The sequence below is a fragment of the Crinia signifera genome, chromosome 7 (assembly GCF_055691185.1).
Source record: "Crinia signifera chromosome 7, ASM5569118v1, whole genome shotgun sequence".
NCBI classification, from domain to species: domain Eukaryota; kingdom Metazoa; phylum Chordata; class Amphibia; order Anura; family Myobatrachidae; genus Crinia; species Crinia signifera.
The window spans coordinates 10,580,890-10,725,068 of record NC_139223.1 but is presented as its reverse complement, the minus strand read 5'-3'; the positions used below and the strand labels follow the sequence as shown (position 1 = coordinate 10,725,068).

Sequence of the window (144,179 nt, the reverse complement as noted above, 5' to 3'; positions counted from 1 at the left end):
ACAGTGCAGCCTCCTATCTGCCTGCTACATGGAACAGCATGCAGTTTGCCTCCCGGACTCAGCCCCCAGGGCCTTGGCTCTGGGGACCCGCCGCAGCAGCACACAGCTCATGTTACGGGTTCACAGCAGGCGCGCGGGGGGGGGGGGGGGGGGCGCTTATACCCGGCCATCATACTTCAGAGGCATGGGAGTGGAGGGAGGCTCTTCCTGGCTGCTGGTGTCCTTCAGCCTGCAGGTGCCATATTGCCCACACTGCTGGCTCCCTACAGATGTTGGCATCTCCCAGTTCTCCAGGGTCCCTGTGCAGTCTGGTATTTTTCCCCACAAGAAGACTCAGGGGTACTTTAAGTCCTAAAAGGAAAGGTACCAACCACTCGTTAGTCTAGAGCGCCTGCCTCAAATTATTTACCCAAAGCAGCTGCTTACAGGGAGTAGTCAGCTCCCTAAGAAAAAGGGAAATAAAAAAGACAGAAAAAAGCAGCGCTGATATCTGACAATTAAATCAATGATACATTCTTTAATAAGATAAATACATAATAAAATACATATATATTAAAAACATGAAATGATTGATAATGGACCCAATTTTTATAGTCACCAGTTTTAGGAAAATTCAACCTGCACTGATCCTGGTAGATAGGTGGAATGGAGTCCTTATTAGCCACTTGATGGTATCTTGATGATGTTTAAATGGACTCAACCGATGGCACAGGATGTAATTAGCCTGCTCGGGAGTCTTTACTCCTTAAAGTGGTCAGGTGTCCATATTGAAACGGGCAACGGACTTCAAAAGATGAGTGGAATCCGATCAGATGAATTAGCAGGAAAAGTAAGTCCTTTGGTGTGGAGGAAATGGTCTTAAATCAAATTGGTTCCAGAGAGCAACAGGCACCAATGCGTGTCGCAGTACTACTGACTGCTTTACCTTGATAAAGCAGTCAGTAGTACTGCGAAACACATTGGTACCTGGTACCTGTTGCTCTCTAGGACTTATGGTATCAGAGAAGCCTTGACGAGGCCCGGAAGCTTATTATATCTTTTGCAAAATATATGTAACTAAGATCTCTGAATGACCCTCTATTATGTTGGATTTTCAAATCTTATTACTAATTCCCTTTGGTGTGCTGGGGGTTAAATCCCCCTCCCTTGCAGCACCTGGGGGAGAATTACTGATTTGATTGAGCAGCCTTCACCACTGTTTCCATTTAAACATCATCAGGATACCATCAAGTGGCTAATAAGGACTCCATTCCACCTATCTATCAGTGCAGGTTGAATTTTCCTAAAACTGGTGACTATAAAAATTGGGTCCATTATCAATCATTTCATGTTTTAAATATATATATATATATATATATATATATATATATATATATATATATATATATATATATATATATATATATATATATATATATATATATATATAGTAGAATGGCAATAAGGCGTCACTCGGAGACTGCGTGAAGGGTCAAAGCTTTATTGTGGTGACCGACACCAGTGTTTCGAGCCCTTAGCTCGTCCTCAGTTGTACCCTGAGGACGAGCTAAGGGCTCGAAACACTGGTGTCGGTCACCACAATAAAGCTTTGAACCTTCACGCAGTCTCCGAGTGACGCCTTATTGCCATTCTACTACATTGGGTCTCTGAACCTGGGAAGGCACCGGAGCAAGTACAGCTTATACTTTTGGTGGAGTGCCGGATTTCTCCTTTTGCTATATATATATATATATATATATATATATATATATATATATATATATATATGCTGGGATGGATGTAGGCGGCACTCTCGGATTTAGTGAAGCAAAGAAACATTTATTGTGGCTCCAACATGTTTCGGGCGCAGCCCGTCCTCAGGGAACAATCCACACAGTGCAAGTGAACATATAAATACACAAACCAAGCAGAGAAAACCCCGCCCCCCGCCTCATCAGCCCACAACAACTCTCACCTGCGAGCTACCCTGCTGACTGTCTCACCTGTAGCCATCACTGCGCTCTGCCGGCCCGGACACCATAGTTGAAGCTGCAGCTTCTTCTTCTGATGTCATCAGCCTTCGCCTCACGCTGTGGAGTGCACAGGGAGTCCAAGCCTCGTTCTGGGTGCCGCTTCCGGTGTACGTTGCCTAGGCAATGAGACGCTCCTGTGATACAAAAAATCAAACTATTAAAAAACTGTGATAATGTGTTTTAAGAGACCTCATTAGGTCAGTTTAAGAGACACCAATCTGGCATCATTTAATAGCTGCTGTATTGCAGCAGTGCATAAAAAATATATTAAAAACGGACAAAATACATACAAAATGGCACAGCAGCAATTTGACAGATCTAATCTATATAATTCTAAAGGTTCTTATTTCTTTAGACCTGTCAGTGACAACATCTGGGTAAATTTGTAAACAGTACAAAAATTAGATAAAATGTTGTAACCCATGTTGCTCATTTAGGCCCCTGGGGGCCAGCGTGTCAAGTAAGTGGATCCACCTGGCCTCTGCTTGTAAAAGTTGTTTTTTTCTATTACCTCCTCTGGCTGTGGTGGGAACCTGATCTATGATTTTTGATCTGATGCTTGCCAAACTGTGTTTGTGTTCTACACAGTGGCGAGCTACTGGTTGGTCACTCCGACCTGTGTTGATGGCCTGTCGGATGGCCAAGCGGTGACTGGCCATACGTTCTTTGAACTGACATTCTGTCTTGCCCACGTAGTACAGACCACATGGACAAGACAGAATATACACCACGAATTTAGATGAGCATGTGACAGAGTGTCTAATTTTAAACTTTTTTCCAGTATGCGGGTGACTGACTATGTCCCCCGTAAGCATTGAGCTGCAAGTAATGCAGCCAATGCACTTGTAACATCCTTTAGGTCTTGACAGGAAATGTGATGGTGTGCTTAATTTTACTAGTGTGGATACATCGGTTTTGACTAAAAGGTCTGCCAGATTACGCCCCCTCTTATAGGCTGGCATGATCCGGGTGTTGTGTAGACTTTTTAGATCACGATCTGTGGCAACAATAGGCCAAAGTGCTTTAACCTTTTTAGTGGTCTCTCTGCTTTCCACACTAAATTTAGTAACCCAGGGGATCCTGTTACCCAAAGTTTTATCTTTGGTTGCCCCTTTTAGTGCCTGTTCTCTGGGTGTGGCCAAAACCTTTTGTTTAATTTTAACCAGATCCCTGGTTTTATAGCCTCTCTGTTCAAACTTGGCTTGCATATTATCAAGTTCTTCCTGTACCTTATCTTCCCTGCTGGTGATTTGCCTCACCCTCAACATTTGAGAGTAAGGTAACCCCTGCTTCAGGGGGATGGGATGGCAACTTTCCTGTCTTAGAATGGTGTTGCGGTCTGTTTCTTTAACAAAAAGTGACGTTTCAAGTTTGTTATTGATCAACTGTATTTTAACATCCAGAAAGTTAACTGTATCCCTACTAAGATTGTATGTGAGTTTTACTGGGCTGTTGCTAGCATTTTGTGCTTCAAACACTTCTTTTAATTCTTCTGGGGTGCCCCGCCAAAGAACAAGTAAGTCATCAATAAAACGTAAATACAGTAACACCTTCTCTGCATGTTGCGCTGAAAAAAATTATTTATGATCAATTGCGTTCATATACGCATTGGCGTAGGATGGGGCCACATTGGACCCCATCGCCACGCCAAGTCGCTGTCGATACACAACACCATTGTACAAGAAATAATTCTTATGCAGTACCATAGAGAGCAAGTCCATAAACAAAGATATGGGGGGGCCTTGATATTGAGGGCTGTTCCTAAGTAGGTGTTCTACTGCCTGCATCCCTTCTTGATGGGGTATGCAGGTATAGAGTCCGACCACATCGGCACTACACAAGATGATGTTATCCGGTACATCTCCTAAATTCTTGAGGCACTCTATTAGCTGGTTTGTATCCTTTAAATAAGACCTAGTGGCTTGCACACAAGGGTTCAGCAAAGCATCCAGGTAAGTGGATACTGGCTGAAAGAGAGACCCCCTGGCTGAGATGATTGGTCTGCCAGGGGGCCTGTCCAAACCCTTGTGCACTTTTGGTAAAGTATAAAAAGACGGTATTACAGGATACTCTGTACATAATGCTTTACCCAGTCCTTCGGAGATGACATCATTCTGAACCGAAGTGTTTAATAATCCCTCCAATTCCTTTTTGAATATTGGCGTGGGGTCTTGTGTAAGAACTTCATAAATCTGGGCATCATCAAGTTGTCTTTCACACTCGCGCATGTAGTCTGGGAGGTCCTGTACCACGACAGAGCCCCCTTTATCCGCTTTCCTTATAATAATGTCAGTCCTTTTGCGTAAACTTGTAAGGGCCTCATTCTCCAGTCTGGTCAGGTTCTGGTGTCCATTGGGTGTAATGGTCTGATTGGTTGCCTCCATCATTCTTATTAGGGTCTTAATTGAGGGGCTTGTCACTGGGGGTCAAAAGATGATTTTTGTTGTAATTTTTTAACCTACTGCGGTATCCCCTCATCTTTTGGGTCCGCCATTGTTTTATCCTTAAAGAACTCTTTAAGTCGCAGGGATCTTCCAAATTTGTAGCAGTCAACTTTCCACTCAAAGCTGTCTCTTGTATGACATGGTACAAATGACAGCCCCTTTGATAGGACTGCCACTTCGGTCTCACTGAGTGGTGTTTTTGATAAATTGAAGACCAATTCTTTTATGGGCGGCTGCTTTTTCGGCTTGTTCTGCCTCTCGGTCTGCCGACCGCGCCTCGTCCGCCTGCTCCCCTGCCTGCGGGTGTTTTTAGACCCGCCCGGGTCCGTACCCCTAAAGGGTGGATATTTTCAGTAGGTGTCGGGGTCGGGTTATCCAGGTCACTTGCGGAGGTACTTGTCCCCTCGTAATCAATATGTGGTGGTTGTCTGTGTCGGCGCTGTTTGTGTCGACCAGGATTACTCACTTGTGGACCTGCAGTGCTCAACCACTGATACACCCGATTGGTGTCATAATCCGCCTGCACCTTCCTGCGCTTTTCACGTTTATATTTTACCAGTTCTTTCCGGTAAGTGTCAATTTGGTTCTTCAATTTAGTATTCCAGTCGACTTGCGTGTCAGCATTAAGTGTGGATAAATTAGCATTTTCAAATGCCTCCATTTTGCTGCGAGTTGCTGCCAGCTCCTTGGATGATTCATCCACAACCAATAGTAACAAGTCCATGGAGCACTTATTCAGGATACTGACCCAGCGCTTGCAAAAGGCCACGTTCTGTCGCCCAATTGTAGGGACATTGCGGACCCTAAACCCGCGGGGGATCTGTTTGTCCTTATAGTACTCGGCCAGCGTGGTGGCATGCAATATGTAATCCACTTCCCGTTTTTTAAGGAAGTACCAATCCCTATACAAGTCCTCATTTTCCACAGTCAGCACCTGTGATTGTGTAAATGCTGTCTCCAATATTGTGTCGGCATCACTTTCAGAGTAGCTAAACCGGTCACCTGTGTCGACCTGAGCAAAGCTTACTCCCGGTATACTGGGTTCCATATTTGTAATCCGATTTGTCAGCTGGTGGTTTATATGAGGATTTTTAGCCAGCGATGGTCCAACTTCTGACCTCTGCCTTACCCCTGGGGTTTGCTGCTGCTGGCAGATGGAACAAGGTTTTCCCTTATGAGGTTAATTGGATCCGACAGGTGCCTTGGCTGGTGCTGCAAACTGTGAGAGATATCACCGCTTCCAATACCCATGTATCATTCCAAGTGCCCGGCACTCCTATGGATGTCTTTTAGTATGACCCGGTGCCTTCCTTATAGCTTTAGTAAGCTCTTGTAGATGCTGGGATGGATGTAGGCGGCACTCTCGGATTTAGTGAAGCAAAGAAACATTTATTGTGGCTCCAACATGTTTCGGGCGCAGCCCGTCCTCAGGGAACAATCCACACAGTGCAAGTGAACATATAAATACACAAACCAAGCAGTGATGGCTACAGGTGAGACAGTCAGCAGGGGAGCTCGCAGGTGAGAGTTGTTGTGGGCTGATGAGGCGGGGGGCAGGGTTTTCTCTGCTTGGTTTGTGTATTTATATGTTCACTTGCACTGTGTGGATAGGAGTAGGAGTGCCGGGCACTTGGAATGATATATATATATATATATATATATATATATATATATATATATATATATATATATATATATATATATATATGGAAAAACAAGGGGGTATCAGAGTGCGCTAGAATACAACAAAAGTGGATTCAAACAATCAATATTTAACCCCTTCCTGACAGAGCCAGTTTTTGCGTTCCTGACAGAGCCCTTTTTTTCAAATCTGACATGTATCACTTAAGTGGGGATAACTTTTTTTTGCTTTTACTTATCCCAGTGATTTTGAGATTGTTTTTTCGTGACACATTGTACTTCAAGTTAGTGGTAAATTTGGGTCGATGCAGTCTGTGTTTTTTTGTGAAAAATACCAAACTGTCGTAAAAAAATGGAAAATTTAGCAATTTGCAAAATGTTAAATTTTCTGCTTGTGAGACAAATAATCATACCACTCAAAATAGTTAATAACTAACATAGACCATATGTCTACTTTATGTTGACATCATTATTTCAACTTCCTTTTAATTTTTTGGGACACTAGGAGGCTTACAATATGAATAGCAAATTCTCAAATTTTCAAGAAAATTTCAAACACTGATTTTTTTAGGGACCAGTTCAGTTCTGATGTGACTTTGAGGGACTTGTATGTGAGACACCCCCATAAATGATGCCATTTCAAAAACTGCACCCCTCACAGTATTCAAAACAGCATTTTGGAAGTTTGTTAACCCTTTAGGTGTTTCACAGGAATTAAAACAAAGTGTAGGTGAAATTTCAAAATTTTTTTTTTTTTGCAGATTTGCAATTTTAATACATTTTTCTAAGGAACACAGTACATTTTACTAGAGAAATGTGACTGAAAATTGATTCCCCCAATTCTTTTGTTTTCATAAATATCCTATATGTGGCCCTAGTGTGCACGGTGACCAAACCACAGGCTTCATAATAGAAGGAGCACCTACTTGATTTTGGAGCCTCCTTTTTATGAGATTATTTTTTAGGCACCATGTAGGTTTCTAGGCACCATAAGATGCTAAAAGTTAGGAACCCCCCCACAAGTGACCCCATTTTGCAAACTACACCCCTCAGGGAATTCATCTAGGGGTATAGTGTACATTTCAAACCCCCAGGGGTTTCACCAATTTTGATACAAGTGGGCAGTGAAAATGAAAAATTACATTTTTTTACACAAAAATGCAGTTCTGGCTCAAAATTTTTCATTTTCAGAAGGTATGAAGGAGAAAAAGCACCCCAAAATCTGTGCCCCAATTTCTCCCGAGTACGGCAATGCCTCACATGTGACCAAAAAATACCAGTTGGGTGCATGGCAGGACTCAGAAGGGAAGGAGTGATTTTTGGATTTTGCAGCACAGATTCTGGTGGAATGAATGGTGGGTGCTATGTTGCACCAATACAGTGGAACCCCCCCACAATCACCCCATTTTGCAAAGTACACCCCTCAGGGAATTCATCTAGGGGTATAGTGTACATTTCAAACCCCCAGGGGTTTCACCAATTTTGATACAAGTGGGCAGTGAAAATGAAAAATTACATTTTTTTACACAAAAATGCAGTTCTGGCTCAAAATTTTTCAATTTCAGAAGGAATGAAGGAGACAAAGCACCCCAAAATCTGTGCCCCAATTTCTCCCGAGTACGGCAATGCCTCATGTGTGACCAAAAAGTTGCAGGACTCAGAAGGGAAGGAGTGATATTTGGATTTTGCAGCACAAATTCTGGTGGAATGATGGTGGGTGCTATGTCGCATTAGCAAGACCCCCAAAGCACCAATACAGTGGAACCCCCCCACAAGTGACCCCATTTTGCAAACTACACCCCTCAGGGAATTCATCTAGGGGTATAGTGTACATTTCAAACCCCCAGGGGTTTCACCAATTTTGATACAAGTGGGCAGTGAAAATGAAAAATTACATTTTTTTACACAAAAATGCAGTTCTGGCTCAAAATTTTTCATTTTCAGAAGGTATGAAGGAGAAAAAGCACCCCAAAATCTGTGCCCCAATTTCTCCCGAGTACGGCAATGCCTCACATGTGACCAAAAAATACCAGTTGGGTGCATGGCAGGACTCAGAAGGGAAGGAGTGATTTTTGGATTTTGCGGCTCAGATTATGGTGGAATGAATGGTGGGTGGTATGTGGCATTAGCAAGACCCCCGAAGCACGGTGAAATTATGAACCTAATAATCCATAGATGTGTGGTATATTTTAAAACACTCCTTTATACATAGGCCGGGTTTGTCGGGGCAAGTGTCACACTGGAAAATAGTTTGCTTTCTTATTCCCTTTTTATAGCAAACTTTGCACCTTTTTTGTGTCCTGCCCTTTTTTCCAGTGGAGGGGATTTCATCAGGAAAATGCTGCCCTGGTACAATACGGGGGCCAGTACTAGAAGTACTGGGGCCCTCAGCCTGCTGGTTCCCAAATATTAGGCCCTTTATGACTTCCTCTTGAAAGTGCATAAATGTCCCCCTCTGGCCGGTAGAACGGAATAGCACGTAAGCGTTATACAGTGCCATCTGGATGATATACACGGCCAGCTTCTTGTACCAGATTTTTGTTTTCCGCAGGGCACTGTACGGCTTCAGTACCTGATCTGAAAGATCCACTCCGCCCATGTACCTATTGTAATCCAGGATACAATTAGGTTTGGAGGTGTGGGTACTGGTACCTCGTACAGGGACGGAGGTGGTACTGTCTCCGTGAATTGTTGTCAGTATAAGGACATTCCTCTTGTCCTTATATTTGACCAACAACATATTTTCGGTGCATATTCCCCTGCTTTCACCCCTTCTCATTACTTGGGCAATGTGCGTTTTTGGGAGGCCTCTTTGGTTCTTGCGCACAGTACCGCAAGCTGCTGTACCTCTTGAACCAAGGGCCTTAAACAGGGGGATGCTGGTGTAAAAGTTATCCACATAGAGGTGATAACCTTTATCCAGGAAGGGGTGCACTAAATCCCAGACAATTTTTCCACTAACACCTACGAGGGAGGGGGGGCATTCTGGCGGTTCAATTCTTGAATCCTTCCCTTCATATACCCTAAACCTGTGGGTGTACCCTGAGGTGCTTTCACACAACTTATACATTTTTATGCCATACCTTGCCCTCTTACTGGGAAGGTACTGGCGGAATTTAACCCTTCCTTTAAAATGTATAAGGGACTCGTCTATGCAAATGAATTTATCTGGGATGTACATGTCTTCAAATTTGGCACTGAAATGATCAATGACCGGCCTGACTTTGAATAGCCGGTCAAAGGTGGGATCATCTCTGGGTGGGCACTGTGCATTATCGTTGTAATGCAAAAATTTAAGGATCGTCTCAAATCGAGCCCGGGGCATGGCCATACGGTAAAATGGGGTGCTGTACAGAACATCTGTACTCCAATATTGCCTAATTTCTGGCTTTTTTACTATGCCCATATGAAACACCAGACCCCAAAACGTCATCATCTCTACTGCATCTACAGGGGTCCACCTAGCAAATGATGACGTGGGGTTTTGAGCAATAAACTGCTGGGCATATAAATTAGTTTGGTCCACCATTAAATTTATAAAATCATCAGAGAAAAATAATTTGAAAAAGTCAATTTCTCTGAGACCTGTGGAATCAAATTGGATTCCTGGCATGGCCAAAAACTCAGGAACCTGGGGCTCAAAATTGTCTGGTGGTGGGGTCCATACGAGATCAATTATTGGGGGGGGGGGTCTCAGCTGCTCTACGGGGGCGTCTTTGAGGGGGTCCCTCATCACCAGAGGAGGAAGAGGAGCTTAAGGCGAATCCTTCAAATTCCCCGCTTGCATCACTGGCTGTGTCAGAGTCAGAAGCAAGCAGGGCATATGCCTCCTCCGCTGAATACATTCTTCTGGATGACTGGGATGACATTTGGGATGACATTTGGGATGCCATTTTTATTTTTGTGTTACTGGTAGTGAAATGTTTCAACACGTGTATAGTGTAGGGGGGGGTACAAACTTTATTTCAACCCGGGGGGTATGTAGTGTGTATGTAGTGTGCAGAAAAAAAAAATACTTTATACAAAAAAAAAAAAAATGGAGGGGTTAAAAAAAAAAAAATTGAAGGGGTTAAAAAAAAAAATTGAAGGGGTTAACCCCTTCCCGACATTTGACGTACATTTACGTCATGGTCGGGAAGCACTTCCCGACACATGGCGTAAATGTACGTCATGGATTTAAACTGTCACCGCGTCTATAGACGCGGTGACAGTTTCAACATGTCTGCTGTCCCTGACCCAGCAGACATGTCCGTGCATGCCCAGGGGGGGCTGCGATGCCGCCCCCCCGTCGGCGATCGCTGTGATTGGCTGTTCAGTGTGAACAGCCATTCACAGCGTTTTCCTGTGTCACCGGCGAATAACGTTCGCCGGTGACACGGGATCAGAGGTGATTGGTGCTGTAAAGTACAGCACCAATCACCGCGGGGTGTAAGGGTGACACTGGTGTCACCCCACCTCACCCCGCCCGCCCCCAAAGGCCGTGATTGGTCCGTCGGACCGACGGACCAATCACAGCCAAGGAGGGGGATTTAAACTAACGGTGACTGCACTGCAGACGCCATTCCGGTCTGGAATAGCGTGCAGTGCGGTCACCGTACCCCCCTGCCGCCATACTGACCAGAACCTTGCTCCATACTTACCTGATCGCTGCTTCATCACTGCTTCCTGGATCCTGTTGCTACTTGTGCCTTCCTGTGCTGTGAAATTGTGCTGCTGCAGTGTAATAGCTAGATAGAGAGATAGATAGAGAGATAGAGAGAGATAGAGAGATAGAGAGAGATAGAGAGAGATAGAGAGAGATAGAGAGAGATAGAGAGAGATAGAGAGAGAGAGAGAGAGAGAGAGAGAGATAGTGTCAGAGAGTGCTATATTTTGTGCTGCTGCAGTGTGATATAGTTATAGATAGAGAGAGAGAGATAGAGAGAGAGAGATAGATAGAGAGGCCTAGTGACAGAGTGCTATATTTTGTGCTGCTGCAGTGTGATAGTTATAGAGAGATAGAGAGAGATAGAGAGAGAGAGATAGAGAGAGATAGTGACAGATTGTGCTATATATTTTTTATATAACTGACTGCTGCCCCCTCCTTTTGTGCTGATCAGTATAAATTAACTGATCAGCAACTTTTTGGGGGCGCAGGTTTTTTTTTATATATAGATATACCTGTCAGTGCTGCTGCTGCAGTGTCATAGAGTGATAGATAGTGAGAGATAGAGAGATAGAGAGAGATAGTGACAGAGAGTGATAGAGAGTGCTAAATTTTGTGTCTGCTGCCCCCGCCTTTTGTGCTGATCACTATATCTGAGGTGATCAGCAACTTTTTTGGGGGTACAGAGGTTTTTTTTTTTTATATATACCTGTCAGTTGCACCAAAGGTTGTGCACCTGCTGCACCTCACTGGTAATCAGTGTCGCATCACTGATCACCTTTTTTTTTGTGTGTGTGCTGTGGGGTCTTTTTTTAATTTTTTTTTTACACACACTGTGATTTTGTGGGTGTCCTGTGGCCGCTGTGCGCTGATCAGTGACGTACATCACTGATCATCTTTTTCGGCACAGGGTTGATCTATTTTTTTTTTTTTTTGATCAAATTCCTGTTGCCTTTGAGCGCTGTTCAGTGACAGACGTTACTGACCAACATCTGTGCTCAATTTTTGGCGCAGGACCTTTTTTTTTTTTTTTAACCCCTTAAATTTTTTATTTTTAACCCCTTCATTTTTTTTTTTTATTGGTATAAAGTATTTTTTTTTTTTTCTGCACTACATACACACTACACACTACATACCCCCCGGATTGAAATAAAGTTTGTACCCCCCCCTACACTATACACGTGTTGAAACATTTCACTACCAGTAACACAAAAATAAAAATGGCATCCCAAATGTCCTCCCAAATGTCCTCCCAAATGTCCTCCCAGTCATCCAGGAGAATGTATTCAGTGGAGGAGGCATATGCCATGCTTGCTTCTGACTCTGACACAGCCAGTGATGCAAGCGGGGAATTTGAAGGATTTGCCTTAAGCTCCTCTTCCTCCTCTGGTGATGAGGGACCCCCTCAAAGACGCCCCCGTAGAGCAGCTGAGACCCCCCCCCAATAATTGATCTCGTATGGACCCCACCACCAGACAATTTTGAGCCCCAGGTTCCTGAGTTTTTGGCCATGCCAGGAATCCAATTTGATTCCACAGGTCTCAGAGAAATTGACTTTTTCAAATTATTTTTCTCTGATGATTTTATAAATTTAATGGTGGACCAAACTAATTTATATGCCCAGCAGTTTATTGCTCAAAACCCCACGTCATCATTTGCTAGGTGGACCCCTGTAGATGCAGTAGAGATGATGACGTTTTGGGGTCTGGTGTTTCATATGGGCATAGTAAAAAAGCCAGAAATTAGGCAATATTGGAGTACAGATGTTCTGTACAGCACCCCATTTTACCGTATGGCCATGCCCCGGGCTCGTTTTGAGACAATTCTTAAATTTATACATTACACCGATAATGCACAGTGCCCACCCAGAGATGATCCCACCTTTGACCGGCTATTCAAAGTCAGGCCGGTCATTGATCATTTCAGTGCCAAATTTGAAGAGGTGTACATCCCTGAAAAATTTATTTGTATCGACGAGTCCCTTATACATTTTAAAGGAAGGGTTAAATTCCGCCAGTACCTTCCCAGTAAGAGGGCAAGGTATGGCATAAAAATGTATAAACTGTGTGAAAGCACCTCAGGGTACACCCACAGGTTTAGGGTTTATGAAGGGAAGGATTCAAGAATTGAACCGCCAGAATGCCCCCCCTCCCTCGTAGGTGTTAGTGGGAAAATTGTCTGGGATTTAGTGCACCCCTTCCTGGATAAAGGTTATCACCTCTATGTGGATAACTTTTACACCAGCATCCCCCTGTTTAAGGCCCTTGGTTCAAGAGGTACAGCAGCTTGCGGTACTGTGCGCAAGAACCAAAGAGGCCTCCCAAAAACGCACATTGCCCAAGTAATGAGAAGGGGTAAAAGCAGGGGAATATGCAACGAAAATATGTTGTTGGTCAAATATAAGGACAAGAGGGATGTCCTTATACTGACAACAATTCACGGAGACAGTACCACCTCCATCCCTGTACGAGGTACCAGTACCCACACCTCCAAACCTAATTGTATCCTGGATTACAATAGGTACATGGGCGGAGTGGATCTTTCAGATCAGGTACTGAAGCCGTACAGTGCCCTGCGGAAAACAAAAATCTGGTACAAGAAGGTGGCCGTGTATATCATCCAGATGGCACTGTATAACGCTTACGTGCTATTCCGTTCTACCGGCCAGAGGGGGACATTTATGCACTTTCAAGAGGAAGTCATAAAGGGCCTAATATTTGGGAACCAGCAGGCAGAGGGCCCCAGTACTTCTAGTACTGGTCCCCGTATTGTACCAGGGCAGCATTTTCCTGATGAAATCCCCTCCACTGGAAAAAAGGGCAGGACACAAAAAAGGTGCAAAGTTTGCTATAAAAAGGGAATAAGAAAGCAAACTATTTTCCAGTGTGACACTTGCCCCGACAAACCCGGCCTATGTATAAAGGAGTGTTTTAAAATATACCACACATCTATGGAATATTAGGTTCATAATTTCACCGTGCTTCGGGGGTCTTGCTAATGCCACATAGCACCCACCATTCATTCCACCAGAATCTGAGCCGCAAAATCCAAAAATCACTCCTTCCCTTCTGAGTCCTGCCATGCACCCAACTGGTATTTTTTGGTCACATGTGAGGCATTGCCGTACTTGGGAGAAATTGGGGCACAGATTTTGGGGTGCTTTTTCTCCTTCATTCTTTGTGAAAATGAAAAATTTTGAGCCAGAACTGCATTTTTGTGTAAAAAAATGTAATTTTTCATGTTCACTGCCCACTTGTATCAAAATTGGTGAAACCCCTGGGGGTTTGAAATGTACACTATACCCCTAGATGAATTCCCTGAGGGGTGTACTTTGCAAAATGGGGTGACTTGTGGGGGGGTTCCACTGTATTGGTGCAACATAGCACCCACCATTCATTCCACCAAAATCTGTGCTGCAAAATCCAAAAATCACTCCTTCCCTTCTGAGTCCTGCCATGCACCCAACTGGTACTTTTTGGTCACATGTGAGGCATTGCCGTACTTGGGAGAAATTGGGGCACATATTTTGGGGTGCTTTGTCTCCTTCATACCTTGTGAAAATTAAAAATTTTGAGCCAGAACTGCATTTTTGTGTAAAAAAATGTAATTTTTCATGTTCACTGCCCACTTGTATCAAAATTGGTGAAACCCCTGGGGGTTTGAAATGTACACTATACCCCTAGATGAATTCCCTGAGGGGTGTAGTTTGCAAAATGGGGTCACTTGTGGGGGGGTTCCACTGTATTGGTGCTTTGGGGGTCTTGCTAATGCGACATAGCACCCACCATCATTCCACCAGAATTTGTGCTGCAAAATCCAAATATCACTCCTTCCCTTCTGAGTCCTGCCACTTTTTGGTCACACATGAGGCATTGCCGTACTCGGGAGAAATTGGGGCACAGATTTTGGGGTGCTTTGTCTCCTTCATACCTTCTGAAAATGAAAAATTTTGAGCCAGAACTGCATTTTTGTGTAAAAAAATGTAATTTTTCATTTTCACTGCCCACTTGTATCAAAATTGGTGAAACCCCTGGGGGTTTGAAATGTACACTATACCCCTAGATGAATTCCATGAGGGGTGTACTTTGCAAAATGGGGTGACTTGTGGGGGGGTTCCACTGTATTGGTGCAACATAGCACCCACCATTCATTCCACCAAAATCTGTGCTGCAAAATCCAAAAATCACTCCTTCCCTTCTGAGTCCTGCCATGCACCCAACTGGTACTTTTTGGTCACATGTGAGGCATTGCCGTACTCGGGAGAAATTGGGGCACAGATTTTGGGGTGCTTTTTCTCCTTCATACCTTCTGAAAATGAAAAATTTTGAGCCAGAACTGCATTTTTGTGTAAAAAAATGTAATTTTTCATGTTCACTGCCCACTTGTATCAAAATTGGTGAAACCCCTGGGGGTTTGAAATGTACACTATACCCCTAGATGAATTCCCTGAGGGGTGTAGTTTGCAAAATGGGGTCACTTGTGGGGGGGTTCCACTGTCTTGGTGCTTGGGGGGTCTTGCTAATGCGACATAGCACCCACCAAAATTCCACCAGAATCTGAGCTGTAAAATCCAAAAATCACTCCTTCCCTTCTGAGTCCTGCCATGCACCCAACTGGTATTTTTTGGTCACATGTGAGGCATTGCCGTACTCGGGAGAAATTGGGGCACAGATTTTGGGGTGCTTTTTCTCCTTCATTCCTTGTGAAAATGAAAAATTTTGAGCCAGAACTGCATTTTTGTGTAAAAAAATGTAATTTTTCATTTTCACTGCCCACTTGTATCAAAATTGGTGAAACCCCTGGGGGTTTGAAATGTACACTATACCCCTAGATGAATTCCCTGAGGGGTGTAGTTTGCAAAATGGGGTCACTTGTGGGGGGGTTCCACTGTCTTGGTGCTTGGGGGGTCTTGCTAATGCGACATAGCACCCACCAAAATTCCACCAGAATCTGAGCTGTAAAATCCAAAAATCACTCCTTCCCTTCTGAGTCCTGCCATGCACCCAACTGGTATTTTTTGGTCACATGTGAGGCATTGCCGTACTCGGGAGAAATTGGGGCACAGATTTTGGGGTGCTTTGTCTCCTTCATACCTTCTGAAAATGAAAAATTTTGAGCCAGAACTGCATTTTTGTGTAAAAAAATGTAATTTTTCATTTTCACTGCCCACTTGTATCAAAATTGGTGAAACCCCTGGGGGTTTGAAATGTACACTATACCCCTAGATGAATTCCATGAGGGGTGTACTTTGCAAAATGGGGTGACTTGTGGGGGGGTTCCACTGTATTGGTGCAACATAGCACCCACCATTCATTCCACCAAAATCTGTGCTGCAAAATCCAAAAATCACTCCTTCCCTTCTGAGTCCTGCCATGCACCCAACTGGTACTTTTTGGTCACATGTGAGGCATTGCCGTACTCGGGAGAAATTGGGGCACAGATTTTGGGGTGCTTTTTCTCCTTCATACCTTCTGAAAATGAAAAATTTTGAGCCAGAACTGCATTTTTGTGTAAAAAAATGTAATTTTTCATGTTCACTGCCCACTTGTATCAAAATTGGTGAAACCCCTGGGGGTTTGAAATGTACACTATACCCCTAGATGAATTCCCTGAGGGGTGTAGTTTGCAAAATGGGGTCACTTGTGGGGGGGTTCCACTGTCTTGGTGCTTGGGGGGTCTTGCTAATGCGACATAGCACCCACCAAAATTCCACCAGAATCTGAGCTGTAAAATCCAAAAATCACTCCTTCCCTTCTGAGTCCTGCCATGCACCCAACTGGTATTTTTTGGTCACATGTGAGGCATTGCCGTACTCGGGAGAAATTGGGGCACAGATTTTGGGGTGCTTTTTCTCCTTCATTCCTTGTGAAAATGAAAAATTTTGAGCCAGAACTGCATTTTTGTGTAAAAAAATGTAATTTTTCATTTTCACTGCCCACTTGTATCAAAATTGGTGAAACCCCTGGGGGTTTGAAATGTACACTATACCCCTAGATGAATTCCCTGAGGGGTGTAGTTTGCAAAATGGGGTCACTTGTGGGGGGGTTCCACTGTCTTGGTGCTTGGGGGGTCTTGCTAATGCGACATAGCACCCACCAAAATTCCACCAGAATCTGAGCTGTAAAATCCAAAAATCACTCCTTCCCTTCTGAGTCCTGCCATGCACCCAACTGGTATTTTTTGGTCACATGTGAGGCATTGCCGTACTCGGGAGAAATTGGGGCACAGATTTTGGGGTGCTTTTTCTCCTTCATTCCTTGTGAAAATGAAAAATTTTGAGCCAGAACTGCATTTTTGTGTAAAAAAATGTAATTTTTCATGTTCACTGCCCACTTGTATCAAAATTGGTGAAACCCCTGGGGGTTTGAAATGTACACTATACCCCTAGATGAATTCCCTGAGGGGTGTACTTTGCAAAATGGGGTGACTTGTGGGGGGGTTCCACTGTATTGGTGCAACATAGCACCCACCATTCATTCCACCAAAATCTGTGCTGCAAAATCCAAAAATCACTCCTTCCCTTCTGAGTCCTGCCATGCACCCAACTGGTACTTTTTGGTCACATGTGAGGCATTGCCGTACTCGGGAGAAATTGGGGCACAGATTTTGGGGTGCTTTTTCTCCTTCATACCTTCTGAAAATGAAAAATTTTGAGCCAGAACTGCATTTTTGTGTAAAAAAATGTAATTTTTCATGTTCACTGCCCACTTGTATCAAAATTGGTGAAACCCCTGGGGGTTTGAAATGTACACTATACCCCTAGATGAATTCCCTGAGGGGTGTAGTTTGCAAAATGGGGTCACTTGTGGGGGGGTTCCACTGTCTTGGTGCTTGGGGGGTCTTGCTAATGCGACATAGCACCCACCAAAATTCCACCAGAATCTGAGCTGCAAAATCCAAAAATCACTCCTTCCCTTCTGAGTCCTGCCATGCACCCAACTGGTATTTTTTGGTCACATGTGAGGCATTGCCGTACTCGGGAGAAATTGGGGCACAGATTTTGGGGTGCTTTTTCTCCTTCATTCCTTGTGAAAATGAAAAATTTTGAGCCAGAACTGCATTTTTGTGTAAAAAAATTAATTTTTCATTTTCACTGCCCAGTTGGACCACAATTGGTGAAACCCCTGGGGGTTTGAAATGTACACTATACCCCTAGATGAATTCCCTGAGGGGTGTAGTTTGCAAAATGGGGTCACTTGTGGGGGGGTTCCTAAATTTTAGCATCTTATGGTGCCTAGAAACCTACATGGTGCCTAAAAAATAATCTCATAAAAAGGAGGCTCCAAAATCAAGTAGTTGCTCCTTCTATTATGAAGCCTGTGGTTTGGTCAACGTGCACACTAGGGCCACATATAGGATATTTATGAAAACAAAAGAATTGGGGGAATCAATTTTTAGTCACATTTCTCTAGTAAAATGTACTGTGTTCCTTAGAAAAATGTATTAAAATTGCAAATCTGCAAAAAAAATGAAATTTTGAAATTTCACCTACACTTTGTTTTAATTCCTGTGAAACACCTAAAGGGTTAACAAACTTCCAAAATGCTGTTTTGAATACTGTGAGGGGTGCAGTTTTTGAAATGGCATCATTTATGGGGGTGTCTCACATACAAGTCCCTCAAAGTCACATCAGAACTGAACTGGTCCCTAAAAAAATCAGTGTTTGAAATTTTCTTGAAAATTTGAGAATTTGCTATTCATATTGTAAGCCTCCTAGTGTCCAAAAAAATTAAAAGGAAGTTGAAATAATGATGGAAACATAAAGTAGACATATGGTCTATGTTAGTTATTAACTATTTTGAGTGGTAAGATTATTTGTCTCACAAGCAGAAAATTTAACATTTTGCAAATCGCTAAATTTTCCATTTTTTCACGACATTTTGGTATTTTTCACAAAAAAACACAGACTGTATCGACCCAAATTTACCACTAATTTGAAGTACAATGTGTCACGAAAAAACAATCTCAAAATCACTGGGATAAGTAAAAGCAAAAAAAAGTTATCCCCACTTAAGTGAGACATGTCAGATTTGAAAAAAATGGCTCTGTCAGGAACGCAAAAACTAGCTCTGTCAGGAAGGGGTTAAAAAAAAAAAATTGAAGGGGTTAAAAAAAAAAAAAAAAAAAAGGTCCTGCGCCAAAAATTGAGCACAGATGTTGGTCAGTAACGTCCGTCACTGAACAGCGCTGAAAGGCAACAGGAATTTGATCAAAAAAAAAAAAAAAATAGATCAACCCTGTGCCGAAAAAGATGATCAGTGATGTACGTCACTGATCCGCGCACAGCGGCCACAGGACACCCACAAAATCACAGTGTGTGTAAAAAAAAAAATTAAAAAAAGACCCCACAGCACACACAAAAAAAAAAAAAGGTGATCAGTGATGCGACACTGATTACCAGTGAGGGGCAGCAGGTGCAACTGACAGTGCAACTGGCAGGTATATATAAAAAAAAAAAAAACCTCTGCACCCCTAAAAAGTTGCTGATCACCTCAGATATAGTGATCAGCACAAAAGGCGGGGGCAGCAGACACAAAATTTAGCACTCTCTAGCACTCTCTGTCACTATCTCTCTCTATCTCTCTATCTCTCACTATCTAACACTCTATGACACTGCAGCAGCAGCAGTGACAGGTATATATATATATATATAAAAATACCCTGCGCCCCCAAAAAGTTGCTGATCAGTTAATTTATACTGATCAGCACAAAAGGGGGGGCAGCAGTCAGTTATATAAAAAATATATAGCACAATCTGTCACTATCTCTATCTCTCTCTCTCTATCTCTCTCTATCTCTCTCTCTCTATCTATAACTATAACACTGCAGCAGCACAAAATATAGCACTCTCTGTCACTAGGCCTCTCTATCTCTCTCTCTCTATCTCTCTCTATCTCTCTCTATCTCTCTCTATCTCTCTCTATCTCTCTCTCTATAACTATATCACACTGCAGCAGCACAAAATACAGCACTCTCTGACACTATCTCTCTCTATCTCTCTCTATCTAACTAACGCTATTACACTGCAGCAGCACAAGTTCACAGGAAGTCACAAGTAACAGGATCCAGGAAGCATCCAGCACACTACAAGCACAGATGAAGCAGCCAAGATATTTGCAAGGATCAGGTAAGTATTTGCCAGGTTCTGGTCAGTATATCGCGGCAGATTGGCACGGTGACCGCACTGCACGCAATTCCAGACCGGAATGGCGTCTGCAGTGCAGTCACCGTTAGTTTAAACCCCCCTCCATGGCTGTGATTGGTCCGTCGGTCCGACGGACCAATCACGGCCTTTGGGGGCGGGCGGGGTGAGGTGGGGTGACACCAGTGTCACCCTTACACCCCGCAGTGATTGGTGCTGTACTTTACAGCACCAATCACCTCCGATCGCGTGTCACCGGTGAACGTTATTCGCCGGTGACACAGAAAACGCTGTAATTGGCTGTTCACACTGAACAGCCAATCACAGCGATCGCCGACGGGGGGGCGGCATCGCAGCCCCCCCTGGGCATGCACGGACATGTCTGCTGTCAGGGACAGCAGACATGTTGAAACTGTCACCGCGTCTATAGACGCGGTGACAGTTAAATGCCATGACGTACATTTACGCCATGTGTCGGGAAGTACTTCCCGACCATGACGTAAATGTACGTCAATTGTCGGGAAGGGGTTAATATAAAAAATAAAATAAAAAAATAGTACAAGTACAAGTATAAAAAAGAGCCCTTATAGTTAAGGGTATCTTCAAAAGTACAATTGATGAACAGAGATGATTGTTGTTTAATTCAAGTGGTCTTGATCACAATTATCCCAACGCGTTTCGTCAAAACAGGCTTGCATTGGTGAATCCCTGCTGACTGGTTGTTAGATCCTGAGCTCTCTAATAATTTTTGCATATCTGGCAATTTTCTTGACATTTCTATTGGAATCATCCTGCCTTTATGACTGCTGAAATCATATTGGAATGTTTCTGAGACATCACGATAAAAATTGTTTTTTGAACTTGCATTGATTTCACCTGTTTCTTCACGATTGCTGTTGTCATATCAGAATTGACTCTGGAATACTTAGCGGCAAATTATTGTTTTTATGACATATATGGTCATTGCTGATTACTATATCCGCCCCTGATGAAGTCATGTTTTGACGAAACGCGTTGGGATAATTGTGATCAAGACCACTTGAATTAAACAACAATCATCTCTGTTCATCAATTGTACTTTTGAAGATACCCTTAACTATAAGGGCTCTTTTTTATACTTGTACTTGTACTATTTTTTTATTTTATTTTTTATATTTTATATTAAATATTGATTGTTTGAATCCACTTTTGTTGTATTCTAGCGCACTCTGATACCCCCTTGTTTTTCCATTTCTATCATCTGGGTCTTGTCTAACAGAAGATCCTTCAGAGGTGCTGTTTCCATTCCTAATAGCGCAGGAAGGGGTCCCCCCGTATCTATATCTATATATATATATATATATATATATATATGTATTTTATTATGTATTGATCTTATTAAAGAATATATCATTGATTTAATTGTCAGATATGAGCGCTGCTTTTTTCTGTCTTTTGTACTTTAAGTCCTGGCTGGGGGAAAAGTTATTTATTGTGGGTGTGACTTTGGGGTTTGTGGCTTCTCTCTCCCTCTAGTTCTAGTTCAGATAGAAAGGGGGGGGGGGGGTTGGGTACAATCGCACAATTATGTTAGGTAGATACAGAGATGGCATCCTGTCTGTAGTTATAGCAGCTTTATTGCTTGTGTAATTCAGGGGTGTGCTACCACTGACAAATAGTATAAATCACAAAAAGAAGAGAGAAAATAGACTTGTCTTGGTGTGGTGCATCAATAGAAGAAAATGAGTCCTAAAATCTAACTTTTATTATTTTAATTATAAAACAAGCAAAATATAAAAGAACATATATAAACATACAGATGGGGGAGGTACTTACAAAAATGCACGTGCGAGCGTGCCGCGTGTGCTGAAATAATTTTAATTTGTATTGGGCAAGTATAAAGCCAGCCTCATATGTACAAAAATTAACACTCAGGGTATAGCTTAATGCAGGACAGGCCAACCAATGGCTCTCCAGATGTTGTCAAACTACAAATCCCAGCATGCCATTCCACAGTTTTATAGCAAAACTGTGATGGGATTTGTAGTTTGACAACATCTGGAGAGCCACAGGTAATGCCTGCAATTTCACTGCTCAGTATTTGTGTCAATTTGTCACAGGGAAAGAATGTGTTACTATTAGTACAAGATGTTACTTTGTATCTTTCATCCAAGAGAGATGAAAGTGCACATTATTGCAAGCACCTCTGAGAGTGTTCAGTCCTTATGTGCCTCTTGGCTAAAATTGCATAAGAGGGAACTGAGACCGTATTGCGTATTCTAACTGTCACAGTGTAACTCAGTCCGCACATCGGCTCAACTTTATCTCGGTAGTATACCTCTTTTTTACAAAGGTCAAAGTTCAATACTGATTATGCTTGCTGCAAAAGCCAGTAGTATCCCACAGCAAGTAAGTGGTAAATTCATCCGGACCAGATGAAGCTCTCTAAGCGAAGCGTACGCTGACCCTGTCAGCATCTGTTATGACTCCCCTATTCCCCTCCCCATATACCAATGTGTAAATATTTGTGAAACTGTAATTCAGCCTGAGCCGCAGTACAGCGCGTGCGCCAGTCTCCACTGGGCACGCGTCAGAGGTCACGGTGTGTGGCGTCCACACCGAGATACACTGATCCTTGTGACAGATTTGAGTCTGCTGGCGCTCATCTCATGCGCCTCAGCCCAGTCTGTCATACAGCGGGCGGCAGCAGGAACCGTGTACATCTAGGAGGTAGCAGTAAGGCGAACTGACAGTGAAGTAAGCGATCATGTCAGAAGCCTGATACCGCACCCGGGCACAGGTTTGAACTGCGCATCCACCCGCTACCCGCCATTGTTATATTTGCGGATTATTAAAATATCCAATACCCTACTAATAAAGGTATAATCCCTGCATTGGATATATACGGCCAGGTTGACAGCTGAGTCCACTCCCACACCTGTTACTAACAATTATCATTACAGATACCAGTGGGTGTATGATAAAACACCACACTGACATTAGTGGGAGATCAGAAAGGGGAGAATACAGAGTTGGGGTATATTATCCCTTTTAAATTCACTTTGTGTTGTGTGATTTGTGTGTCTAATACTTCACTACATTTTTTAACAATATAACTAATAAAGGTTACATTTTAAATGAATCATTCTTCAGGTTCATCACCCAGCGACACACCTTTCTCTTTTTTGTAAATTTGTGTTTTTTGGTGTCCAGTGATAGCACACCCTCTCTCATCTAAGAAATATTTCAGGAAATAATATATGAGGGTCCACTAATAAAATATAAACTTTATATATTCCTGTGCGACCTTTTCACCCCCTTTTTCCAATAAAGTAATATCACATTACATAACAAAGCACCTTTGATAAAACCAGTTGAGCTGGCGAAATGCGTTAGCCCAAGAACTGCTGCCACTGATCAGCCTCTCTTGACCTTTAGACCTATGGTAAATTGGTTCCATTTGTGAGTGACACTGCACCCCCGGACTAGACCAACGTGTTTCCATTCCCAGGACCTCAGAGCCTCAATCCTGGGCTTCATACAATTCATTGCTGCTATACCTCCTCCACTGCAGGATACCCCTTGCGAAAAATCAGCACCAAGCGAGTGAGGATCCATCAATAGTGAGTGTTTAAAATTGGAATAAGGACATTGTTGCCAATACTGGTGGTAAATATAGGAACAGGACTGCAACCGAATAAAAGGTCACCCCTACATTTGCACCAAGAGAGACTGCTGCATTAATATATCATCCAACTGCTGCTAGCGCCAATTCATTTCTCTGTTTTATACTTTCTATTTGTATTTTTAAGTTAGAGAATTCTATCTATTATATTATATAATTAAATAAATGTGGATTAGTGAATTTTATCCCATGGTGGTTATCTACATTGATTCATCCTCCGAGTAGCGCTGTGTTTTTATCTCTGTTTGTTTCTTCTAAAAGATTAAGACTGCTGTGCCATTTTCCACAGGAATCTAGGGTTAAGTGGGAGACTCCTCCTCCAGCTGACACATCTGTGTCTAGGTTGTCTAAGCGTACCACTCTGCCCATCCTGGGGGCGGTGACATTAAAAGAGGCCACAGATCGCACACTGGATGCCACACTTAAATCAATTTAAACCACAACTGGTTTTCTGTTACGTCCAGCCTTGGCTGGGGAATGGGTTAGTAAAGCCACTGAGAAACGGGCAGGTGAGCTGGCCAATGGGTTGTCGGAGAACAGACAAAGGGCTGAGTGATTGCCTCTTGCTGAGTATATTCAGGATGCGGCAGGGTATTTGGTGGAGGCTGCCACAGATACGGCTGTTGTGGGGGCTCGGATTTTGGCTTCGGCAGTTTTAGCCAGAAGCTCTTTGTGTCTGCGTTCGTGGCAGGCGGAGGTTAAGATCAAGAAGGCTGTTGAGGCTCTCCCCTTTACAGGCGGCATATTGTACAGAACACATTTGTGGGCAAGCTGCTCAATCAGATTGTGCTGTCACTCAGGTGCCAAAAGGGAGGGGTAATCCTGGTTAGGAAAAAAAATTTTGTATCCCAATTGCACACTGAGTGTAAATATACACATAATAATCAAATAATACAGAGATCTTGTTTGCATATATCTGCAGATATAGGGCTAAGCCCCCAGGCCGTACGTCAAGGCGTCTCTGTGTCACTGGGGTTCCCTAATACTGGGCATGGATCTGGTGTCTGGGCCTCCAATATGCTGGCACAGGCTGACTACACCAAGGCAGTAGACAAATGAAAATTTGTAGGGGTTAGTAAGAAGCACATACAGATGCAGCAGCTTCATCTTTGTCCAGGGCTCGCCAACACCTCCCCTCTGGCAAGACCTGGCGGACAGGAGCTCCAATGAACTGGGAAACGCATGCGTCTCACACGCACGCGCGTCCCAGTATCTCTGCGGGGACGCTGCATGTCCCTGCCCGTCTCCACTTCAGGGAGACGGGCAGGGATAGAGGATAGCTCGGGGCGGCGAGGGGGGCGCTCGTGGAGGGCGGGCGAGGCAGCAGGGACTGGAGCCAGGCTCCGTTCCGTTGTTGCCAGGGGGCGCGCGAGCGTCACGTGCGCCCCCTGGCGGGAGCCATGGCGTTGGAGGTGGCTGGCGATGGAATCGCCAGCCACTGCAAAGATGGGCGCTGCCCCATCTGTAAGTGCTATGTAAGGGAGTGAAGGTGTGATTAAAATACAAAATATATACAATGTAATAAGGAAAACATAAGTGTTAATAAAGTGTTAGGGTGTGCCAACCTGAAGCAGCCCAGCCACACCAACACAGGGGGCACCACACCCCCAAACCCATCCCATAAGCAGTAACATATATGTCTGGGTCTAATCATCCACAGTGTTGACCTCAAAAGCAAAAGAGAGAAGAATTCATGGTGCAGCTTGCGGTACTGTGATGATAAATCAATGAGACTAGGGGGGGTTTCAGCCTCCGTACCCTTTTTTGGCCTCGCTTAGGCCAAGTTCAGTCACCTAGTATGGGGGCCACACAGCAGGCAATCGAAACCTCCTCTAATATCCCTCAGATATCTGAACATAAAGCATATATGCTCATACTGTATAATGTAACAATTTTATTCATACAATAAAATCCATATACAGTATAAAAAAGCCTGGTACCGTGTCTGGTCTCTTCAACATATAGGCTTGTCTGTTGGCGCATGGGGGTTAGATGTAAACCCGGGTGTCCCTCCTTATACACATCACAAACTGTCCCAAATGTTATGAGTCCAGATAAACAGATAGCAGGTACCTCCAAAACCACCAACGCTTTTCAACCTTCTCAGTCTTGGGGGTATAATGAAACTGATGGGATATTTATACCTAAAGTAATAGAGCCCGCCCTTCCTCTTCCTGTCAGGTGAGGTATCAGAAAACAGACTAATACCTTATATATTCATTAAAATGAGTGAAAACCGTATATATATCTCTACCTTAATCCAGAAAAAAAAACATTAAATTCATTTTTCTGCAATTATTTCATATACAGAATGAGATAAAAGAGATTAAACATTTCTTCGATGATCCGGAAGTGTATCTGATTACCGGCCTTGTGGAGCGCACAGCACTTGCGGTAAAGACAGGGCTATGGTGATACGCTTTTATAAAGAAGTACTGGCCAACTTGATGCTCACGTTCAGATCTGTACTAAAAGAGTATGACGGTGGGCAGGTACTGTGCATACACTATGAGATCAGGACAGCCTGTGTCTCCCCATCACGTGGACCGCACATTTGCGTTACACTACTACTTCTGTAATTATGGGCCTTATTCTAGTTCACTCTTAGAGGCAAATTCCTTCTTAGCTGGACAAAACCATGTGCACTGCAGGGGGGCAGATGTAACAGGTGCAGATAGAGTTAGATTTGGGTGAGTTATTTTGTTTCTGTGCAGGGTAAATACTAACTGCTTTATTTTTACACTGCAATATAGAACTCACTTTGAAGAAAAACCCCAGCCAAATCTAACTCTCTCTGCACCTGTTACATCTGCCCCCCTGCAGTGCACATGGTTTTGTCCAGCTAAGAAGGAATTTGCCTCTAAGAGTGAACTAAAATAAGGCCCTATATAACTTATGGACGGGATCATAGTACAGGGTACATATCTCTCCCTCCTTTGGAATTTATTGCAGTACGTTCCACTTATATCAATAGCGTCTCTATGCATTCCAGCAATATTTTATTCCTTTTAAACAGGGAAATAAATAGCCTTTAAAAAAAAAAAAAACTCTACTCAATCTTCATACATATATTCTATAAATATATATATATATCTCTTATATATTTGGCTACATCTGTCACTCAAAGTGTGTCTGGAGCTATAACGCTGGGTGGAGCCTCTGACTCACATGACTGACTCAGATGACAGAGAACCAGCCCAGTGAGCCCACAGACAGTGCCAGACACCCTCTGCCTCTCCATGGCCCTTATTCTGATCGGTGCGGCCCGATCAGAATATGCGGCCGCAACCGTGCAGGCGAATCCCCGCCTTCCATACGGATCGCCACCTGCCGTCCGTACGCGGATATGTGGTGATCCGCATGAAATTGGACGGGGATACGCCTCCTCCATGGTGGGAGCAGCCCCTGCATTCGATGGTCGCCGAACATCGAATGCAGGGCCGCACGCTCCACCAGGTCCCGCAACACAAGACCACACGGACACTTGTCCGTGTGAAATCATGTATGGGGGCGGGCAGCTGACATCCGGCGATGTCAGATGCCCGCCCCGTACCCACGCGTCACGGCCTCATTACCATGCATACGCCCCGCGTTTGCATGGGAACGCCCATGAAACGGGGGGCGTATGCATAGGGTAATGAGGCTAAGTAGCCCCTCACGCCCCTCTACGCCCCCTGTGCGGCGTATAAAGAATCCATGCGGCGAAATCTCCTGCACATGCGCAGAGTGACCTCTGCACATGCGCAGACGATAAACATCGGCGGGCCGTACGCAAGCGGGAATATCCGCACCGATCAGAATAAGGGCCCATGTTACACAGCAAAGACACAGCTACTCACCAGACACTCCAGGTGAGCGCCCCACACCTCCATACCTCCCAACATGACCCTCTCCAGGAGGGACAGAATGCTCTGTTTGTGGACTTCCATCTTAATTTATGATTGTCATCACCTGCTTTAAACAGGGTAATTAATAAGAAAGGTGTTTAAGCACAGGTGATGGTAATCCATAAATTAAGAAGAAAGTCCAGAAACAGAGCAATGTGTCCATCCTGGAGGGTATCCGGACTAGACAGCACTTACATAGACAGCCATTACATCGACACCATTAGTTCGACAGCTCAATAGGTCGACATGGTTTTAGGTCGACATACCATTAGGTCGACAGCTCATTAGTTCGACAGCTCATTAGGTCGACACTGCCATTAGGTCGACAGTGTCTATGTCGACAGCCAAAAGGTCGACATGTTTTTTTTCACTGTTTTTTGAGCCGACATGTGCCGACAGGCGGTATTTCATGCCCTACTATCCACTAGGGCGTGGTGGGAGAATAAAATAGTGTGCCGAGCGCAGCGAGGCACCGTGCCCGAAGCATGGCGAGCGAAGCGAGCGATGCGAGGGGCTGCGGTTCACTTCAAACTGTGTCCATGTCCACTGTGTCGACATTTCGGCCAAAAAACAGTGAAAAAACCCATGTACACCTTTTGACTGTCGACATAGACACTGTCGACCTAATGGCAGTGTCGACCTAAAAACATGTCGACCTAATGAGCTGTCGACCTAATGAGCTGTCGACCTAATGAGCTGTCGACCTAATGACATGTCGACCTAATGGTATGTCGACCTAAAACCATGTCGACCTATTGAGCTGTCGAACTAATGGTGTCGATGTAATGGCTGTCTATGTAAGTGCTGTCTAATATCCATCCCACATCCCTCCTGGAGAGGGTCATGTTGGGAGGTATGCACCTCCCCCCCCCCCCCCCCCCCCATTCACGGCATCCCCACGATTAAATGGCACATGCAAAACACTGACATGGCTATGGTCGGCAATAAAAAAGGTTGACAAGATTTATTTTTCACTTTTTCAATGTTTTCATATTCATTCTCATGTGTCGACATGGACACCGATGAAGTGCCACACTTATGTCAACATTTACATGTGTTGACCTTTCTGTGTTCATTTTTTCTTGTGGCGATTCGCGGCACCCCCCGCGACCACCCTCCCGCAATTTGCAGCACACCCCCCGCAATTCGCTGCACCCTCGGTGACTCCCACAATTCGCGGTCCCACCCCGTGACACACCCCCCCTGCGATTCGCGGCACCCCGCGACCCCCCCTCCCACGATTCGCGCCAACCCCCCGGGCCCCCCCTCCCGCGGTTCACGGTGCCCCCCACGACCCCCCCTACCGCGATTCCCCACCCCCCCTCCTGTCATTGCGGCAACCCCCCGCGACCCACCCTCCCGCGATTCACTGCAACCCCCCGCGCCCCCCCCTCCCACGATTCGCGGCACCCACACCCCCCCCCCGCGACCCCCCCTCCCGCAATTCACGGCATCCACCCACGACCTTTCCTCCCTTGATTCGCGGACACCCCTCACCTCCTCCCCCCACCCCCGCGCGCGATTCACGGCAACCCCAGGATTAAATGGCACATGCAAAACACTGGCACGGCTATGGTCGACAATGAAAAAGGTTGACATGAGTTTTTGAAGATTTATTTTTCTTTTTTTGAATGTTTTCATATTCATTCTCATGTGTCGACATGGACACTGATGAAGTGCCACACTTATGTCAACATTTACATGTGTTGAACTTTCTGTGTTGATTTTTTCTTGTAGCAATTTTTTTCCAGTCACAACTATGAACTATGTGCACGTCATCCTACACATCATCAACCAATTCAACACCTGTTCTGTTTTACTGTAGGTGTTTTAAGTCAGACCTTTTACTGCTACTATTACTGTTTATGTACATGCATTCTGAATGACAGCAACATCCTACCATCCTTCTACAAGAATATATAACCAACTAGGTGATTCATCGCGTCCCGTGCCCCCCCCCTCCCGCAATTCACGGACCCCCCCTGCGCACCCTCCCTCCCGCGATTCGCAACCCCCCCTTGCGCAATTCACGCCCCCTCCCACACTTTGCGGACCCCCGCCCTCTCCCGCGATTCGCCGACACCTGCGCCCCCCCCTCCCTTGATTCACGGCACCCCCGCGCCCCTCCCGCAATTCACGGCACCCCTAAGCCCCTCTTTAGTCCCCCGTATACTCACACACCCCTATTACTACCCAGCTTCCTGCTCTCCTGAACCGTAACTTCCACCACTGGGGAGTCGCTGACGCTGTTTTGCCCACATGCCCCTATCATGCCTCATAGCCCAGCCTCCTGCTCTCATGCACCCGAACTCCCACCCAGTAGGAGGAGACACTGACTAAGGGCCACCATCCTGTTCTCCTGTACTGCCACGCTGGACCCTCACCCACTGGCAGAAGCTGCACAGTATCTCCCACCCTCCTCTTTAGTCCCCCTTATGCCCACACACTCCTATCACTACCCAGCCTCCTGTTTTCCTGTGTCGTGACCTCTGCCAGTGGGGAGCCACTGACTCAGAAACACCCTACTATACTATTGCACACACACACCTAAACAACATGCACACACAGCCCCCCCCCCTCCCCCCCACACCCACAAATGTCACTGTACCCTCCACACTATCAATGTACATCTTACTCTGTAACCGCTTTTTAACCCCTTCCCGACATTTGACGTATATATACGTCATGGCCGGGATGTACTTCCCGACACATGACGTATATATACGTCATGACTTTAAACTGTCACCGCGTCTATAGACGCGGTGACAGTTTAAACATGTCTGCTGTCCCTGACAGCAGACATGTCCCAGCATGCCCAGGGGGGGTGGCGATTCCTCCCCCCGTCGGCGATCGCTGCGATTGGCTGTTCAATGTGAACAGCCAATCGCAGCGTTTTCCTGTGTTACCGGCGAATCAGACGCTCGGTAACACAGGGATCAATCACCGCCGGGTGTGAGGGGGCGTGAGGGGGTCACCGGTGATGACCACACCTCACCCCACCTGCCCCCAAGGCTGTGATTGGTCCGTCGGACCGACGGACCAATCACAGCCATTGCGTGTGATTTAAACTAACGGTGACTGCGCTGCAGACGCCATTCCGGTCTGGAATTGCGTGCAGAGCGGTCACCGTGCCAATCTGTCGTGATATACTGACCTGATCCTTGCCTGATACTTACCTGATCACCGCTGGTAGCGTGCTGCCAGCAGCTGGATGCTTCCTGGATCTTGTGACTTCCTGTGTGCTGCTGCTGCAGTGTCATAGAGTGACAGATAGTGAGAGATAGTGAGAGATAGTGAGAGATAGTGAGAGATAGTGACAGAGAGTGATAGAGAGTGCTATATTTTGTGTCTGCTGCCCCCCCTTTTGTGCTGATCAGTATATCTGTGCTGATCAGCAACTTTTTGGGGGTGCAGGGTTTTTTTTTTTATATATACCCTGTCAGGTTGCACCCACAGTTGTGTGCCTGCTGCCCCTCACTGCTAATCAGTGTTGCATCACTGCATCACTGATCTGCAGTTTTTTTTTTTTTGGAGAGTGCAGTGGGGTTTTGTTTTTACACCCACGTTTCTTTTGTGGGTGTTCTGTGGCCGCTGAGCGCTGATCAGTGACGTACATCACTGAACAGCATTTTTGGCACAGGGTTGATATAATTTTTTTTCTGCAGTTTTTTTAAATTGTTTTTTTTTTGGAGAGTGCTGTGGTTTATTTTTTTTAAATTGTTTTTACACCCACGTTGCTTTTGTGGGTGTCCTGTGGCCGCTGAGCGCTGATCAGTGACGTACATCACTGAACAGCATTTTTGGCACAGGGTTGATATAATTTTTTTTCTGCAGTTTTTTTAAATTGTTTTTTTTTTTGGAGAGTGCTGTGGTTTATTTTTTTTAAATTGTTTTTACACCCACGTTGCTTTTGTGGGTGACCTGTGGCCGCTGAGCGCTGATCAGTGACGTACATCACTGATCAGCATTTTCGGCACAGGGTTGATCTATTTTTTTTTTTTTTTGGGATCAAATTCCTGTTGCCTTTGAGCGCTGTTCAGTGACGGACGTTACTGACCAACATCTGTGCTCAATTTTTGGCGCAGGACCTTTTTTTTTTTTTTTTAACCCCTTCAAGGTTGTACCAAAAGCTGCCTTGAAGTTGCTGAGTGACGTACATCACAGATCAGCATTTTTGCCACAGGGTTGATCTAATATTTTTTTTTTATTGGGATCAAATTCCTGTATAAAGTATTTTTTTTTTCTGCACTACATACACACTACACACTACATACCCCCCGTGTTGAAATAAAGTTTGTACCCCCCCTACACTATACACGTGTTGAAACATTACACTCACAGAAACACAAAAATAAAAATGGCATCCCAAATGTCATCCCAAATGTCATCCCAGTCATCCAGAAGAATGTATTCAGCGGAGGAGGCATATGCCATGCTTGCCTCTGACTCTGACACAGCCAGTGATGCAAGCGGGGAATTTGAAGGATTCGTCTTAACCTCATCTTCCTCATCTAGTGATGAGGGACCCCCTCAAAGACGCCCCCGTAGAGCAGCTGAGACCCCCCCCCCAAATGATTGATCCCGTATGGACCCCACCACCAGACAATTTTGAGCCCCAGGTTCCTGAGTTTTTGGCATTCCCAGGAATCCAATTTGATTCAACAGGTCTCAGAGAAATTGACTTTTTCAAATTATTTTTCTCTGATGATTTTATAAATTTAATGGTGGACCAAAGTAATTTATATGCCCAGCAGTTTATTGCTCAAAACCCCACGTCATCATTTGCTAGGTGGACCCCTGTAGATGCAGTAGAGATGATGACGTTTTGGGGTCTGGTGTTACATATGGGCATAGTAAAAAAGCCAGAAATTAGGCAATATTGGAGTACAGATGTTCTGTACAGCACCCCACTTTACCGTATGGCCATGACTCTGACTCGTTTTGAGACAATCCTTAAATTTTTACATTACACCGATAATGCACAGTGCCCACCCAGAGATGATCCCACCTTTGACCGGCTATTCAAAGTCAGGCCGGTCATTGATCATTTCAGTGCCAAATTTGCAGAGATGTACACCCCTGAAAAATTTATTTGTATCGACGAGTCCCTTATACATTTTAAAGGAAGGGTTAAATTCCGCCAGTACCTTCCCAGTAAGAGGGCAAGGTATGGCATAAAAATGTATAAACTGTGTGAAAGCACCTCAGGGTACACCCACAGGTTTAGGGTATATGAAGGGAAGGATTCAAGAATTGAACCGCCAGAATGCCCCCCCTCCCTTGTAGGTGTTAGTGGAAAAATTGTCTGGGATTTAGTGCACCCCTTCCTGGATAAAGGTTATCACCTCTATGTGGATAACTTTTACACTAGCATCCCCCTGTTTAAGGCCCTTGGTTCAGAGGTACAGCAGCTTGCGGTACTGTGCGCAAGAAACAAAGAGGCCTCCCAAAAACGCACATTGCCCAAGTACTGAGAAGGGGTGAAAGCAGGGCACAATCCACCGAAAATATGTTGTTGGTCAAATATAAGGACAAGAGGGATGTCCTTATACTGACAACAATTCATGGAGACAGTACCACCTCCGTCCCTGTACGAGGTACCAGTACCCACACCTCAAAACCTAATTGTATCCTAGATTACAATAAGTACATGGGCGGAGTGGATCTTTCAGATCAGGTACTGAAGCCGTACAGTGCCCTGCGGAAAACAAAAATCTGGTACAAGAAGCTGGCCGTGTATATCATCCAGATGGCACTGTATAACGCTTACGTGCTATTCCGTTCTACCAGCCAGAGGGGGACATTTATGCACTTTCAAGAGGAAGTCATAAAGGGCCTAATATTTGGGAACCAGCAGGCAGAGGGCCCCAGTACTTCTAGTACTGGCCCCCGTATTGTACCAGGGCAGCATTTTCCTAACGAAATCCCCTCCACTGCAAAAAAGGGCAGGACAAAAAAAGGTGCAAAGTTTGCTATAAAAAGGGAATAAGAAAGGATACTATTTTCCACTGTGAAACTTGCCCCGACAAACCAGGCCTATGTATAAAGGAGTGTTTTAAAATATACCACACATCTATGGATTATTAGGTTCATCATTTCACCGTGCTTCGGGGGTCTTGCTAATGCCACATAGCACCCACCATTCATTCCACCAGAATCTGAGCTGCAAAATCCAAAAATCACTCCTTCCCTTCTGAGTCCTGCCATGCACCCAACTGGTATTTTTTGGTCACATATGAGGCATTGCCATACTCGGGAGAAATTGGGGCACAGATTTTGGGGTGCTTTTTCTCCTTCATACCTTATGAAAATGAAAAATTTTGAGCCAGAACTGCATTTTTGTGTAAAAAAATTTAATTTTTCATTTGCAAAGCCCAGTTGTATAAAAATTGGTGAAACCCCTGGGGGTTTGAAATGTACACTATACCCCTAGATGAATTCCCTGAGGGGTGTAGTTTGCAAAATGGGGTCACTTGTGGGGGGGTTCCACTGTATTGGTGCTTTGGGGGTCTTGCTAATGCGACATAGCACCCACCAACATTCCACCAGAATCTGTGCTGCAAAATCCAAATATCACTCCTTCCCTTCTGAGTCCTGCCATTTTTTGGTCACACATGAGGCATTGCCGTACTCGGGAGAAATTGGGGCACAGATTTTGGGGTGCTTTGTCTCCTTCATTCCTTGTGAAAATAAAAAATGTTGAGCCAAAACTGCATTTTTGTGTAAAAAAATTTAATTTTTCATTTTCACTGCCCAGTTGTACCACAATTGGTGAAACCCCTGGGGGTTTGAAATGTACACTATACCACTAGTTGAATTCCCTGAGGGGTGTAGTTTGCAAAATGGGGTCACTTGTGGGGGGGTTCCACTGTATTGGTGCAACATAGCACCCACCATTCATTCCACCAAAATCTGTGCTGCAAAATCCAAATATCACTCCTTCCCTTCTGAGTCCTGCCATTTTTGGTCACACATGAGGCATTGCCGTACTCGGGAGAAATTGGGGCACAGATTTTGGGGTGCTTTGTCTCTTTCATTCCTTTGTGAAAATGAAAAATTTTGAGCCAGAACTGCATTTTTGTATAAAAAATTTAATTTTTCATTTTCACTGCCCAGTTGTACCACAATTGGTGAAACCCCTGGAGGTTTGAAATGTACAGTATACCCCTAGTTGAATTCCCTGAGGGGTGTAGTTTGCAAAATGGGGTCACTTGTGGGGGGGTTCCACTGTATTGGTGCTTCGGGGGTCTTGCTAATGCGACATAGCACCCACCAACATTCCACCAGAATCTGTGCTGCAAAATCCAAATATCACTCCTTCCCTTCTGAGTCCTGCCATTTTTTGGTCACACATGAGGCATTGCCGTACTCGGGAGAAATTGGGGCACAGATTTTGGGGTGCTTTGTCTCCTTCATTCCTTGTGAAAATGAAAAATTTTGAGCCAGAACTGCATTTTTGTGTAAAAAAATTTAATTTTTCATTTTCACTGCCCAGTTGTACCACAATTGGTGAAACCCCTGGGGGTTTGAAATGTACACTATACCCCTAGTTGAATTCCCTGAGGGGTATAGTTTGCAAAATGGGGTCACTTGTGGGGGGGTTCCACTGTATTGGTGCTTTGGGGGTCTTGCTAATGCGACATAGCACCCACCAACATTCCACCAGAATCTGTGCTGCAAAATCCAAATATCACTCCTTCCCTTCTGAGTCATGCCATTTTTTGGTCACACATGAGGCATTGCCGTACTCGGGAGAAAATGGGGCACAGATTTTGGGGTGCTTTGTCTCCTTCATTCCTTGTGAAAATGAAAAATTTTGAGCCAGAACTGCATTTTTGTATAAAAAATTTAATTTTTCATTTTCACTGCCCAGTTGTACCACAATTGGTGAAACCCCTGGGGGTTTGAAATGTACACTATACCCCTAGTTGAATTCCCTGAGGGGTGTAGTTTGCAAAATGGGGTCACTTGTGGGGGGGTTCCACTGTATTGGTGCTTCGGGGGTCTTGCTAATGCGACATAGCACCCACCAACATTCCACCAGAATCTGTGCTGCAAAATCCAAATATCACTCCTTCCCTTCTGAGTCCTGCCATGCACCCAAATGGTATTTTTTGGTCACATGTGAGGCATTGCCGTACTCGGGAGAAATTGGGGCACAGGGTACTTGTGAGTTATCCGGGCTCCCGATTTCTAAATCGGGTCGGATCGGGCACATCGCATCGCATCGCATGCGACCATCGGATGCGATGCGATGCGATGCGATGACCCGATTTTTCCATAGGAATCAATGTTAAAATGGACTGAGTCCATTTTAACATGGAATTCAATGGGAAAAAGGGGTCCTTTTCATACCCCTACTATCCAAGTGGGCATGGAGTTGGATATAAACCTGTGGCGAGCGTAGCGAGCCACCGAGCCCGAAGCGTGGCGAGCGTAGCGAGCCCCGCGAGGGGACACAGAATACCGTCCCCTCGCGGGGCTCGCTTCGCTCGCCACGCTTCGGGCTCGGTGGCTCGCTACGCTCGCCACAGGTTTATATCCAACTCCATGCCCACTTGGATAGTAGGGGTATGAAAAGGACCCCTTTTTCCCATTGAATTCCATGTTAAAATGGACTCAGTCAATTTTAACATTGATTCCTATGGAAAAATCGGGTCATCGCATCCGATGGTCGCATGCGATGCGATGCGATATCGCATCGCATCTGATTGTATGCCTTAACTTAAGGCATACAATCAAAAAATCGGGAGCCCGGATAACTCACAAGTACCGGGCACAGATTTTGGGGTGCTTTGTCTCCTTCATTCCTTATGAAAATGAAAAATTTTGAGCCAGAACTGCATTTTTGTATAAAAAATTTAATTTTTCATTTTCACTGCCCAGTTGTACCACAATTGGTGAAACCCCTGGGGGTTTGAAATGTACACTATACCCCTAGTTGAATTCCCTGAGGGGTGTAGTTTGCAAAATGGGGTCACTTGTGGGGGGGTTCCACTGTATTGGTGCTTCGGGGGTCTTGCTAATGCGACATAGCACCCACCAACATTCCACCAGAATCTGTGCTGCAAAATCCAAATATCACTCCTTCCCTTCTGAGTCCTGCCATGCACCCAAATGGTATTTTTTGGTCACATGTGAGGCATTGCCGTACTCGGGAGAAATTGGGGCACAGATTTTGGGGTGCTTTGTCTCCTTCATTCCTTGTGAAAATGAAAAATTTTGAGCCAGAACTGCATTTTTGTGTAAAAAATTTAATTTTTCATTTTCACTGCCCAGTTGTACCACAATTGGTGAAACCCCTGGGGGTTTGAAATGTACACTATACCCCTAGTTGAATTCCCTGAGGGGTGTAGTTTGCAAAATGGGGTCACTTGTGGGGGGGTTCCACTGTATTGGTGCTTCGGGGGTCTTGCTAATGCGACATAGCACCCACCAACATTCCACCAGAATCTGTGCTGCAAAATCCAAATATCACTCCTTCCCTTCTGAGTCCTGCCATGCACCCAAATGGTATTTTTTGGTCACATGTGAGGCATTGCCGTACTCGGGAGAAATTGGGGCACAGATTTTGGGGTGCTTTGTCTCCTTCATTCCTTGTGAAAATAAAAAATATTGAGCCAGAACTGCATTTTTGTGTAAAAAATTTAATTTTTCATTTTCACTGCCCAGTTGTACCACAATTGGTGAAACCCCTGGGGGTTTGAAATGTACACTATACCCCTAGTTGAATTCCCTGAGGGGTGTAGTTTGCAAAATGGGGTCAGTTGTGGGGGGGTTCCACTGTATTGGTGCTTCGGGGGTCTTGCTAATGCGACATAGCACCCACCAACATTCCACCAGAATCTGTGCTGCAAAATCCAAATATCACTCCTTCCCTTCTGAGTCCTGCCATGCACCCAAATTGTATTTTTTGGTCACATGTGAGGCATTGCCGTACTCGGGAGAAATTGGGGCACAGATTTTGTGGTGCTTTGTCTCCTTCATTCCTTGTGAAAATGAAAAATTTTGAGCCAGAACTGCATTTTTGTGTAAAAAATGTATTTTTTCATTTTCACAGCCCAGTTGTACCACAATTGGTGAAACCCCTGGGGGTTTGAAATGTACACTATACCCCTAGATGAATTCCCTGAGGGGTGTAGTTTGCAAAATGGGGTCACTTGTGGGGGGTTCCTAACTTTTAGCACCGTATGGTGCCTAGAAACCTACATGGTGCCTAAAAAATAATCTCATAAAAAGGAGGCTCCAAAATCAAGTAGGTGCTCCTTCTATTATGAAGCCTGTGGTTTGGTCAACGTGCACACTAGGGCCACATATAGGATATTTATGAAAACAAAAGAATTGGGGGAATCAATTTTTAGTCACATTTCTCTAGTAAAATCTACTGTGTTCCTTAGAAAAATGTATTAAAATTGAAAATCTGCAAAAAAATGAAATTTTCAAATTTCACCTACACTTTGTTTTAATTCCTGTGAAACACCTAAAGGGTTAACAAACTTCCAAAATGCTGTTTTGAATACTGTGAGGGGTGCAGTTTTTTAAATGGCATCATTTATGGGGGTGTCTCACATACAAGTCGCTCAAAGTCACATCAGAACTGAACTGGTCCCTAAAAAAATCAGTGTTTGAAATTTTATTGAAAATTTGAGAATTTGCTATTCATATTTTAAGCCTCCTAGTGTCCAAAAAATTAAAAGGAGGTTGAAATAATGATGGAAACATAAAGTATACATATGGTCTATGTTAGTTATTAACTATTTTGAGTGGTATGATTATTTGTCTCACAAGCAGAAAATTTAACATTTTGAAAATTGCAAAATTTTCCATTTTTTTATGACATTTTGGTATTTTTCACAAAAAAACACAGACTGTATCGACCCAAATTTACCACTAACTTGAAGTACAATGTGTCACGAGAAAACAATCTCAAAATCACTGGGATAAGTAAAAAAAAGTTATCCCCACTTAAGTGATACATGTCAGATTTGAAAAAAGGGCTCTGTCAGGAAGGCAAAAACAGGCTGCGGCGGGAAGGGGTTAATTAAACAAAACATTACACACCACCTTCCACATCATATGCTCTCTATTTAACACATTTCACCTATAACTCAAGTTGCAATACAGGGCATCTTTCATACAATTCTAACCATCTTTCTCATATACAAATGTTCACAAATTAAGGGGGCGCAGCCCCTTACGACGATGTGAAGAGAGCCCGTAGGGCGCGATGAATCACCTAATATATATATATATATATATATATATATATATCTAAAGAAAACATAGAACAGAGGGGCGCTCCATGGTGCATGTAAACGATATATTTATTGTGGAGGAACACACACTCCTTAGAGAGAGATAAAAGCAAATGCTCGTACCAATAAAAAAACGGTGTGGGCTGGTTACCACATGATAAAATACACAATACCACGGCAAATCTGCTCCAACCGCATCTCCACTGGCATCAGATCCACAGGGACTCGCAGACGCTGGGTTGCGCTGGCCGGACTTGGAAACCGGAGGCCGGGGACACACAGGCAGAAGACAGCGCCGGGACACAGTCAGCACGGGTATCACTGACCACGCCCTAACGCGTTTCGTCAGAGACTTCGTCAGAGGGCGTGGTTCGGTGAATACCCGAGAATGATTTATCCCACACTACCACCAATCAGAACCTCTGAAATGCCGGTGATGTCATATTCTAATTTCAGGTGGGACAAAAATTGCAGGTGATTTAGGTTTCATCATAACCACACTTTGTGCAAAACATAAAAGGATTATTTAATCCATTAGAATTGCTATACAATATAATACCGCAAATCTAGTGCGGATATAGTAGTTCCCTAAATGAGAGAATATATTAATATCCCAGTGGCGTGAAACTCATTGGATTCTCAAGTTAAATACATTGGTTCCTTTGGGATTAAATGAGGGTTACGAAATCACTCCATATATTAACCAGTGATGTTTTTTTCTGATGTTTTTTCTCTGTCTTTTTATGTCTTTCAGCAATCATCCCAAAAAATCCTTTTTCATTGATGTCTGACTGTTTGTATTGCACGGGTATTTTTCTGTATTTTTTATGTATTTTTCATGTGATTTTTTATGAATTTTTATGACATTTTTTATGAAGAAAATATATTGTCATTTTTATCATGACTGTAAAAATTGTTTACAGGTTTGCACATGTAAATTTGATGTGTTGTGTATTTAATGAATTTTTTATGTTCATAAATTGTATTATATATTGTTCCCGATATTAGACACTTTGAGATGCCACTATAAAATTGGTATAAATATATAAGGTGGTAATTATATATTTATATATAATTTATATATACAGGCCCATTCTTGCCGGTTTCAGTTACGCAACATTGCTCGCATCAGGCCCTTTCTCTCACAGAGTGCAACTAAGCTGATCATCCACTCATTGGTCATCTCACGGCTTGACTACTGTAATGTTCTCCTCACCGGCCTCGCTCAATCCCAACTGGCACCTCTCCAATCTGTCCTCAATGCTGCAGCCAGGCTTATCTTCCTCTCCCGCCGCTCTAATTCTGCCACTCCCCTTCAACAAAATCTGCACTGGCTTCCATTCCCCTACAGAATCCTCTTCAAACACCTCACACTCACATACAGGGCCATCTCTAATTCCATTGCTCCATATATCTCTAACCTCATCTCCATTCATACACCCTCCCGCCCTCTACGGTCGGCTGACGACTGTTGTCTCTCCTCCACCCTGATCACTGCTTCCCATGCTAGAGTACAGGACTTTGCCCGTGCTGCACCCCTTCAGTGGAACGCACTCCCTCGCTCCATTAGACTCTCCCCGACCTTGCAAAGCTTCAAACGGGCACTGAAAACTCACCTATTCATCAAAGCGTACCCTTCCACTGCATAAACCAGCTGGTTCTCCGACCCCTTGCCTGTTTACATCTTGCTATCTAACCACCACCCACTTGCTTGCACCTCTTGTAATCTGTCTGTCTCCCCTTCCTACTAGATTGTAAGCTCCTCTGAGCAGGGCCCTCTTCCCTCCTGTTGTCAAAGCCCTCTTCTCTTCGCATGTCACTCACAGCTCTCCTATACTCCAACACTCAGTGACCATCTTTGTCCGCATACTCATCTCCATCATTGGCATCTAGCCTCTAGTTGTATGTTGATTGAGTCCTCACTACTTATATCCAAGCTGTAATGTGTATTGAACTGTGGCGCTCTTTATTTGTACTGTATTCTTGTTATTTATTCAATGTTATGCCAAGCTTTGTCTCCTTGTATTGTTCCTTTGTACGGCGCTGCGAAACACTTGTGGCGCCTTATAAATAAAATTATAATAATAATTATAATAATAATACCATGTAGCGCTCCATGTATTCATGTTTGAACGCCACTGGGATATTAATATATTCTCTCATTTAGGGAACTACTATATCCGCACTAGATTTGCGGTTTTATATTGTATAGCAATTCTAATGGATTAAATAATCCTTTTATGTTTTACACAAAGTGTGGTTATGGTGAAACCTAAATCACCTGCAATTTTTGTCCCACCTGAAATTAGAATATGACATCACCGGCATTTCAGAGGTTCTGATTGGTGGTAGTGTGGGATAAATCATTCTCGGGTATTCACTGAACCACGCCCTCTGACGAAGTCTTTGACGAAACGCGTTAGGGCGTGGTCAGTGATACCCGTGCTGACTGTGTCCCGGCGCTGTCTTCTGCCTGTGTGTCCCCGGCCTCCTGTTTCCAAGTCCGGCCGGCGCAACCCAGCGTCTGCGAGTCCCTGTGGATCTGATGCCAGTGGAGATGCGGTTGGAGCAGATTTGCCGTGGTATTGTGTATTTTATCATGTGTAACCAGCCCACGCTGTTTTTTTATTGGTACGAGCATTTGCTTTTATCTCTCTCTAAGGAGTGTGTTCCTCCATAATAAATATATCGTTTACATGCACCATGGAGCGCCCCTCTGTTCTCTGTTTTCTCTAGATTTATACGTCCTGACCAATGTTCCCTCTAATTTTACGAAGGCTGTGTGCGGCTAAAGATTTTGGCTGTGCAACTTTGGAATGAAATTAAAAATTTTGTGCGTCACTTATATATAACTGGAAAATGACATTCAGCATTTGTGTTAACTTTACTTTAAAATGATATTAAACATTTAAACATTCAAAATACAGTACACAATGTAGTTAATGGGTGAAACACACATTAATTGAGTCCACAACTTCAAAAAGGGACCACTTCTGCTTTGTGCGCTCAGTTGTAATGTCTGTGCGCATGCTCCTCAAAGTGTGTGCGCGCGCACTTGTGCACAGCTTAGAGGGAACACTGGTCCTGACCCTGGATGTTTGGTCATTATCCAATTGAGGGAGCTGCAGTCTACATTATTGGACTTTGGTGAACTTCTGTGCCTCTTTGCTAAAAAGGCTAACATTGCTGGACTCATTAGAGAATTGAAAGCTATCAGCGCCACCTGCACTACGGTTATATATATATATATATATATATATATATATATATATATATATATATATACACCCTGGATTTCAGTTCACAGGGGTGCATTTTGAGCCCTCTGTTGTACTTCTTGTTTACTTCTTGTTTACTTACTTATGATTGTTCCTCAAGCACTGAATCTGTCCAAATTATTACATTTGCAGATGAAAATGCTATAGTGGGTATTATTGTTAATGGTATAGAAATGGATTACAGGTTGGAAGTGTCCAGACTAGAGTCCTGGAGTAGGGACAACTGTCTGGTTTTAAATGTGGATAAGACCAAAGGGTACTTATGTAATATCTGGGCTCCCGTTTTTCTTGTGAGACCGCGTCCCCTTGCGGGGCTCGCTGCGCTCGCCACGCTTCGGGCACGGTGGCTCGCTGCGCTCGCCACACTATATAGGATCAACTCCATGCGTAGTTGGATAGTAGGGGTATGAAAAAATGGGGTGCATTTAACATGGGAGTCCAGATAATACATAAGTACCGACCAAAGAAATGATTGTAAACTTTAGTACCACCAAGATTCATACCATCCACTAGTCTTGAATGGCCAACAAGTTGAGAGAGTAGAGACTTTTGAAATTTTTAGGCATAAATATGTCAAAAGACCTTTTATGGAGAACACACATAAACATTGTCATAAAGAAGGCTCCCCAGCTTATGATTTTCTTAAGGAAACAACGTTCATCTGGCATGTGTAAGAGAACTCTGGTAAAGTTCTACTCTAGTGTTATTGAAAGTGTTCTCACCTATGGTGTTTTAGTATGGTTTGGCTCTGCTGCTGACCGTAAACAGGGATGCCGACTGGGGGTGTGGGGGTGCGTGGGACCCGGGCTCCAGAGGGTAGGGCCCGGGCAGCTCTATCCCCAGCACCCCCGGCCCTTCACTTGCCTTTTACACCACCGCCCGCACTGCTGAGCCACCCCACGCCCCCTCATTCATCTGCCCACCCTTCTCCACATTCATACTACGCACTGCAGGAAGAAGCCGACCGCCAGGACTTGGAGCCGCAGGAAATCCCCACCGCACGACATGAAGTAATGATGTCACACCATGCTTGATAGACAGAGCAGCATGACAGCAGTCAGGAGCCTTCACCCTGGAGAGGAGATGCAATCCACCCCGGCCCGCCTTGATATATTTGAGAAAAGGTACTAAAACCTTAAATCATTATAAGTCCCCAGCAGGGGAGGGGGTTTGAGAATCTTGGCAGATTGCCAGACTGCCTTAAGCTACGTTATCAGCGTCCGTAAACAAGTACATAAATAATAAATAAATAAGTACCTCATAGGCAGTCAAAAGTAGCGTAGTGTAGTCAGCGTAGGCAGTATGTAGTTAGCGTAAGTGTCCCTGTCAAAATCGGCGTAGTGTGTGACAGAAATAGGGTCTAGTCCACCGTAGTCAGAAACAGCGTCTAGTTCACCGTAGTCAGAAGTTGCGTCCCAGTCAGAAACAGCATCTAAGTCAGTCAGCTAGCCTAGTCAGTCAGAAGTAGCGTAGTGTAGTCAGCGTAGGCAGTACTGTTCTCATGACTAGCGTAGTCATCGTACCGCATTATCAGCCTAGCTACCTTACTTGTGTAGTTTCACGGCGCCAGCTTGAACTATTTCTCCGTGGAACTACAGGTGCCAGAATGACCGGTCAGCGTAGTGACTCCGCGGCAGCTCAGCGTTGACAGGTTGCTACTTTACTTGTGTAGTTTCACGGCGCCAGCTTGAACTATTTCTCTGTGGAACTACAGGTGCCAGAATGACCGGTCAGCATAGTGACTCCACGGCAGCTCAGGTTGCTACGCTACTTGTGTAGTTTCATGGCTCCAGCTTGAACTAAATTGTCAGCGTAGTGACTCCGTGGCAGCCTAGGGCTGACAGGTTATTGTGGTACTTGTAGTTCCACAGAGAAATAGACGGCCCGGCACACCACTAACAAAGTGGGCGTCTGAATTTTGCGTCTACTACTTAGACACTATAGCATCTACTACTTAGACGCTATAGCGCGAGACGCTTTGCCGCGCGAGTGTCCCTATTCCGTCATCACAGAAGTTGGGAGGTATGTATTAATTCATATTAGCGGCCATATATATACGCATTTTTCTGGCAGTCTGCAAGGATCAGTCAGATCCGTGCAGGATGCAGAGTGTAAAAAAAAAAGAGAAATAAATAAATGAAAAAAATCCGCGTGAGGTCCCCCCCCACGGCTGCAACCAGCACCAGGCTGTCATCGGCGGCTGAACGCGTCCTCACTCTCCGCGTCGCTGCCGCCTCCCGGGATGCTTCACCGTGGCTCCGTCAGACGATGCCCCGGAGACTGTCATCACCGGCCTGACCTCCAAGAACCTCCGGTAAGTATATCTCGTATCTCCGTGCCGCTTCTAGCTGCGCAGTCCTGCCCTTTCTCTCCTCTACGGCGGCTGCTTAACTGCTTTCAACGGCCGCAGTCCTTTTTATATCCCCTTCCCCGCGGCCATCCCCGGGGTGCCGTGGGCACTCATTCCTGGGGCTCGAGCAGTCCAACTTTATCAGTCACCTTTTTCTTATTAACAACAGGCCAGTCCTTGTGAGCTACAGGGTCCCATCAACTGGAGCTGCTATGAAGCACACAGTACCCTTAGCTATACATAGTCAACCCCGTTATGACATTTAATAATAATACAAGTTTCCAGGGTATTATATGCCTCCCCGGTAGAATGATGCCAGTCCTCGGGCATCTATACAGTTCAAACTTCTCAAAAGTCTTTTCACACCTTTATATACATGTGGAAAGGTTAGAATTTGGTGAGATGTGCGCCAGGAGGGTGTAAACAGGTAGTTTGTCCAGGAGCGTAATCCCATATAGTGCACTCCCCTAATATTATGGTTGGGGCGTCAGCTAAGTCCAGGAGCGGTGGTGTGCCACTCAGGGGGTGATTAGTAGAGAAAGTTTTTGTTTTGGACTTTGGATAGCGACTACTGTGCACGTATTTCACATGGGACAATGTTTGAAAATAAGTAATTTATTTAAACACAGAAGAGAAAAGTATAAAAATACATATATATATTCAAACAATGTAATAAAACCACAATAAAAAATATATCAGATTTAAACCAAAGAGACCGAATAAAATAAGGGGGTGGGGATGGATAAAAAAAATGGATACTAAAATGACAATATGTATTAATAAAAGAATGGGATGGCGATGGTGTTAATTTAATAAACTGACTGTACTATAAGAACACAGCAAGTGTATTAGATAACTATATTAAAAAAGTGTCAATGTGCCACCTGGTAAGTATGCAAAGCCAAGTGCATCAAAATATACAAAGAAAGAGAGAAAAAAAAAAAAAAAAAAAAAAAAAAATATATATAAATGAACTGCTGTTAGAACGAAATATTTGTAGTTTAGAAATATAGGTTAGCTTAACTTGTTAGCAGTGTAGTGAGGAGCAGGAGTCAGAAGTATCCCAACATGTTTCGTCCAACAGGACTTCGTCAGGGGTAAGGGACAGAATGACTGAGGCTGTATTTATAGCAGGGATAGGGTCTGAGGTGCCGCCCCCCTCGTTAACACTGCTTAATTAGACAAAAAATACCGTTTGAAAAAAGCATGATATAGGACTATGTGAGAGGTGCTGGGGTTAGTACCACCAATCCTCATAATAACAAGTTCAAAAACGAGTGTTGGAAAGTCTAAAACAAGCTGAAGGGGGTTTGGAGTGTGTCAGCTCCGTTTGCAGGGAGCGTGACATCACATCCGCCCCACTTCCGCCACACATCCGGCGTCCGTGTGGCTTTACCGCGCATGTGCGCCTGTTTGTTGAGGTCTCTCAGTCTGGTAGCTACGGAGCTACGTGCGCATGCGCGCCCCGTCTGTGGTTGTCCTTGTCTGTGCGAGTACGCTGCGTCTCTGACACTCTGTGTTACTCTGGAGACTTCACTGTGAGATGTTCCCATATGTTAGTACTGCGGGGGTTTCCATGGTGATCGCAAAGTGTCACCAGTCCTTGTTGAATGCCCTGGTGTTCATAGTCGTTTTTTTCATATTGTGAGACATATTCTGAGTATGGTGGATTCAGTTATTCTGTAAGTGATTCTCAAATTGTATGAGAACCAGAAATTGGCAAAAGTGAAGAAAAATTAATATTTTACAGATGCACAGTCAGTATTAAACGTTATAATATGAAGGTTAGCCACTACTAGTAGGAAAGCCCATAAGTGAATAAATAAATAAATAAATAAAATAAATAAACCTGTAGAAATATGTGTAATATGAAAGTTGATTAATATTTATACTCAAAAGGGCATATAAAGATGGATACATAATTGAAGGCATGTCCGATAATATAGAACTATACAAATAATTAGCAGAGACAGGTGAATATAAGTATTTATTGACACCACAAAGGAACCGCACATACAAAAAACCTCCGCCGATGTTATGATACAGCACCCGATATTCCTGGGAGGTCCCCCTGCCCAGTACTAATCGGGCCCATCACTGCTTAGCTTCCAAGTTCGGATGTAATTGGGCGTCCCAGTGAGGTATGGCTGTATAGTTGTTTGGTTGGAGATCAATGCATGTACCCAGTTTCTCCTCTATGGTGTCGATGGTGACCTAATATGTCGGCATTATACGTTTGAAAGGAAGAGGTCTATGGGTGGAATTATCATAGTGGTGCTGTTGCTGGACTTCTCAGATGGTGACCCATTCTGGTACTACTCAGCGGAGATTATGTAGTGAACTACTGACCGCTGGAGATATTCCTCTTTTTGTCTCTTAAATGAAGGGTGCTATCTCATAGCTCTCATTGAAGCCTTCTGGGTGTAGCGTATTCAGCTCAAAGATCCAGTACATCTCTCGACGTGAGAGAAGGTTCGATAGATCACCCCCTCTCTCTCCAAGGGTAACGAGTTCAATGCCTCTAAAAGTCAATTTTTCGGGGTCCGAGTTATGGTGAGTGCTGAAGTGTTGGGAGACCGCATGTGTTTGTACTTTATTCTTAATGTTCCTTACATGTTCTTGTATCCGGATTTTCAGTGCTCTTTTGGTTTTACCTACGTAACGTAGTTCGCATGGACATTCCAACATGTAAATTACTGATGTTGTATTGCAGTTGATGAAGCTTTTAGTCTTGAATTCTTTGGATTTGTCTTTATTGAAAAAATTCTTTCTGCTGGGGTGAAGATACTTGCAGATGATGCAGTGGCCACATTTGTAACTGCCAGTGCATTTTGGTAGGCCACTGGGTTTGGATGATTCATCTCTGAGCATGCTGGGGGCTAGGAGGTCCTTCAGGTTTTTTTGTTTCCGGTATACAATCTGTGGTTTAATGGGTAATGAGTCTTTGAGTATGGGATCCATCTGTAGAATGTTCCAATGTTTATTGAGTGCTTCCTTAATGATTTCCTCATGATGGTTGTAAGTTGTGATAAATTTGACATCTGGTTCTCTGTTCACTTTGGGTTTGTATTCCAGTAGTTTTTTCCTGTCCAAAGCCCTTGCTCTTTTGTTGGCCCTCTCCAATACATGAGTTGGGTATTTCTTCTCCCTGAATCTGTCTGTGATCGCTTCCAGTTGTGCGTCTCTATCCTCTTCCTTCTTGCAGTTGCGGGTTATCCTGTGGTATTGGGAGTATGGAATATTGTCCTTCCATTTCAATAAGTGTCCGCTCTCATAATGTACATAGCTATTAGTGTCTACCTTCTTCACAAAGTTCCTTGTTACCACAGTATTACCTGTGCCCATCAGTACCAAGTCCAGAAATTCGATCTCTTTGTCACTAATGTTTGATGTGAAAGCCAGGTTTAAGTCGTTTTCTCCAATATATTTAAAAAAATCATAAAATCTCTGTTCAGAACCATCCCAAACCATTAAAATGTCATCTATATATCTTTTGAAAAATATGATGTTTTGTTTGTATGGGTGGTTATTGTAAATGTACCTTCTCTCCCAATATCCCATCAACAAGTTTGCAAAACTTGGGGCAAATATTGTGCCCATTGCAGTTCCACAAATCTGCAAATAAAAACGGTTTAAAAATTTAAAATAATTATGTTTCAGGATGAAATTCATGACGTCACAAATGAACTTCCTATGTGCTGTTGATAGTGAAGAATCTTCTTCGAGGAATTCATTGCATGCTTCAATGCCCAGATGATGCTGGATACAGGTGTAAAGGGATTGCACGTCTATCGTTGCCCACCTGTATCCCTCCTTCCAAGTAAAATCCTCCATGAGGTTCAGAACTGAAGTCGTATCTTTCAGGTAGGATGGCAAATTGTTCACGTGTGGTCGTAAAAAGATGTCCGCATATTCTGATAGATGGGACGTCAATGAATCAATCCCTGCCACAATAGGTCTTCCTGGTGGGTTGTCCATCGATTTGTGTACTTTTGGGAGAAAGTAAAATACTGGAGTGGTAGGATTCATGTGTAGGAGATACTGGAATTCTTCTTTAGTGAGAATATTCTCACTTAAACCACGAGAAAAGAAGTCTGGAACCTGAGCTGGGAGAAAAGAAGAACCCACCCAGTGTACACCAATAACCCACCTGGGAATAGATCTACTACCGTTAATGAAGCATCTAATAAGAATTTTTTATCCCCGGGCCCCAGCACCAAAATGAAAGAAAAACTAACACAGAGAGTTACAGAGAAAGCAACACACGCATCCCCCCTAAAAAGACAACTGGAAGAAGACGAGGGTGCAGAGGAGGGAGGAAACCAAAACTCACAGAAGAGACGGAACCTCCAATAAAACCTATTACCAACCATGGTGTCTTCAACCTGTCACAACGTCAACTCACCGAACCGGAACTCTCACTTCTAAGCAAAGGTTTATCCTTTGCACCCACAAAAGCCCTCAATAAGTTCGACACCTTCATAGACCTCAACAAATTCGTCAGACATCTTACTCTGAAACGACACTTTCTAAGGAAAGAAGAAGATTCATCTGACCACCCCACCAATATTTCCAGATCTGGTTTAAGAAACAAATCTAAGTTTTATCCGATTGAATCCAAGGGTCAGTACATCGGAACTTTCTACGAACTGGTTAAACAGGAACTCTGTGGAAATAATGAACTTCAACCTATTGGTAAAAACCTTACAAAGAAGGAGAAAGAGGCTCTTGAGACACTCCAAAAAGATGAGAGTATCGTCATCAAAGCAGCAGATAAGGGGGGGGGCATTGTAATCATGGACAGAATAGCATACGTAAGGGAAGCCGAACGACTTCTGAGTGACACCGTATCATATGTACAACTCCAGAAAGACCCAAAGGACAACTACATCGAAGAACTAAGACCCCTATTACTACAAGGTTTAAGGGAGAATATTCTCACTAAAGAAGAATTCCAGTATCTCCTACACATGAATCCTACCACTCCAGTATTTTACTTTCTCCCAAAAGTACACAAATCGATGGACAACCCACCAGGAAGACCTATTGTGGCAGGGATTGATTCATTGACGTCCCATCTATCAGAATATGCGGACATCTTTTTACGACCACACGTGAACAATTTGCCATCCTACCTGAAAGATACGACTTCAGTTCTGAACCTCATGGAGGATTTTACTTGGAAGGAGGGATACAGGTGGGCAACGATAGACGTGCAATCCCTTTACACCTGTATCCAGCATCATCTGGGCATTGAAGCATGCAATGAATTCCTCGAAGAAGATTCTTCACTATCAACAGCACATAGGAAGTTCATTTGTGACGTCATGAATTTCATCCTGAAACATAATTATTTTAAATTTTTAAACCGTTTTTATTTGCAGATTTGTGGAACTGCAATGGGCACAATATTTGCCCCAAGTTTTGCAAACTTGTTGATGGGATATTGGGAGAGAAGGTACATTTACAATAACCACCCGTACAAACAAAACATCATATTTTTCAAAAGATATATAGATGACATTTTAATGGTTTGGGATGGTTCTGAACAGAGATTTTATGAATTTTTAAAATATATTGGAGAAAACGACTTAAACCTGGCTTTCACATCAAACATTAGTGACAAAGAGATCGAATTTCTGGACTTGGTACTGATGGGCACAGGTAATACTGTGGTAACAAGGAACTTTGTGAAGAAGGTAGACACCAATAGCTATGTACATTATGAGAGCGGACACTTATTGAAATGGAAGGACAATATTCCATACTCCCAATACCACAGGATAACCCGCAACTGCAAGAAGGAAGAGGATAGAGACGCACAACTGGAAGCGATCACAGACAGATTCAGGGAGAAGAAATACCCAACTCATGTATTGGAGAGGGCCAACAAAAGAGCAAGGGCTTTGGACAGGAAAAAACTACTGGAATACAAACCCAAAGTGAACAGAGAACCAGATGTCAAATTTATCACAACTTACAACCATCATGAAGGAATCATTAAGGAAGCACTCAATAAACATTGGAACATTCTACAGATGGATCCCATACTCAAAGACTCATTACCCATTAAACCACAGATTGTATACCGGAAACAAAAAAACCTGAAGGACCTCCTAGCCCCCAGCATGCTCAGAGATGAATCATCCAAACCCAGTGGCCTACCAAAATGCACTGGCAGTTACAAATGTGGCCACTGCATCATCTGCAAGTATCTTCACCCCAGCAGAAAGAATTTTTTCAATAAAGACAAATCCAAAGAATTCAAGACTAAAAGCTTCATCAACTGCAATACAACATCAGTAATTTACATGTTGGAATGTCCATGCGAACTACGTTACGTAGGTAAAACCAAAAGAGCACTGAAAATCCGGATACAAGAACATGTAAGGAACATTAAGAATAAAGTACAAACACATGCGGTCTCCCAACACTTCAGCACTCACCATAACTCGGACCCCGAAAAATTGACTTTTAGAGGCATTGAACTCGTTACCCTTGGAGAGAGAGGGGGTGATCTATCGAACCTTCTCTCACGTCGAGAGATGTACTGGATCTTTGAGCTGAATACGCTACACCCAGAAGGCTTCAATGAGAGCTATGAGATAGCACCCTTCATTTGAGAGACAAAAAGAGGAATATCTCCAGCGGTCAGTAGTTCACTACATAATCTCCGCTGAGTAGTACCAGAATGGGTCACCATCTGAGAAGTCCAGCAACAGCACCACTATGATAATTCCACCCATAGACCTCTTCCTTTCAAACGTATAATGCCGACATATTAGGTCACCATCGACACCATAGAGGAGAAACTGGGTACATGCATTGATCTCCAACCAAACAACTATACAGCCATACCTCACTGGGACGCCCAATTACATCCGAACTTGGAAGCTAAGCAGTGATGGGCCCGATTAGTACTGGGCAGGGGGACCTCCCAGGAATATCGGGTGCTGTATCATAACATCGGCGGAGGTTTTTTGTATGTGCGGTTCCTTTGTGGTGTCAATAAATACTTATATTCACCTGTCTCTGCTAATTATTTGTATAGTTCTATATTATCGGACATGCCTTCAATTATGTATCCATCTTTATATGCCCTTTTGAGTATAAATATTAATCAACTTTCATATTACACATATTTCTACAGGTTTATTTATTTTATTTATTTATTTATTCACTTATGGGCTTTCCTACTAGTAGTGGCTAACCTTCATATTATAACGTTTAATACTGACTGTGCATCTGTAAAATATTAATTTTTCTTCACTTTTGCCAATTTCTGGTTCTCATACAATTTGAGAATCACTTACAGAATAACTGAATCCACCATACTCAGAATATGTCTCACAATATGAAAAAAACGACTATGAACACCAGGGCATTCAACAAGGACTGGTGACACTTTGCGATCACCATGGAAACCCCCGCAGTACTAACATATGGGAACATCTCACAGTGAAGTCTCCAGAGTAACACAGAGTGTCAGAGACGCAGCGTACTCGCACAGACAAGGACAACCACAGACGGGGCGCGCATGCGCACGTAGCTCCGTAGCTACCAGACTGAGAGACCTCAACAAACAGGCGCACATGCGCGGTAAAGCCACACGGACGCCGGATGTGTGGCGGAAGTGGGGCGGATGTGATGTCACGCTCCCTGCAAACGGAGCTGACACACTCCAAACCCCCTTCAGCTTGTTTTAGACTTTCCAACACTCGTTTTTGAACTTGTTATTATGAGGATTGGTGGTACTAACCCCAGCACCTCTCACATAGTCCTATATCATGCTTTTTTCAAACGGTATTTTTTGTCTAATTAAGCAGTGTTAACGAGGGGGGCGGCACCTCAGACCCTATCCCTGCTATAAATACAGCCTCAGTCATTCTGTCCCTTACCCCTGACGAAGTCCTGTTGGACGAAACATGTTGGGATACTTCTGACTCCTGCTCCTCACTACACTGCTAACAAGTTAAGCTAACCTATATTTCTAAACTACAAATATTTCGTTCTAACAGCAGTTCATTTATATATATATTTTTTTTTTTTTTTTTTTTTCTCTTTCTTTGTATATTTTGATGCACTTGGCTTTGCATACTTACCAGGTGGCACATTGACACTTTTTTAATATAGTTATCTAATACACTTGCTGTGTTCTTATAGTACAGTCAGTTTATTAAATTAACACCATCGCCATCCCATTCTTTTATTAATACATATTGTCATTTTAGTATCCATTTTTTTTATCCATCCCCACCCCCTTATTTTATTCGGTCTCTTTGGTTTAAATCTGATATATTTTTTATTGTGGTTTTATTACATTGTTTGAATATATATATGTATTTTTATACTTTTCTCTTCTGTGTTTAAATAAATTACTTATTTTCAAACATTGTCCCATGTGAAATACGTGCACAGTAGTCGCTATCCAAAGTCCAAAACAAAAACTTTCTCTACCTTTATATACATATATACAATTTTCCGAAAGGGTTATATCGCTATTCTTGTTTACAACATTTCTATCAAGCATAACTTCTAAACCTGATATCTCAAAGGGGGTATAGCCTTTGTACTACGCTCTGATCTTCTAAGCACTACAATACTCCCAGTATTTCCAAGTTGAGCTATAGTAGTGTGAGCTTCTGACTCCCTCTCCACTGACTGTTCCTCTTGCGGCAGATCACTCCTTCTCCTGGTGATATTCGATGAATTTGGCCCACACATAAACAATAGTAAATCCATTGGATCACAGAAAGGTACCTTTCCCACGGATTTTGGTGTGTCCATATCCGGTCGATGTGTAGGGGTGAAAACAGGAACTTCAGCGGGACACAACTTCAACTGGTCCCTAGGCACCGTAACGATGGGGCCGTCTTCCTCTCTCTGAATTTGGTAAGCCTGTAAGTCTTTATCTGGTAAGCTCACTACCATGTATGGCTTTTCTTCCCACAGAACATCCAGTTTACTAATTCGACGCATCTTTCTTCTCCAGACTTTATCCCCGATCTTTAAGGGAGCCGCTTTGGCGTTAATATTGTAGTTCCGTTCTTGTCGAAGATGCACCGTTTCCATCCATTTTTTTTTTTTTTTTTTTAATTTTTATTGAGTATATACATATAAAAAACATACAAACATTTCATACATAGAAAACATTTCATATTCTAAAAGGGATTTACAACATTTACAGATCTTTGCGTGGCTTGTCCCCTTCCCGGGGGATGGCCATTTTTCACTGTACCCAGATTTCCATCTAGTACTGCAAGTAATATACCCTTTTTTTTTTTTTTATATATATATATATTTTATTCACATTTAACATTTCCTACACAAAACAACACAATAACACACATCCGCCCAGTATGAGTTAACCTAGTTATCGCTATCTATCTATTTTGTTTCTTATACTTCTCACATATACTGTACTATTATGGCATTGTATCCTGATGGAGTAAGGGTTTCCATATTTATTCTAGGGCCTATTCTTTATGAAACTCTTGCTCATCTCCTAAGATTTTATAAGGGTCCTTTCTCTATATAACAAAAAATAAATACATAAAAATATTGCCACTACTGGCCAGTTTTCTTGGTCCTGGCTGGTGGTCTCTGGAATTCTACCGTTAGTGATTAATTCATTGATTTTCTATGTGATTCCCCCCTCCCCCCCCCTTCTCTACTTCTTTATTACTATCCCTTCCCAGATCCTTTATCTTTTATGTGGCTTTTTATTATTTGTGACAAAAGGTGTTTTCTCAGAATAAAACTAAAGAAAAAAAAGATATATAGATTATTTTAAGTAAGATAATAAAAAGTCAAAGGAGAGGGAAGGCAATATCTCCCTCTTCCTTGTGCTATTACTATTTTATTGGTCTATCCACCGACTCCATGTTTTTGTAAATTTATTCAGTGCATTTCTACATATATATAAGCATTTCTCATGTTTGATCGTGTATTCCACCAGTGCTTTCCATCCCTCATAATCTGGACCTGAGTCCGCCAGCCAGGACCTTGCGATCATAACCTTGGCCAGGGCGCAAACATTATTAACAAAGTCCCTATCCTCCTTATTTTGGACCCCTACATTATTTATATTCAACAAGCAATTTCTGTCTGTTAGGTACATTCTATTAATACCCGTGTCTACCAGCGTTTGTATCACCTTCTCCCAAAATATCTGTATTTTGGGGCAATTCCAGATCAAGTGATAAAACGAACCGGGTGCGGTATGGCATTTCGGGCATTCATCAGTTGATCTGGCCCCAAACTTCATTAATCTTGTGGTTGTTAGATATGCCCTGTGGAGCACAAAGAATTGTACCTGCTGCACCCTGATCGAGTTTGTGGCCCTTGGAACCGCTGCCATTGCCTTGGACCATTCATCGGGGTCTATAGGCCCTACATCCTTTTCCCATTTCTCCCGCTGGGCTCGGAGTTCTTGTGTCACGCCCTGATCTGCTGATAATAACTGATTGTAGATAACCGAAGTAAGATTATTTTTCTTGTCTGCCTTAAGTACTTTTTTTAAATATGGATGGTCCAAACCTCGGAGGCCCATCCTTAAAATGTGCCCCCAAGGCATCCCTCAGTTGAAGATACCTGAAGAAATGCCTAGTGGGCACCAAGAACTCCTCCTGAATCTGGCTGAAGGATTTAAATATCTCCCCCTCATATACCTGGCTCATAGCTGTCAACCCCCACGGTTCCCACACTTTGGCCACTTGGAGATACTTAATCCCTTTCAAAGCCAAAGGGTCATTTAAAGGGTGGTCGTCATCTATTTCAGACATTCCCATCCACTTATTTGATTCCCGCCATATTTTAACCGCTTGCGTCACAATCGGGGCGTCCTTGTTATTTACTTGACCCCTTACCAATTTCTGCAGTGGCGAAATTCCCCTTTCAGTCTGGGAAATAAGCTTCACTATCCCCTCGTTCTGGACCTCCGGTTTAACCCAGTCTACTAATAACGACATCTGGCTTGCCATGTAGTACAATTTGAAATTAGGTAGTGCTAACCCCCCTTTATCTCTTTTTTTTTGTTAGATATTGTAGTCCTACTTTGGCCCGCGAATTATTCCATATAAATGTTGTAAGTATATTGTTTATTTTTCTAAAAAATGCATTATCTACGTATTGGGGTGAGTGTTGCAATATGTAAAGGAACTTCGGGAGAACAATCATTTTGGTCGAGGAAAGTAAAGATATACTTAAGGCTTTCAGAGATTACTTTATGGAACTATACGAGTCCAGAACAAAGGCCACTCAGGAGGAGACGGGCGAGTTTCTACGCAATATAGGTTTGCCTAGGCTGTCACAAGAAGAGAGGAGCGAGTTAGAAGCCCCCCTTAATCTAGTGGAAATAAAAGAGGCAATTAGCTCATTACCCAGTAGCAAATCCCCGGGACTGGACGGCATACCTGCCGAGATATATAAAAGATATGCGGAACTAATGGCGCCCCTGTTATTGGAAGTATTTAACGCCTGTTACAAGGAAAATAAGCTCCCGCAGTCCATGTCTGAGGCCAAAATAGTGGTCTTACTGAAAGCAGAAAAGGACCCAGTATTACTGGAATCCTACAGGCCAATATCTCTGATAGTCACAGAAGCCAAAATCTTGGCAAAAGTGCTTTCCTCAAAATTGTATAAGCATATAGGGAAAATAGTACATAGTGACCAAACCGGCTTCATGCAGGGGAAGTCTACAACGGTGAACCTACGAAAGCTATTTGAGCACCTGCAGGTCCTGGACGCGGTCCGTCCCCTCCCGGTGGTGATGTAGCTCGACGCAGTCAAGGCTTTTGACTCCGTGGAGTGGCATTACCTCTGGGAGGTGATGAGAGAAATGGGAATAGGACCAGGATTTATAAATTGGATAAAATTGCTTTACGCGGCCCCAAGTGCCAGAATGGCGATTAACGGGCATACCTCACAAGCTTTTTCCCTCTATAGAGGGACTAGGCAGGGGTGTCCACTTTCTCCCGGTTTATTTGCCCTGACGATTGAGCCATTAGCATGCATTCTACGACAACACCCAGGAATAGAGGGGTTGAGGATGGGTAATAGAGAGGATGTCGTGGCTCTTTATGCCGACGACTTATTGATCTTCTTAAATAATGGGGGCAAAGCTGCACCATTGGTAATGTGGGAGATCGAGAGATTTGGAGAGCATTCAGGGTTTAAAATAAACTGGAACAAATCAAATATCTTTTCAATTAGAGCAAAGGATTCCGGATCTCCCCTGGTAGATACCCCATTGAAATGGGTACATAGTTTTAAATACCTGGGAGTGTGGGTCTCCAGGGACCCGGGGGAATATAAGGAACAAAATCTTAACCCCTTAGTGGCCTACTTAACTAATAAAATTAAAATATGGGCAAAATTACCGCTGACAGTCTCGGGGAGAGTGAACTTGATAAAAATGATTGTTCTTCCATCCATTTTTGTAGAATTTTTCGGGCGATCCCTATTCGTCGTTGGTGCTCGTCCACCCATTCAGTGCGGAAGTTCTTTGCTGGATTCACCCCAGAATCCAATTCAACATCTTTGGGCAATTTCCTGTGCCGTCCAAACATCAAATAAAACGGGGTGAAGCCTGTAGAGCAGTGCTCCGTGTTGTTGTATATATATACCAACTCAGCCAAGACAATGGGCCAATGTGAATGTTTCTCTGTGGAGAGGCTCCTTAGCATGCCAATGATGGTTTGGTTTGCCCGTTCAGACAATCCATTGCATTGTGGATGGTAAGCCGTTGTTCGTAATTTTGTGCATGCGCATAGACTGCAGAGTTCATGAAATACTTGCGCTTCAAATGCCGGTCCCTGATCAGTCAAGATTTGCTCGGGGTATCCATAGGGTCTAATCAGGTGTCTCAACAGGGCCTCTGCTGTGGTTTTTGTGGACAAATCTCTAACTGGAACTGCTATCAAGAATTTACTATAATGATCTACCATCGTCAAGGCATACTGGACCCCGTTGGATGCCATCTCTAGTTTCACGTGGTCCAGAACGATCAATTCTAGCGGTTGGTGGCTTTTGATCGGGCAGAGGGGATCCTTCTGATCTTGTCTGGGCTGTTTCTTTAGATTATAGGCCACACAATTTCGACACCACTGTTCGACATCCGCTCGCATGTTAACCCAAAAGTATCTCTTCCGTAGGACTGCTTCCATCTTCTGCGAGCCAAAATGTCCAGATTGATCGTGGTAGGAGTCGGGACTCTTGTCTTGAGACAACTTTCTGCACATTGGACCGATGCGTGCCCGGGTCGAGGCTGATCCGAACCAGCAAGCCATGTCGCAACCGGAAACGTTCCTGCTGCCTTAACAACTTGATTAACTCTGGGTCGGCGCTGTCCCTTTGTATTTTTGTCAATCGGATCTTGTTCTTCATGATGCGGAGTAACTCTTGCACCACCGGACTCTCCTTCTGTACAATTTCGCAATCAAAGCTTACGGATCCACCAGCCAAATCATCAGAGTCCAAGTTCTCATGGGCGATTACAGAAGTCGCGAGAAGTGAATCCCTCTTAGAGGGATACGAGTATGGGATTTCCACCTCTTCCTCCTGGTCTTTTTCTAACTCTGCCACATCTTCAGTTGGAAGTCGGGACAGCGCATCCGCGTTACTATTCAACTTGCCACTTCTGTATTCAACGGTGTACCGGAAGTTGGCCAGTCTGGATAGCCATCTCTGTTCCAATGGCCCCAAATGAGCAGTGTGTAAGTGGGCTAATGGATTGTTGTCCGTCACTATAACAAACGAGGTGGTGGAGAGATAATTTTAAAATTTTTCTGAGATAGCCCATACCAGGGCTAGAAGCTCAAGTTTGAAAGTGCTATAATTCTCTGCGTTTCTCTCAGTTTTTCGCAGACCTCTACTGGCATAGGCTATAACCCGTTCCTTTCCTTCTTGTACTTGGGCTAGTACTGCCCCGAGTCCTTGATGACTCGCATCCGTATAGACACGAAAGGGTTTGGAATAATCCAGATGGGCTAACAGTGGCGCCTCTATCAGGGATGTTTTTAGTTGTTGGAATGAGTTTTGTTGTTCTTCAGCCCACACTACTGGGGATGTACTTCTTCTCTCACAGCCTGTTTTGCCTCAAAACAGTTCATGAAGCGGGGTGGCTATTTTAGCAAAGTGTTCAATGAATCGCCTGTAATACCCTGCGAAGCCTAGAAAACTGCGGACTTCTTTCACTGTAGTGGGGATGGGCCAATCCCGTACTACTCCGATTTTGTCGGGGTCTGGTTGCACTCCTTCTTCACTAACTATATGTCCCAGATAGTGGACTTTTGGCTTTCACAAGTGGCACTTTGAGGGTTTGAGCTTCAGTCCACTCTGGGCTAGATGGCCAAACACATAATCCAGATGTCCAGGTGCTGTTCAAAACTTTTAGAAAAGATTATAATGTCGTCGAGATATAGCAAGACTAGTTCGAAGTTGCAGTGACCGAGGCAATGTTCCATTACTCGTTGAAAGGTGGCAGGGGCATTGCACAAGCCAAAAGGCATGCAAGTGAATTCAAAGAGGCCCATTGGTGTCGTAAAACGCTGTTTTTTCTTTATCCTCGGGGGCCATGGGAATTTGCCAATATCCACTGGTCAAATCAAGAGTCGAAAAGTATTTGGCGGTCTTGAGGGCAGTTAATGATTCCTCTATCCGGGGTTAGGGATAAGCATCTTTATGGGTAATGGCATTTAGCTTTCTGTAATCGATACAGAACCGAAGGCTTCTGTCACACGCAGCCGCGGCGGTGCGCGGCGGGCTTACTACTCACCTGTTCGCGCCCGCCGTCGGCTAGCGTGTAGTGGTCTCCAGGTCAGCGGCAGCAGGCAGCAGCAGTCTGGTGGGCAGCAGGCAGCGTGGGACGCCGGCAAGTGTAGCGGTATGTGCTGTAGAGGCGCCGCCATCTTGGTTCAGGGCAAATAGCAGATTGGTCCTTGTCTGAGGTTTCCGCCCATACTGACCTGACAGTCAATGGCAGCAACCCTCTAGGGATATAGGGGATCTGCCTAGGCCTGTTCAGTGTCAGTACAAAGAGTCTCCAGAGGCGTTCACAGCTCCCAGCTGACTCCGGCTCTCTGACTCACCTCTCCTGACTTGGTGCCTTGCTTCAGTGCTCTGTGTTGGTCTCGATTCAGCTTAACCCCATCGCTGCCAGTTCTCTCTACAGTCTGGTCTCTGCCTGCATCCCTGAGCTTCCTGGCCTAAGCTCTTCAAGCCGTCTGCTTCAAAGCAACTTCCCATTCTTCTGTCATCATCCATCCGCAGTGCTTGAACTGTCATTGTTTAAATGAACTTTTTCTTCTTTCAAAGTGCCGTGCCGGCTCAATTCTTATTACCACTATCTGCCACTTAAAGAAAGTATTCAAGTGTGTATTGTTCCATTTATGAATTCTATTATTAAACCTGCACGATTTAATCCTTCCTCCTCTGGTCTGTCTCCGGTTGCTACACACCACACGACTTCATCCAGCCCTTCAGTTGTGACAGTTTGTACTGACCCGATGGAGTCGGGTGAAGAACAGGCTTCCATGGTGGACGCACTTCACAGCATCATGGCTCGTCTGAAGCAAGTAGAGGCTACCCAACGTCAAGTGGCTCAATTCCTTCAGGTCTTGGCTCCGCCCCAGACGGCTCCCTCTGTTTCTGTGGCTTCAGCACCAGAGGTTCCAGTCCCTGTTCCTACACCTGGACCAATAGTTCCTCATCACATGCAATTACCAACCCCCAGCAAATATGATGGTTCTCCGAAAGGATGCCGTGGGTTTCTGAACCAATGCGATGTGCATTTCACCTTACAGTCTTCTCACTTTCCTACCTCCAAGGCAAAGGTGGCTTATATTGTGTCTCTCCTGGCAGGGTCGGCTTTGGACTGGGTGTCCCCTCTCTGGGAACGTGCTGATCCCCTGCTCAATGACTATGAAGCTTTTATTACCTCTTTCCGTCGCATCTTCAACGAACCTGGCAGAGTGTCGTCTGCCGCTACTGAGATCCTGAGGATTCGCCAGGGTAGTCGTTCAGTGGGACAATATGCTGTGCAGTTCCAGACTCTGGCTTTGGAATTAAAGTGGAACGAAGAGGCTCTCGTCTCCGCCTTCTGGAATGGGCTGGCAGGTCGTATCAAGGACGAATTAACTACCCATGACTCTCCTGCTACTTTGGCTGAACTCATCTCCTTGTGCAACAAAGTAGATCTACGGATGCAGGAGCGTCAACTAGAGAGAAATCGCTCCGATCGTCTCCGCCCTCGTCTCACCACCAACGCTGTTCCTGTTCCTAGACCTGGGCCCTCCACAACCACACCACCAGACGAACCCATGCAGATCAACCGCTCTCTGCTTTCCTTTGAAGAAAAGTCCCGTAGACGTCGTGAGAATCTTTGCATGTACTGCGGTTCTTCCGCTCATCTGTTGTCTTCCTGTCCACTGCGTCCGGGAAACGACCGCTCCTAACCTCCCCGAGGGAGGTCAGGTTAGGAGTCCTGCTTTCATCTCCCTCTTCAACTGTACCCACCATTCCTGTTACCCTTGTGTGCCCTCAGGGAAAAATCAAGATCCAGGCTCTACTAGATTCCGGAGCAGCCGGGAACTTCCTTTCTTCTTCTTTCGTCCTTCAACATTCCTTGACGGTGCAACCTTTGGCCCATCCGTTGGTCCTCACTGCAGTAGATGGGAGTCGCATCAGCAGTGGGCAAATCACCCTTCAAACCGATCCAGTGACAGTTCTCGTCGGTGCCTTACATCAAGAGACTCTAGAATTTTTGTCCTTCCTCAGTCCTCACACCAGGTAGTCCTGGGCCTACCATGGCTTACTAAGCACAACCCTCATATTGATTGGACCAGTATGGAGATCACAGCCTGGGGTACGAACTGCCTAACTACTTGCATGCCTCGTGTCATTCCACTCCATCAAACTAATCCTCAAGATGTAGGAGGTTCCAGTCTTTCGTCTTCACCAGCTCCACCCTTGTCGTTACCCACACCATATCTTTCTTTTTCTGACGTCTTCAGCAAGGGAGGTGCCGATACCCTGCCGCCTCATTGTGCCTGGGACTGTCCCATAGAGTTGATACCTGGGAAGTTCCCACCGCGGGGCAGCATCTACCCCTTGTCTCTGCCGGAGACCAAAGTCATGTCTGACTACATTCGAGAGAACTTGGATAAGGGGTTCATTCGCCCGTCCACTTCGCCAGCCGGAGCGGGGTTTTTCTTTGTGAAAAAAAAGATGGAACCCTCCGGCCGTGTATCGATTACAGGGGCCTGAACGATATCACGATAAAGAACCGCTATCCTTTACCTCTTATCACCAAATTATTCGACAAAATCCGAGGGGCTTCCATCTTTACGAAACTGGATCTAAGAGGGGCGTACAACTTGATCCGTATCCGATCTGGAGATGAGTGGAAGACGGCTTTCAACACCCGAGATGGCTACTACGAATACCTGGTGATGCCATTTGGTCTTTGCAACGCTCCAGCCTTCTTCCAACAATTTGTAAATGACATATTTCGATATTTACTGTATCATTCCATTGTGGTGTATCTCGATGACATCCTCATCTTCTCGTCTAACCTCCATCTCCATCGGCAAACAGTAGCTGAGGTCTTGCGGCGCCTTCGCCAAAATAAATTATTCTGCAAGCTAGACAAGTGCGTCTTTGAGGTCACTTCCATTCCATTCCTTGGCCACATCCTCTCCAGCACTGGGATAGAGATGGATCCAGAAAAAGTAAGAGCCATCTTAGACTGGACAGCGCCCACCACGCTCAAAGGCATCCAGAGGTTCCTGGGCTTTTCAAATTACTATCGTCGTTTCATCCGGAACTTCTGCACCCTTGCTGCACCCCTTACTGCTCTAACCCGTAAGGGTTCTGATCCAAGTCAGTGGTCACCTGAGGCCTCCCAAGCCTTCCAACAACTAAAGGATGCTTTTGTCTCCGCCCCAATCCTTCTCCAGCCAAACCCTTTATTCTTGAGGTGGACGCATCCTCAGAGGGGGTGGGGGCAATCTTGTCGCAGAGAGGGGAGGACCAGGTGCTTCATCCCTGTGCCTTCTTCTCCAAGAAGTTTCTTCCAGCAGAGAAGAATTACCCCATTGGAGAGCAGGAGTTACTGGCAGTCAAATCTGCATTGGAGGAGTGGCGGTACCTCCTGGAGGGGGCACGACATAAAATTACTGTGTACTCCGACCATAAGAATCTCTCATTCCTCAAGCACGCCCAATGTCTTACAGCTCGTCAAGCCCGCTGGGCCATGTTCTTCGAACGCTTCGATTTTCAAATCAGATTAGGACCCGGGACGATGAATGCCAAGGCCAATGCTCTTTCACGCTCTTTTGAAACTTCAGCTGATCTTGAGACTCCTCCTCGACCCATCCTCGACCCTCTGGTCTTTGCTCAAGTAACAGTCCAGCCTTCACCTCCACCAGGCAAGACCTTCGTTCCCCTCAGTCTCCGAAAGAGAGTGCTGTCCTGGGCACACGCTTCCCGTTTCGCAGGGCATACCGGGGCACAGAAGACCTTAATGTTCCTGTTGCGTTCATACTGGTGGCCTACCATTCGTCGCGACGTAACCACCTTTGTCGCCTCCTGTGTAAAGTGCGCTCAGCATAAGTCCTCCAGAACGTCTCCTGTCGGTCATCTTCTACCTCTAGCCATACCAACAGAACCATGGTCCCACCTGTCTATGGACTTTATCTGCGAACTTCCTCCCTCCAAAGGGCATACGGTAATTTGGGTGGTGGTTGACCGGTTTTCAAAGATGGTGCACTTCTACCCATTGAAAGGCCTTCCATCTGCTCCAGTGTTGGCTCAGCTCTTCATTTCCACCATCTTCAAACTCCATGGGTTGCCCAAAGAGATTATATCTGACCGTGGCGTGCAGTTCGTCGCAAAGTTTTGGAGGGCTCTCTGTTCCGCTGTACAAGTCAAGCTCAAGTTCTCCACTGCTTTCCACCCACAAACCAACGGGCAGACAGAACGAGTCAACCAGGACTTGGTGGCCTTCATTCGTTTGTTCGTCTCTTCCTCTCAAGACGACTGGGTAGACCTTCTGCCTTGGGCGGAATTTGCTCACAACAATTCCTATCATTCTTCCTCCGGCACCACTCCCTTTTTCACTGTATTTGGCAAGCATCCCCGATCTCCGGAGTTCTCAGATCTATCATTGTCCGAAGTCCCTGCAGCTGCTTCTTTCCTACAACGGTTTGCAAAGATCTGGTCAGACGTCCATACCGCTCTCCTCAAAGCATCCGCTCGATATAAAAGGATGGCAGACAGGAAAAGAAGAGCGGCTCCTAAGTTGAAGGTTGGAGATCGAGTATGGCTGTCTACCCGCCATATACGCCTTCGGTTACCGTCCATGAAGCTGGCTCCTCGGTTCATCGGGCCGTACCCCATCACTCAGGTGATTAATCCGGTGGCCTACAGACTACAGCTCCCTTCTTCCTTAAAAATATCAAATTCTTTCCATGTGTCTCTTCTGAAACCTTTGCGATTGAACTTATATCAGAAAAAGGTGCCTAAACCGCCCAAGATTGGCTCGGAGAGAGAGACAGAGTTCGAGGTGAGGCGCATTATCGACTCACGTTGCCGCAATACCCATCTTCAGTATTTGGTAGAGTGGCTTGGATTCGGTCCTGAAGAGAATTCCTGGGTTGATGCTGCAGATCTCCATGTTCCCCGTCTGATGAGACAATTCTTTCAAAGGAATCCCCACAAGGTGCGTAGGTGCCCTGGGGTCACCCAGAAAGGGGGGGGGGTTACTGTCACACGAAGCCGCGGCGGGCTTACTACTCACCCGTTCGCGCCCGCCGTCGGCTAGCGTGTAGTGGTCTCCAGGTCAGCGGCAGCAGGCAGCGGCAGTCTGGTGGGCAGCAGGCAGCGTGGGACGCCGGCAAGTGTAGCGGTATGTGCTGTAGGGGCGCCGGGAGGCCGGCGCCGCCATCTTGGTTCAGGGCAAATAGCAGATTGTTCCTTGTCTGAGGTTTCCGCCCATACTTACCTGACAGCCAATGGCAGCCGCCCTCTAGGGATATAGGGGATTTGCCTAGGCCTGTTCAGTGTCAGTACAAAGAGTCTCCAGAGGCGTTCACAGCTCCCAGCTGACTCCGGCTCTCTGACTCACCTCTCCTGACGTGGTGCCTTGCTTCAGTGCTCTGTGTTGGTCTCGATTCAGCTTAACCCCATCGCTGCCAGTTCTCTCTATAGTCTGGTCTCTGCCTGCATCCCTGAGCTTCCTGGCCTAAGCTCTTCAAGCCGTCTGCTTCCAAGCAACTTCCCATTCTTCTGTCATCATCCATCTTCTTTCAGTCTTCAAGGATCCCTCATTACCATCAAGTACATTCTCTTTTCCGGATTTCTTCATTTCTCAAGACCCCAGCCTGCCGTCCGCAGTGCTTGAATTGTCATTGTTTAAATGAACTTTTTCTTCTTTCAAAGTGCCGTGCCGGCTCAATTCTTATTACCACTATCTGCCACTTAAAGAAAGTATTCAAGTGTGTATTGTTCCATTTATGAATTCTATTATTAAACCTGCACGATTTAATCCTTCCTCCTCTGGTCCGTCTCCGGTTGCTACACACCACACGACTTCATCCAGCCCTTCAGTTGTGACAGCTTCCATCTTTTTTCTTAACAAGGACAATTGGGGCTGCACAAGGACTGCAACTTTCATGGATTACACCGGTTTCTTTCATTTCGGCCAACATCTTCCGTACGGGTTGGTATAGTGTTGGCGGTAAAGGCCGATGTCTTTCTTTGATGGGCGGGTGAGTACCCGTTGGTATGCGATGATGTATATTTTCTGCTCTCCCGAAGTCAGAAGGATATTGACTAAATGTGGCCGCGTTCTTCTATACGATGCAGAGGACTTCCTCTTTCTTTTCTGTCGGGGTATTGGTATCCCCAATCTGAATATCAGACCACCACGCAGGCTCGCAGTCAGGTGATACTGTCTGTCCAGCGATATGCTCCTGGGAATTTTCTGAATCCCTCCCTTCCACCACATCTTGAAAGTTGATTGGGACAATGCTAGCTATCGGGCAGTTCCTGAAGAGTCTAATGGGGTAGTTATGAGGGTTCAATACTCGAATAGGGACCCTTCCCCTGTCAACTTTGGCTAATGTTCTGGCCACAGCATAACGGTTCCACCCCTCGAGGTCACAGGACTCTAGAACAGCCTCGTAGTCTTGACCCCCAGGTCCAATCTTCGCTTTACACCATACGATGTGTTCAGAGTTTGGCCTGAGAATCACTGGATGCCGATCAACAGCTCTCGCCTTGCCCGCTTCGCCCTGGCTGTTTACAAACTTCTGCTGTCCTACAAGCACTCGAACAGCTCATTGTAAGGCCTTCTTCTCTTTCGGGGTGGCGAGACGCTTTTCCTTCTTCAGGAGGTCTACCAATTCCTCCCGACAATTCCTCAGGGTATTCATGCCCAATATAACGGGCGGCATGTGTTGATTCTGCACGGTGGTAACTAAGAATCCTTGTTTCTCCAGTTTGGTCGCTCCAAGGCACAGATCTGCTTCCCAGTATCCTTTAATATGGATCTGTTGGCCGTTGCTGGGTATCAACTGTAGCCAATTAGTGGGTACTTCTCAGAGCTCTTCTTTATTCCAGTATTTGGCAAACTCTTCTAATTGAATCGTCGTTACTTGCGACCCAGTGTCGACGAGGGCTGGCAGGGTGGTGTTGTTGATCTTAATGTTCAAGTGGGGGCACTCTCCAACATAGTGCGACCTCCACTCTTTTGGTATTGGACCTACATGTGCGTCTCCTCCCGAGGGTCGGTCCGCCTCCCTGGGGTCTGATCGTTTAAAACTTCTTGCGGGCAGCTCCGTTCAATATGCCCACTCTGCCGGCACCGCCAACAGATCGGCCGACCTTGATCATCGAACTGGTCAGTGGCTCTTCGGTCATACTAGCGGGGTATATCCCAGCGGGGACGGGTTCTCCCATTCGCATTCTGTCACCACCCTCTGCGTCTGGCCTCGACCTGTTCTTGACGAATCTCTTTCAACTCTCGTCCCAACTCCATCATGTTCTTACTTAGTTCTAGGAGGAGAGGGTCCCTTTCTGCTTGTGTTTGCTGAGTGACTAGGCCTTTCAAGGTTCGGCTGGCCTCCGCCATCCCCGTCTCCTCCGATATCTCAAAGGTCTCCTTGTTATCTGCATCGACGCTTGAGTTTAGGCCCAGAATTTGTAGTATTGTCTCTTTAAATTCGGGAAAGGTATACGTTGGATTTTGTCGCCTCCACATTCTTAACTGGGCGCGCGTCGCTTCTCCAGAAGCCCCTTCGATAAATAGGTTAATAAGGGTCTGGTCTCCGTGTAGTTCCCCTTGTGGTTCTAGCGTTTGAATGGTCTTCAATGCCTCCTGTAATCCCAATGCAAAGTCTCTGAGGGTTTCATTAGGGCGTTGCTTCCTTGCATAGAGGCGACTTTTTATCTCGGCCACCGTTCTTAGATCAAATATGCTGGCAAGTTTTTTAAAGATGTTTTCGGCTGTTTGCCTTTCTTTTTCCGCCCATGACTTGACCTCACGACGTGCAGGTCCCTTCAATTGTCCCATTAGTATTTCTATTTGCTGTGTTTCTCCAAGTTTATATACCTTGAACATAGATATCATCTGGTCCTTGAAGTCTTTAAATGTGGTGGTTCCTGGTGTGCGATTATCTCCCGAATACGTTGGTATCCACGGAGCACCGAAATAATAGGGCATTGTAATAGGTGATGCTTCCATCGTGGAGCTTACTCTTCTATTGGGTGAGGGGTCTATTGCCGGTAAGAACCTTCTTCCAGATATTGATGCAGGGTTTTGAGGACTCGACATTTTCCTTTTCGTATCCTGTTCGTGGATGCCAATTTTATCTCTGTAATACGCTGTAATTCTTTTCTTACACTTGGTTACCTTTCTCTCTTTCAGGTTCTCGTTCTTCAGCTGCGTTGTCTTTCTTCGCTACAGGTAAGTACAACCCGTTGTATTTATAATTAAAGGTTTATTATGACTACAAACAGGCAACAGGGTAGTCTAAAACAACAATGACCTTTTATCCTGACAGGTTAGATCCTGACAGTTTACCATCCACTGCACAACTTAACATCACAATACATTAACATATTACAATATGCTACACTATCATTTCCCTAAAACAGGTTACTTATTCTACCACAAATGCATTACAACTTACTTCTACACTTATAACAATTCGACTATAATAGGCTTTTGCAACAAATATATCATACAACTTGGAGCCCCTGTATCTCCCACATTACAGTCGCAGTTTCAGTATGAATTGGGTCACCTGAGCAATTGGTTTGCAACAAAGTGTTATTAACAGTTACTGTATAGAAGCTTCCGGCTTCTTACTATACACGGCAGAGGGACCCTAGTTTATTCCTTAGTATACTTCGAAGCAGTGGCGTAACTAGATACATGTGGGCCCCATAGCAAAAGTTTGTAAGGGCCCCTATTCATCAACTAATGGTGAAAAATGTATATAGCACATGATACTTTGACAGGCAAAGTGGGCCCCTCTCAGCTCTGGGCCCCATAGCAGCTGCACCCCCTGCACCTATGGTAGTTACGCCCTTGCTTCGAAGTCTTATGAAGGCTAAAGATGTGATGTCCTCTCTGATCTGTTCAGTCGGACTATGCTGCCAGGTACCTGTAACTCTAGGAATTCTATCTCAATTTATACTGAGAACACCAGCTGTCTTTCTTTATTTCAATTCTCTGAACTATTCTGTAGATCGTACACTTTCAATGAATAATAGGTCCAACAGGCTAAATAAGCCTTCCTGTCGGTAGAGGGTGCTTGGTGTCTTGTCAGTTGTCAGACGGAATCGATTTTATTCACTAGGGACATCATATTCGTAGAGCTGTCCTGACATGCGGTGGAGGATCTGAGTAATATTTCCTGCTTTACTCGGCAACGTCTGCACTATGCTGTCCCTGTCAGATGAACTCTAGCAGGTTCCTCTACCAGGCTATGATCCTGCAGCTAATCGCTCTCCCTTCTTCTGCAGCTACACTAGATGAACCTCTGTGGGCGTCCCCTGGCTAAGGCTGGAGCCGGGTTTAGCCCTCTTCTGCACTCTGTACTATGTAAGGACATTCCTGGGGCGTGGTTAGGGGCGTGAAACGATGTGGGGTAGGCGGAGGGAACACTCCCTTTTCCTCTGCAGCTACACTGCGTGAATGTCTGTGGGCGTCCCCTGGCTAAGGCTGGAGCCGGGTTTAGCTCTCTTCTGCACTCTGTACTATGTGTGGGGGCGTTCCTGGGGCGGGACGTAGTGGCAGGCTGATGGCGGGAGTTGAATCAGTGGGGCGTGCTCAACACTCACCACTCCCCGGCTGGAGTCTCAGCTGTACCGGCGCCGCCTTGTATCTGGTCCTGCGATCTCCTTCCTCCTCCCCTGTCGCCGCCCCTTGATGATGCACCTCCGACTGTCTTTGGCGGCTGAACGCGTCCTCACTCTCCGCATCGCTGCCGCCTCCCGGGATGCTTCACCGTGGCTCCGTCAGACGATGCCCCGGAGACTGTCCACGCTGGCCTGACCTCCAAGAACCTCCTGTAAGTATATCTCGTATCTCCGTGCCACTTCCAGCTGCGCAGTCCTGCCCTTTCTCTCCTCTACGGCGGCTGCTTAACCGCTTTCAACGGCCGCAGTCCTTTTTATATCCCCTTCCCCGCGGCCATCCCCGGGGTGCTGTGGGCACGCATTCCTGGGGCTCGATCAGTCCAACTTTATCAGTCCCCTTTTTCTTATTAACAACAGGCCAGTCCTTGTGAGCTACAGGGTCCCATCAACTGGAGCTGATATGAAGAACACAGTACCCTTAGCTATACATAGTCAACCCCGTTATGACATTTAATAATAATACATGTTTCCAGGGTATTACATGGTAATAAAAAATCAGGAAACCCAGCAAATAGGGGTTCCCCGATTTTTTTACAACCAGCCCCAGGCTCCAGGTCCGGGGCTGGTTCCCAAAATACAGGGGAAAAAATGACTAGGGGTCCCCAGGCCAAACCAGCCAGCAGGGTAATGCCACAGCCGGCAGGAGACTTTTTATACAAGTCCCCCCGGCCAAAGCATTCATCCCTACCGACCAGTCAGCCTGGCCAGGGGCCCTGGGGGAGTGGGGACCCGCCAATGAAGGAGTCCCCCCCCTCCAGGACTTACCTGACCAGGCTGAAGCCTGGTGCTGTCCTCGATGCCCCTGGGCGGTGGGCATCGAGATGATTCTGTGTAAAAAAATAGAATGACCTATTGTTTAATACTGTGGAACTATGAGTCCCAGCAAGCCTCCCCCGCAAGCTGGGACTTGGAGAACCACAAGTCCCAGCACGCGGGGCATTAAAAGGCACTTGTAGTTCCACAGTAATAAAAATAGTCAAATAAACACACACACAGACACAATAAAAATAAAACTTTAATACATCCAAAGCCCATACATACTGATACTTACCTATCTTGATCCCGTCGGTAGGTCCCTGGGTCCGGGGTCTGGTGCTCCTGGGTGCGGGCCTCAAGGGTCCAGGTCCAGGGGTCCAGTACTCCAGGGTCCGGGGGTCCGGGCCCTTGGTCCTGGGTCTGCCGAATCCGGGGTAGATAATGCAAAGATAAGGATGCAGGGAACCCCTGACTTATCTGAAATGACAGCTGACAGCAGGGTCTGGCACAGACACAGCAGGCTGGGCAAAGCAGTTACTGAGACTGAAGTAACCAGGCAGGTACACCGGGACACCGGGTCATTTCCCGGCGGGCCGGTCCCATCCCCCCTGCTGGGCTGGCTCCATCCCCCCCCTGCTGGGCCCGCTTGTACTGCCGGCAGTGTGCCCAGCAGACAATCACACACTCTCTTGAATTTATTTTCACAACATGCTCCCTCTCTACACTGGGAGCAGGGAGCACGGCAGCGCCGCCAGTACGAGTGGCGCAGAAGGCAGGCAGCGCCATCTACATACCGCCTGTATGCCGGGGGCAGGAGGACGCAGGCGGCGCCGCGTCATCTGTACTTAGGGACTGGGAGGAGGAGGCTGTGGGCGCCTGTAAGCATGGGGCAGGGTGCACAACGGCGCCGCTCCTACAGCAGGGAACAGTTTGCCCAGTAAAGCATAATCTGGAACATCGGTAGCAGGAGGCCCGGCAGCAGCAGCAGTGAGCATTGGAGGGTGTGAGGAGACCTGACACTGAAGTGGGAAGGCTTAATTAGTAAGTAATATAGATGTGTTATATATTTGTACAAAATGCCTCCTCTCACAGGTTCTATAGTGCCATGGGCATCAGGGGCAGCGCGAGGTGGGCAGGGGGTCCCTGCAGTGGATGGGCAGTGGCGGAGTCCCTGCGGCAGATGTGAACTAGTTCCCATCCGCCGCAGGACCCCGCCACTGACTGTCCAACCACTGCAAGGACCCCATGCCCGCCCCACACTGCCCGAACCCCAGGGACGTGCTGCCCGGACCCCACTTTCTGCCACCCACCCGCCACCCACCCACCTTCCACCTCAGACTGGAGTGCTTCCCATTTTGTCAATACATTATCCATTGTTTTATTTTTAACAATATTTTTGTTATGTAGTGCGCAGGGGATACATATGATACATATGTAATGGTGGGTACAGAGGGGTCAGTAGTGTAGTGGTGGGTACAGAGGGGTAAGTGTTGTAGTGATGGGTATAGAGTGGTCAGTAATGTAGAGGTGGGTACAGAGGGGTCAGTAGTGTAGTGTAGGGTATAGAGGGGTCAGTAATGTAGTGGTGCGTATAGAGGGGTCAGTAATGTAGTGGTGGGTACAGAGGGGTCAGTAGTGTAGTGGTGGGTACAGAGGGGTAAGTGTTGTAGTGATGGGTATAGAGTGGTCAGTAATGTAGAGGTGGGTACAGAGGGGTCAGTAGTGTAGTGTAGGGTATAGAGGGGTCAGTAATGTAGTGGTGAGTATAGAGGGGTCAGTAATGTAGTGGTGGGTACAGAGGGGTCAGTAGTGTAGTGTTGGGTACAGAGGGGTAAGTGTTGTAGTGATGGGTATAGAGTGGTCAGTAATGTAGAGGTGGGTACAGAGGGGTCAGTAGTGTAGTGTAGGGTATAGAGGGGTCAGTAATGTAGTGGTGAGTATAGAGGGGTCAGTAATGTAGTGGTGGGTATAGAGGGGTCAGTAATGTAGTGTAGGGTATAGAGGGGTCAGTAATGTAGTGGTGGCTATAGAGGGGTCAATAATGTAGTGGTGGCTATAGAGGGGTCAGTAATGTAGTGGTGGATATAGAGGGTCAGTAATGTAGTGGTGGGTATGGAGGGGTCAGTAATGTAGTGTATGGTATAGAGGGTCAGTAATGCAGTGGTGGGTATAGAGGGTCAGTAATGTAGTGTATGGTATAGAGGGTCCGTAATGTAGTGGTGGGTATAGAGGGTCAGTAATGTAGTGGTGGGTATGGAGGGGTCAGTAATGTAATGGTGGGTATAGAGGGGTCAGTGATGTAGTGGCGGGTATAGAGGGGTCAGTAATGTAGTGGTGGGTATAGTGGGGTCAGTGATGTAGTGGTGGATTTAGAGGGGTCAGTAATGTAGTGTAGGGTATAGAGGGGTCAGTAATGTAGTGGTGGGTATGGAGGGGTCAGTAATGTAGTGGTGGGTATGGAGGGGTCAGTAATGTAGTGGTGGTTATAGAGGGGTCAGTAATGTAGTGGTGGGTACGGAGGGGTCAGTTATGTAGTGGTGGGTATGGAGGGGTCAGTTATGTAGTGGTGGGTATGGAGGAGTCAGTTATGTAGTGGTGGGTACGGAGGGGTCAGTTATGTAGGGGCAGGTAAATAGAGGTCTGACTCAGGCAGAAAGAAGTGCAGATGCAACTGCAGCAAATATTCAAGGAAGGTCGCTATTGTGTCTAACCCGGAAACAGATGATGAGTAATACCACCCTGATCAACAGACCCCACCCCTTCAAAAGACCCCGCCCTTTAGGACTGCTACCATAGTTTTCCCGGGCTGCTTTTCCATCCCAATCCGCCCCTGTAACCAGGGAACCAGGAACACGAGTAACAAATACTGTGGATGCTTGATTCATGGTGCTGGGACCAGGAACACTCTGGAGCAGGAACCCTGACAAACAGAACTGCACTAAGAAATATAACTGGCAGGGTCTGCATGCTGGAAGCCTACCTAAATAACCTAGCATGCAGCCACACCCAAGGACCAGGGTATGCACAAACACCAGGCAAGGTGGATCAGCAAAACCCGGAGCACTGATCCAGTGAACAAATACGAAACCCACACAGAATATATTAGCTGCAGAGTTACACCGACCTGCTGAAGGCGGATCGTAACATCTGCGCTGTACTGTTCACATTTAAATTTCATTAAGTGTTCATTGTATATGGGCATTTGCTGATAATAAAGATATATTATTATTATCAGGCTCCTGTGGAAGATGGTGGCCTCCTTCGAGACTCTTCAATATGGGAGATTCCGGTCAAGGACTTTCCGATGGGATCTTATTTCCCAGTGGACAGGATCTCACCTCCACATGCACAGATCTATAACGCTGAAGCCAAACATAAGGCTGTCTTTGCACTGGTGGCTTTACATAGACCATCTCCTACATGGTCGCAGATACGGCCTTTGGGAATAGACATTGGTCTCGACTGATGCCATCCTTCTGGGCTGGGTGGCGGTGACTCTAGGACACACCTTTCAGGGTCGGTTGTCCAGGGAGGAATCCCTTCTTCATATCAATGTTTTGGAATAGAGAGCGGTACGCTTGGCATTGGTGCAAGCATTGTTCCTCCTGCTCGCTGGGTCAGTCCGGGACTACAGCATTACAGTGCATCCTGCTCATTGGGTTTAGCACAGTACCCCCGCATTCTGCCTACCCTACCCCATCCATCCGTTCCTACTTATCCTATTGTTTTTGGTTCATCCACCCACCCACCTCCTTTTAGTCTGTTAACTCTTATGAGCAGGGTCGTCCTTCCTCACGTACTCACCCTACCTCTTTACCTCACCAGCAATCCTGCCCTGTTCTTCCCTTCCTCTACTTCATCTTCAGTCTCCTCGACAATTTCGACACCTACTTCAGAACTGATGCTGATTTTAGCTCTACCAGCTATACCCCTATTTATGCTCTGTTTTATCAACACACCCTGTACGTTACCTTGTAATTTGTTTTTTTGTTTGCTATGTATGGCGCTGCGTACACTTTGTGGCGCCTTATAAATAAACAAACTACTACTACTACTTCTTCAGGGGAAGGCAATTCAGATTCACTCAGACAATGTCACAGCGGTGGCCTATCTAAACAGGCAAGGGGGAATGAAAAGTCGGGGTGCGATGACGGAGGTTTATCTGATCTTCTTGTTGATGGAGCGTCAAGCTCTCAGTCTATCGGTGGTTTTCCTTTTAAGGAGTGAAGAATTGGGAGGTGGCCTATTTGAGCTGCCAAGATCTCCACCCAGGGGAGTGTGCTTTGAACCTGGAAGTTTTCCACCAACTGTCTCTCAGGTGGGGCAGGCCGCAGATAGATGTTATGATGTCTCGGCGGAACAACAAGCTTCCCCTCTATATGGCTGGTTCTCAGGATCCAGCGGCAGTGGCAGTAGATGCTTTTTCCATTCCCTGGTGGTACAGTCTAGTGTACATTTCCCCCCCCCCCTCCCTCTACTTACTTGGCTGCACAAACAAATCAAGTGGGAATCTGCGTCTGTAATTATCATAGTTCCAGACTGGCTGCAGAGCTCATGGTACATGGATCTGCATCTCCCCCTTTCAGACGACCCTTTGCGTCTTCCTCTACATGCAGATCTGCTATAACAAGGACCATGCACTTACCCAGACTTACCTTGTCTTCGTTTGACAGTGTGGCTGTTGAGGCCGAGTTGTTGAAAAGATGTGGTATTCCTGCCTCTGTTATTTCAAAAATGTTAAAGGCTAGAAAGGAGGTCACAACGGCCCATTACCATCGTATTTGGAGGGCCTATATTGAGTGGTATGAAACGCGTCATTTCACAAATACGTTTTATTCTTTAGCACATCTTGGTTTTCTGCAATCAGGTCTTGCAGCAGGACTCCGGTTAGGATACTTGAAGGTCCAGGTTTCAGCTTTATCAGGTTTTTGTTTTCCATAGATGTCTGGCGCTCATCCCACAGGTTCAGACATTCTTTAAGGGAGTTCTTCATTTTCAACCCCCCTTTACTGCTCCCACAGAACCACGGGACCTGCATGTCACCCTCTACCCTCTGATACACCCAAACCAGCAGTCTGTCACCTCTACCCCCTAACGTGGAAAGGAGCCACATTTAAATTTCAATCAGCTCATGAAACCATGGAAGGGCATTGTAGTGGAATTAGCATAAAGTTGTTGACACAACTGTAGAAAAAGACACAAGGACTCTGCAACTGTATCCAACTAAGAATCAGGCCCAATTATGAGGGATCCCTTTCTTTCAATAGACCCCACCCCTGATTGCAATTTTTCCAGGGCTGATTGCAGTTTTTCCAGGGCTGTTTTTTTATCCCAATCCACCCCTGACTGAGACAACAGCTACATATGAGGGGTATTATAATACGCAATTCATCTGTACATAATGTGTATAAGATTTATTACATAAGTTTATGCACTGTAATTAAAGGTGTATACACGCAATGTTCACCTAGAGCAGTGATTTTCCTGGGGGTGGGCGGCTCTCTATTACAGGATGCTATGGAAAGCTGGCCACTTGGTTGGTAACACCAGCAGATGAATGGCAGCGGCCGGCAATGATGTGGGAGTCTGCATCAGCACTTATCCCCTGGCCGTTGGGTAGTTTTAAGCTGAAAACACCAAAAGTAAAGGCCCCCATACATTAGGCCGACTTGTCCTAGGGACAAGTCGGACCCAATTTACCTGCGAGCCGCCCGGCAGCTCCCTGGGAGGCAAACATACAATTTGGCACTTGATGTGCCATTTTTACATGGGATAAATCGCATGCGATTTATCCCATGTAAAAAAAAAACCCGGGGAGTTGCAGGGCGGTGAGGAGTAGTGGGGGCGGGCAGCGGCAGCGGTAGTGGGGGCGGGCAGCGGGGGCGGGCGGCGGGTGCGGTGAGCGCTGCTGACCTGGCCGGGCAGTGTAATTACACATAGCAGCAGCGGGGACGAGATGCGTAGTGGCGGCTATTAGATTTTTAAAATATTTGTCAAATGACCGGCTGCTCTCTGATTGGCCGGAGAGCTCTCAGCCAATCAGAGAGCGGCCGGTCATTTGACAAGTATTTTAAAAATATAATAGCCGCCACTGCGCTGCCCGTCCCCGCTGCTGCTATGTATGAATGGGCAGCCTGTGATTGGCTGAGCGCTCTCTGAGCCAATTGCTGACTGGCTGAGAGAGCGCTCAGCCAATCACAGGCCGCCCATTCTTTGTATGGGCTTTTTTTTTTTATTCCGTACTGACAGCTCCCGCCGGCTCCCCCTGCCCGGCTCTATGCCGCCAGTGTCCCCCGCAGCGTCCCCAGCCCCCCCTGCTCCCTCTACCGCCGCGCCGCCCCACTAGGTCCCAAGTCGGGTGGTCGGACGTGCAGCAGGTCCGACCACCCGACGCAGATCCGATGCGCACGGGACCGCGCATTGGATCTGAGGGGACATCAAAACTAGCCGATTTTGGTCCGATTTCGGCCAGATCCGACTGATCTGGCTGAAATCTGACCAAAATCGGCTAGTGTATGGGGGCCTTTAGATGCTATCAGCTCAGAATCATCGGCCAGTGCGTATGGACCTTAAATGTAGCTTTTTGTAGAATAAAACAATGATTATATATGAATTTAATTATGCAATTTGGGAAGTCTGCACTCACATCCATTCTGGTCAGTATCAGGGTGCTCACTATAGAATTCAAGGTTCCAAATGATATAGGTGAATTCCTTGTAATAACACCAGAGAAGGCACTCACCACTATCAGCAGGTAGAACTTTTATTGGGTTAAACTGGCATAAAAATGGTCAACGTTTCAACCCCAAGGGGCCGTTTTAAAGATGAGCAACAGAAGTGCAACAATCCAATGTGCAAGCATGGAGTGAATATCATTATAGATATATAGTATATAGCGGCACATACAGTACAGGACACTGACCAGGCACAGATACGTACAATTACATAGCAAACAGCAGGTTCCAGCACAGAGAACACAGTATCTATACTGTAGCTCACTCCAGGGAGGGGTTCACTAATGTCCACTGGCACACATCCCGGCATTCATATTTTTGATAGTCGTATATGCACTAACATACGCGATTAGTAACACAAAGGACAACTCTTCCGATTAGGGCTGTGCTTGGTGAGGCGGCTCCATCGCTGGACTTCCGGGTCTGAGAGTGACGGTGGCGGTAGGTGGTATTTCCTGCCAGGTGGATGGTGTTTCCTGGTAGATGGGTGTCATTTCACTACAGGTCAGTTTTATTTCCCGGGTGGTCGATGGCATTTTCTGACTGGTCAGTTGCTTTTCTGAGCTGGTCAGTGGCATATCTCAGCTGGTCAGTGGCATATCTCAGCTGGTCAGTGGCTTTTCTGAGCTGGTCAGTGGCATACCTCAGCTGGTCAGTGGCATTTTCTGGCTGGTCAGTGGCATTTCTCAGCTGGTCAGTGGCATTTCTCAGCTGGTCAGTTGCATTTTCCAGCTGGTCAGTGGCATTTCTCAGCTGGTCAGTGGCATTTCTCAGCTGGTCAGTGGCATTTCTCAGCTGGTCAGTGGCATTTCCTAGCTGGTCAGAGGCATTTCTCAGCTGGTCAGTGGCATCTCCTAGCTGGCCAATGGCATTTCCCAGCTGGTCAGTGGCATTTCTCAGCTGGTCAGTGGCATTTCTCAGCTGGTCAGTGGCATTTCTCAGCTGGTCTGTGGCATTTCTCAGCTGGTCAGTGGCATTTCTCAGCTGGTCGGTGGCATTTCTCAGCTGGTCAGTGGCATTTCCCAGCTGGTCAGTGGCATTTCTCAGCTGGTCAATGGCATTTCTCAGCTGATCGGTGGCATTTCCAGGCTGGTCGGTGGCATTTCCAGGCTGGTCGGTGGCATTTCCAGGCTGGTCGGTGGCATTTCTCAGCTGGTCGTTGGCATTTCTCAGCTGGTCGTTGGCATTTCTCAGCTGGTCATTGGCATTTCTCAGCTGGTCAGTGGCATTTCTTAGTTGATCAATGGTATTTTTGAGAAGGTCAGTGTTGCACTCTGGAGTATAGGAAGTGGTAGAGTAACATTGCAGTGAAGAGGTCATGTTCTGAGATCCGTTGTTTATGCTCAGCCAAATGGGGACAACAACAATCCCAGTAGAAAAGACCACCACCAAGACCAGCCAGATACTATATTTCTAATAAGAAATAAAACAGGATGTTACATAATATATATACAGCAGATGAAGACACATCTGTAATTAATACCTCACCAGTTTCATTATACATCTGTGCACAACAATGGATATCCCTGAGACCTGGACTGCCAAGGTGTCTTGGGGATCGAGTTTTGGACTGTGTTAGGTTTACTTTCACACATGCGTAGCGGGTGCAGAACATGTGCGCAAACTTTAAGGGTGAGATCGTGGCTATGAAGGGTGCAATTTCACACTGATTGGCAACAGCGTCATCAGCTGCTGTGACGCGCCATCTTCGGTAAATGATCCGGACAATGTAGGCATGTCCAGACTCTTATCGGGGCAGCTGTGGGACATCACACGCAGCCGCTGCAGAAAGGAATAAATGCTGGCGGTGCTCCGGTGGTTACACATCCTGGAGATGCTTAATATTTGTGGGTACCCCCGTAGAACATGGGTGTATACCTTGCAAATATTCATTGATAAGTAAGCCCCTCTATATTTAATATTTATCCAACCTTTAAGCAATCTGATAACACAATTACTGTTCTGATGATGATGTCAGTCGTGTGACACATTCAAATGAAAAATTAAAGAAACAGAAAATAAGACAAGACTAAAACTACTACAAAGGTCATCCAGGAGACACAATGTCATCACACCTAGCACTGATCACATGACTTTAACCCCGATACACAAACATGCATTGCAACACTCACACTCATTATCAGGCTTAAGAAATGTAAGTATACTTACACGCAGGATGGCTGTATGGGCTGTGAAAGAAAACACAGTGCATTAGTACATCGCATCTTGGAAGATCATAGATGACATCATCAGTTTTAATTAATGCAGGCATGGAAATATTAATGATGTCAGCAGTAAGTATAGACACAACAGCATGTAATAAAATACTTAGCCTCCCTTCCCACACCATTGCAGCGATGCTAGCGAATATGGACTCACATATTGCAATTAGCACCGAAATGCGGTAGCGGAGGCCCCCACAATACTGAGATGATGTATGGGGGGGGCTCGGTCCCCCCCCCCCCCCCCACACACACACACACACACCCGGAAACCTAAGCAGGCTGTCTCCGGCACCTCCTCCTCCCCCTGCAGCCGGAAGGTCCTCAGGCTGTGTTGCTAGGGGGAGGAGGAGTTTATCTTCTGGGTCCAGGCTTCCTGGAGGAAGGTAAGCAATGGGGAGGAAGGTCGTCATCTGCGGCAGGAGTTGGCGGGTTGTGAAGCCCATAGGCTTCTATATCCCAACCCAAAGGTGGCGATACCCTGGCTGGCGAAAATGCGGCGGCCTGGTCTTAATACATTTGAAAATGTGGTAAAACCACCAAAAACACATATTTACCTTAGTAAATCCTGCCCAGAATATGTTAGGAACAGGAAAAGTGACAGGAAAAGCGTCCTATGGGGACTCTGCTGCTACAGTGCAGAATGTTGTATGCAATCATATCTGCCTCTACAACAGGACCAACATGAACAGGGAATTGCTTTTCATAACATATCATATATTCACAATACTGGCTGCGGAACCTCGATCAAGCGTGTTAGATTTAGGAACACGTGGAACATGAGCATTAGACTGCGGGAGGGGAGAGTTAGGGTTAGGCTGCAGAAGGAGAGCGTTAGGGTTATGCTGTGGGGAGGGGAGTATTAGGGTTAGGCTGCAGGAGGGGAGCGTTAGGGTTAGGCTGTGGGGAGGAGAGCATAAGGGTTAGGCTGTGGGGAGGAGAGTATTAGTGTTAGGCTGCAGGAGGAGAGCGTTACGGTTAGGCTGCAGGAAGGGAGCTTTACGGTTAGGCTGCGGGAGGGAAGCGTTAGGGTTAGGCTGCGGGAGGGGAGCGTTAGGGTTAGGCTGCGGGAGGGGAGCGTTAGGGTTAGGCTGCGGGAGGGGAGTATTAGGGTTAGGCTGCAGGAGGGGAGCGTTAGGGTTAGGCTGTGGGGAGGAGAGCATAAGGGTTAGGCTGTGGGGAGGGGAGTATTAGTCTTAGGCTGCAGGAGGAGAGCGTTAGGGTTAGGCTGCAGGAGGGGAGCGTTAGGGTTAGGCTGCGGGAGGGAAGCGTTAGGGTTAGGCTGCGGGAGGGGAGCGTTAGGGTTAGGCTGCGGGAGGGGAGCATTAGGGTTAGGCTGCGGGAGGGGAGTGTTAGGGTTAGGCTGCAGGAGGGGAGCGTTAGGGTTAGGCTGTGGGGAGGAGAGCATAAGGGTTAGGCTGTGGGGAGGGGAGTATTAGTGTTAGGCTGCAGGAGGAGAGCGTTAGGGTTAGGCTGCAGGAGGGGAGTGTTAGGGTTAGGCTGCGGGAGGGAAGCGTTAGGGTTAGGCTGCGGGAGGGGAGCGTTAGGGTTAGGCTGCGGGAGGGGAGCGTTAGGGTTAGGCTGCGGGAGGGGAGCGTTGGTGTTAGGCTGCAGGAGGGAAGCGTTAGGGTTAGGCTGCGGGAGGGGAGCGTTAGGGTTAGGCTGTGGGGAGGAGAGCATAAGGGTTAGGCTGTGGGGAGGGGAGTATTAGGGTTAGGCTGTGGGGAGGGGAGGGATAGGGTTAGGTTGCAGGAGGGGAGCGTTAGGGTTAGGCTGCGGGAGGGGAGCATTAAGATTTGGCTGCGGGAGGAGAGCATTCTGGTTAGGCTGCGGGAGGGGTGAGTCATGGCTAGGCTGCAAGAGGGGAGCGTTAGGGTTAGGCTGTGGGAGGAGAGGTTAGGGTTAGGCTGTGGGAGGGGAGAGATAGGATTCGGCTGTGGGATGAGAGCGTTATGGTTAGGCAGCGGGAGGGGAAAGTTAGGGTTTGGCTGTGGCAGGAGAGCATTAGGGTTAGGCTGTGGGAGGGGAGGTTAGGGTTAGGCTGTGGGAGGGGAAAGTTAGGGTTTGGCTGTGGGAGGGGAGGTTAGGGTTAGGCTGCGGGAGGGGAGGTTAGGGTTAGGCTGCGGGAGGGGAGGATAGCGTTAGGCTGCAGGAGGGGAGGTTAGGGTTAGGCTGCGGGAGGGGAGGCTAGGGTTAGGCTATGGGGAGAGGAGGGTTAGGCTGCGGGAGGAGAGGTTAGGGTTAGGCTGCTGGAGGGGAGCTTTAGAGTTAGGCTGCTGGAGGGGAGCATTAGGGTTAGGCTGTGGGGAGGGGACCATAAGGGTTAGGCTGCAGGAGGGAAGCACTAGGGTTAAGCTGTGGGAGGGGAGTGATAGGGTTAGGCTGCGGGAGGGGAGTGTTAGGGTTAGGCTGTGGAAGGTGAGTCTTAAAATTAATTAGGCTGTTGGAGGGGAGGGATAGGGTTATGCTGTGGAATAGGAGTTAGGCTGTGGGAGGGGAGTGATAGGGTTAGGCTGTGGTAGGGGAGGTAATAGGGTTAGGCTGTGGGAGGGATAGGATTAGGCTTTGGGAGGGGAGGGATAGGGTTAGGCTGTGGGGAGGGGAGTATTAGTGTTAGGCTGCAGGAGGAGAGCGTTAGGGTTAGGCTGCAGGAGGGGAGCGTTAGGGTTAGGCTGCGGGAGGGAAGCGTTAGGGTTAGGCTGCGGGAGGGGAGCGTTAGGGTTAGGCTGCGGGAGGGGAACGTTAGGGTTAGGCTGCGGGAGGGGAGTATTAGGGTTAGGCTGCAGGAGGGGAGCGTTAGGGTTAGGCTGTGGGGAGGAGAGCAGAAGGGTTAGGCTGTGGGGAGGGGAGAATTAGGGTTAGGCTGTGGGGAGGGGAGGGATAGGGTTAGGCTGCAGGAGGGGAGCGTTAGGGTTAGGCTGCGGGAGGGGAGCATTAAGATTTGGCTGCGGGAGGAGAGCATTCTGGTTAGGCTGCGGGAGGGGAGAGTCATGGCTAGGCTGCAAGAGGGGAGCGTTAGGGTTAGGCTGTGGGAGGAGAGGTTAGGGTTAGGCTGTGGGAGGGGAGAGATAGGGTTCGGCTGCGGGATGAGAGCGTTATGGTTAGGCAGCGGGAGGGAAGCATTAGGGTTAGGCTGCGGGAGGGGAAAGTTAGGGTTTGGCTGTGGCAGGAGAGCATTAGGGTTAGGCCGTGGGAGGGGAGGTTAGGGTTAGGCTGTGGGAGGGGAAAGTTAGGGTTTGGCTGTGGCAGGAGAGCATTAGGGTTAGGCTGCAGGAGGGGAGGTTAGGGTTAGGCTGCAGGAGGGGAGGTTAGGGTTAGGCTGCGGGGAGAGGAAGGTTAGGGTTAGGCTGCAGGAGGGGGAGGTTAGGGTTAGGCTGCAGGAGGGGAGGTTAGGGTTAGGCTGCGGGAGGGGAGGTTAGGGTTAGGCTGCGGGAGGGGAGGATAGGGTTAGGCTGCAGGAGGGGAGGTTAGGGTTAGGCTGCGGGAGGGGAGGTTAGGGTTAGGCTATGGGGAGGGGAGGGTTAGGCTGCGGGAGGAGAGGTTAGGGTTAGGCTGCTGGAGGGGAGCTTTAGAGTTAGGCTGCTGGAGGGGAGCATTAGGGTTAGGCTGTGGGGAGGGGACCATAAGGGTTAGGCTGCGGGAGGGAAGCGCTAGGGTTAAGCTGTGGGAGGGGGGTGATAGGGTTAGGCTGCGGGAGGGGAGTGTTAGGGTTAGGCTGTGGAAGGTGAGTCTTAAAATTAATTAGGCTGTGGGAGGGGAGGGATAGGGTTATGCTGTAGGAGAGGAGGTTAGGGTTAAGCTGTGGAATAGGAGTTAGGCTATGGGAGGGGAGTGATAGGGTTAGGCTGTAGGAGGGATAGGATTAGGCTTTGGGAGGGGAGGGATAGGGTTAGGCTGTGGGAGGGAGGATCAGACTGTGGATGGTCAGTTTTAGGATTAGGCTGTGGGAGGGAAGGGATAGGTTTAGGCTGTGGAAAGTGAGTTTTAAGATTAGGCTGCAGGAGGGGAGGGATAGGGTTAGGCTGCAGGAGGGGAGGGATAGGGTTAGGCTGTGAGAGGGGAGAGAAAGGGTTAGGCTGTGGGAGGGGAGGTTATTGTTAGGATTTGGAAGGGGAAGATTAGGGTCACGTTGTGAATGGGAAGTGTTAGTGATAGGGTTAGGCTGCAGGAGGGGAGGTTAGGGTTAGGCTGCGGGAGGGGAGGTTAGGGTTAGGCTATGGGGAGCAGAGGGTTAGGCTGCTGGAGGGGAGCTTTAGAGTTAGGCTGCTGGAGGGGAGCATTAGGGTTAGGCTGTGGGGAGGGGACCATAAGGGTTAGGCTGCGGGAGGGAAGCGTTAGGGTTAAGCTGTGGGAGGGGAGCGATAGGGTTAGGCTGCGGGAGGGGAGTGTTAGGGTTAGGCTGTGGAAGGTGAGTCTTAAAATTAATTAGGCTGTGGGAGGGGAGGGATAGGGTTATGCGGTAGGAGAGGAGGTTAGGGTTAGGCTGTGGAATAGGAGTTTTAGGATTAGAGTTAGGCTGTGGGAGGGGAGGGATAGGTTTATGCTGTGGTTAGGCTGTGGTAGGGGAGGAATAGGGTTAGGCTGTGGGAGGGATAGGATTAGGCTTTGGGAGGGGAGGGATAGGGTTAGGCTGTGGGAGGGAGGATCAGACTGTGGTTGGTCAGTTTTAGGATTAGGCTGTGGGAGGGAAGGGATAGGTTTAGGCTGTGGAAAGTGAGTTTTAAGATCAGGCTGCAGGAGGGGAGGGATAGGGTTAGGCTGCAGGAGGGGAGGGATAGGGTTAGGCTGTGAGAGGGGAGGTTATTGTTAGTATTTGGGAGGGGAAGATTAGGGTCACATTGTGAATGGGAAGTGTTAGGGATAGGGTTAGGCTGCAGGAGAGGAGGTTAGGGTTAGGCTGTGGAATAGCAGTTTTAGGATTAGAGTTAGGCTGTGGGAGGGGAGGGATACGATTAGGCTGTCAGAGGGATAGGGTCAGGCTTTGGGAGGGGAGGGATAGGGTTAGACTTTGGGAGGGGAGGGATAGGTTTAGGCTGTGGAAAGTGAGTTTTAAGGTTAGGCTGCAGGAGGGGAGGGGAGGGATAGGGTTAGACTGTGGGAGGGGTGGGATAGGGTTAGGCTGTGAGTGGGAAGTGTTAGGGTTAGGCTGCGGGAGGAGAGGTATAGGGTTAGGCTGTGGGAGGGGAGGATTAGGATTTGGCTGTGGGAGGGATGGGATAGGGTTAGGCTGTGAGTGGGAAGTGATAGGGTTAGGCTGTAGGAGAGGAGGTTAGGGTGTGGGAGGGAGGTTAAGGTTAGGCTGTGGGAGGGGAGTGTTAGGGATAGGCTGCAGGAGGGGAGTGTTAGTGTTAGGATGTTGGAGGGGAGGTTAGGGTTAGGCTGCAGGAGGGGAGAATTAGGGTTAGCCTGTGGGAATGGAGGGTTAGGGTTACGGTATGGAAGGTAAGGGTTAGGTTTAAGCTATGGGACGGGAGGTTAGGGTTAGGCTATGGGACGGGAGGTTAGGGTTAGGCTGTGGGAGGGGAGGTTAGGGTTAGGCTGTGAGAGGGAAGGTTAGGGATAGGGTGCAGGAGGGGAGGTTAGGGTTAGGCTGTGGGTAGAGATTTTAGGGGAGGGGGAGGTCAGGATTAGGCTCTGGGTGTGGAGGTAAGGGTTATGCTCTGGGTGGGGAGGTAAGGGTTAGGCTGTGGGAGGGAAGGTTAGGGATAGGGTGCTGGAGGGGAGGGTTAGGGTTGGGCTGTGGGAGGGGAGGTATGGGAGGATTAGGGTTAGCCAGTAAGAATGGAGGGTTAGGGTTAAGATGTGGAAGGGGAGGGTTAGGGTTAAGCTGTGGATGGGGAGGGTTAGGGTTAAGCTGTGGATGGGGAGGGTTGGGTTAAGCTGTGGATGGGGAGGGTTAGGGTTAAGCTGTGGATGGGGAGGGTTAGGGTCAGCCTACAGAAGCATTTTCCTCGCCAGAATAACTATGTCTCCTTCGTTACTTACCTTTACTTCTGATAATATTCTCCAGATCTGTATTTCTCTGTCTCTGTAATGGAGTCCTCTCATCACTGCCCCCCTGCCCCTTGTCATAGAGGAACAGACCCCGGGCCAGGGTCCCAATGCTGGGCTGCTGCTGGAGGATCCGTCTCTTCTCGTTCTCACTAGTGTCCGTCAGATCATCAATCACCACCAACACTCTGTCTCTCCCTGCACAAACCACACAGATAAGTGCATGGTGTTGTGTCATACATTTCACAGAATAAGTATTTCCACTGTTGTTACCTCTAGGTCTCAGAGTATTATATACTGATATCACAGGTACTATTAATGCCTCTTACACCTCTGTTATATACAGTAGGGCCTTATTCTAGTTCACTCTTTCTGACAAAATCCTTCTTAGATGGACAAAACCATGTGCACTGCAGGGGGGCAGATGTAAAATGTGCAGAGAGAATTAGATTTGGGTGAGTTATTTTGTTTCTGTGCAGGGTAAATACTGGCTGCTTTATTTTTACACTGCAATATAGATCTCACTTTGAAGTAAAACACCACCATCTAATTCTCTCCAAAAGCTCTCTGCACAAGTTACATCTGCCCCCCTGCAGTGCACATGGTTTTGTCCATCTAAGAAGGATTTTGTCAGAAAGAATGAACTAGAATAAGGCCCATAGGGCCCAGATCTCCTGTGTCACAGCTGTAGGGAGAGATTTTATAGGATGAGAGATTCAGAAAGTGAGAGATTTGGTAAGAAATCTCCAGGTTTTTTAAAGCGGCAATCATTTACATTTCAAAATCAAACTAGTTTAGCAGTGTAAATGATTGCCGCTTTAAAAAAACTGGAGATTTCTTACCAAATATCTCACTTTCTGAATCTCTCATTGTATTAAATCTCACCGGTAGTGTCAGATGGAATTGGTGGTGCAGCAGGAGTAATGGACACAGATGACTTACAGTAGGGTAAAGCTTGCCGCTCTAATTCTGCCACTCCCCTTCAGCAAAATCTGCACTGGCTCCCACTCCCCTACAGAATCCTCTTCAAACACCTCACACTCACATACAGGGCCATCTCTAATTCCATTGCTCCATATATCTCTAACCTCATCTCCATTCATACACCCTCCCGCCCTCTACGGTCGGCTGACGACTGTCGTCTCTCCTCCACCCCGATCACTGCTTCCCATGCTAGAGCACAGGACTTTGCCCGTGCTGCACCCCTTCAGTGGAACGCGCTCCCTCGCTCCATTAGACTCTCCCCCACCTTGCAAAGCTTCAAACGGGCACTGAAAACTCACCTATTCATCAAAGCGTACCCTTCCACTGCATAAACCAGCAGGTTCTCCGACCCCTTGCCTGTTTACATCCTGCTATCTAACCACCACCCACTTGCTTGCACCTCTTGTAATCTGTCTGTCTCCCCTTCCTACTAGATTGTAAGCTCCTCAGAGCAGGGCCCTCTTCCCTCCTGTTGTCAAAGCCCACTTCTCTTCACATGTCACTCACAGCTCTCGTATACTCCAACACTCAGTGACCATCTTCGTCCGCATACTCACCTCCATCACTGGCCTCAAGCCTCTAGTTGTATGTTGATTGAGTCCTCACTACTTACATTTAAGCTGTAATGTGTATTGAACTGTGACGCTCTTTATTTGTACTGTATTTTTGTTATTTATTCAATGTTATGCCAAGCTTTGTCTCCCTGTATTGTTCCTTTGTACGGCGCTGCAAAACACTTGTGGCGCCTTATAAATAAAATTATAATAATAATAGGGTAAAGCTTGGATGCTTTAAGTAATTATTCCTCATAAAGATTACAAACCAACTTAGAAATATACCAGCCATAGACTTCAGGACTGGGAACAAATAACAACAAGGAGTAATGGGAACTAGAGCAATGATTCCTTTGACTTGCAATAGAATAACTTAAATAGGACTATAATCATTATAGCACAACTTAGAGCATAGTCTCTGAGACACTCTCGGCTTAGGAAGAATAAAGACACCTTGGACTCAGAAGATATAGGGTGAAATATAATAGGGGGAGAGAATCATAAAGTGAGAGATTTGGTAAGAAATCTCCAGGTTTTTTTTTTTTAAAACGGCAATCATTTACACTTCAATATCAAATTGGTTGTGCAGTGTAACTGATTGCCGCTTTAAAAAAAAAAAAAAAAAATGGAGATTTCTTACCAAATCTCTTACTTTCTGATTCTCTCACCCTATTATATTTCCCCCATAATGTCAGCCTCTATAATGCTTTGACAATGATACTGTGGCTTTAAGATAAACTATGACGTCTTTGAAATGCTTTAACTTTGGAGAACAATTCTACTGGGACTTAGCTGAATCCAGATGACTTGCAAAAGATGCAGGGGGAGGAGCCAAAAAGGACAGAGGCAGCACTAGATCGTCCACTTGTGCAGGTGGGATTAACACCAACAGGAGAGATGATATCATCAGCAGGTGTAGCAAGAAAGGACCTCAGGTGAAAGCTGTGGCAGAGCAGAGGAACCAGCATTGGCCTAAGGCAGGCATGTCCAAACTATGGCCCTCCGGCTGTTGTTAAACTACAAGTCCCATCATGCATTGCCACAGTTTGCTATTATGGAATGCTAAAACTATGGCAAGGCATGCTGGGATGTGTATTTTAACAACAGCCGGAGGGCCACAGTTTGGACATGCCTGGCCCAAGGGAATCTGCAGGCTCGAGGTAGTGCACAGATGAAAAGACAATTTGGACTGACAGCTTATGGTCAGAGAGGCCAGGCTAAATACCCAGCACTCGCCTCCCATAGGCTGATTGTCAGGAAGCACAGGTAAGGAGTGCAGATTGGCCAATGGTACATTTGCCTATCCAAGATTGCGGCGCCGGCCAGAAACCAAACCACACTACTCCTGCAGGCCGCTGCGACCAGGCTCCTGACGAGACCACCAACCTCTAACATGGCATCAGACCCCCATCCAGCACAAGGCAAGCTGCCACTGAGCGGGGGAGTATCAAACACACCGGCGGCGGTGACAGGTGACTCCATAACTGCACTGGAGCTGAGGGAGGTTCTAATAGACCAGTGACATCATCAGCGCTGGAGTCTAAGTCCAGCATCAGACTCCGGAGATACGTCATCATCATCATCAGCACCCGGATGTGATAATATGACTTACACTAATGTCATTGTGTACTTGTATTACAGGGTTGCCCACCCTCCCGGAATTCCCGGGAGTCTCCCGAAAATCGGGTCCCCCTCCCGGCCCCCCGGAAGGGTGGGCAACCCTCCCGGAATCTGGGGGACCCCCCTGAGCCCCCCAAATCGCGGCATGTAAATGCCGCAATCCGCGGGTCTCAGAGGAGGGGGCGGAGCTAAAATGGCACAATCGTGTCATTTTAGCCCCGCCCCCTCCATGGAGATCAGTCATTTATCCTTTTTCCCATAATGGGGGCGGGGCTTAATGACGTCACAGCCAATCCCCGCCCCCCGATCGGGTAAGGCAAGTCTCCTCTCCGGGCTTGTCCCGGAGAGGAGCATTTAAAAGTCGGCAACCCTGTTGTATTATACGCTGGTCCTATGTAACAAAAGGCTGACACTGCTCCTCATCTCTGAGGGGGGGATATAAGTGTTTTGTGTATTGGCAGCCACTAGAGCAGTGGTTCCCAACCCTGGTCCTCAAGTACCCCCAACAGTGCACGTTTTCCAGGTCTCCACACAGAATCACAAGTGACATAATTAGCTCCACCTGTCGATCTTTTCAAATGTGCCTGAATAATGAGTGCACCTGCTGGGTGACCTGAAAAACGTGCACTGTTGGGGGTACTTGAGGACCAGGGTTGGGAACCACTGCACTAGATGGTACCTGATGGAGCAGTTCAAATGTTGCACTGTTCAGACGCACACAGCCTCTTGCAGGGACATCACTGTTATGTTACTGGTATAATAATATGTTATTTAGAAACTGTTCAGGAGGATGTGGGCAGCTTCTCCATTCACCTAAATAATTTCCTGTGTGTGTTCTAAGGGGGAAGTGATCTTCTAGTTACATTCTGGTTCAACTATTATTTCCCTAGATAGAAGGGATCGTACCTCACATAAGCATTATGAGTTGTTAGTCACAAGATATAAAAAATAGTTTAATTCAGGTTTGGTACTTGATCTTTAATAGATTCACTATATAATTCCTTTTTTTTTTTTTGTCTGTTTCTTCATATATTAGCCACGGTGTTTGTGTGGAATCTCTGTGATCTGTGGTCGATGTAAGCAGTAGAACCATCATAGTGCAGGGTACGTAAAAGTCCTGGGGGGCACAGATATTAGTGTATATTCTAAATCAAGGGGAGACTGTAGTAATTAGGAGAACTTGGGTATAATGCGACTTATGCAAGATAAGCCAGGGGAGAGGCCTGAGTAGGGGGATTGTGCAATAGGGTGTGGTCAGATATGGGGATCTAGTTGGAGTGGTCCACTGGGCCTGGATTGGGGGAAAAAAAAAAGGGGGCTGTGAATTTGTGTGTCTGTCTTTGTCTTTGTGGTTGTTGATCTATGTTAATGTGGATGGTACAAAGGAATTGAATCGTTGTATGTTGCTGTAAACATCTGTTTTTTATAAGTATTGTACCATTCTATATGTTTGTCTTTTTTGATTATAAAAAAAATATATAAATAAAGACACAAAAAAAAAAAAGAACTAGGCAACAAACATTAGCTGCAGGGAGGGTTAGTGGAGGAGGGGGAGATGGTTAGTCTGCAATGGGGGAAGGTTAGGGGATGAGGGTTAGTCTGAGGTGGGGGAGGAGGGGAGAGGGTTATTCTGCAGTGGGGTAAGGTTAGGGGATGAGGGCTAGTCTGCAGTGGGGGAAGGTTAGGGGATGAGGGTTAGTCTGCAGTGGGGTAAGGTTAGGGGATGAGGGTTAGTCTGAGGTGGGGGAGGAGGGGAGAGGGTTAGTCTGCAGTGGGGGAGGAGGGCAAATGGTTAGTCTGCAGTGGGGTAGGAGGGGAGAGGGTTAGTCTGCAGTGGGGTAAGGTTAGGGGTGAGGGCTAGTCTGCAGTGGGGGAAGGTTAGGGGATGAGGGATAGTCTGCAGTGGGGTAAGGTAAGGGGATGAGGGCTAGTCTGCAGTGGGGGAAGGTTAGGGGATGAGGGATAGTCTGCAGTGGGGGAAGGTTAGGGGATGAGGGGTAGAGGATTAGTCTGCAGTGAGGGAGGGTTAGGGTAGGAGAGGGAGAAGGTTAGTCTGCAGTGGGGGAGGAGGGGAGAGGGTTAGTCTGCAGTGGGGGAGGAGGGGAGAGGGTTAGTCTGCAGTGGGGTAAGGTTAGGGGATGAGGGGTGCAGTGGGGGATGGTTACTTAGATGAGGGGTAGAGGATTAGTCTGCAGTGAGGGAATGTTAGGGTAGGAGAGGGAGAAGGTTAGTCTGCAGTGGGGGAGGGTTAAGGGAGGAGGGGGAGAGGGTTAGTCTGCAGTGGGGGAGGGTTATGGGAGGAGAGGGAGAGGGTTATATTGCAGTGGGGGAGGTTTAGGGGAGGAGAGGGAGAGGGTTAGATTGCAGTAGGGGAGGGTTAAGGGAGGAGGGGGAGAGGGTTAGTCTGCAGTGGGAGAGGGTTGGGGGAGGAGAGGGAGAGGGTTAGTTTGCAGTGGGGGAGGGTTAAGGGTGGAGGGGGAGAGGGTTAGTCTGCAGTGGGGGAGGGTTATGGGAGGAGAGGGAGAGGGTTATATTGCAGTAGGGGAGGGTTAGGGGAGGAGAGGGAGAGGGTTATATTGCAGTGCGGGAGGGTTAGGGGAGGAGGGGGAGAGGGTTAGTCTGCAGTGGGGGAGGGTTAGGGGAGGAGAGGGAGAGGGTTAGTTTGCAGTGGGGGAGGGTTAGGGGAGGAGGGGAGAGGGTTAGTCTGCAGTGGGAGAAGGTTAGGGGAGGATAAGGTCAGTCTGCAGTGGGGGAGGGTTAGGAGAGGAGAGGGTTAGCCTGCTGTGGGGGAGGAGAGGGAGAGGGTTAGTTTGCAGTAGGGGAGGGTTAGGGGAGGAGAGGGAGAGTATGCAGTGGGGGAGGTTTAGGGGAGAAGAGGGTTAGTCTGCTGTGGGGGAAGGTTAGGGGAGGAGGGGGAGAGGGTTAGTCTGCAGTGGGGAGGACTAGGGGAGGAGAGGGAGAGAGTTAGTCTGCAGTGGGGGAGGGTTAAAGGAGGAGGGGGAGAGGGTTAGTCTGCAGTGGGGGAGGGTTAGGGGAGGAGAGGGAGAGTCTACAGTGGGGGAGAGATCGGGGAGGAGAGAGAGGTATTCTGCAGGCAGGGAGGGTTAGGGGAGGAGCCGGTTACAGTTAGTCTGCTGGGGGGGGGGGATTTTAGTCGTTGGGGATGTCTGATAGGATTAGGCTGCAGACAGGGAGGGTTATGCTGAAGAGGGGAGAGGGTTAGGGAAGGCGAGTGAGTGTGTTAGGCTGCAAGATTGGAGAGATAGGGGAGTGTTAGGCTAAGAGAGGATTAGGGTTAGGCTTCAAGAGGGATGGGATAGGGGAGGGTTAGTCTGCGTATGGGGACAATGTTAGGGTTAGACTGTGGGGATGTGGGTTAGGCTTTGAGGAGGGAGGGTTAGGGGAAAAGAGGGAGAGGGTTAGGCTGCAAGGGGGGAGAAATAGGGGAAGGTTAGGGGAGAAGATGGCTATGTCTCGTCTGCAGTGGGGGAGGTATAGGGTAAGGCTGCAGGGAGGTGGGTTAGACTGTGGAGAAGTGGGATAGGATTAGGCTGAGGGCAGATGGATAAGGCTGCGGGGAGGTGGGTTAGGGTTAGACTTCTGGGTGAGGGGTTAGGGTTAGGCTGTGGGGAGGTGAGTTAGGGTAAGGCTGCGGGGAAGTGGGTTAGGGTTAGGCTGCTGGGGGGTTAGGGTTACACTGCAGTGAGGGTTAGGGTTATACTGATGGGGCGTTAGGGTTAGAGTGCAGGGAGGATTTGGCTGCAGGGAGGTGGGTTAGGGTTAGATTTCTGGGTGTGGGGTTTAGGGTTAGGCTGCTGGGGGTTAGGCTGCACGGAGGGTTAGGGTTATAGTGCTGGTGGGTTAGGGTTAGGCTTCAGGGAGGGTTAGGGTTAGGCTGCGGGGAAGTGGGTTAGGGTTAGGCTGCTGGAGGGTTAGGGTTAGGCTGCAGGGAGGGTTAGGGTTAGGCTGCAGGGAGGGTTAGGCTGCGAGGAGATGGGTTAGGATAAAACTTCTGGGTGAGGGTGTTAGGGTTAGGCTGCGGGGAAGTGGGTTAGTGTTAGGCTGCTGGGGGTTAGGCTGCAGGGAGGGTTAGGGTTAGGCTGCGGGGAAGTGGGTTAGGGTTAGGCTGCTGGAGGGTTAGACTGCAGGGAGGGGAGGTTAGGGTTAGGCTGCGGGGAAGTGGGTTAGGGTTAGGCTGCTGGAGGGTTAGGGTTATACTGCTGGAGGGTTCGGGTTAGGCTGCGGGGAGGTGGGTTAGGATAAAACTTCTGGGTGAGGGTGTTAGGGTTACGCTGTGGGGAGGTGTGTTAGGGTTAGGCTGCGGGGAAGTGGGTTAGTGTTAGGCTGCTGGGGGTTAGGCTGCAGGGTGGGTTAGGGTTAGTGTTAGGCTGTGTGGAGGTGGTTGATGCTGCTGTGGGACGAGGGTTACGGTTAGACTGCAGGGAAGAAGGTTAGGATTAGGCTGCGGGGAGGTGGGTTAAGGTTAGGCTGCTGGCGGAGGATAGTTAGGCTGCTAGTGGAGGAGGGTTAGGGTTAGGCTGTGGGGAATGGGTAGGGTTAGGCAGCTGGGGGTTAGTCTGCAGGGTGGGTTAGGGTTAGGCTGCGGGGAGGAGGGTTAGGGATAGGCTGCAGGGCGGAGGAGAATTAGGCTGCGGGGAGGAGGGTTAGGGTTAGACTGCTGGCAGAGGAGGGTTAGGCTGCAGGCAGGCAGGGAGGGTAAAGAGTGTGTATTTCATTATAGTGCCTCTACAAGTAGTCATTGCCATTCACCGGAGAACACTGGCGCTGACAGTTCGCTCAGCACATATCGCTACGCATCGCTGTGTGTGTGCTGAGCGATCTGGGTAATCTAGCATAGCTCAGATCGCTCAGCACACCCGCGATGTGTGTAGGCCCGACAAGGATTACATAAACCAATTACAGCATTTACCCCTCAGCTTTCTTCTGGGATCACCATACAATAATGTGCTGTTTATTGTTGGTTGCAAATAGATAAAATACTGTATGTACAAACTGAGTGTGTCCTGTGTATATAACTTACCGTATACATCTGACAAGTGTCTCAGCTCGTTATCATACAGGCTGTCTGTGACGTCAGTGACATTTATCCGTCCTCTCCTCTTGCTGTGATATAGGATGGCAAACGTGCACTTGGGGGTCTGACCAGTGAAATCTGACCAGTTGTTGGTGATATGAACATCGCGCACATCCTTCACTCCCGTCACTGACCTCACACGGTTGGTCAGCCAATCGTATGAGCGGTGATCTTCTCTTGAAAATATACCAACCACTAACTGATTACAGCAGGACATCTTCCTGTACGGTCAGAGAAGAGGATAGAGATAAAGACTCTGGGTCCGATTTAGCGGGGATACATAGAGTAGGTCAGCAATCACATAGAGGCTGAGTCGGACCCACCCTATGGGGGTTATTCTGATTCACTCGGAAAGGCACGATCACTCTGTAATGGACAAAACCATATGAACTGCAGGTGGGGCAGATGTAACATGTGCAGAGAGTTAGGGCCCCCTTACACTTGTTCAACTTATTATCTCAACAAGTTGGACCTGATTGACTCGAGATTTATCTTATGTGCAGGAGGATCAATCTCTTTCAATCTCTTGGTTATACCCAATGGCACAGGATTGTGGATTGTGTCCTACACATCAGGCACATAAGATTTTGTCAGATAAATTGACTCAATCCACCTGAATTGGGTCAAATCTCACAAAATCTCACAAGTGTAAGGAGCCCTTTAGATTTGGGTGTTTTATTGTTTCTGTGCAGGGTAAATACTGGCTGCTTTGTTTTTACACTACAATATACTGTAGATATCAGTTTGAACCGAAATCTTATTCTCTCTGCACATCTGCCCCACCTGCAGTGCACATGGTTTTGTCCATTAGAGAGTGGCTGTGCCTTTCCGAGTAAATCAAAATAACCCCCTATGGCCAAAAGACTTCCCTTACATGTCCATCACACCTGCCCTATATACCAGTCAGACCTCCCCAATGTATCCATCACATCTCACCTATATACCCATCAGACCTCCCCAATGTATCCATCACATCTCCCCTATATACCCGTCAGACCTCCCAATGTATCCATCACATCTCCCCTATATACCCATCTGACCTCCCAATGTATCCATCACATCTCCCCTATATACCCATCAGACCTCCCCAATGTATCCATCACATCTCCCCTATATACCCATCAGACCTCCCAATGTATCCATCACATCTCCCCTATATACCCATCAGACCTCCCAATGTATCCATCATATCTCCCCTATATACCCATCAGACCTCCCCAATGTATCCATCACATCTCCCCTATATACCCATCAGACCTCCCAATGTATCCATCACATCTCCCCTATATACCCGTCAGGCCTCCACAATGTATCCATCATATCTCCCCTATATACCCATCAGACCTCCCAATGTATCCATCACATCTCCCCTATATACCCATCAGACCTCCCAATGTATCCATCACATCTCCCCTATATACCCATCAGACCTCCCAATGTATCCATCATATCTCCCCCATATACCCATCAGACCTCCCAATGTATCCATCACATCTCCCCTATATACCCGTCAGGCCTCCACAATGTATCCATCACATCTCCCCTATATACCCATCAGACCTCCCAATGTATCCATCACTACTTCCCTATATACCCATCAGACCTCCCAATGTATCCATCACATCTCCCCTATATACCCATCAGACCTCCCCAATGTATCCATCACATCTCCCCTATATACCCATCAGACCTCCCCAATGTATCCATCACATCTCCCCTATATACCCATCAGACCTCCCCAATGTATCCATCACATCTCCCCTATATACCCATCAGACCTCCCCAATGTATCCATCACATCTCCCCTATATACCCGTCAGACCTCCCCAATGTATCCATCACATCTCCCCTATATACCCATCAGACCTCCCCAATGTATCCATCACATCTCCCCTATATACCCATCAGACCTCCCAATGTATCCATCACATCTCCCCTATATACCCATCAGACCTCCCAATGTATCCATCACATCTCCCCTATATACCCATCTGACCTCCCAATGTATCCATCACATCTCCCCTATATACCCATCAGACCTCCCAATGTATCCATCACATCTCCCCTATATACCTGTCAGACCTCCCCAATGTATCCATCACATCTCCCCTATATACCCATCAGACCTCCCCAATGTATCCATCACATCTCCCCTATATACCCATCAGACCTCCCCAATGTATCCATCACATCTCCCCTATATACCCATCAGACCTCCCAATGTATCCATCACATCTCCCCTATATACCCGTCAGACCTCCCCAATGTATCCATCACATCTCCCCTATATACCCATCAGACCTCCCAATGTATCCATCACATCTCCCCTATATACCCGTCAGACCTCCCCAATGTATCCATCACATCTCCCCTATATACCCGTCAGACCTCCCCAATGTATCCATCACATCTCCCCTATATACCCATCAGACCTCCCCAAAGTATCCATCACATCTCCCCTATATACCCGTCAGACCTCCCCAATGTATCCATCACATCTCCCCTATATCCATCAGACCTCCCAATGTATCCATCACATCTCCCCTATATACCCATCAGACCTCCCAAATGTATCCATCACATCTCCCCTATATACAGATGGAGCGGGTCTCTTCTTTGCAGGGGATGGCGATGGCGACACCATTCTCCATCCCCCGCCACCCACCATCTGTATCTGCGAAAGGAGACGCGCGTGCACGAGATGCGCGCGCATTCCCTTCCGACGGCACTTCCCCTGATTCCCCACCAGTTTGTCGGTGGTCACCCGGGGTCCCCACCACCTCCCCGCACCCCCCCTAACTCTCTCCCTGAAGCGGAGACGGACAGGTTTCCCGTTGCCCCGCCGCCGGAAACTGAGATGCGCGTGAGACGCACGCGCGTCTCAGTCAGATGGAGAGCCGACCTGCTGGCGGATCGCCAGCTGTGACGTTCTGGCGATTTGCCAGCAAGAGGGAGCCCGGCTCCATCTGTACCCATTAGATCTCCCCAATGTATCCATCACATCTCCCCTATATACCCATCAGACCTCCCCAATGTATCCATCACATCTCCCCTATATACCCATCAGACCTCCCAATGTATCCACCACATCTCCCCTATATACCCATCACATCTCCCCTATATACCCATCAGACCTTCCTAACTTATCCATCACATCTCCCCTATATACCCGTCAGACCTCCCAATGTATCCATCACATCTCCCCTATATACCCGTCAGACCTCCCAATGTATCCATCACTACTCCCCTATATACCCATCAGACCTCCCAATGTATCCATCACTACTCCCCATATATACCCATCAGACCTCCCAATGTATCTATCGCATCTCCCCTATATACCCGTCAGACCTCCCCAATGTATCCATCACATCTCCCCTATATACCCGTCAGACCTCCCCAATGTATCCATCACATCTCCCCTATATACCCGTCAGACCTCCCAATGTATCCATCACATCTCCTCTATATACCCATCAGACCTCCCAATGTATCCATCACATCTCCCCTATATACCCATCAGACCTCCCCAATGTATCCATCACATCTCCTCTATATACCCATCAGACCTCCCAATGTATCCATCACATCTCCTCTATACACCCATCAGACCTCCCAATGTATCCATCACATCTCCTCTATATACCCATCAGACCTCCCAATGTATCCATCACATCTCCTCTATATACCCATCAGACCTCCCAATTTATCCATCACATCTCCTCTATATACCCGTCAGACCTCCCAATGTATCAATCACATCTCCCCTATATACCCATCAGACCTCCCAATGTATCCATCACATCTCCCCTATATACCCATCAGACCTCCCAATGTATCCATCACATCTCCCCTATATACCCGTCAGACCTCCCCAATGTATCCATCACATCTCCCCTATATACCCGTCAGACCTCCCAATGTATCCATCACATCGCCTCTATATACCCATCAGACCTCCCAATGTATCCATCACATCTCCCCTATATACCCATCAGACCTCCCCAATGTATCCATCACATCTCCCCTATATACCCATCAGACCTCCCAATGTATCCATCATATCTCCCCTATATACCCATCAGACCTCCCCAATGTATCCATCACATCTCCCCTATATACCCATCAGACCTCCCAATGTATCCATCACATCTCCTCTATACACCCATCAGACCTCCCAATGTATCCATCACATCTCCCCTATATACCCATCAGACCTCCCAATGTATCCATCACATCTCCTCTATATACCCATCAGACCTCCCAATGTATCCATCACATCTCCCTTATATAACCATCAGACCTCCCCAATTTATCCATCACATCTCCCCTATATACCCATCAGACCTCCCAATGTACAGTATCCATCACATCTCCCCTATATACCCATCAGACCTCCCAATGTATCCATCACATCTCCCCTATATACCCATCAGACCTCCCAATGTATCCATCACATCTCCCCTATATACCCATCAGACCTCCCAATGTATCCATCACATCTCCCCTATATACCCATCAGACCTCCCAATGTATCCATCACATCTCCCCTATATACCCATCAGACCTCCCAATGTATCCATCACATCTCCTCTATATACCCATCAGACCTCCCAATGTATCCATCACATCTCCTCTATACACCCATACAACCTCCCAATGTATCCATCACATCTCCTCTATATACCCATTAGACCTCCCAATGTATCCATCACATCTCCCCTATATACCCATCAGACCTCCCAATGTATCCATCACATCTCCTCTATATACCCATCAGACCTCCCAATGTATCTATCACATCTCCCCTATATACCCATCAGACCTCCCCAATGTATCCATCACATCTCCCCTATATACCCACCAGACCTCCCAATATATCCATCACATCTCCCCTATATACCCATCAGACCTCCCAATGTATCCATCACATCTCCCCTATATACCCATCAGACCTCCCAATGTATCCATCACATCTCCCCTATACACCCATCAGACCTCCCAATGTACAGTATCCATCACATCTCCTCTATATACCCATCAGACCTCCCCAATGTATCCATCACATCTCCCCTATATACCCACCAGACCTCCCAATGTACAGTATCCATCACATCTCCTCTATATACCCGTCAGACCTCCCAATGTATCCATCACATCTCCTCTATATACCCATCAGACCTCCCAATGTACAGTATCCATCACATCTCCTCTATATACCCATCAGACCTCCCCAATGTATCCATCACATCTCCTCTATACACCCATCAGACCTCCCAATGTATTCATCACATCTCCTCTATACACCCATCAGACCTCCCAATGTATCCATCACATCTCCTCTATACACCCATCAGACCTCCCAATGTATCCATCACATCTCCCCTATATACCCATCAGACCTCCCAATGTATCCATCATATCTCCCCTATATACCCATCAGACCTCCCCAATGTATCCATCACATCTCCCCTATATACCCATCAGACCTCCCAATGTATCCATCACATCTCCTCTATACACCCATCAGACCTCCCAATGTATCCATCACATCTCCCCTATATACCCATCAGACCTCCCAATGTATCCATCACATCTCCTCTATATACCCATCAGACCTCCCAATGTATCCATCACATCTCCCTTATATAACCATCAGACCTCCCCAATTTATCCATCACATCTCCCCTATATACCCATCAGACCTCCCAATGTACAGTATCCATCACATCTCCCCTATATACCCATCAGACCTCCCAATGTATCCATCACATCTCCCCTATATACCCATCAGACCTCCCAATGTATCCATCACATCTCCCCTATATACCCATCAGACCTCCCAATGTATCCATCACATCTCCCCTATATACCCATCAGACCTCCCAATGTATCCATCACATCTCCCCTATATACCCATCAGACCTCCCAATGTATCCATCACATCTCCTCTATATACCCATCAGACCTCCCAATGTATCCATCACATCTCCTCTATATACCCATCAGACCTCCCAATGTATCCATCACATCTCCTCTATATACCCATCAGACCTCCCAATGTATCCATCACATCTCCTCTATACACCCATACAACCTCCCAATGTATCCATCACATCTCCTCTATATACCCATTAGACCTCCCAATGTATCCATCACATCTCCCCTATATACCCATCAGACCTCCCAATGTACCCATCACATCTCCTCTATATACCCATCAGACCTCCCAATGTATCCATCACATCTCCCCTATATACCCATCAGACCTCCCCAATGTATCCATCACATCTCCCCTATATACCCACCAGACCTCCCAATATATCCATCACATCTCCCCTATATACCCATCAGACCTCCCAATGTATCCCTCACATCTCCCCTATATACCCATCAGACCTCCCAATGTATCCATCACATCTCCCCTATACACCCATCAGACCTCCCAATGTACAGTATCCATCACATCTCCTCTATATACCCATCAGACCTCCCCAATGTATCCATCACATCTCCCCTATATACCCACCAGACCTCCCAATGTACAGTATCCATCACATCTCCTCTATATACCCGTCAGACCTCCCAATGTATCCATCACATCTCCTCTATATACCCATCAGACCTCCCAATGTACAGTATCCATCACATCTCCTCTATATACCCATCAGACCTCCCAATGTATCCATCACATCTCCTCTATACACCCATCAGACCTCCCAATGTATCCATCACATCTCCTCTATACACCCATCAGACCTCCCAATGTATCCATCACATCTCCCCTATATACCCGTCAGACCTCCCAATGTACAGTATCCATCACATCTCCCCTATATACCCATCAGACCTCCCAATGTATCCATCACATCTCCCCTTTATACCCGTCAGACCTCCCAATGTACAGTATCCATCACATCTCCCCTATATACCCATCAGACCCCCCAATGTATCCATCACATCTCCTCTATATACCCATCAGACCTCCCAATGTACAGTATCCATCAGTTCTTCCATACACATCCATCATACGTTCCCCGCATGCCTATATGACCTCCTCCACATAATTATCAGACCTCACCTCAGACATCCCACACACACATCACATCTCCCCTATATACCCATCAGACCTCCCCAATATTTCCATCATACAGTACATCCCCCACATATCTATCAGACCTCCCCTACATGTCCATCACATCTGCCCTATATGCCCATCAGGCCTCCCCAATGCATCCATCAGATGTCTCCCTTACATGTCCATCAGATGTCTCCCTTACATGTCCATCAGATGTCTCCCATATGCCTATAGATCTCCCCCACATATTAATCCCATCTCCCCAACATGTCCATCAGACATCCCCACATATATATCAGACCTCCCCCACATATCACTCAGACCTCTCCCCATATTCATCAGACCTACACCATGGGTATGGATCATTAGATAAACAGCAACTAGGTCAACACCACTAGGTCGACATGCATGAAGGTTGACATGTGTTTAGGTCGACATGGTCATTAGGTCAACACAAGCATTAGGTCGACATGGATGGGGTCGACAGTCAAAAGGTCGACACGGGGGTTTTCACCGTTTTTTTCCCCCCGAATGTCGACACAGTGAACATGGACATTGAAATGTTGCCTCGCGTCCCCTTGCATGACACTGCGCTCAGCACACTATTATATACTCCCACCACGCCCTAGTGAATGATAGGGTATGAAATACCGCCTGTCGGCACATGTCGGCTCATAGATGTTCTAGGTTGCTCTACACACTGCAGCCCCAACCTGTGATGTCACATGAGGGGGTGGTATCAGCGGCCATAGCTGCACTAGGCTGCTCTACACACAGTAGCCCCAACCTGTGATGTCACATGAGGGGGTGGTAACAGCGGCCATAGCTGCACTAGGCTGCTCTACACACTGCAGCCCCAACCTGTGATGTCACATGAGGGGGTGGTGACAGCGGCCATAGCCGCACTAGGCGGCTCTACACACAGCAGCTCCAACTTGTGATGTCACATGAGGGGGTGGGGCGTGTGGCCATAGCTGCACTAGGCTGCTCTACACACAGCAGCCCCAACCTGTGATGTCACATGAGGGGGTGGTGACAGCGGCCATAGCTGCACTAGGCGGCTCTACACACTGCAGCCCCAACCTGTGATGTCACATGAGGGGGTGGTGACAGCGGCCATAGCTGCACTAGGCGGCTCTACACACAGCAGCCCCAACCTGTGATGTCACATGAGGGGGTGGTGACAGCGGCCATAGCTGCACTAGGCGGCTCTACACACAGCAGCCCCAACCTGTGATGTCACATGAGGGGGTGGGGCGTGTGGCCATAGCTGCACTAGGCTGCTCTACACACAGCAGCCCCAACCTGTGATGTCACATGAGGGGGTGGTGTCAGCCGCCATAGCTGCACTAGGCTGCTCTACACACTGCAGCCCCAACCTGTGATGTCACATGAGGGGGTGGGGCGTGTGGCCATAGCTGCACTAGGCTGCTCTACACACTGCAGCCCCAACCTGTGATGTCACATGAGGGGGTGGTGACAGCCACCATAGCTGCACTAGGCTGCTCTACACACTGCAGCCCCAACCTGTGATGTCACATGAGGGGATGGGGCCAGCAGCCGTAGTTTCTCTGGAATGTTCTATGCACTGCAGCCCCAACCTGTGATTACACAAAGGGTTGGTCCAGCGGTCATAGATGCCCTGGGCTGCTGTACACACTGCAGCCCTAACCTCTGATGTCACATGAGGGGGTGGTGCCAGTGGCTGTAGATGCTCTGGGCTGTTGTACACACTGCAGTCCCAACCTGTGATGTCACATGAGGGGGTGGTGCCAGCGGCTTTTCCATGTGCCACGGCTGGTACACACAATATCAGCTTTGTAATATGTAATCTGACAGATACAGAGCAAAAATGTGGAACTTGCAGATCTCAGCTGCACATTACAGTGTGTTATACAAAACTATGCACAACTCGCCCCCTTCCGTACATTACCTGCCCCCTACAGCCTCTCCTACATCCTCTATTACCCCCATATACCCCACATACAGTACCGTGGTCCTGGCTCCTGCGGATACAGACTGAACTGGATACAATACTGAGCTTCCTGCTGCCAGAACACAATCAGACAGAAACAGAAAGTGAAAGAAAGTTTCCTTTTCAGGAACAGACTTTGATCTCTGCTGGCAATACACACCCTGCATAACATAACCAGGCCCAGTGTCAGACCGTCAGGGGAATACAGGGGTAGGGTCCGTACAGTAGATACGTGGTATAGCCAGTGACCACAGAGTGCGACCAGTACCCACAGAGGATTGGACAGCCATTAGAGACCATAGGCCTTATTCTAGTTTACTCTTTCTGACAAATTCCTTCTTAGATGGACAAAACCATGTGCACTGCAGGTGGGGCAGATGTTACTTGTGCAGAGAGAATTAGATTTGGGTGGGGTTTTACTTCAAAGTGAGATCTTTATTGCAGTGTAGAAATAAAGCAGCCAGTATTTACCCTGCACAGAAACAAAATTACTCACCCAAATCTAATTCTCTCTGCACATGTTACATCTGCCCCCCTGCAGTGCACATGCTTTTGTCCAACTAAGAAGGATTTTTTCAGAAAGAGTGAACTAGAATAAGGCCCCATATAACTGATAACAATGTATAATTTGAGCACAGATAAGAGGCCATACACTAGAACTAAGAGCTTTTAAAAGCACATACAATAGGATCTGCTTACGACAGGTAGCAAAGCCGACTGATCATACGTGCAGCACGTACGATCAGTGGTGCGACCTCTCGACACGCGGGACCATATGTCGTAACGTTACACCCCACAATGTGCACACAATTGATCGCACGACCCGTCGGAATTGTGAATTCGGGCCTGATATCGTTCTATTGCATGGCCACCTATACCGTAACGCTGCACTCACACATACACAGGAGGACAGCGCAGATGGAGCAGAACATACCGCGGACCACCGGCCATATATGTAGGCACCGGCAGCAGGGTATCACAGGGGCCGTACAGAAATCACAGGGATTGTCTTGTGCACATGAAATATATAAAACATAACTTTTAATAATAATTCATATTAAGTTTCCAGTAAAATCCAGGTAAATGACACAAAGTACAAAGTGCCATTTACATAAACATTGTGCCAATACGGAATGACATTACCACACAAATCATTAATGCTGCTTTCACACTGCAAAACCTGCTTAGACCAGGTATTTAAAAAGTTTTTAGACTGCACAGATTACCGTCTTAAAATTAGAGATGTGCGGGCTCGGATTTCAGAGATCCGAGCCCCCACGGACGTCATCATTCCGAGCCCGATTCCGAGCAGCGCTCGGAGATTCCCGCCTGACTCGGTCCATCCGCGTGATTAGAACGTCATCTCCCGGCGTCAGATTTCGCAAGGCTTTATAAGCAGCTGCCGCGCCCCGCCATCTTCACTCCAGTCAAGTAGTGGGTTGGGAGAGGGTGTGTTGGTGCTGCTGCTGGGGCTTAAACTTGAGCTTGACCTTGAGCTTTTGCAATCGCTGGTGCTGTCTCTCAGTGCTGCTGTGTAGTAGTCTAACTGTGCACTTGTTGTAGTACTGTCTCCTCTGTGCGGTCTACCTCTGGTGTGCTGTGCTGCCTGTAATTGATTATTTCTCTTTCCTCCACTAGGTGACACTGGAGAGTTACAGTGGGGAATAGAAGGCGACCACAGGGAGCTTGGGCAATTTTAGAATAAATTTAGAGTGACTAACTCCTCCCCTTCTACTTCCTCTCCTAGGCAGTCTTAGCATGTGCCCTGCGGGAGCTGGGTGAATTCAATGCTCACTCCTGGGCTTTTTTATTTTTTAAGGATCTGCAATTAGCAGGAGGACAGGCAGGTAGCCCCCTGTCCCTACCTGCCTGCGACGAGGGCGCTGTCGGCGGGTCCAGTCGCAGCTGCATGCAGCTCGCCTCCGGTACCCGGCTGCAGGATCCACAGATCCAGAGATCCCGTCGCCGCTGCACGCAGCGCGCCTCGAGGACCATTCAGCATGCCGCACCCGACAGCCATGGCAGGAGTAAGTATAACGCTGATCCCCTGCTAGCGGGGGATTCAGCGAAAGAGACGCGGCAGCACACTCTCAAAAATTGGCACCATAGTGAGAGCGAAGGAGATGCAAATAGGTCGCACGCTATGCTGGGCACTTCCTTTTTCTCCTTCTTCAAGGTGCGGCAGCCATTACAGCAACAGCGTGATCCGCGGCTCCCTCGAGGCGTCTTATGAGTGCAGGTGACCCTGGTACAGTGAGTCACAGCGGGACATAGGAGGTCAGGGCGGCGTGGACTGTGTCCAAGAAGGTCCCTTAGCCGGCGCAAGTTATATTTATATACAGTGCGCGTCTCTGGCTTGTGGCAGACTCTGCCTTTGTATACCTCCTCTCCTGTCCGGTACTTAACCTCTCTCTCTCCTCTCTGTGGATGATTGTAGAGTGTATGATGGCTGGTGGGGCTCCTAAAAATATTGCTTGCAAGAAGTGCAACACTAAGTTCACCCCACACGCTGAGGGCGCCATTTTATGTCCCCCATGTGCTGCAGCCCCAGTCCCTCCGCCTCCAGCAGCGGGGCAGGACACCCCTGTATGGGCTTCCCAATTGTCTACAGTGATTTCTCAGCTAGCTTCTGAGTTATCTGCAAGACAGGACAGGGATGCAGCAAGGGATCAACAGGCAGAATTAACCTCTGCTGTTGAGGGTCTGTCTAGAGCAGGGGTGTCAAACTCAAATTCATCGGGGGCCGCATCAGCATTTTGGTCACCCTCAAAGGGCCGGTTGTATCTGTAGGTCCCCCTTAATAATTATAATGCCATGACACCACAGGCTGCTCCCCCTGTATAATATAAAATGAATGCCATGACACCACAGGCTGCTCCCCCTGTATAATAATAATGCCATGACACCACAGACTGCTCCCCCTGTATAATATAATAAAAGTAATGCCATGACACAAATGATTATACAGAAGGAGCAGCCTGTGGTGTCATGGCAATGTTATTAATATACACGGGGACACCTCAGGAAACAGCAGATATATATATTTTTTTTATTGTGAGTGTGATCCTCATCCTCACTTACTGTTTCTCCGTCTGTCCTGCAGCTGCTGCGGCTTCCAGCTTTTCTTCACTGCTTGCTGCGGCCACACTGTCCTCGACTCCCGGTCCAGCTTCCCTGCCTGCTCCTACTTCTCTACAGACGCATGGGCGGGCGGCGTCATCGTCATGACGTCCCCACCCAGTGTCTGTCACTGCCGGGCATCAGAGGGAACAGGCGGCCGGGCCCTCCTCCACGTAGCCGTGGAGGCCGGCGGCCATGTTTCTGTAGCCGCATACATGTGTGCCTACTGGAACATGGCCGCCGACAGTGGAGGAACAGGTAAGGCGGACGTAGACGCGGCCCGCAGCACTCCTGTTTTAGACACACTGCCCCTGCGTGCTATCTCCTTGCGCGGGCCACATGACGAGGTCTGGCGGGCCGGATTTGGCCCGCGGGCCTTGTGTTTGACACCCGTGGTCTAGAGCATTACATGCTGACACCCTAGCACCCCCTCCCCCCAGACTGGCTTCTGCTAACAGGATGTTTCCTCAAGTCCCTCTGTTAGATGATACAGATGATGACATGCCAGATCTAGAGGAGGGTGAATTTAATGAGCCTGAGGCTCCACTGTTGCAGGACACTGATCTCCCCTCTCAGGGTTTAGAGGACTTAATACACACTGTCCGGTTAACCCTCAATGTCTATTAGGAGGAGAGGCCTGCAGCGCGCCCCTCAGTGTTTGCTAAAAAGCAAAAGCAGTCGGTATTCTTCCCAGTCTCAGAAGAGCTGGATGATCACCAGCAGAAAGCTTGGTTACACCCGGACAAGAAGTTCAGGTGTCCCAAAGGTTCTTTCCTTTTCTAAGAATGCTAGGAAGTTATGTGAGACGCCCCCTGCTGTTGATTCTTCGGTATCACGCTTGTCTAAAAAGACAGTGTTGCCCATTCCAGGTGCCTCTACCCTCAAGAATGTCTCAGACAGAAGGTTAGAGAGCACCCTGAAGAATATTTATTCGGCCGCAGGTCTCTTGCAGAGGCCAGCGCAGGTGGGCTGTTGGGTCAATAGGGTCATGGAGGTCTGGGCATCCCAGGTGGCCTCCTCTCTAGACCCAGGTGCAGGAGATATGTTGCTTCTTGTGGAGCACATACGTGAGGCTGCAGGCTACCTAGTAGAAGCCTCTTCAGATGTGTGTATGCTTGCGTCTAGCATCTCTGCCCTTTTAGTCTCGGCTCACCGTACTCTTGGTTGAGACAGTGCAATGCGGACGCCGACTCCAAGAAGGCGGTGGAGGCATTACCCTTTGCTGGTGAGGCGTTATTTGGTTCAGAGCTGGACAAGATGATCTCACAGGCTACTGGGGGTAAGTCGCAGTTTCTGCCTACAGCAGCCCCTCCCCCACGCAGGTCCTTCCCAACTACAGGAGGGCAGTCCTTTCGTTCCTTCCGCCCCAACCCCAGATTCATGGGTAGGCCACGTGGAGCAGCTACCAGCTCCAGAGGCTTCAGAGGCAGAGGAAGAGGTTCTGCCACCGCACCCATCTTGGATGCAAAGGGTACCTCAAAGCCCTCAGCATGACTCTCCCAGTCCCTGCCTGGAAAGGGTGGGGGGCCGTCTGCTGTTTTACCAGCAGGTATGGTCCAGGTCGTGCCAGGACACATGGGTAAAGGACCTGGTTGCAGTAGGCTACAAGATAAACTTCTTGTTGCCTCCTCCTCTACGTCCACTGTTTGCCAGCTTCTCTGGAGAAGGCCAGGGCATTGCAGGGGGCCATTCAAAAGCTCAGGGACATGGGAGTAGTTATCCCAGTCCCAGAATCAGAAAGGTCAAAGGGATTTTATTCCAGCCTGTTTCTGGTTCCCAAGCCGGATGGCTCAGTAAGGCCCATCTTGAATCTGAAACAGCTCAACCCAATTCTGCAGTTCACTCACTTCAAGATGGAGTCTCTGCAGTCGGTCATTGCAGGCCTGGAGCCTGGGGAGTTTCTAGTATCCATCAATATAAAAGATGCATACCTGCACTTCCCCATCTGGCCCCCTCACCAGGCTTACCTGCGGTTTGCCGTTTAGAACTGCCATCTGCAGTTCAGAGCCCTTCCCTTCGGCCTCTCCTCTGTGCCACGGGTATTTACCAGGGTCATGGCGGTCATGATGGAGATACTCAGGGCGCAGGGGGTTACCATTGTCCATTACTTGGACGACCTTCTGCTGAAGGCTCCGTCCAAGGAGATCCTGCTGCACAACAATCAGCTAACGCTTCAGACTCTGGAGTCCCATAGCTGGATGCTCAATATCCAGAAGTCGCAACGGACCTCTTCTCAGAGGATTCTGTTCCGGGGGATGACCTTGGATACCGTCCAGAGAAGGGTTTTTCTCCCAATGGACAAGATAGTGTCCTTGCACGGTCCGACTGGTGTTGCAGCATCGGAAAGGTCTCAGTCCTCCTCTGCACGAGGCGGCTGGGAAGGATGGTGGCCACGTTCAAGGCGGTACAGTACGGGCGATTTCGATCTCGCCCCTTCCATCTGTGTCTGCTCCGCTAGTGGTCAGGTTCGCATCTTTTTCTACATCAGCGAATCACCCTTTCCCATCAGGCTCGGGCATCACTGGCTTACATAAACAAACAGGGAGGCACTCGCAGCCGTGCAGCGATGAGAGAGGTGAAGAGGATTCTGTGCTGGGTGCAGGAGCACGCAGGGGCCGTGTCTGCCATTTTCATACCAGGCGTGGAAAATTGGGAGGCAGTCTACCTCAGCCGGTGAGACGCCCATCACAGAGAGTAGTGTCTGAACCCCCAGGTCTTCCAGACCTTGATTCATCGGTGGGGATGTCCTCAGATAGACATGATGGCCTCCAGGCACAACCATCAGTTGCCCCGGTACTGCACTCGGACAAGAGATCCTCAAGCAGTGGCAGTAGATGCTCTCACCGCCCCTTGGACGGATCAGTTCCTTTACATCTTCCCTCCAGTGCCTCTGATCCCTCAGGTCCTTCAGAGAATCCAACGGGAGTCGGTGACAGTGCTGTTCATTGCCCCGGACTGGCCTCGCCGGTCGTGGTACACTGTTCTAACAGGCCTGTTAGTAGACGAACCATGGCCCCTACATCTCTGCGACGACCTGCTAAGGCAGGGTCCGTTCACCTGTCCCAACCTACAACGTCTACATTTGACGGCATGGCTGTTGAGAGGTCCATTCTGAGGAAAGACGGGATTCCGCAGGCAGTGATACCTACCATGATAGGGGCCAATAAACAGGTTACCTCTGTGCATTACCATCGCATCTGGTGGGCCTATGGGGCCTGGTGTGAATCCAGGAGGGTTTCTCCTGTGAACTTCAAGTTGACCAGGTTGCTGCTGTTCTGTCAAAAGGGCCTTTCCTCGGGACTCCGGCTGGGGTCCTTGAAGGTTCAAGTATCTGCCCTCTCCATTTTTTACTTTTATTTTTATTTTTTCCAGAGGAAGCTGGCGCTTCTTCCTCAGATTCAGACTTTCTTCCAGGGGGTGTTGCGGCTGCAACCTCCCTTTAGGCCACCCACTGCTCCATGGGACTTGGACTTGGTTTTAGCCTTCCTCCAGTCTTCTCTGTTTGAACCCAGGGAGGAAGTGGACCTAAAATAGGTCACTTGGAAGACTGTTTTACTGCTGGCCTTGGCATCGGCCAGATGGGTGTCTTTCTTGCGTTTTCATGAGGATAGAGCGGAGCTGCGCAACTCTAGTGTTTTTCTCCCAAGGGTGCTCTCGGCATTCCACATTAACCAACCTATTGTGGTGCCAGCCTTTTGGGAGGACTCAGATGAGTCTAGAGCACTGGACGTAGTCCGGGCCTTGCGCATATATGTTGCCAGAACGGAGTCTGTGCGTAAGTCAGATGCTCTCTTTATCCTCTATGACTCCCTGTGTCCTGGAGGGCCCGCCTGTAAGCAGGCCCTGGCCAGGTGGATCAGGTTCACAATTCGTCAAGCTTATGTGGCTTCTTCTAGAGTGCCACCTTCTTCGATATCCGCCCATTCTACTTGGTTGGTGGGTACCTCCTGGGCAGCTGCCCGTGGAGTTTCTATTCAAGATCTCTGTAGAGTCTGGACAGAAGACCTTTGTCCGTTTTTACAAGTTTGACACATTTGCGGCATCTGCTTTGCGGTTTGGCCGTTCTGTGTTAGGGGGCTCTCAGCGTCATCCCATCCGTGTTGGGAGCTCTGGGACGTCCCCACTGTTACTCTCCAGTGTCACCTAGTGGAGGAAAGAGAAAAGGGGATTTTGTACTTACCGTTAAATCCTTTTCTCAGACTCCATAGGTGACACTGGACGCCCACCCGACGCTGTCTCTTTCTTTCTACTGTTATTTCAGGTTGTTCAGTTACCTGAGGCTAGGAGGCTGTTTTGTACTTAGCCTGCAATCTACGGTTTGCCAGCACTTATGGGTGTGTTCATTCTGTTATGAATGATGTTCTTCAACTACGTTTTCACTCTATGCGAGTATATGTGTGACATGTTATGTTATGTTTAACCTCCTCTTGGAAGTGTGTTGTTTTTTCTTTCTTCCAGCTCCCTCCGGGCACATACCTAGACTGCCTAGGAGAGGAAGTAGAAGGGGAGGAGTTAGTCACTCTTAATTTATTCTAAAAGTGCCCAAGCTCCCTGTGGTCGCCTTCTATTCCCCACTGTAACTCTCCAGTGTCACCTATGGAGTTTGAGAAAAGGATTTAACGGTAAGTACAAAATCCCCTTTTTATTTGCTGGGGCTGTCTCCCTCAGTGCTGCTGTGTACTCTGTTCTCAGCTTAGGACAACAGTCTAACTGTGTACTTGTAGTACGACTGTCTCCTCTGTGCGGTCTACCTCTGGTGAGCTGTGCTGTAATTAATTATTTTATTTGCTAGGGCTGTCTCCCTCAGTGCTGCTGTGTACTATGTTCTCCTCTGCTTAGGAGAACAGTCTAACTGTGTACCTGCCTGTAGTACTACTGTCTCCTCTGTGCTGGGGCATACCTCTGGTGCTGTGCCATTTATTTTATATATTAATAATTAATTAATTATATTAAATAAATATATATAGTCCACTGGTGCTGCACTGCTGCCTGCAATGAATCTGCCAGTCTGGCATTCTGTGGTCTGGGGCTCACAGCCTATTAAATAATAATGCTGTATATCTTATCTAGTTACCTGTGTGGTCTGGGGCTCACTGGCTAAAAAATAATTAAATACTACCTGCCTAATAAATAATTAAATACTGCCGTATATCTCTACCTTTGTGGTCTGGGGCTCACTGGCTAATAAATAATTAAATACTGTCTGCCTAATAAATAATTAAATACTGCCGTATATCTCTACCTTTGTGGTCTGGGGCTCACTGGCTATACTGCCGTATGTACCGTCTGGTCTGGGGCTCACTGGCTAATAAATAATTAAATACTGCCGTATATCTCTACCTTTGTGGTCTGGGGCTCACTGGCTAATAAATAATTAAATACTGCCTGCCTAATAAATAATTAAATATTGCCGTATATCTCTACCTTTGTGGTCTGGGGCTCACTGGCTAATAAATAATTAAATACTGCCTGCCTAATAAATAATTAAATACTGCCGTATATCTCTACCTTTGTGGTCTGGGGCTCACTGGCTATACTGCCGTATGTACCATCTGGTCTGGGGCTCACTGGCTAATAAATAATTAAATACTGCCGTATATCTCTACCTTTGTGGTCTGGGGCTCACTGGCTATACTGCCGTATGTACCGTCTGGTCTGGGGCTCACTGGCTAATAAATAATTAAATACTGCCGTATATCTCTACCTTTGTGGTCTGGGGCTCACTGGCTAATAAATAATTAAATACTGCCTGCCTAATAAATAATTAAATACTGCCGTATATCTCTACCTTTGTGGTCTGGGGCTCACTGCCTATACTGCCGTAAGTACCGTCTGGTCTGTGGCTCACTGCCTAATAAATAAATACTGCCGTATATCTCTACCTTTGTGGTCTGGGGCTCACTGGCTAATAAACAATTAAATACTGCCTGCCTAATAAATAATTAAATACTGCCGTATATCTCTACCTTTGTGGTCTGGGGCTCACTGCCTATACTGCCGTATGTACCGTCTGGTCTGGGGCTCACTGCCTAATAAATAAATTCTGCCGTATATCTCTACCTTTGTGGTCTGGGGCTCACTGGCTAATAAATAATTAAATACTGCCATATATCTCTACCTTTGTGGTCTGGGGAACACTGGCTAAAAAATAATTAAATACTGCCTGCCTAATAAATAATTAAATACTGCCGTATATCTCTACCTTTGTGGTCTGGGGCTCACTGCCTAATAAATAATTAAATACTGCCGTATATCTCTACCTTTGTGGTCTGGGGCTCACTGGCTATACTGCCATATGTACCGTCTGGTCTGGGGCTCACTGGCTAATAAATAATTAAATACTGCCGTATATCTCTACCTTTGTGGTCTGGGGCTCACTGGCTAATAATTAATTAAATACTGCCTGCCTAATAAATAATTAAATACTGCCGTATATCTCTACCTTTGTGGTCTGGTGCTCACTGGCTAATAAATAATTAAATACTTCCTGCCTAATAAATTATTAAATACTGCCGTATATCTCTACCTTTGTGGTCTGGGGCTCACTGGCTATACTGCCGTATGTACCGTCTGGTCTGGGGCTCACTGGCTAGTAAATAATTAAATACTGCCGTATATCTCTACCTTTGTGGTCTTGGGCTCACTGGCTATACTGCCGTATGTACCGTCTGGTCTGGGGCTCACTGGCTAATAAATAATTAAATACTGCCGTATATATCTCTACCTTTGTGGTCTGGGACTCACTGGCTATACTGCCGTATGTACCGTCTGGTCTGGGGCTCACTGGCTAATAAATAATTAAATACTGCCGTATATCTCTACCTTTGTGGTCTGGGGCTCACTGGCTAATAAATAATTAAATACTGCCTGCCTAATAAATAATTAAATACTGCCGTATATCTCTACCTTTGTGGTCTGGGGCTCACTGCCTATACTGCCGTATGTACCGTCTGGTCTGGGGCTCACTGGCTAATAAAAAATTAAATACTGCCGTATATCCCTACCTTTGTGTTCTGGGGCTCACTGCCTATACTGCCGTATGTACCGTCTGGTCTGGGGGTCACTGGCTAATAAATAATGAAATACTGCCGTATATCTCTACCTTTGTGGTCTGGGGCTCACTGGCTAATAAATAAATACTGCCGTAAATCTCTACCTTTGTGGTCTGAGGCTCACTGCCTAATTCTGCCGTACCTGTCTGGTCTGGGGCTCTCTGTCTAATACTGCCGTACCTGTCTGGTCTGTGGCTCACTGCCCAATACTGTCATATCTACCCTCTGGTCTGGGGCTCACTGCCTAAATACTGCTGCAGTGGCGCCGGAACGGGGGGGGCGAGGGGGCAGCTTGCCCCCCCCAAAATTTCTGTGGCGGCGGCGCTAAGGCAGATGCGGAAGCCAGGGGAAGGAGACGTGACGTCTCCTTCCCCTGACTAGTGAGCGGCTCATGTGGGCGGGGGCTGAAGATGCGGCCAGCGCGCGCCAAGCCCAGCCGCCCTCCCTCCCGCCCGGCGCTGCCCGGCCGTCCTCCCTGCTGCCCGCCCGGCGCTGCCCGGCCGTCCTCCCTGCTGCCCGGCCGCCCTCCCTCCCGGCGCTGCCCGGCCGCCCGCCCTCCCGCCCGGCGCTGCCCACCCGCCCGCAGAATCAAGGACCAAAGAGGTGAGCAAAATTGCCAGCAGTGTCCCCATATTGCAAGCAGTGTGCCCTTATTGCCAGCAGTGTGCCCTTATTGCCAGCATTGTGCCCTTATTGCCAGCAGTGTCCCCATATTGCCAGCAGTGTGCCCTTATTGCCAGCATTGTGCCCTTATTGCCAGCATTGTGCCCTTATTGCCAGCAGTGTCCCCGTATTGCCAGCAGTGTGCCCTTATTGCCAGCAGTGTCCCTGTATTGCCAGCAGTGTCCCCGTATTGCCAGCAGTGTCCCCGTATTGCCAGCATTGTGCCCGTATTGCCAGCATTGTCCCCATATTGCCAGCATTGTGCCTGTATTGCCTGTATTGCCAGCAGTGTCCCCGTATTGCCAGCATTGTGCCTGTATTGTGCCCGTATTGCCAGCATTGTGCCTGTATTGTGCCCGTATTGCCAGCATTGAGCCCTTATTGCCAGCATTGTGCCCTTATTGCCAGCATTGTGCCCTTATTGCCAGCAGTGTCCCCGTATTGCCAGCAGTGTCCCCGTATTGCCAGCAGTGTCCTCGTATTGCCAGCAGTGTGCCCTTATTGCCAGCATTGTGCCCTTATTGCCAGCAGTGTGCCCTTATTGCCAGCATTGTGCCTGTATTGCCAGCATTGTGCCCTTATTGCCAGCATTGTGCCCTTATTGCCAGCATTGTGCCCTTATTGCCAGCAGTGTCCCCGTATTGCCAGCAGTGTCCCCGTATTGCCAGCAGTGTCCCCGTATTGCCAGCAGTGTGCCCGTATTGCCAGCAGTGTCCCCGTATTGCCAGCAGTGTGCCCGTATTGCCAGCAGTGTCCCCGTATTGCCATCATTGTGCCTGTATTGTGCCCGTATTGCCAGCATTGTGCCCGTATTGCCAGCATTGTGCCCGTATTGCCAGCATTGTGCCCGTATTGCCAGCAGTGTCCCCGTATTGCCAACATTGTGCCTGTATTGGCAGCATTGTCCCCGTATTGGCAGCATTTTTTGGACATCGACCAAAATCATTTCAAAATTCCGGACTCCATCAAAAATTACTTGCCTACCCCTGGCCTATATTACTGATTAATCGCAGCCGCCCGCCCGCACAGCTGCTTTAGCGCCTCAGCAAGAATCCGATTCCTATTCGCAGCCGTCCGCCCACATGGATGACTGCTGCGGGGAGCCGAAGAGGAAGGAGGGACACGCGGGCGTAGAGACCCTCCCCACTTGAAGCAGCCCAGAGCAGAAGCGGTGCATCTGAGTGTGGCAACGCTGCAATAGCAGCGCCCACACTAGAACGCCCCTGCACAGGAGAGGAAGCCAGCGCCAGCCTGACCGATGGCCGGAGGACCAGTCGAGACGGGCAGGAGCCTGCACCTTGTTCCAGGATACAGGTACTCTCCCTTACAAGGGCCCCTGACTGGTGTCCCACGCTCCACTCCCTGCCACCAACGTCTCGCTGTGCTAAAGCTAGGAGCCCACGTTGAATTCCCTGTCCCTACCCTGATGTGTGGCTGGAGCCTCAGGGACTCCCGGAAAAGACCCTCTTTGCCCCATTCATCATTTGCCCGTCTGCCGCTCCGTAGAAGTACAAAGTGTACTTTCCCTGCTAGAACTGAATGCATGTGTCAGCAGGCTCTCAGCATTGCAGCACTCCTGCTCTAGCTCCAGCAGTGACAGTCCCCTCAATCCCCCCGGTGTATAATGCCCACGTGTATATGCCGCTGCCCTGTGCATAATGCCCATGCGTAAATGCAGCTGCCTTGTGTATAATGCCCACGCATATATGCCGCTGCCCTGTGTATAATGCCCATGCATATATGCCGCTGCCCTGTGTATAATGCCCACGTGTATATGCCGCTGCCAGTGTGTATAGTGCCCGGGGGTAACATATAGCAATTTAGGGGGCGCCAAAATGAGATTATATCTTGCCCCCCCCAACCTAAAAACGTTCCAGCGCCCCTGTACTGCTGTATATCATTATCTACCTGTCTTGTCTGGGGCTCTCTGCCTAATACTGCCGTACCTGTCTGGTGTGTGGCTCACTGCCTAATACTGCTGTATCTGTAATAATAACTGCCTGCTGGTGCATACTCACTGACATATATAATTGCACTCCAGTGGTTCTGTTCTGTGACATAACTCCACAATAATAATGGAGATCCAAAATATGGAGGTTAACAAACAAAGGAAAGATGAAGATGCACTTCCTCATAGTTCTGAAGCTGCTGCCACTAGTCATGGCATACACGATGAAATGCCAACAACGTCGTCTGCCACGGCCGATGCCCAGTGTGAAAGCAGAGGGCATGTACAATCGAAACCAAACTTCCGTAAAAGGAATAAAAATATGAAATGTAAATCATTGGAAGAGAAACTTAAACTTGGCAATATGCCATTTACGACACGGAGTGGCAAGGAACGGCTAAGGCCATGGCCAAACTTCATGACTAGTGGTCCTCCTCCTCTCTCCCCGCCCAATAGGAAATCAAAGAGAGTTAGGCTGACACCGACTCAAAAAAGTCTGAAAAAATTTCAGAAAAAAAAAACAATAAATCTGGAAAAAACTCATCCTTCTAAAGACATATCCCAAATCCCCATGGAGAGTCAGATGGTAGCGGTGGTTGTGATGCCAGACCTTCCCATCACTACGTGAAGAGGTGGCTCCTTCCACCATTTGCAGTACGCCCTCTGCATATGCTGGAAGGATCACCCACAGTCTAGTTCCAGATTTTATTAGTGAAGGTGATGTTGTACACCAGGAGGAGGATATTGATGTAGCTGGCACTGAGGAGAAAGTTGTCGAGGAGGATGGAGACTCGGTTTGCTTAAATGACGCACCAGGGGGGAATGAGGCACCTGTGGGGGAAAAAGTTGTTGTCCATGGGATTAAAAAGCCCATCGTCGGGGGCGTGGCCTGACTGGATACCCTGGTAGACGTGGATTCCCGGAGCTCCCGCTATCTACCCTACTTGTGGCCCCATAACTACTTCTATTCGCGGCACCCACGAGTGGAAACATCTCCCCTTACCTTCCGCCAGCCTCACAAGAGGGGTGAAACGTGCTGCGGAGCCGGGGGACCCATCTCCGGGTCTCTGCGGGTTGTGGCCTTTCCCCCCAGCAGAAGCAGGGACCTCGAGTGCGGCCGGTGGTCGATTCCGGAGCTCCGTCGCGGACAGCACAGCTTGAGCGGCAGAAGAAGAGAACTGCGCTCCCAGACGCCGCTTCATCACCGCAGGCGGCTTACACCCTGCAACTCACGCGGTGAGCGGGCGAGAGGGGGGGTCGCGCCCGGGTGCAGGCTAAAAGGAGCTGGGCTCCCGGCTGCTGCGGCGGCCATCTTGCCTGTAAAGGCAGACGCGACGCAGCGTCCATAAATACAGCCCCCTGCAGTACAAGCTTGGGGGGTCCCTGCGTGCTGCCTGCTGCGGGCTGCCCACTACCCTGGGTCTGCTCAGGAGCACTAAAACCGGGGCATACCCCCTCTAACTGTCAGCCTCCCGCGCTGCAGTGATTTGGACTCCCCTGGGCCATACCTGTAGCTTCCCTGAGCAGCTTGGGGTACACACAGACCAGCGTCCCTGCACTCGTGCCCCCTGTACACCCTCCAGTCTTATCCTCACATCTGCTTAACTGTAGGGGGTGCCCAGGCTGTACGGGTGCCTTGTTCCCCACACGTGAAGTCTGCACAGTAACATTCCAGGCTAAGGAGCTCCATCTAGTGGCCGGCTGTGTTTATACACCTACAAACATCACTTGTAAATTTCTAACATGCCTTTGATTAGACTTGGAAAACCCACCATGCTCAATTAGCTTCGCCTATCTCTCCTACCTCCCATGTTAATTATGAACTGATCTGACCGCAACTCTACCTGTGGATCTGTCGTTCGTCAAGTGTATTTATTCTACCAGCACACTATTGAGTCTAGAGTCGCTTGATATGCCTCCCAAAAGAAGCAAAACACCTCAGCCTATCTCCCAGATACCCTTCTTTAAGGCTTCGCCTCACACGTCACACCCTAAGGGTACAGAAAAGCCTTCTGCTGTGCCTGAATCACCAGGCGCACATATGATGACTTCGTCAACCCCTGCTCCATCTGCTAATGCATCACCCGTTCAAGTTACGGACTCGGACGCACTCACAGTGGGCACATTGAAACTCCTCTTTACAGAGTTCAAGAATGAAGTTACAGCAGAGATCAGGGCCGCCATTCAAAACTGCCAACAAGCTGTAGACGAATTGGGTAGCCGCACTGACCATCTCGAGACCAAGATGGAGGAGGTCGTCGGCTCTCATAATGGGCTGATAGACTCCCATGACGCCCTAGAAGCAGAAGTCAAATCGCTACGCGATAAGATTGCAGATCTGGAGGATAGGTCCCGACGTTCCAATCTCAAGCTGCGGGGCATCCCAGAAAACATTTCAAATAGCAGCCTACATGACTACGCTATGGATATATTTAGGAAACTTCTCCCCCATGTTACAACGGCGGACCTTCTTATTGACAGAATACACAGGCTTCCTAAAGCGCGAGCCGCTCCCGATGCTGCTCCCAGGGATGTACTTCTGAAAATGCATTACTTCCATATCAAGGAAGCATTATTGAAAGCTGCAAGACCATCTGCCGAATCGTCTGCCATCCTGGGTGAAATTCAACTCTTCGGAGACCTATCGGCAGCCACGCTTCTTAAAAGACGCTCCTTCTATCCTGTTACATCAGCTCTTAGAAAGGCGAATGTCCCATATCGATGGGGCTTCCCCACAAAGCTGCTGGTCCACCGAGAAGGCTCCACAGTTGCTATCCATAATCCAGAGGATGGCCTGAAAATTATGGCCTCATGGAACATTCCCAAGCCCGGGGCGGACTCCCCTTCCACACGTCGACTTCAGCAGGACTGGTCGACGGTGGGGTGAGGACTGGCCGGGATACAAAATATGTATTTAACCCATTGGTTCTGGCGTGGTCAGCCCAGGATACCTGTCGTTTATAAATGCTAATTGTAGTTAGTCTATGTCCTTCCCTAAATCAAGGCACGGCACGGGGCACTGGCTAACCGCACGCAAAGAAGTTGGGGTTACCTAATATAGCTCACATGTGTGTGTTTAAAGTATCACCACTAACCCTTTATGTTTTCAGTGTTCACTTTTTCTAGGTTTATTAACATGAGGTCTAGTTTCTGCCCTCTGCCATTTAAATGTTAGAGCTGTTTATGCTGTTCTTGTTCCCCACGGTAGATCCACCTATAACCTAAGGGAGTTGAAGTTAAACCCTAAGTATGTTGGTCAGGGTCGGTATACCTTCAGAGAAGGGAAATGTACCTTCCCCCTTGTACGGGAGGTAGGAGATTGGCCGCTACCCCCCCATATCTCTTTTGTACCCAGCCGCCTGTTAGTGCTGGCTGGCCTTGGTCCCATGTGGGATCACTCTTCTCTTTTTTATTTTGTTTTGTTTTTAATTACACGTTTTTTTCTCTCTAATATGTCCTGGTATTTAATCCTCTTGTTTATGTCAGGCCTCTACCACCCCTGCAAATATATTCCCATGGCTTGCTACCCCTCTGTGCTAGAGTATGGTTAAAGTAATTTCCCTAAATGCTAAGGGGTTAAACTCCCCCCAGAAGAGAAAACTGGCACTGAACTATTTCCACAGAACTAAAGCGCAAATAGTCGCCCTTCAGGAGACTCACTTCCAAAAACACAATCCTCCCACTTTTACCGATCATAGATACCCCCAATGTTATACCGCCAATGGTCCAAACAAAAAAGCTGGTGTGGCTCTTCTGTTATCTCGGCATTGTCCCTTTGTCCTGTCCTCCCAGTATGCAGACCCAGATGGGAGATTCCTCATCCTGACGGGCCAGTTGGACAATGTTGAAGTGACATTAGCCTCTTGCTACGCCCCTAATACGAAGCAGGTGCCCTTCTGTAGAAAGTTCCTTTATACTCTCCAGAAACAGGCTAAAGGGGCCCTCATGATTCTAGGAGATTTTAATATGGTTATCGACCCTACTCTAGATAAGTCCAAACCGCTACGCTCCTCCAGTTACACTAGACAACGAGACTGCTCAGCCGGCTTCCGCAATGTCATCGCGGAGTATGACCTTTTTGACTTGTGGAGATCAAAACACCCCTCTGAGAGAGATTATACCTACTACTCACATGTCCATCGTTCATACTCCCGCATAGACTTGGCCTTGGTTGACAAATGGACTCTATCCACAGTCCATAGAGTTGACATCCTACCAATGGCATGGTCTGATCATTCCCCTTTGCTGATCCAATGGGACGTAAACAAACGCAGGGTCTCCCCCGGGCCGTGGAGAATGGGGGCCTTTCTGTTGGCTCAGCCAGAGGCACAAAAGGCTATACAAACCTCCCTAGATCTTTATGTTGAAACCAACCGCGCTGAAGACACGTCCGTATTCGTTTACTGGTGTGCCCTAAAAGCCGTCCTAAGGGGCTCTTCGATACAAATAGCAGCTAGGCTCAAAAAACAATATAAACAGAGGTTTGCGGAAGCAGAACTCGAGGCGACCACACTAGAGACTGCCCATAAATCTGATCCCTCCAACAAAGCCTTATATAACAAACTGTTAGCCGCCAGAGACAGGGTTAACTCCTTCGCTCTGGCTGAGGTCCAGCGCAACCTGCATAGACTAAATCAGAGGTACTATCTGCTTGGAAATAGGGCGGGTCGCCTCCTGGCTCGCAAACTACGAGGGCGAAGAGTGACTGAACGCATTCATGCCATACATACCTCTAGAGGAGTCAAGGTCACCGATCCCACAGAAATAGCTGAGGCCTTCGCTGAATACTACTCCCATCTTTATAACTTAAAAAATGACTCCAACACACCCCAGCCATCCCTGGCTGACATTAATGAGTTCCTACAAGCACAGTCCCTCCCCTCTCTCGATCCGGCCGCCTGCGACCTCCTTAACAGACCATGGTCGCTGAGCGAAGTTGAGTCGGCTATTGATTCCTTACCCCCAGACAAAGCCCCTGGCCCCGATGGCTATCCCTCCAATTTCTATAAGCAATTTAAAGCCAAGGTAGCTCCTATTTTAGTGTCAGTTTTTAATGAAGCTTCCACAACTACTAACTTTCCTAAAGAAATGTTAGAGGCCCGCATAATTACCATCCCCAAACCCGGTAAACCCCCTTCTAGTGTCCAAAACTATCGCCCCATTGCCCTCCTTAATGTGGATATTAAACTATATGCCAAAATGATTGCTAATAGGATATCTCCCCTACTGCCGAAACTAATCAATCCCGATCAAGTCGGTTTCGTATTGGGCAGACAAGCATCTGATAATACACGCAGAATTATCGATATCATAGAATACTGTCAGTTACGTGGGCACCCCCTGTTGGTCTTGTCACTCGATGCTGAAAAAGCGTTCGACAGACTCCACTGGGGGTACCTGCGCTCCACCTTACAGCGCTTTGGCTTTTGTGGAAGGATGCTCAGCTCTATCCTGGCCCTCTACTCTTCCCCGGGCGCAAGAGTATTTACGAACGGATGTTCATCTTCACATTTTGATATTACAAACGGCACTCGACAGGGCTGCCCCCTTTCACCCTTGATTTTTGCACTGGCGATTGAGCCCCTCGCAGAGACCATTCGTGCACAAGCACTCGTCCAGGGTCCGGTTATAGGGGGAATATCACACAAGATTAGTTTATTCGCGGGTGATGTCCTATTATGCCTTGAAGATCCGGCATCATCCCTTCCCCATCTACATACGATTCTAGATACTTATTCTAAAATTTCGTACTACAAGCTGAATACCACTAAAACAGAAGCTCTTCCATTAGATATACCAAATAGTACACTAGCCTGGTTGAAGGAGGAATATAAATATTCATGGAAGACCAAAACAATTAAATACCTAGGTATTAACTTAGCTAGAGACAGCGACATCCTAGATGCAAATTATGACCCTCTGCTGCGTGCCTTCAAGGTTCTCACTAAGGACTGGCTGTTACAGGAAGTGTCATGGGTTGGGCGCATAGCAGCAGCGAAAATGGTACTTCTGCCCAAGCTGATGTACATTTTCCGTACTATCCCTCGAACACTCCCATCTGGTACATGTAACAAATTTAATAAGCTATTGACCTCCTACATATGGAGGGGCGCCAGACCTAAAATAGCAAAAACCACCCTCACTTGTGCTAAAGACGAGGGTGGCGTAGCATACCCTAATTTGGAGAAATACCACTCAGCTTGTCTCCTGAGCCAATCAAGAGATTGGTTCTCGACGGATAATTACAAACCCTGGGTTGCGATAGAACAGGCCCTAATGTCCCCCCTCCACCTCCCAGATTTACTTAGACTACCACCTGCAGCTACCCTTTCCCATACCTCAACCTGTAAGGCGGTACGCACAACTCTTATGGTGTGGCATAGGTTGGTCTCTATCGATAAAGACATTTGTCTACCTTCACCTCAATTTACCCTAACATCCATAGCGGCCCTAATCCCTGACTTGAATGTAGACTCCTGGGTTCCCCTAGGTGTTGAGACGTTACAAGATATCCTCTCAGATGGAACCGTAGTGCCTTTCTCCCAACTCCAACAACAGAATAAGGTTCCAAAACGAGATTTCTACAAATATTTACAGATAAGACACTGGCTTAGCAGTTTCCTCCCTAAACCCTTAGGCAAGCTCGGCATACCTCGAATATTATTGTCATTCTTCGATGCCACAACCGCAAGGGGAGGTATCTCTCGCTGGTATAAACATTTGATCTCTACTAGCTCGAATCACAAGTTTCCGTCTCAACACCTATGGGAAAGAGATTTGCCAAATGTATTCTCAGAAGAGGTATGGAAATTCGTTTTTCGCTCCTGTTTCAAAGTTTCAAAATGTGTCAACCATTCGGAAATGTATTTTAAGCTAGTCCACAGGGCGTACCTTACACCAGATCGTCTCCATAAGTTTTATCCTTCTGTCTCTTCGCTATGCTGGAGGCAATGCGGTGAGGTGGGCTCTATCTTACACATCTTCTGGTCCTGCCCGGCCCTAAGCCCCCTATGGAGGGAGGTATTTCATCTTATAACCAAAGTACTCCATCAACCCATACCTATGAACCCTCTCGTTGCACTCTTCCACTTCTATCCAGGGATGCTACCAGCTAGCGACAGATACCTCCTCGGACATATCCTACTGGCGGCTAAAGCTGCCATCGCCCAATTATGGAAGTCCCCGGATCTTCCTAGTATCCACATGATTGAAAATAAGATACATAGGCATTTCCTATTTGAGACATCTGATGTAGATTATTCCCCTAAAGCATCCTCAATCCACATCAAATGGCTCAGGTGGATGGAATATAGGGAAGTGGAGGGTCATCCATGTGGCCGCAACACCCCTATTGATTTTTCAGTTTTGAACTCACCTAGCAATATCACACAACCAATACCAATGAGATAACATTGTCTTAATTTGTGCACAAAGCCTGTACTGTTCATCAATGGACATGTAGACTTTAGGATACGCCTGACATATTTCGCATATGATTTATGTACACTTTCCCCTTTTTGGGGTTGCTATTTTTTTTTTCTCCCCCTTTTCTTTTTTTTTGTGTATGTTTTATTTTATTTACTTGCCTATCTTATGATTTTATTTCTTGATCTGTTCATAATTGATATTGACATTTTTGTATAAATATCTATTTGTCTTGCGTTTCAAATATAACTTCAATAAAAATTCAATTTAAAAAAAAAAAAAAAAAGCCCATCGTCATGCCTGGACAAAGGACCAATAAATCCACCTCTGCGGTCTGGAATTTTTTTATCCGCATCCAGACAACAAAAGTATTGCCATTTGTAGCTTATGTAAAACTCCAATAAGCAGGGGTAAGGATCTTGCCCACCTAGGGACAACCTCCCTTCAATGTCACCTAAAGACGCGTCATTGTTCAGTGTTTAGTCCAGAAAGTGCGGCTAGCAGTCCAGCGACACCTAAATCACTTGGTCCTCCTTTTGGAGCCAAATGCCTGAAAAGCACACCACCAACTCCCTCCTCGACAAATTCCTCCTCGATCCGGATAGGGGGGAGTCCTGCAGTCCATCTCACCTGCATGAATGACTCCATAGATTCCTCCGGAGGATCCTGCAGCACTACGCCTACTACTACTACTGCCGCTGCTGCTGCTGGAAGTCAGTCATCATCCCAGAGGGGAAGTCAGTCATCATCCCAGAGGGAAAGTCGTAAGACCGCTACGTCTTTCACTAAGCAATTGACCGTCCAACAGTCATTTTCCATGAGGATGAAATACGACAGCAGTCATCCTATGGCAAAGCGGATAACTGCGGCCTTGACAGCTATGTTGGTGTTAGACGTGCGTCCGGTGTCCGCCATCAATGTAGTGGGATTTAAACGGTTGATGCAGGTATTGTGTCCCCGGTACCAAATCCCGTCTAGATTCCACTTCACTAGGCAGGCGATACCCGCGATGTACAGGGAGGTCAGAAAAAGTGTCCTCAGTGTCCTGAAAAATGCGGCTGTACCCACTGTACACTTAACTACAGACATGTGGACAAGTGGATCAGGGCAAACTAAGGACTATATGACTGTGACAGCCCACTGGGTAGATGCATCGCCTGCAGCAGCAGCAGCATCTCCTGCACGCCAGCTCCTTCCAAGGCAGGCTATGCTGTGTATCACCAGTTTCAGGAAGAGGCACAACGCCGACAACCTCTTAGAGAAACTGAGGGAAATCATCTCCCTGTGGCTTACCCCCTTAGACTCTCCTGGGGATTTGTGGTGTCGGATAACGCCAGTAACATTGTGCGGGCATTAAACATGGGCAATTTCCAGCACGTGCCATGTTTTGCCCACACAATAAATTTGGTGGTGCAGCATTTCATAAAAAATGACAGGAGTGTGCAGGAGATGCTTGCGGTGGCACACAAAATTTGCGGACACTTTCGGCATTCTGCCACAGCCTGCCGAAGGCTGGAGCGGGAGCAAAAACTCTGCAACCTGCCCTGCCATCAGCTGAAACAAGAGGTGGTGACGCGCTGGAACTCCACCCTCTTATGCTGCAGAGGATGGAGGAGCAGCAAAAGGCCATTCAAGCCTACACAGCAACCTACGACATAGGCAGAGGAGCGGGGCTGCACCTGACTCAAGCGCAGTGGAGGCTGATTTCTGTGTTGTGCAAGGTTCTCCAGCCGTTTGAAGTAGCCACACTTGAAGTCAGTTCCGACACTGCCTGCATTAGTCAGGTGATTCCCCTGATCAGGCTGTTACAAAAGCAGCTGGAGAAAGTGAAGGAGGGGCTAAAGCGGAGCGATTCCGCAAAGCATGTCGCTATTGTGGATGAAGCCCTCCATACGCTTTGCCAGGATACGAGGGTGGTCAGTCTGTTAAAGTCAGAGGAATACATTTTGGCCACCGTGCTCGATCCTCGGTTTAAAGCTTATGTTGTGTCTCTGTTTCCGGCGGACACAAGTCTACAAAGGTGCAAAGACCTGCTGGTCAGGAGATTGTCATCTGAAGGGGACCGTGACACGGCCCCAGCTCCTCCTTCATTTTCTCCCACACCTGTGTCTGTGAGGAAACAGCTGCGATTTCCCACATAACCCACTGGCGGGGATGCAGGGCAGGCAGGAGGGAGTTTGGACATCTGGTCCGGACTCAAGGACCTGCCAACGATTGCTGACATGTCTACTGTCGGTGCATTGGATGCTGTCAACATTGAAAAAATGGTGGATGATTACTTTGGTGACAGCATCCAAGTAGACATGTCAGACAGTCCTTACCTGTACTGGCAGGAAAAAAAGGCAGTTTGGAAACCCCTGTACAAACTGGCTCTATTTTACCTAAGTTCTCCCCCCTCCAGTGTGAACTCCGAATCGTATTCAGTGCAGCGGGGAACCTGGTCAGTGAGCGGCGAAGGAGGTTGCTCCCGAAAAATGTTGAGAAAATGATGTTTATAAAAATGAATTATCACTTATTCAATGAAGACCAGGAATTGCCTCCAGAGATTATAACTGGACCTGTGATTGTGGAGTCCAGCGGGGACGAATTGATAATCTCTGAGAATGAGGAAGTACACACTGAAGGGGGCGAGGAATCAGAGGAGGAGGAGGAGGAGGAGGAGTAGGATGATGATGATGAGTGACGATGACATCTTGTTACTGTAGAGCCAGTTTATACAGGGAGATATTATGAATTGGTTTATTTTTTGTGGGGGCCCAAACAAACCAATAATTTCAGCCACAGTTTTGTAGGCCCTGTCGCTGAAATGTTTGGTTTGTTAAAGTGTGCATGTTCTATTTTCGCAACATAAGGGTGGGTGGGAGGGCCCAAGGACAATTCCATCTTGCATCACCATTCATTATTCCTACTGCTGAGAGTCATTCATATGTGGGACTTGTCTTTTCAATGCATACAACTGTTTGCATTCCACTTGATTGCTGCACCTTCATGGGTGAGAATGTGATCTCCCTGACCTGGGGGACTCAGGGCTGGGGCAGGAAGGCTCAATTACACTTCTTTTTTTGGGCGGCTAAACTTTTTTTTACCTGTCTGGTCTGGTGCCCACTGCTGAGAGTCATTTTAATGAGGGACTTGTCTTGAAATGCATACAACTCTTTGCATTCCACTGATTGCTTGCACCATCATGGGTGAGAATGTGATCTCCCTGACCCGGTGGAGTCAGGGCTGGGGCAGGAAGGCTCAATTACACTTCTTTTTTGGGTGGCTAAAAATTTTTGTGGGCGGCTGCAATTACACTTCTTTGTGGGCGGCTGCAATTACACTTCTTTGGGGGCGGCTGCAATTACACTTCTTTGGGGGCGGCTAAACTTTTTTGAGGGCGGCTGCAATTACACTTCTTTTTGGGCGGCTGCAATTACACTTCTTTGGGGGCGGCTAAACTTTTTTGAGGGCGGCTGCAATTACACTTCTTTTTGGGCGGCTGCAATTACACTTCTTTGGGGGCGGCTGCAATTACACTTCTTTGGGGGCACAGGGGCACTCCAGGGGCACAGGGGGTATCCTGTAGTGGGCTGCCACACATTTTTTTAAATATGGCTATCCACAGATTGTTCAGCCTGCCATTTGAGATTGGGATCTTTTATCACAGAGACCAACTGCACATCAGGGTCAGGATCAGCCAGGTTGTTAAACGGGGTTTCGACCATGAATCAATCACATCATAAAATTAATTAATAATCAATCAATCAATCAATCAATCAATCATAACCAGAATCAAGCCAGATAGGGGTCTTGTTAAATATTAAACTGACCAAAACCGATACACACACAACTAGTACTGCCTCATCTACCTGTCTGGTCTGGTGCCCACTGCTGAGAGGCAATTAAACTTCTTTGGGGGCGGCTGCAATTACACTTCTTTGGGGGCGGCTGCAATTACACTTCTTTGGGGGCGGCTGCAATTACACTTCTTTTTGGGCGGCTGCAATTACACTTCTTTTTGGGCGGCTGCAATTACACGTCTTTTTGGGCGGCTGCAATTACACTTCTTTGGGGGCGGCTGCAATTACACTTCTTTGGGGGCGGCTGCAATTACACTTCTTTGGGGGCGGCTAAACTTTTTTGATGGCGGCTGCAATTACACTTCTTTTTGGGCGGCTGCAATTACACTTCTTTGGGGGCACAGGGGCACTCCAGGGGCACAGGGGGTATCCTGTAGTGGGCTGCCACACATTTTTTTAAATATGGCTATCCACAGATTGTTCAGCCTGCCATTTGAGATTGGGATCTTTTATCACAGAGACCAACTGCACATCAGGGTCAGGATCAGCCAGGTTGTTAAACGGGGTTTCGACCATGAATCAATCACATCATAAAATTAATTAATAATCAATCAATCAATCATAACCAGAATCAAGCCAGATATGGGTCTTGTTAAATATTAAACTGACCAAAACAGATACACACACAACTAGTACTGCCTCATCTACCTGTCTGGTCTGGTGCCCACTGCTGAGAGGCAATTAAACTTCTTTGGGTGCGGCTGCAATATTACTTCTTTGGGGGCGGCTGCAATTACACTTCTTTTTGGGCGGCTAAACTTTCTTTACCTGTCTGGTCTGGTGCCCACTGCTGAGAGTCATTCGTATGAGGGACTTGTCTTTTAAATGCATACAACTGTTTGCATTCCACTTGATTGCTGCACCAATCGCCCACTGCTGGTTGCAGCTCTCACCCTGCATTAATTTGGGAGTCTGCCACTGCAGTCTTTTTTTTGGAGCCTTGAAACTTTTAGGGATGCTGTACTAGCCGACACCTTTAGGTGGACTCTGGTCTGTCTTGTATCCAGCACAGTGGTCTCGGGTGCAAGAGATTGTTCTCTGTCCTCTTTTGGATTTGTGTCACCATCACCATCTTCATGGGTGAGAATGTGATCTCCCTGACCTGGGGGAGTCAGGGCTGGGGCAGGAAGGCTGCAATTACACTTCTTTTTGGGCGGCTAAACTTTTTTGTGTGCGGCTGCAATTAAACTTCTTTGGGGGCGGCTAAACTTTTTTGAGGGCGGCTGCAATTAAACTTCTTTGGGGACGGCTGCAATTACACTTCTTTTTGGGCGGCTGCAATTAAACTTCTTTGGGGGCGGCTGCAATTAAACTTCTTTGGGGCGGCTAAACTTTTTGTGGGCGGCTGCAATTACACTTCTTTGTGGGCGGCTGCAATTACACTTCTTTTTGGGCGGCTGCAATTAAACTTCTTTGGGGGTGGCTGCAATTACACTTCTTTGGGGGTGGCTGCAATGAAACTTCTTTGTGGGCGACTGCAATTACACTTCTTTTTGGCCGGCTGCAATTAAACTTCTTTGGGGGCACCTGCAATTACACTTCTTTTTGGGCGGCTGCAATTACACTTCTTTTTGGGCGGCTAAAAATTTTTTAACCTGTCTGGTCTGGTGCCCACTGCTGAGAGTCATTTGTATGAAGGAATTGTCTTTGAAATGCATATAACTCTTTGCATTCCACTGATTTCTGCACCAATCGCCCACTGCTCCTCGGCTGCACTGTGTAAACAGTGCACAATCAAGCCAGATAGGGGTCTTGGTGCTTGTTTTGAGGTTGTAGCAGGGGAGTGCAGCTACGAGTCATAACACCTTGAGAGAAGATCAGTACTTCTCTATCGGCAAAGGACATCCTCCTCGACAGAGCGCGCAGCTTCACGAGGGACGCATGTGAAGCAGTGAGCAAAGGGAACACCCGCCTAGCGAGCCAGATCACCTGAATCCACCCTAGCGATCAATAGAGTTACAGAAGTCGCAGCCAGATAGAACTCTTCCAGCTGCCACCTAGTCATTGATTAGTCCCCTCCCATCCACACATTAGGCAATGATTGACGAGACTAATGGTAATAATAAATAATAAATGAATAATATTACTAATCACCAAATTAAAAATCAGATGAAATTAATTATAAATAATCATAATCACAATCAAGACAGATAGGGGTCTTATGAAATATTAAACTGACCAAAACAGATACACACTCTGCACCATCGAGCAGGTGATCACTGACATGCCAGGTGCAATGGTCTTTAGCACCCTGAATGCCAAGTGTGGGTTTTGGCAGATCCCTCTGGACAGAGCCTCTTCCATGCTTACTGCCTTCATGACCACTATTGGGTGCTACGTCTTCCTACGCATGCCCTATGGCATCGCCACGGGCAGCAAAGTTTTCCAGCGCTGCATGGAGCAACAGTTCGCTGGCTCTCCCTTTGACATCATCGCTGTCAGCATCCTTATCTGCACAGCCGGGTCCATCAGTTACTGCCACTGCTGCAACCAATGCTAGTGATGGTTACGCATGCCCTATGGCATCACCACGGGCAGCAAAGTTTTCCAGCGCTGCATGGAGCAACAGTTCTCTGGCTCTCCCTTTGACATCATCGCTGTCAGCATCCTCCTTATCTGCACAGCCGGGTCCATCAGTTACTGCCACTGCTGCAACCAATGCTAGTGATGGTTTACACATTACATTACATCTTCCATCTGCCACCTTAAAATTGATTAGCCCACTCCCCTACACCCATTAGGCAATGATTTAAGAGACGACTGGTAATAATAAATGAATAATAATCACAAAATTAAACAATCAGATTACATTATCACACAATCAAGCCAGATAGGGGTCTTGTTGGATGTTAAAGTGATCAAAACAGTTACACACTTGCAGACAAACTCTGTGCTGCACAAAATGCCCACCGCTCCTTTGCTGCACATGGTAAACAGTGCATGATCAAGCCAGATAGGGATATTTTATGGGCCTATTTTTTTAAACTGCCATCATGTCTGCCGCTGCAGTGCCACTCTTACATGAGCCACGTGTTTGTGCCGCACACTTGTGTGGCTTAGCATAGTTATCCAGCTACCTCAGTGCAAACTTTGGCAATAAAAACAATATTGTGAGGTGTGAGGTGTTCAGAATACACTGGAAATGAGTGTAAATGAATGTTATTGAGGTCAATATAGCGTAGGAGCAAAAAAAAAAACACCAAATTCTGCGATTTTAGCTGTTTTTATGCTTTTTTTAACAAAAAAATCAGAACCCAAAACCCCAAAAAATCCAAACACAAAACACTTAGGAGGTGTTTTGGCAAAACCCATTAGAACCCAAAACCTCAAGGTAATCAGAACCCAAAACCCAAAACCCGAAAAGTGGCCGGTGCACATCCCTAGTAAAAACCCTGATTACTGGGTTTTTACCGCATTTTTAGCTTAGAGAATCTCCCCCACATACATATATAGGATGTGTAACACTTATAGCACAATGTAGCGTTTATAACTATATTATATTTTCTGCAAAACGACCCAGCGCCACCCAGTGGGGTGTGTGTGTGTGTGTGTGTGTGTGTGTGGGGGGGGGGGTTAGACAATTAGACAAGGGTCTCTAATAACCCTTTCAGATCCCACAAAAAACCCAGGTCTGTCCCAGCATTGCGATCTGAAAGCAGTATTACCAGGACCGGATTATGGTTTGTGGGGGCCCTGGACAACAAACTTGTGTCGTCCTCCGTACCTGCTTGTTATAGGGTATCCACCCCCCCATTCAATCTCTATACGCTGAGGTCAGTTTTGTCTGGCCGCTGGGTACCTGCTCGTTGCCCTGAGTTTCCTCCTCCCTCCCACCTCCATTCTGCATTCCTCCATCCACCAGTGGGGCCTTATTTGCATTTGCCAGCAATGAAAATGTCCCTCTCAAACTCACTGCCACCTCATTGAAAACCGTTATTATGAATGCTAGCGGATTCGGTGGCCATTTAGGGAAGGACATTTTCATTGCTGGCAGTGCCTCCAAGCCCCTGTGGGGGTTATTGTTAAGCAGCTGTGTTGGGGCCCCAAATGTGTGGCGGCCCAGGAATGACTGCCCCTATCGCCCTGCCTATAATCCGGCCATGGATATTACTTTGTTACAACACTCCTGATTCCCAGGTTTGTTGAGGGGGTTGGGGAAGTCCAGATCCATGCTCCCAAAGCAGTGGCAGAAACCTCTCTCAAACCATACTTGCCAATAGCCGGGAGGCCCCTAAATTTGCCCCGAGATCCCGCAGGCTCACCCACTGCACTGCTGAATTTCTGCAATTTGCAGCTTTACAGGAAGGGGGCGTGGCTAAAATGATGCATATCTTGTCATTTTAGCCCCGTCCCACATGTAAACCCGGCTGTCGGCTGCCTTTGACACTGTTGACCACCCTCTCCTGCTCAACACCCTCCGCTCCTTTGGCATCACTGGCACGGTCTTCTCCTGGTTCACCTCATACCTCTCCGATCGCTCCTTCTCCGTCTCCACTCAGAGCTCCTCCTCTCCTACTACCCCGCAGCCAGTCGGTGTTCCCCAAGGGTCAGTCCTTGGCCCTCTCCTCTTCTCCCTCTACACCACCTCTCTGGGCACCCTAATCAGCTCATATGGTTTCCATTACCACCTCTATGCTGATGATACCCTAATCTATCTCTCCTCCCCCGACCTATCCCCATCACTCCTCTCCAAGGTCTCCGAATGCCTCACGGCCATCTCAGCCTGGATGACCCAACGCTTCCTGAAACTAAACATAGCTAAAACTGAACTTCTAATCTTCCATCCCCCGAACATCCCCTCTTCTCCCACTATCTCCATCAGCATTGGTGAAACCGAGATCACCTCCACCGACCAAACGCGCTGCCTCGGTGTCATCATTGACTCCTCCCTCTCTTTCACCCGCCACATTCGTGCTCTCTCACAGTCTTGCCGCTCTCGCCAACGCAACATCTCACGCCATCTCACAACATCTCACCATTCCTCTCCACTGACGAGACCAAAATTCTTATTCATTCTCTTGTCATCTCCCGCCTTGACTACTGCAAAATCCTTCTCTCTGGGCTACCTCTCACCCGCCTCGCACCTCTCCAATCCATTCTTAACGCTGCTGCTAGGCTCATCTTCCTCTCCCGCCGCTCTACCTTCGCCTCCCCCCTCTGTCTATCTCTTCACTGGCACCCCATTCCTTTCCGAGTTCTCTTTAAACTCCTCACCACCACCTACAAGGCTCTCTCCTCCTCCACTGCTCCTTACCTCTCTTCACTGATCTCTATCCACACTCCCTCCCGTCCTCTTCGCTCCATCGCTGACCGCCGACTGACTTCTCACCTAATCACCTCCTCCCACTCCCTTGTCCAAGACTTCTCTCGCGCTGCCCCCCTGCACTGGAACAACCTCCCACCACCCATCAGGCTTTTTGATTCCCTTACCTCCTTCAAGCGCTCCCTCAAAACCCACTTTTTTCGACTAGCCTATCCCTCCTCCTAATCTCTTTTGATCCTCCTATCCTGCCTCCTTTCCCCTCTGTTCCTACTTATCCTATTGTTTTTCGTTCCTCCACCCACCTCCTTTTTAGTATGTTAACTCTTATAAGTAGGGTCCTCCTTCCTCACGTACTCACCCTACCTCTTTACCTCACCTGTCCTCCTGTCCTGTTCTTCCCTTCCTCTACTTCATCTTCAGTCTCCTCGACAATTTTGACACCTACTTCTGAACTGATGCTGATTTTAGTTCTACCAGCTATACCCCTATTCATTACTGTATTTTTCAACACACCCTGTACGTTACCTTGTAATTTGTTTTTTGTTTGCTATGTACGGCGCTGCGGACACTTTGCGGCGCCTTAGAAATAAACGTACTACTACTACTACTAAACCAATTGTGGGACTTGATGACTTTAAATCAGTCCCCATCCCCTGAAGTGCACTGACAGTCTCATTTTAGGGTGTCTCCTGATAGACAAGTCTGCTGCAACAAAGAATATTCTGCTGTGTGCTGGGTTGCAGAGGATACAGACAGGCAGCATGATGTGCAGGGAGGGGATTGATCGCACTTAAGCTGGTTTCACATTGCAAAAACCCGCTTTCAACTCGTTTTTGTAAACGTTTTTTTAAATGGGTCAAAAGCCAGGTAAACCCTTTTCACATTGCATGTTGTAAACGGTATATTGCAGTTTCAATACCATTTTTGTACCTTCAGATTCAACCCGTTTCACCCATAGAAAGCCATACAATGTCATTTTAAATCGGGTACCCCTCCCGGCCCCCCGGAAAGGGGGGCAACCCTCCCGCATTAACCCCAATCCCCCGCAATCCACCCCTCAGCGCGGGGGTCTGTGAGTAAAATGACGCAATTGCGTCATTTTAACCCCGCCCCCGCCGTGCAATGCCTGAAATACCGGCATTGCACCGGGGGGGGGGGGGGGGGGTGGCTAAAATGATGCGATCACTGTAGACACGCCCCCCAACTGGGAAGCCCATCTGTGGCTCCGCCCCAAATCTGTCTCTTAAGCTCCCGGCGATAGCCCCGCCCCCCTGTATAACGGAGCTGGCTGCCATCTCCCGGAAGGCAGCCAGCAAAAGTCGGCAAGTATGATATATAAGATCACTTATTGTATGTTTGTGAGATTGAAAAAGGTCTATTAAAGTAACCGAAATGTTGCTTGACACCTAGGGTGAGATTTAATAGGATTAGAGGTTTAGAAAGTGAGAGATTTGGGAAGAAATCTCCAGTTTTTTTAAAGCTGCAATCATATACACTGCAAAATCAAACTGGTTTTGCAGTGTAAATGATTGCCGCTTTAAAAAACTGGAGATTTCTCACCAAATCTCTCACTTTCTGAATCTCATCCTATTAAATCTCACCCCTGGTGTCCTGTAATACTTTTTTGAAAATCCTGTGAGTGCCGCCACCGACCATCTCCTGTATACATATATAGGAGATGGCTTGCTTGCTCTGGTGACACACTGAACAACTTTGGAGGTTATTCTGGTTGGTGCGTACTTTCCCGAATTCTTTTGGAGCGGGCCGCACGCCACGCTGTGCGGACATTGTCCGAAGAAACGCCCTCCGGACCTCCGCATACGGACGGACTCACACTGGAAGAACAGGGCGTGTTTACGGACAACATCCAAACCTTGCGTGTGCGGTGGACACACACATAATCTGCACGGTCTTACAGCGTTTGCACGGTCTTACCGCGTCAGAACGGATGGGACCCTGGCCGTACGCACCAATGCGGTGTACACCCTCATCTGCTTGGGTAGGCTCATCTGTGGGCATGTTAAAGGGGGTAAAATTAGTAATGATATTCATGAATACATTTAACATAGTCATACATAAATTTAATAAATGCAAGGTGACAGGTGTGTGTGTATATATATATATATATATATATATATATATATATATATATATATATATATATGTATATAGATACATATATAACTATATATATGACACATACATCTATACATACATGCATATATACTAGATGGAAAGCCTGTTTTTTTCCCTCTACCCTTTACTCTGTAGAACACCTCACAGTCATAGTGCTCCTTCTGAATCCAAACCCACCCATGACTAAGCTATGAGAAGCATGTAATGAGCTCCACCAATAAAAACTCATCAAAAAGCGCTCAGTGTCTGTTATATGATGGAGCGTGGCATGGGACTTAGTCAACTCTCAGGAATCCACAGTACATTTGTGCAATCAAGCATGGCTTGGCTGCTGATGGTCTGCTCCATAAATCATTGTCATAATGCCAGGTAGGTGAAGCTGCAGCACTTACCCACTTCCATGCACAAAATCATTATTAAGACAAAATCAACCAAAAATTATGTTGGCAAAAATACATGCAAACCACAGGGGGTGGTTAGCTAGAGGAGGGCCCAGGGGCACTGACCACTTTTGACTCCATTCTAAGCCACGCCTGTCCATACTCCATTTATGCCATACTTAATCTAGTTTAGAAATATCAATCAACTGTAAACTCAATGCACCTATATGAGGCTACAGATTGTATGCTTGCAGCAGGGACATGTAACCCTTAGATGAGCACGTCATCCCTTTCTTCCAGGATACAGATTAACTACACAGGTTCAGTGGCAGTTAAAATTGACCTGAAAGCCATCCCCACAACCTGTGTAATTAATATGTGTCCAGAATGAAAGGGATGGTTTGGACACCCTATCTAACCCCTAAGTGTGTCTGTTGCTACCCAGTTTGTTTTATGACTTTATACTATTGTAAAACACAATTGAATCACCAGTGCTACATAGCAAATAGTAGAAGAAAAAATGACTAATGATTCATTATGTAAACATACCACTTTCGGGCGCCTGCACCACCTCACAGGCCTCCTCCTCCGGCTCCACCTCCTCCTCTTCTTCCCTGGCCTCCTCCACTGCCACCACCTCCTCCTCCACTTCCTCCCCTTCCTCCGGCACCTCCTCCGCCTCCACTTTCTCCGCCTCCCCTTCCTCCAGCAGCACCTCCTCGGCCATCTCCTCTGTCACCTCCTCCTGGGCCTGGCCCGCCTCTGCCTCCTCCCGGGCCTGTCGTGCTCGATCCCGTGCTGTGTTGGAAAAAAACAAACATTAGTGCCAATTAGGGGTCATTGGGGCAGATGTATTGAGCCTTAACAAGCAATAAATGCTAAGGTGATAAGGAGAGGTAAATGTCCAGCCAATCAGCTCCTTACTGGCTTTTATCAAACACAGCCTGTAACATGGCAGTTACGATGTGACATTTGGGCCATTGTATGCATCACAAACAATACTCCTAGACAATTACATATTATATCCACATTACAGGATTTGAAACAGGAAGTAGCACACATATAGTGTATGCCATGTTTAACTCATGATCAGCCAGTTTACCGTATTGGCTTAAAAAAGGTCATGTATGCAATAATGTACAAATGCCCATTTAATGTGTAAACACTCACATCGTGCAATCCTGGCCCTGATTTGCTGGAGCAAATCTGGCTGGCCACGCCTCAGGTCTGACCATCGCCGCTCCAGCTGAGCGATGGTCCGCCGAACCTGGGTGCGTGCGAATATGCGACGGCGGGCCGCGGCATAAGCAATAAGCTTCTGCCTGTTGGTAATGAACGGCCCTGCACGGCCCAGCCTTCTCTCCATAACGGAGACCAGTGTCCTGAGCTCCGCATCCGAAAAAGGGGCTGCTCTGCCATAGGCCGCCATCTTAGCAATGGCGCAGTACAAGCAATCATGTCCTATAATTGGTTGTTCACAGTGATATTTGGTATTAACTTTATTGTTCATTTTTACATTAACAGCGTGTATGCGCCACAACAGACGGCTAAAACATCGCATCGCAAAACAACACTTGCTGTAACTTTGCATCGCTGAGCTGACCTTGGCATTACTTAGTATCTCCAAAACAGACAGGGTGAAAGAAGTTGGGAAACCATTGTACTCACCAAACATGGCTGAAAACAACAGGTGAAATAGTGTGCATCACTAGCCAGTTACACATAACTCTACAAGGTACTAAAATAGACAGCTTTATTAGTGTGAAAGCTATACACCTGAAACATAGCAAATAGTGCAAGACCTTTTCCCAATATTAGGCCATGGTGCCATGTAAACACTTACCTTATACCGGCCCAAACTAGAGATGTGGATTCAAATGTACCTAGCATCAAGGCAGTATTGAGAGACCTTTCACATGTGATTTGGATGCAAGCACTGATTACTATTGCCTGAGTGGTGGACTGGATTAACATATGGAATGGGTTAGTGTCATTTGTTGTACATACCAAACAAGTGCACAGTACAAATGAACAATCACATATAGATTTCATGTCTGGCCACAATTGTAGGTGTTTATTGGTGTTCAAATCTGCCAATAAGTACTAAATCAGACTTTGAAAGTATGCCTGGTTTTGTACTTTTGTTTGTCCGCTGGTATGGGCGTGGCCTATGCGTCGCACGGTGTACGCTGCCGTACGGAACGCTGCCGCAAAGAACGCAGGGTGTGGCTGATGTACGCCAATGACAGAAATAGTATATAAAGGTGTGCTAGAAAACCAAAATGTTGTTGCAAACATGGCTGGATCTCAATCTGAGGGAGACCAGGAGTACCAGGAACTCATTGCTCGCCTGGACTCCAGCACCTCCTATGTGCCCCTCACCACAGACCAGCCAGTGGGAGAAGAGCAGGCAGCTGGCCCAGCAACATCAGGCCAATCTGCAGCTGGGCCATCTTCTGCCTCAGCAGAATCATTGGGAACACAGCAGGTGGCTTCCCAACAGAGTAGCCTGGCCAGCACTTCAAGTACAGCACAGGACAGGTTGACACACACAAGGAGATGGAAGATTTGGGAGGACATAACTGTGGAGATTAATGCGGTAGCTTCACAAGTTCGTGAGGCGGAGCACATAAAGAAGAGGCAAGTTCATGTGTGTTACATTTGAGCAGTACAAGACCAGTAATGTTTTAATTAGATGTTAGATGGAGTTTGTAAATGGTCGGTCACGTTGCTAGGAGCAACAGACATGATTGCCATGTCACTTAGTCGATAGTTATTGTAGGGTGAGTGTATCTTCTAAGGGTTTGTTTTATAGTTTAATATAATGTAAGTTATGTGTACTGAAGCACATGTTGTAATCTGTTGCAGATTGCAATGGCTGCTACAGCAAACATCAGGAGTGACATGTAGTAATATGTAAACTTTGATTGCAGGTGGCACGACTTCAAAACCAACCTGAAGAAGAAACTGACCAAACGGTGGGAACACAGCCACACCTCTGGGGCTGGCCCCATGCCAGGCCGCCTGAAGCTCACCCCCCTGGAGGAGATGGCCGAGTGCTGTATTGCAATAGAGGAGGTCCGGGGGGTGAGCAACATGGATAGTGAGGCCCCAGCGGAAGTCTTTGCTGCTTTTGTTGAAGGTAATTATTTGGCATGGCATAAGTAGTTGTTACTAATTTTCTTGGAATGTGTTGTAATTGTAATTTTCTCTTTCACCAGCATCCCCGCCGTTTGGTCATGCAAGTCATCAGGAGGTGAAGGAGTCTGTGCCACCTGCCACTAGTGGCAGCCATGTGCAGCAGTAGCAGCCAACGGCCACAACGGATTACGACAGGTGGGTGCAGATGCTTGGGCAGATTCACCAGCAGGGAGAGTTAGCATCAGAGCGAATGCGTAGGACCGAGGAGGTCATGCAGGGTTTTGTCAGCACCCAGCAGGCAATAGCTGGGAGCCAGCAGGCTATTGCTGAGGCCCAGCAGGCCATGGCTGGCACCCAGCAGTCCATAACTGCAAGCCTGCAGGTGCTGGCAGGTCAAGCCCTGCGGCAAAATGACCTCCTCCTCCACCATAATGAGCTTATGGTGGAGCTACTTTCCAGCAATAGGGCCCTATTTTCATCCGTTTCTGGTGCATTTCCACCACCACCACTCCCTGCTGGCAGAGGGGGAACACCATCCCCCCCTTCACCAGCATCTGCTCCACCTGGGCCACCATCCCAACGTGGCCGTGGCCGAGGAGCTGCTGCACGTGGCAAGGAGCCTACCAGGCCCAAACGTGCCAGAAAATGAACTTGTGTCCGCATTAATCTCCACCCTTATGTCTTCCCAAATCTTTCATTTAGCTGAGTGTGTCAGCTTCCTGTGTCCTATCCCGTGCAGAGGGTACCCACATTTGCCCTCGGTTCGAATGTCTTGTTTGGTTCCCCTGTTGCCCTCTTTCGGCTACCATTACTGTCTGCTGTACTTGAAGTGTTGGTGCTGTACTTTTGTTGTGAAGCCACCTGATGTGTTCCTAATGATTCTGCTGTGGCTATGTATGTTAATAATACATTGTTTTATTTTTGATTTATTTTTGTACATTCCTGGTATGGTACCTTTTAATTTGTTGCATGTGTCCAAAAACATGCTTTTTCCATTTTCTGTTTGACGTTATTGTAATAAATTTATATTTTTATCCCCAAATGTGTGGTTTTATTGGTAAATGTAGAAGTGACATGTATATTTATATTAGTGATAGTAAGTTCTGTCCATTGCTTGCAGTGTAAATGTGTGTCAAAACTGCAGCATATATTTGTGTGTTTAGTAATGTTCCAATTGAAGCAATGAGAAGAGTGTAATTAATGAGTAATGAGTAAAGGAGTGGATTGTATTGTGTTCAGCTGACATTGGTTGAGGTGCGCCCGTACTGATTGGGCGTTCCGATTGCCTAGCGCATGTGTGGTGGCCGGGGGTAGTAGGGAGAATTCTCCCCTTACCTTGCGTCTTCGGGCACTTCAGGTTCTTCAGGTTCTCCGTGGACAGGAGGGGGACACTTCAATCAGAGGCGTAACTAGACATTCGTGGGCCCCATAGCAAAAGTTTGTAAGGGCCCCCTATTTAGCAACTGATGGTGATAAATGTATGTGAAACATTACTTACACAGCAAAAATGGGCCCCCTTCAGCTCAGGGCCCCATAGCAGTTGCACCCCTTGCACCTATGGTAGTTACGCCCTTGACTTCAATGAAGAGGACACGTGCTGCAGTACAACTCGGATTTATTATGACTTAGATGCAGTCTTTGCCCACTGACCCTCACGGCTGAGCAGTGACTGTAGGGTAAGGTAACGGTATTGAACAACAGGCAATTACAAAACAATTTTCCTGAATACAATTAGTTCTCAATGAAACGATAGTACAGAGTAACACGCCGTTAGGCGCCAAAAGACGGGTGAGGTCCGACAATACCAGTGGTAGCTGGCCTCAGCAGAATACGTACATACCCACTCGGGTCTACAGGCTTCACGTGCTCGAAGTACCGTGACGACAGTCGGGGTCAAACACCCCCGCTTTGACGTTACTACTGGATCAATAAGTCGACACGGTACCGTTAACACTGAAGGCTACGTTCACATGTACACATATCAGCACATAGGTAAAATATCACAATAACAACCATAACAGTAGGCGATCATCTGACTAATTGGTGCACCAATCTAGAATCTTAACTATAACCCTGAGGTGACGTCACCTTAAGCGTAACATAGTCCCGGACTACCTGTGCACAGGGGTTTGGGGAAAGATCAGCCTGGCGGTGGCCTCCGTTGGACACATTAGTCTCGCGTAACCTTACGCCTTCCAGTGGGGCAAGGGACTATTTGGATATGGCGGGCCCACCACATTAGCAAACGTAGGGTCCAGTTAAATTTCAATGAAGCAGTACCTGATTCTGGCCGCAAGGTGGCGCCGTTCCCTCACTAATGGGGATCAGTAGCCCTCAATGAAATGGGAGCTGATTTTGATCCTACAGCTCGGCACTTGGGAACCTGGCTGGGGGGCTGCTTGTGGGAACGGGCGATGGGTACCTCTAGGCTGCTCACTGGTGCAGGCTCCAGCCCGTCGCGTGCCCCGGCTCCGTGCGTCCGGTCCTCTCTGAGTCTCCCGTCAGGTGGCTTCTACTTGGCAGGGCTCACTAGTGGGGGCGCCACCGCAGCAGCGTTGCCCCACTCAGTGTATCGCCTGGCGGGTGTCGCTGGGGTGCTGGTCCTTCGCCGTTCTCCTCAGGCGGCGGGTGTAAGTGACGTCACCCGCGCCGCTATTTCTGTCTGCGGCGGTGTGTAAGATCTGCGCCGCGCTGCCCTTCTAGGGGTCGGCGGGGGTCACGGCGCTGCTTGGTGCTGCGGCTCCGGTGCCCTTCTCGCTAGGGCTGCAGCGAATCTTCCGGCGCCGTCTCCTGTCTGGAGGTCGGCGGGGGTCACGGCGCTGCTCTCTCCTCTCTCCGTTCTTCTTCACCTCCCGTCACACACACGCGCTCCTGGCCACGTGAGACCTCCTTCCTGCCTCCAGTCTCCTCCCTTGATCCACCTGTCACTCACTTCCCAGCGCGCGCAGTCCCAGGGGAATGTTAACCCCTTGCGCCCTGGGAGGAGGGTTGTGTGGCCAATAGAAGTCTGGGGCACCACACATGACCGAGTGGTGTCCGCAAAGAAATACTTGCTTATGGACACAGCATATTTTTGCCTTTTGGTTCGTGTGCATTCGGTGTGCTGTCCAAATGCATGCCTACCAGAATTAGTGCACTCCCTCGTGTACGCCCATGTTTACGCCCAGTTTAGCCCACTTTGAAACTACGCCACTGTGTAGTTCCGAATGACGCCCATAAGATGCCCATATTTCCCGAGTGATTGCGGTGCACATTTCTGTACGGTATTAGTGAGAACAAGTACGGAGACCATGCGTGGCACATTGCCCACGCATGCGCAGACGGCTAAAAAACGCCATCCGAAAGAATTCGGGAAAGTACGCATCGACCAGAATAAGGCCCTTTGTCTGTCTTGATAACGGCCCTTTCTGGTTCTTGGACTGGAACTGTTACTATATTATGGAACCTGGATTCCCTATGGAGCACCCCTCTCTGGTACTCTACCGGGTGTGAGTGCAGATCCTTGGATACTATATATATAACACTGTTGTCCGGCACTTCCACAGCTGCAGCTATATCCTCGGGGGATACGGTCATATTGTCTACAGCATTTAGGTCTACAAGCATTAGGTCGACATGACTGAAGGTCGACAAGGTCATTAGGTCGACTTTTACAAGGTCGACAGGGTCATTAGGTCGACAGGCGGTATTTCATGCCCTACCATCCACTAGGGCGTGGTGGGAGAATAAAATAGTGTGCTGAGCGTAGCGAGGCACCGAGCCAGAAGCATGGCGAGTGCAGCGAGCCATGAGAGGGGACGCGGTGCTATGTTGACTCTGTCGACGCTTGAAAAAATGGAAAAAAAAAAAATGAAAAAAAAAAAAAAAAACATGTAGACTTTTTCACTGTCGACCTAATAACCCTGTCGACCTTATACCTGTCGACCTAACACATGTCGACTTAATGACTCTGTCGACCTAATGACCCTGTCGACCTAACCCATGTCGACCTTCAGTCAGGTCAACCTAAATGCAATTCGACCTAATGGTGTAGACCTAAATGCAGTCTGGCGAATGATCCCATTCCATCCTCGGCGGGTGCCCGCATCGGCACTGAAACAGCAAATATAGAAGAACAAAGATGCAGCACTCCAGCCTTGTGAGATTGTGAATTTAATAATTTAGCTCTTAGCTACGTTTCAGCATTTACATGTTGTCTTCAGGCAGCAGGTTGTCTTACATGTTGCAGCAGCGCGCTGTCAGCATTTACATGTTGTGTTCAGGCAGCAGGTTGTCTTACATGTTGCAGCAGCTCGCTGTCAGCATTTACATGTTGTGTTCAGGCAGCAGTTTGTCTTACATGTTGCAGCAGTGCGCTGTCAGCATTTACATGTTGTGTTCAGGCAGCAGGTTGTCTTACATGTTGCAGCAGCACGCTGTCAGCATTTACATGTTGTGTTCAGGCAGCAGGTTGTCTTACATGTTGCAGCAGCGAGCTGTCAGCATTTACATGTTGTGTTCAGGCAGCAGGTTGTCTTACATGTTGCAGCAGCGCGCTGTCAGCATTTACATGTTGTGTTCAGGCAGCAGGTTGTCTTACATGTTGCAGCAGCGCGCTGTCAGCATTTACATGTTGTGTTCAGGCAGCAGGTTGTCTTACATGTTGCAGCAGCGCGCTGTCAGCATTTACATGTTGTGTTCAGGCAGCAGGTTGTCTTACATGTTGCAGCAGCGCGCTGTCAGCATTTACATGTTGTGTTCAGGCAGCAGTTTGTCTTACATGTTGCAGCAGCGCGCTGTCAGCATTTACATGTTGTCTTCAGGCAGCAGGTTGTCTTACATGTTGCAGCAGCGCGCTGTCAGCATTTCCATGTTGTCTTCAGGCAGCAGGTTGTCTTACATGTTGCAGCAGCGCGCTGTCAGCATTTACATGTTGTGTTCAGGCAGCAGGTTGTCTTACATGTTGCAGCAGCGCGCTGTCAGCATTTACATGTTGTCTTCAGGCAGCAGGTTGTCTTACATGTTGCAGCAGCGCGCTGTCAGCATTTACATGTTGTGTTCAGGCAGCAGGTTGTCTTACATGTTGCAGCAGCGCGCTGTCAGCATTTACATGTTGTCTTCAGGCAGCAGGTTGTCTTACATGTTGCAGCAGCGCGCTGTCAGCATTTACATGTTGTGTTCAGGCAGCAGGTTGTCTTACATGTTGCAGCAGCGCGCTGTCAGCATTTACACAGGCAGCAGGTTGTTTTACATGTTGCAGCAGCGCGCTGTCAGCATTTACATGTTGTGTTCAGGCAGCAGGTTGTCTTACATGTTGCAGCAGCGAGCTGTCAGCATTTACATGTTGTGTTCAGGCACCAGGTTGTCTTACATGTTGCAGCAGCGCGCTGTCAGCATTTACATGTTGTCTTCAGGCAGCAGGTTGTCTTACATGTTGCAGCAGCGAGCTGTCAGCATTTACATGTTGTGTTCAGGCAGCAGGTTGTCTTACATGTTGCAGCAGCGGGCTGTCAGCATTTACATGTTGTCTTCAGGCAGCAGGTTGTCTTACATGTTGCAGCAGCGCGCTGTCAGCATTTACATGTTGTGTTCAGGCAGCAGGTTGTCTTACATGTTGCAGCAGCGCGCTGTCAGCATTTACATGTTGTGTTCAGGCAGCAGGTTGTCTTACATGTTGCAGCAGCGCGCTGTCAGCATTTACATGTTGTGTTCAGGCAGCAGGTTGTCTTACATGGTGCAGCAGTGCGCTGTCAGCATTTACATGTTGTGTTCAGGCAGCAGGTTGCCTTACATGTTGCAGCAGCGCGCTGTCAGCATTTACATGTTGTCTTCAGGCAGCAGGTTGTCTTACATGTTGCAGCAACTAGCTGTCAGCATTTACATGTTGTGTTCAGGCAGCAGGTTGTCTTACATGTTGCAGCAGCGCGCTGTCAGCATTTACATGTTGTGTTCAGGCAGCAGGTTGTCTTACATGTTGCAGCAGCGCGCTGTCAGCATTTACATGTTGTCTTCAGGCAGCAGGTTGTCTTACATGTTGCAGCAACTAGCTGTCAGCATTTACATGTTGTCTTCAGGCAGCAGGTTGTCTTACATGTTGCAGCAGCGCGCTGTCAGCATTTACATGTTGTCTTCAGGCAGCAGGTTGTCTTACATGTTGCAGCAGCGCGCTGTCAGCATTTACATGTTGTGTTCAGGCAGCAGGTTGTCTTACATGTTGCAGCAGCGCGCTGTCAGCATTTACATGTTGTGTTCAGGCAGCAGGTTGTCTTACATGTTGCAGCAGCGCGCTGTCAGCATTTACATGTTGTGTTCAGGCAGCAGGTTGTCTTACATGTTGCAGCAGCGCGCTGTCAGCATTTACATGTTGTGTTCAGGCAGCAGGTTGTCTTACATGTTGCAGCAGCGAGCTGTCAGCATTTCCATGTTGTCTTCAGGCAGCAGGTTGTCTTACATGTTGCAGCAGCGCGCTGTCAGCATTTCCATGTTGTCTTCAGGCAGCAGGTTGTCTTACATGTTGCAGCAGCGCGCTGTCAGCATTTACATGTTGTGTTCAGGCAGCAGGTTGTCTTACATGTTGCAGCAGCGCGCTGTCAGCATTTACATGTTGTGTTCAGGCAGCAGGTTGTCTTACATGTTGCAGCAGCGCGCTGTCAGCATTTACATGTTGTGTTCAGGCAGCAGTTTGTCTTACATGTTGCAGCAGCGCGCTGTCAGCATTTACATGATGTCTTCAGGCAGCAGGTTGTCTTACATGTTGCAGCAGCGCGCTGTCAGCATTTACACAGGCAGCAGGTTGTATTCAGGGGCGGATCCAGGATAAAATGACAGGGGGGGCACCATGATAAAAAAGGGTTTGGGTGGGGGAGGGGCGGTGTTAGTGGTGCCAGTGTACATGTTAAGAGAGCAGCAGGAGAGGGTGGGAATGGAATTAAAAATAGGCCCTGGCATTTAAAGTACGCAGGCCCACCATGGCGACAAAAGTGAAGGATGTAGTTGTGCGCGCGCCAAAGGCGCGCTCCGGAAAAGGGTGTGTGGCCAATCAACAGGGGGCGTGTCAACACCATATACAACTTCTACACATTATGCAACAAAATACTAGACCCCATTATACTTGCCCCTTACACATGATGCCAAATGGAATGAGCCAAAATTGACATAATGCCACATGGAATGTGTCAAAATTCACATAATGCCACACGGATTGTGCCAAATGCATAAAATTCCACATGGATTGAGCCAAAATTCACATAATGCCACATGGATTGAGCCAAAATTCACATAATGCCACACGGATTGAGCCAAAATTCACATAATGCAACACGGATTGGGAAAAAATTCACATAATGCCACATGGATTGAGCCAAAATTCACATAATGCCACATGGATTGAGCCAGAATTCACATAATGCCACACGGATTGAGCCAGAATTCACATAATGCCACACAGATTAAGCCAAAATTCACAATACGCTTCATA

The 144,179-nt window shown here is 47.3% G+C and overlaps 1 protein-coding gene and 2 pseudogenes across 1 annotated transcript; 1 reads left to right on the top strand and 2 right to left on the bottom strand.

Annotated features, from left to right (window-relative positions):
- Nucleotides 1-46,355: 46,355 nt before the first annotated feature.
- Nucleotides 46,356-46,473, bottom strand: LOC146025163 (5S ribosomal RNA; annotated as a pseudogene).
- A 4,689-nt stretch (nt 46,474-51,162) lies between these two features.
- On the top strand, nt 51,163-51,280 carry LOC146025162 (5S ribosomal RNA; annotated as a pseudogene).
- Nucleotides 51,281-76,033: 24,753 nt separating this feature from the next.
- On the bottom strand, nt 76,034-101,840 carry LOC146019757 (uncharacterized). The gene is made up of 5 exons (XM_083152289.1): nt 101,771-101,840; nt 92,647-92,921; nt 84,442-84,645; nt 78,404-78,423; nt 76,034-77,647 (listed from the first exon to the last, which is right to left on the bottom strand). Exons 2-5 carry the CDS (start codon nt 92,915-92,917, stop codon nt 76,733-76,735), a joined length of 1,410 nt encoding a protein of 469 aa, XP_083008415.1. The 5' UTR covers nt 92,918-92,921; nt 101,771-101,840; the 3' UTR covers nt 76,034-76,732.
- Between the last annotated feature and the right edge of the window lie 42,339 nt (nt 101,841-144,179).

Coding starts and splice junctions, on each gene's coding strand:
- LOC146019757 (XM_083152289.1), bottom strand. CDS start 92,917: ATGTCCTGCTGTAATCAGTTAGTGGTTGGTATATTTTCAAGAGAAGAT. Junction 78,424..84,441: donor GAATATTATCAGAAGTAAAG/GTAAGTAACGAA, acceptor TTTCTTTCACAG/CCCATACAGCCATCCTGCGT. Junction 77,648..78,403: donor CCCATACAGCCATCCTGCGT/GTAAGTATACTT, acceptor ATTTCTTATTAG/AAATATAGTATCTGGCTGGT.